We start from the raw sequence: 144,179 nt of genomic DNA, 5'->3' as shown, positions 1-144,179 counted from the left end.
GCAGACGTTTAACGTAAGAAATCCATGTCTAATATTATCACACATGATTTTCCTCCACTGAAGAGCCATCTGGGTAAATGGTTACGCTTTTATCTGTGGCATTGTGGCCTAATGTGGTTAGTGAGTGTGATAAATACAGACGACAGTTTCCCCAGTGAGAAACTATAGAGATGTATTGTACACCTTGTGTATACCAGGACACCTGAACCCACTCACCTACACTGTCATCCCAGATTCCAGTTTGCAGCAGTTTGTACAGCTATCCTTGTTAGGACATTGCATTGACCTCCATTCATTGTGGACAGCCTAACCCAAACCCTAACTCTAACCATAACCAATTTATACATAACCCAAACTTTAACCTAAGCTCAATTCACACCTTACTCCTAACCCCTAACCAGGACCTCAGGAATGACGTTTTGCCTCATTAGGACCAGGCTTTGGTCCCCATGAGGACTACGGTCCCGACAAGGTTGGTTTTTATACCAGAAAAGGTCCCCAAGAGGTGACAAAAACATGCACACACACACACACACACACACAAGCACACAAGCACACTTCACTTCTTCACTCTCAATTTAACCCTGGTGTGTGATGGGGCCCATGGTTAGGCTCCTTGCGGGTGTTAATGGCCAATGGAGCAGATATCGTAATGAGTGATCAATCTAGTTGCTTGCCGTCACAGCGACACATTAGCCATTCATACAGATTCAGTCCACTCGCCCAAGCAGAAGATATGGATGCATATTTAATGTTTATCTTTTACAGATCTCGCTTAAGCGGACCTGTTCTTAAAGCAAAGTCTTTGAAAAGGTGGCAAAGTCCATGTGAAGCCAGCGTCTGCCTGACAGAATCAAACAAGTCCGACCTATCCCTAAGAAGTGATACTGTTCTTTTTAATGAAGAGGCAGAAAATTCAGCCCCTATGAATGATAATGAGGTGATTATTACAATCTGTTGAAACTATCTTAAAATTAAAACTAAAGCTTGCAAAAGGTGCATTACATCAATTAAACGAGACCCCCCCTCCCCGCTAAAAAATGTAGCAGGAGATGAAAGAGAGCTGATGCATATAATGTCAGGATAGAAGTGCATGAGGAGAATCACAGCAACCCTGGGAGATCGTAAGAGAGGAGAGTGTCTGCTTTTAAGTACCTCAATCATGCACCTGTCACTCCGTTTCCTCACGTAGACATCAGTGTTTACCAAAATGAGGGCTGACAGAAGACATCAGTGCTGGTTTGTGTGCAAACAGCTTGTGTGGACAGCCTCATGGAGCCAGCCACTTCTTGCACACTGATGCATTTTTTAGGTTTTACAATCATGCAAGATCCCGTTTAAGGCTATTTGAAGCGGGAGAAACTTACAGGAAGTAATTTTGTGTCAGTTTGCTGAAACAGCACAAGGACAAGACATTGTGCGTGTAGGCTAATATGTGACAGTACCCCTACCATGCCTTAGTGGCAGGCTAATTGTCAGTATTATCTCAGGCCAGTGAAATACAGTCATGAAACACAAGGATCTCAGTATGTTAACATAATCCTGAATACATTTGCAATGGAACCCCCTCTTCTGAAAGCTCAACAATTGCAGCATCATGCATCCCAAGTCACCCGAACAAAGTCTGAAAGCAGGTTTCAGGCAAGGCTGGTTCCAATTCAACTGTGATAAATGGGCAGATAAGACAATCAGTGCACACCGTGACATAGTGCAGTGTTAGCTGTCAGAGCAGCACTCTACTGGGGAGTCCAGGTGCACCCACAGTCCTGCAGCCAAGGAAGGAGGGAAAAGCAAAGGCACAAGGAGGTGTCTTGTAGCCTGTGTGTATAAATACCCAAACTACAGTATTAAAGGTGACTATTAGTTTCAGCTCCTTCTCTCTACTTTGCATGTTATTGAGGCCTGTAAACATGAGGAAAGATCTTTTGGGAGAATTAAGACCAGAGTATTCAAGCTTTGTGTCAACTGTTACAGGATATGCTGCTCATATCACAGAGTCCTTAAGCCAGGATGTAAAACGGGCCCGCAGTTGAGAATTCTGTACCTGTATGAACTGGTGAGTTGGTGAGATAACTAAATACCATTTGCCACTGTCTAACAATTGTAAACTGTGTGCTTGCATGGCTGAAGAGTGTATGAATGAGGCAGGCTTTTTGAAACATTTCCGGTGTATTGTTGTGGGAACATGTGTACATGATTCACTGTCTCCAAAGGGTGCCAAGTCACAGCAGGGGAGTGCCCACGTTGCACTTCTCTCATCTCCAGGATACATTAATGAGTCTAATTGTGTGTTGCTCACTTGTACACATCATGCGGCTGTTATTGCCTCTCTTTCGAGCTCACTCTCAGCATCAGAACAAGTGCCACTCTGCACGCAACGCTCCCACCAACCCCAAACCGAAAGATGTTTCTCCATAAGAGAGAGATGCGCATACACTAAAACCTGACAAAGTAATTCAGTGTAGATGACTAAATGGTTGTGATGATGCTGATTTTAATGCCTCAGCACTGTGATGACTTCACCTTTGTGTCATGTTCAGTAACTACTTGGCAACAGCTAAAATTTTCCACTGGATGGAGAAATACTGCAAAGGGGTAAAGTTTTTTTTTTTTGTTTGTTTGTTTTTTTGTTCCTTCATTTCAGCTAAATTAATAGTAATCAGTTGCTATCACATCGCTTTCCTGCCAATGCAAAGTCAGATGTATGTTAAGCTGTGGATTTTGTGTGAGTTTTATAGATTTATAGATTTTTTCTGAACAAATGATGACAACAACTTCAGCTTTTATGCAGGAACAAAAGCAAACAGAGTGGACTTGTGGTAACTCTGGTGGATGAAATATTTTATGTAGCATTTCATATTTTGTGCTGCGTTGAAAAAGTGTGAGGTAGATAATCAGCTTTTAGCAGCATCCTAGGATGAAAGGTGTTGAGATTTTTTTGTGGCGATGTGAAAGCTGGAGTACAGACAGGCCGGTTTAAGAGGTTGATATGACAATACTGCCACCTAGAGGCTTGGGGGGGAAAGAGGTAAGGGCACAAGACTGTGGCAAAGACCTCATTTAGTCCTGCTACAGTTGATGACAAAGGCCAGTACTCAACCAAATACATGAGAAGCTTCCATTTCACAATATTAACACTAAATCATCAGTGTGAATCTGGAGCTTTATGTGTGCATATGTGTGCACTTGCATGTATCCACCTTTCTGTTGTGGTTATCAAAAGGATAGGAAAAGGCCTCTGTGGCTGCGTTATGGTTACATCAGGTGGGTCATCTACCGAATGTCATCTCTATTGAATCCCATCTGGCCTGCAAAAGTAACACAGCACATGCTAACCTGCTCTCATTTGCTGTCAGAGAGACATAAATGCGGGACATGACTATAAAGAAAGGAAGAGGCAGAGGAAGAGAGAGGCCTCACCTGTGAACCAGAAATGCCCCGTTCAGGTGGGACCTGTTTTGACCTGTTGCCACGGGGACCCTAATGTAAGAGGTGAGGGGGGGATTGGCCATCTGGTGTGTGTTTGTGAGCATAGTGTGTGTATGTATTTGTTTATGTAGTTATCTAAGGACATTAATAGGCCAATGGGTTTTCTCGCAGCTGTTACCATGAAAATATAATAAGCACTCCGCAACTTTGTTGTCCGCAATGTGGAAATTTGCCATCACTTTGATCATCAAAACACATGACATAAAACATAATACATACATTAAACAGGGGTATATCGTTTGATGTACAGTATTTCCTATATGTTTTGTATTTTTTTAGGTATGTAACTCCCTTAATATGGGGACATGTCATATATAAACCTCATTCTACAATATTTATACCCTCTGATTTTAATGTAACAGTTTGAGTTGATTTCAACCCAAAATACCTAATGTCATTCTCTAATACTGTATATTTACATAGATGAACCAATTTAATGTGGGCAGCAACAGTAGTTCATGTTGTAGTGTGTGTCCGTGCATAACCTTTGACCTATTGTTTCGGATTTTTCTAGATGTTTTTATGACCATGAAACTTTTTTTTTTAATCATCAGTATTGACTTGCTATAGCATGATATGATTTTTTGAAAGCCTTCTGACAATGACAATAATGTGATCCTCTATTTTTTACAGTCAAAGGTCAGCTGCTTCTACGATTGTAACAATAACAGTCAAAACAAAATCACACACACTAATCGCAACAATAACATGCACCGACTCAGACAGGGAATGACCTTTGCTGTTTATACGAAAGAGCTGGTTGTCTGACAATCCACACTCGCGCACGCAAACATACGCACAAGTATGCACCAACATATACGGACGCACACTTACACTCTTGAGAGTATCTGAAAATCTAATTGGGATTTTAAATTGGTTAGAGGCCTGGGGGCCTTGTTTGGCTGCGTGGTTTGTCTCTTGTTTCTTTCTCTCTAAGGTCATTTAGAAAGTGCTTGTTTAGGGATGAGTGATTAGCAGAGATGTCCAGGGGCTTCCTACTCATCTGAGGCTTCCTGGAAAGGCAGGGTAGACCTGCTACAATGGCATGGCTGAACAGTGGAAGCTCGGGGGCTTTGCCATCCGATACAATGGGGATTCTGCTGTTGCTTTGGGCTCAGTGTGATTGAGGCTTATGTGTTTGAATGGCACCTTTTGTAATGTTGTAACACCGCATATTGAAATTGGGTTTGGGAATTTCTCAAGTTAAGGTATTTCAGCTGCATCTCATTTTCTGACCCTCCACAGTAATACCACGAGACAACATGTTACCACATTTAATCGGCGGCATTGAACTCACACATGCCCATCCACGCACGCTCACACACATTTACGCGCACGTAGGCTAACACATGCACACAAACAGACAAGCATTCGATGTAACAAAGTCCTCTGTTGACCCTGACATCCAATTTAACAAACACCAGTTTAAAGTCCTGTTGACAAGAAGCAGGAAGCGAGAAGAGAAAGAGGATATGACATGAGGAGAAATCGGCTCCTTCTGTTCCTTGTCACTCCAGATTATTGAAGACTTACCCAACATGCACCTGGGGGAATCAGTGTCTGTCCACCCGAGTCTCTCTGTCTCATGTTGCTCTGCACACACACACACACACACATTCCCTCTCTTTCGCTTTCCTCTCTCCTTTTCTTCTTCCTAGACTACACTCTCTTTTGCGTTCTTTTTTTCTTCCCTTGGTGTTTTTTTTTTTTTTTGTTTGTTTAAGTGTTTGGGCTGCAACGGGTCCAGCGTGGGCATGTATGTCAGCCTGTGTATGTTTATACATATGTGTACATGTGTGAGCAGATGTTTGCTCGGGGCAGTCTTGCATGTCCATCCCTGATAGCTCAATAGAAATGTGGGACAAACTTGAACTCACAAAGGAACTTTGCATTGAGATGTATTCGGCACACATACTGAATAACTAATAGGACTGTGATCAGTTCATCTCCATTAAATCATGCTGTCCTCATTTTTGGCCTGACTATTCATTACATGACAATTTATTATAATTTGCATTATTTCTACGTGTTCAAGGAGGAGGAAAAATACATCTCTTAATAGCGCGAATCCCTTGATAATGTCCCTGCAGAATAGGCTTCTCCTCTCCATCTGATATTAATAGGTCTTAGAAACACAGCTATAGTTATTACAGTTATTTATACATTTTACTTCACAAAGCCAGCATACCTCAGTGAGCACCAAATATATTTTGTCAAACTCTTTAATGGTAATTTAATGAACCGTGACCTTTGGATGACAATTAATGCCAGATGTATTTCCACAATGTTCATTTATTACTGGCTAATTTTACCTTGCCTGCATTTTCTCCTGTCCGCATATTCATGCAAGTCTTGTTTAAATGAGCTCTTCATCATTAGCCTCACCAGGACAAAGACTTCCCTGTCCACTTCCTGGAACTGTATTTGAAAATCAGGCTATCAATTCTTAATGAATGTGTTTATGAAAAGCAGAGGCAGATATATTAGCTGCCTTTTCATTATGAGGGATTTTGATAGAAATGATAAAGCCAGATGGATGCATTCATTATTGGCGTACAAACAATTTGTAGCGAGACTTTGAGATGTGTGTCACAAAGATTACAAACCTTGTTAATGAGCAAAAGTGCTTCTATTGATTATTTTATGGACAAGATTGATCCAAAACCAACCGTTGCAAGATTGTGCTTTCTTGCATCCTTATGAAGTGCTTTTAGTTTCTAAGCCTTATCATAAGTCTGGAACAGTTGCTTTTTTGGATCAAGTGAGACAGTCATCACAAGATCTCAGAAATATCTAGTTTCCTCTCGTTTCCAGTCCTTTTTCTTCCCCCCACCCCTTCTCACTATGTTTCCAGTCTATCATACATCCCCCCCTTACTGGGATCAGTGGGGCCATCACGCGCGCACCTTTGATGTCTCCCAGAGTTAAGCTGGTTTTGAAGTCAGATTAGCGAATTGTAAACACCCTTTTAGACCTTCAGACTCTCTCCGCAGAATGAGGGAGAGTGAGAGAGGGAGAAAAAGTGAAAGAGTTGTGGGATTAACCCATACACTACAACTCAAAGGTTAGCCTGATCTTAAACCACGCTTCATATATCCATGTGCAAAAACATAAACTGAGGTGTTCAACTTGTTTATCATCTGCTTTCTCCCCTGTCTCGCCCCTTTTTCATTTCATTTCATTTTATTTCAGGGATGCTATGGAAATGGTTGGATTGAGGCAGACAGTAGATATGTGTGGGAGCAAGAGTGCCCTCTCAACTCACACATACACACACACACACACAGAAACACACACACACACACAGAAACACGCATACACACACATATATACACACGTGTACGGAGAGAGGGCAGTGTTTTTCAGACGAGAAGCCCGTCTGTCTCTTTCACATTCCATTAGTTCCTGGAGCTACATCAGAGGGCAGAGAGAGCACACAGACATTCCTGCAAGACGCAGATGTCAGGATCAAAAGTCAGACTGACTCCTGTACACAGCGGGGGAGAAAGACAGAGAGGAAGAAAAGAGAAGGAGAGAGCAAAGGAAGAGAAAGAATTTATGCTGGGTATGACGAGAAAGCATGGCTGCATCTTTTTTGAACATCTTGTGTGCTGAAACCTCAGAAAGAATTATACACTCCTTCAACAAATTCTCCAATTTGCTGCAAACAGAGGCCTTATCCACTGACTTGTGTTTCCATCTACACCTGTAATACTTTATGTATTTACTGTTCTCAGGGCTATTGTTGCTATTGTTACTTACTGCTCTCTTGCTGCCAGGCTGATGGGAAACCATGCACCATGCTGCCTACATCTTGTGCCTTGTTTCAGTTATTAAAAGGCACGGGACCAGATGGTGTGTGTGTGTCTCTCTCTCTCTCTCTGTGTATGTGTGTGTGTCTCCAGGTCTACGCTTTGGCTCCAGGCTCTTCCAGAACTGGCACAAGCCCAACTGGGTCATCCATGCAAAGACTCTCTCTCTCCTCCTCAGCAAGAGCGCATCTGTGTAGGCCTTTATATGGGGAATGTGTGTGTGTGTATGTGTATGTGTGTGTGTGTGTGTTTGTGCCTTTAGTAAAGATACAGTATGTGTTATAGAAGGACTGGGGGTGCTGGGCAAAGTATGTCTGCTCCTCAACAAACATAAATGCTGTTCTGCATATGTCCATCTCTCCTCTTGGGTTTTTCAGTCTCTCTCTTCTCTCTGTTTATTTTCCATCTCATTTGTTTTTTTTTTTATCTCTTCCTTCCTCTCATCTCTAGCCAGCAGAGCAGCCAGGTGAACACTCAGTCAAGTGATCAAGTGATGCTATTTTTGCTATTTTCACAAGAGAACTACAGGGAGAGGTGGAGGCAGAGGTGAAAATAAGAGTGCTGTGGGATTGGAAAGGGGAAAAAAAAGCAAGAGGGAATCAAGGTGGGTAACAGCATATGTGCGGGGACACTGAAGGTAATGGCAGAGGATGGGAGGGTAAACACTTTCAGCATTGGGCTGATAAAAAGATAGGAAGACAGAAGGAGTTAAGAAGTGCCGTGGGCCTAGTAGAGCTGTCAAGACAGTCATGGGAGCTGCGGGACTAAAGACTGTCAGGAAACATCGTGTCCCTCCAAGAACAACCAGAACTTGTCTCAGCTCACAGCGTGGTTGAGATTTTACAGATACGTCTTTAAGTGGAAGACCACTATTTTAATATGTTCATAGATTCAGCTCAAATATTTACATGTCACTGTAACATTAAGCAGACTTGAGATAAGACATCAGAGGTCAGGATTCAGCTCAGAGCTTCACCACAGATTCTTCTTCATCTATCATGTTGTGTGTATATCAGTTATGAAACACAGACTGAAATTTGACCGTAAGGAGACAGCTTCTCTTTGCTTTGAGCAGTGCTTTCACTCTGCGTAACCTCTAAAAAATGCAGATTTTCCTCATGTTTTTTATCTAGAAAGCAGTCATGTTCTCCCAGTTTCCCTGCACATTGTCACCTTGCACAACACAACGTATAAACTGTAAACATGTGTTACATATGAGGGATCCTCAGTGCTCGACTCCTGCCTATTCTCCCACCTGTCTCACTGCTAATCTCGCCCTCCACCACCTGCCTCTCAGCCCACGGAGGCAGAGGGCACTGATTACATTAGTCCTCAGAGGGCTGACCGGATCGATACAGAGTCACTGTTCAATCCAATACAATCACAGCCTCTTGCTAATGAGAGGGAGAAAAAGACAGACAGAGAAAAGAAAGACAAGAAAACTGGTAAAGCTCTGTTCTGTCCTTTTTCTTTTTGTCAAGGTGGAATTAAATTATAGATTTGTCTTCTGAGCATCACAGATATTGAGAGCTCCACTTTATCTTGATCAATACTGCATCATGATTTTGGCAATTTACTATAGCCCAACTGTGCCAATCTCCCATGTTCCTTTCATCTGATTCCTTTCGAATGAAGTGTCTGTCTTCCATTCTGCCTGTCTCCGACTATGCCATTGTCTATCACCAGCTCTCTTTTTTTGGCTCCTTCTTTCTCTCTCTCGCACATCGCTGTTTAATGATGGTAATTTTCTACCCAGGTCCGAGTGTGAGCTGATGTGGCGAGGCTCTTGGCCCCCCACTGTTCTTGATGAGGCATGATGGGAAATTACCCAGAGCTCTCTGTTGTCAGATTGTAACTCACTGTTTGGTTGTAATAAGCAGGCAAACCCCTGCACGCGTGTTCACACACACACACTTACGCAGACACCTCTGATTGTGTGCATTAATTACACTGTGTGAGATCACCACGGTGACCACAGCTGTGTGGGCCACGCCTTACTTTCCGGGTCACTTGGGTCATCAACTCCCCACAACAGCTACAGCACCGTTGCTGTCAGACACAACAGCACATAATGAGAGTTCTCCTCACTGCGCTTGCTGTTCAGACACCACTGAAACACTCTTCTCCATCCATCTATCACTTCCTCACTCTCCCTCTCCGTCCTGTCGCTCCCCTCAACATTTCCAGTTTGTCGATGATTATATGTGTGTGTGTGTGGCCGCCTGCAGTTTATTGACTGACGTGGGCGAGGTACAGGGCTCACTGGGGCACCACCGCTGGGTGAGTGGATGGTGGTGGAGATGGTGGAGGGGGGGCTGCCCCTGTCACTGTGGTGTGTCACCTCTGCAGCAGCGCTGTCACCAACAAATGGAGCTGTAGTGGAACCCTGTAAAGAGAGTCCTGCTGAGGTACTGTTTGAATCAGCTTGGGGCCAGTGGGAGACTGCAGGTTCTGTTTGATCAACATCAGTGGATGTTGGGAGGATGTCCACTGTCAACTTAACTACAAATGACCATTCACAGTCAACACAGACAGTGGGTATTTATTATAAGTGGTATATATTTAAGAGCGGTTTAAGAGAAGAATAGTATAACCTGCTAAGAATACAACATCAAAATGAAGTAAAAACTGAAAATGAGCTAGTACTGTATCTGTAACTTGGTAAAAAGGTAAGGAGAAATCCTGAAGATCAGATTTCTTAAAGTCACTGGTATAAAAAGATCTGTTACCTTTGTAATGACAATCACATAGGAGAATGTAAGACTGCAAGCATAACAGGGAAAAGTACCTGTCAAAATATTATTCAAACCGCCCATCTAAGTTGGTTTTATTTTTACTGTTGCATAAGACAAAAGTCACTGTATATGTAAATCATATGATGATACTGTATCAAGAGCTTTAGATATGTACTGATTCAAAGAAATCTAAGGACACTTCAAAAACTCCATTAATGAGGACATTGTAACTTCTTGAAAACCCTAATAGTGGTTAAAACTATATATATTAATATATATATAAATTATGTGATGCAGATAAGGGGAAGCAGATTTGAGAATGTTTAATAATTAAAATGCATTGATTGTGCAAAAGTAGCTAGAGCTCAATATATAGAAGAAATATTACGTTCTGTACACTTAGGGAATGATTAAAAGATAATGTGATAGTCTCCATCAGATTACCCAGTCTATTCTGATGCCTCATTCCAGCGCACAGTGAATCTCCAGATCACAGCTTTGATATCTGTGATATCTGTATCATATTGAGGGCATAGTAATTACATTTCTCCCCACAGCGCTGGCTGCCGTGCTCAGCACCTCCCTGTATCGCTGTGGAGATACCCTACTAAGAGAAGCTTTAGCTAATGGATAATGGTCATCATTACTACTATCACAGTGCCGCTGGCTAAATGTGGGCAAAATGGCAAGGCCCAACTAAACTGGTGTGACTGAGAACGGTCTGAGATAGGGCAAAATCAGTCCTTCTCACACACATACACACACACACACACCAACACACACACCCAGGGGCCAGGAGCTGACAGTAAATAAAACTAGAGTCCCTCCTTAATTAGCTCTCTGCCTGAGGGTGAAAACAGCGAGAAAGTGTGTCAGTCTTTCCCCGTGTTGGACACTACACTGCCACCCCATTCCTCTGACCATGGAAGCCAAGGAACATGGCATATCAGCACACTGATTTGTTGTCCCATGTAGTTTATATGACCTTTATGTACTTCAGCATGAGGTGATTGTTTTAAAGACAGTGTTTTTTCTTACCTCATTTATATTTATCCATAATTTTTTTTTTTAATTGTCACTCAATGCAAAAAAACACACAAACAATGGCAACCTTATGTTGAGACAGTGAAAATGGTCAGACATGCACTAATGGTATCTAATTGGACGTAGAGACAAAATTAATTTAAATTTAGGCCAGAATGTCATGAACATCTCAATTCACTGAGGTGAATATTATAAACGCTGATTAAATTTAACAAGTACAAGGTAATGCCTGCTTCTACCTCTGTGCATCAGTGATGTCTCAGCCTCTTATTTTAACCTAAGTTCATTATGATTTAAAAATAAGAGCTCTCCATTCCTCCGTTTTCCATGAGTTAGTGACCCTCATCCACATTTTAATGGGATACTCTAAGCATGAAAATAATTATTTTCACTGATGTGTCTTGTCTATTTAATCAAATTCAAGTGATTTTACTGGATATTTAATATCACTATCCACTGTATATAGTATATGGAAAATTGTGTAATACTGTCAAATATTTTATACATTTAAAATTGTTAGTGTAGTCTATGTAAAATCTTTCAGCTGGTTTAGGTGAAGTGTACAGCTGGTGAGAAGAAACTCTGATAGCAGTGCACTACTGACCCCTGCTGGTGTGAAAAAAATCACCCAATGAATTAAAGTTAATAAATGCTGTGTCTTTGACTTAAAATGATCATGATCTGCTTTACTTTATGGTTTTCCAAGAGCTTATGTACACTTTTTTTCTAAAATAGTAATCAATAAATGGTGTTGTATTCATGTACTGAACATTACATCAGATGCAGTCTTTCCCAGTAAACATTAATCTACTTCATTAAGGCTTAAAGCTTGAAATTTAATAGTTTTTTTTTTTGCCAGACTTATGATATATGAACCATTCAATTTTTATTTCATTTTATTTAAAAATAGATTATGTTAGACTACATAGATAGTACCTACAGTATGGTAGAGATAGAGACAGGAAACATGGAGAGAGAGTGGGATATGAAGCTCTTCAAGTGGACGTTGTAGTTTCATGGCATGTGACTCAACCACTAGGATACCAGGCTGCCTCTAGTTAATTTTATTGAATCTTTTAAGATCTAAAGCACTAGAAACATCAGAAAATCTTTGCATGCATTTGCTCAAGCACCCTTTCAGTACGTGTGGATTTACTGGACATTTTCCCCTACCAAACAGGCTTGTGTGTCACATCTAACTTAACTGTGGCAGAGGTCTGTGAGAGCAACGGATTTACACCTCGTTGCCCATCCGATGTCACTAAGCCATGGGTCAGAGGGAGGAGGAGGGTGCTTGTAAGTAAGACCTCTGGGGGAGAGTGGGTTCAGGAGGTTAAATCCATCTTGTAGTGGACAAAGGCGCAATCAGAGGGGACACAGAGGGGGCTTGCTATGACTCAATTCATCATTCAACAGCAGGAATAAAGGTAGAATGGTTCCTGCTTGAGAAGTATGAAAACAATGTTCAGTGAGAACAGTTCTGCAGCTTGACGCCCTGTTTGGAGGAGCCGTTTATAGTGTATCTCCTCCTCTGACCACAGCTTAGTGTTGACTGAGGCAGATTCATGTTAGAAAAGGCCAGCAACTGTATGAGATCAGACAAGCACAGGACACACGTCATTAACAGCGCATGGCAGTGGCCCCGGAGCCATGGCTGGCTATGAGTGGTCTATCAGTCGCCACTGTAAGTTAAGACCCAATTAAGAACATTAATTATGCTTCCTTGGCACTCTATCACTCTCTTTTTAGCCTGGAGTGCATTCAAGTCTGAGGCTATGGCTGCACTCTCCCTCTCGTGCTGTAATCCAATCTAGTTGAGGAAGTTTGTCATGTTTGGCAGAACTGGACTTCCTGGGATGAGCTGGGATATCCAGATGGACAGGGCAGCAGAGTTGAGCTCATCCACAGGGTAAGGATGTGTAGTCGCACAGAAAATGCAGTGTGATCTCAAAGACTGATTCTACAAGGTTCTCCTAATGCACTGTGAAAAACCTGTGAGGGAGGCAGATGCAACATGTTTCACATGAGCACGCCTGACAGCTCTTTACTGACACAGAAAATGCTAAACTGATACAGGCTTAATGTCAATTTGAATTTCTGAATACAGTTAAGGCGAGGGACTGTGGAGAATGTGTGCAGTGTTTCTCTGTATATACACTGATGATAATTATAGGGAGTCAAATGTGCTTCTACTGTTAACAGTCCCATACTGCCTGAGGCATGCTGCCTTAATATGTAAAGGGTTTTATTTGAGAGGGCTCAGCTTTTCTTCCTTCAGAGTTAGTTCCCCTGCCCTTCTGTTCACTACTTAGTAACATAATCAGGTTTACTAACTAAAATATATGAGATTAGCTAGTCTCTGTTACATTCTTCCAAAGAAAAAACTTCTGTTGTTTCGCAACAAGTAACTTAATGTTATTTGCACTGAAATAAAGGCATTTGTCAGCTTCATAAAAATCTATATCAGTAAGAAAGCAAATGACATCACCTCAGAACATAAAAGCAGTCTAATAATACAAAGCAGGATTAGTTTGTCATTTACTTTAAGCAACTGACAAGAGATGATATAGATTTGAGAGTGAAAAAGATTCTAAAAATATCGAGAAAGCACATCTAATCATGTCCCATTGAGGGAGAGTTTTCTGCAATACATCAGCTTATTTCACTCATCACTACATCCTCCCTAAGTTTTGCTAACCATCAAATTAGCTGGTGTAGTGGTTAAGATGAAAACTTCAATATGCATGGCTTACCATAGTTGTTTGTTCCTGTGAGGAGCCTGGAGGAGCCTGGAGGAGGAGAGCAAAATGCTGAGAGATCTTACACTTTTTTTTTACTGATGTCAAAGCTGGGCCTGGGTGAATTTTTTCATAAACTGGCACAATATAGCATACCTGCAACTGTGAGTTTGAGCCCTGTCTGTCACTCCAGCAAATCAAAATCCAATCCATTCTTTGCATTACATCACCCATTGCCAGTTTTTGTAGTTTTTTAAGAACTTGCTCAACAGCTGTGTCTTTGTTATGGACCATCATCAGCATCACTTATTCTTTGCATAGACCTGCAAATTTACTATTTCCACATAAAACTGATTTTGCCAGACCAACAGCCAGTATTTCAGTGTTGAAAGGTTTGAAACTTAATGATAGATTTAGTGTAGAAACTACTGAAATTTTTTGGGCATTGTTCATAATTCATCACCAGTATCTGGCTGTGGCAAGAAGGAAATAATGTTTGGCAATTGGAAAAGTTCCTTTCATTTATTGTGTGTGGATTTAATCCTGTTAGCTCCATATGTTTTAGTCTAATCACATACATTCATTCTCTAAGTGAAAGAAATATCAGTGGATGTCACAGTGGCAATATAATGGTCAGAATATCAGTGTCAGACAATAACTGCTTAAGAATATATTAAAGTCAACAGCCAAAGCTGCCAGTTATGCAAAGGTGATGGAAAGGTCACACTACCCTTTCAGACATACATATTCATGTATGTTCATTGTGTTTTTACAGGCAGTGTGACTACAGGGAAGCTTTATATAATCAACCTACTAAAGGAAAATTTCAAGTTTTTGCTAAAAAACATGTACGTTTTCAACATTTACTGTACATTAAAGAAGTTAATCTATAGTTTCCAAGTATCTACACTCACTGAAGGAGAGTGGCTGACTTTAATAATAAATCAGGGCAGTCATTATGAAGTGTCATTAGAGGTAATCTGCACCCAGCAGCATGATTAGACAAGTGTAACGGAAGGCCTTTTGCAGTGACACTTAAAATAGTAGCTTTATCATCTGTAATTAACATAGATATAATCAGACATCCGTACAGTTTTCAATACAGTGCATCCCTAGATCTCACTGAATGTGTGTTTTTTCTTATGTCTTGATGAAATCTCAAATGTCCATTAGAGTCCCAACCTGCACAATTTAGATGATCCTGCTCTAAAGTATTTCCAGATTACCAGACCTCAGTTTTCATGGCCAACAGAACATTAGCATGCTTATTGCTCTCACCGATTATCCTCACTATACGGTACATTAGCGAACTGTACGATTGGCCAACCCCCTGCCTGCACAATCAACAGAGAGCGTGAATGAATGATCAGCCATTAGCAGGTCGGGTGTGAACTGTGAAAATGGGCTCTCACACCAATGACTGCAGGAGGCCTTGATTTGCTTTAGCCTAGCCTAGCATCCTGCTAGCGAGGCCCTGCACTTGTTACACTGTGGCAGTGCATCAACTAGCATTAGCCTGCTCTGCCCAATGTAATGCAGTGGAATACAGACTAGTGTAGCGTGCTGAAGCCCAGTCTAGTGGAGTGCTGTGTGCAAGATCATAGTAAGACTCCTTGCTAGCATATGCTTGTGTTTAATGCAGCGACCTGCTTCTGCATGGTGAGTTTACACACACCCTGCAGTGAAGGTAGTGTGTGTGTGTGTGTGTAATATCAGTAATCAGTGTACCTCAAACAGGCAGAGTATAACTAGGCCTGGTGTGGTGAGAGTGCTGTAGACCAGCTCTCTGCCAGCCTCTGCTGACTGTTTCAGCTTCTGCTTTACTTGACCTTGCTATGTGTGTTTGTGTGTGTGTGTGGGTGTGTCTCTGTGTGTGGTGGACATGGATATTAAGATTGGAGCCTCCACCCTCAGATGCCACCAAGACAGCAGGGCCCAAAGGTTAAGGTAACAGGGAGGGGTGTCAGTGTGTATTGTGTGTAGTTTTGTTTTAAGAAACAAAAGGTTCCTTTGGTAGGAAAAAAATAAGATTGTTCATGTGTGTTTTGTTCTTTAACACACCCATGACTTCTGTGACATGCATGCATGTGTGTGCATGCCTGTGCAATGTTTCGATTTTGATGTATTTATGACCTCTGTACTGTAAACAAGAGAGAAGTCAGAAATAAAGGGTACAACTAAGTCTCGCTGGAGACTTGAGTTTGTGTGCATGTGTGTGTGTCATTGTGGATCAAGCAGTGTCAGTCTGGTCTCTGTGGATAGGATGCTATTAGAGCTGCCAGCATGAAGGCAGCAGCATGTCGAGGGTCAAAGGAGGATTTCAGATGGACGGAAAAAAACAGAAATCAGAGAGAATATAGCCAGGGGATCCTCAGCTGCAATTTGTCAAAAGAAATACAAAAATGACACAAAGTAATAAAGAGAAATACACTTTGGGGGCAGTTAGAAAGTTACCTCCTGCGGTGCCCCTGCAAGTTGTTCATTATGTCATTAGTTGGAGTCTCTTGACCTTTGTTGCCATGCAGTAAAATAAAAAATGCGTTAAAAAGCTAGAGAATAAGTTTCTTTCTGATTTTGAAATACTTTTTCTTTTGATTATATCGTGGCAGATGGATATGTGCATGGCTTAATAATTCAGGTTTGAGATAAAGGAGACAGTATTTCAACAAGCTAGAAACAAAGATGGCACATTAGTCACAACAGAGAAACCAAGCTACTTCAGACCGTGGACAATTTTCTTCTTTATCGAATTTGACAGTGTTGAGGTGCAGGAATGAGACAGGCGAGAGAGCGTGATACCGTGTTTCAACCTCATGCTTATTTGGTTTTTCCACTTTCACACCCCATTCTAATTTCACAGTACACCATCCTGGCTGCATGATGGCTCAAAGTAGTCCCTCGAATCAGTGGACCAGAGTGGACCCGGGGCCACTGACTGAGCCCACGGCTCACCGATATCAGCTCGACACGCTGACGCCTGCATGTGCATGGTTAATTTGGTTGTTATTGTCGCTTATGTGTGTCCCAGTGGAGCCAAAGCGTGTTGGTTCGTGGGCCAGGTTTTAGTTCCACTCACTAGTCTAAATGTGCACATGAAGGCTGATGTGAGCTCCCTCTGGACTCCTCCCCGCTTCATGTGTAAAAACATGAAACTCTTATTTGACACTGACTACATTAGTTTGGGATTTTTTATTTGATTGATAGGTATGCTTAGGCCCGGGTGAGAAATGTTTGGGTCTGATTGTTTGCATGCACTAATGGTTTTACTTTGCATATCAAAATAATGCTTATTGGCTTATACATAATGTAGAAAATAGACAAACACACACACACATAGTACCTCATTTACCCTCACAACAGACACTATTTTGACTATCTTGATAGAATTAAGTAAAATACATTAATGAAGGTTATCTTAATGAAATATATGATTAAATATCACCTTAATTGCATAATGCAATAAGAATAATGTTTGAGTAACTGATGCAGGACAGTGACAACACATAAAACTTTACATTTCACAGTCGACTGGCTCTATCTGTTCCAGTACTGTTCCTTAAATGATGACCTCTCTGTTCTCTGCCACTGAACAGCCCAAGGTCTATCAAATCCTTATCCCACTGTCATATTCACATCACAGTGCTTATCCAGGCTCCCCTGTCCATCAACAGAAAAAAACATTTCATTACCCTTCAAAATCACTGGAAGATCACTAATTCATCCCTCTCACACTTGAGTCCTGACATGTTGAATGAATAAAAGCATCTAAAGTTCTCTCCATATATTAACATCTCACTATCTGCATCCCCCAGGTCCTAATTGGCTCATCTCTGGGATGTGGTCAGTGGCTGTGTGATATGGACATTGTGTGCGTGGTCACCAAATAATGAGTAAGCTTTAAAACAAATAATGGTTGAGCTTTACTATTAAACTCTCACACTAGGGATTTGTAGATTAGTGTCGCTTTTTGGTCTCATATCCTGGACCCGTTGATGTGGCATCACAGATGCCGTTTCCCCTGATTCTAATGCAGGCTTGAAGTCATGATAATGAACAACAGGATGGGTGCAACAAGGGACTGTGAGACAAATACTGGATGCATGTGCTGTAAAGTGTAAACACTCTTAACTGGATTCACCTGATTTGTGCCAGTTTATGCCCCAATGTGCTGAGCGGTGTTAGATATTCAGCACCCAGGCTCATTATAAGACCTAATTCAATTGACCTGGAGATGTAAACACGTGTATGTGAGTATAAGAGGGCCAATTAGGAATGCTTCGACAGTGAACTGCAGTGATTTGTTGTACCGTGAGGATAATCGCCACAGAGCTTCAAAAAGTAATAGTGAGAAGCTAAGGTAATAGCACATTTTGTAGTTCCTTGTCGGAGAGGGAGACAAAAAAAAAGAGAGGGGGGTCAGTACAGGCCCAGCTAGTGTTCCATGCTTACTTGGGTGTAATGACCCATCAATGGTGACATCTTGTTTCATCAACTTCTGCTTCCCTTCACTTGTCTGTCTGGGCCTGGTCTCTCCCTTTCTCCTGCCCTTCTCCCCTCCTGCCTCCTGAAATCCATCTTCTTCTCTCATGTTTTCCATTTCTGTCCCTCTGTAACTGCCTGTGTGCCTCTGCCGCTAGATGTAAAGGATAACCCTTACACAGTAGAACATCCAGATTCAGAGCATCATGTGTACAATTTTTTGTGATACAGTGTTCTGTTAGGGCTGAGCGATAGGGCTGAAATCATCATAATAGTCATAATATTAGGGTGGATACTTTTCACATGTCAGTATGACAAGATGGCAGTATATATGAAGATTACATATACTATAATCAAATGGATACGCAGCACTATTAGACATATTAAACTGTGTTCCACTGTCATATCATAGATATATCATGTTATATCATACAGAACTCTTCACATGTATAAAACAGAAACCATAGTGATTAATTTTATTAGTTTGTAATGACAGTTTGCTTAGAATAATTAATTAGGACCACAAAACTTTGTAAAACTATAACACCGTATGATAATTTCTTTATGATTCCACCAAAAGTCAGTATAAGCTTTGATTGAATTATTGCTCAGTCCTATGTCTCGGCATTTAGTGTTTTATCATATAGTCATCTTCCAAGTTTTTTCACGTTTACAATTTACACACTCTTTATGGCAGGACTTTGTTTGATGCCCAGCGAGCTCATTTTATGCTGATTATGAGAAATATAAAAGAAACATAAATTACAAGAATAATATCCCAAAGACAGTAAACAGAGGTGGTGGAATTGGTGTGAATCTAAAACACTATAACTGCATTCAAATTTTTTTCTGTCAGCGGGGGAGAGGGTATGCGTGTGTGTGCGTGTGTGTGTGTGAGTGAGTGTGAAGAAGCAGGGGGCCCAGCTGACAAGGCCTCTCACTGGGACACTGGCAGGCCTAACTCGCCGCAGGCCCGGCTCTCAGCTCCACCTCTGACAGGCTTCATACTTATTGCTCAATGACATTCGATGTTTTCCTTCAGTTTGCTGTAAGATTGATTTCCCAGACATGTTTGAAATATCTCCAGAGCCCTAAAGCAGGGTGACTGGCACAGTGGCACAGAGAGAGAGAGAGATAGAGAGAGAGAGAGAAAGAGAGAGAGCGAGAGAGGGAAAGGTGGTTCGAACAGGGCACAGAGGAAAGTAGTACACAGCATATGCAGTCTTCAAAATCAACAGATGAGCTGTCTGTTACCTGCAGAATAATCAAGATGTCTACACTGTTCTTCTGCTAGAGTTATCTTCAGACATACGGCAGGAGACTGTTGCAGTTAGGGCTTCAACTAATTATTATTTTCATTATTGTTTTTTGGCTGGACCGCAACAGCGGGGCACGCCCTATAAACACAAATGTCCCTGACTGACTGACTGAGTGATGAAGCTACACCAGTGGTCGGCCGAATGCCAACACTTCCTGTATATCCAGCCGTAAACTAGGTTTTGAACTACTCTTGTTTGATTATTTTTCAATCAACCAATTAATTATTTAGCCTATTAAATGTCCCCAAACACAAAGTTGATGTGTTCAAATTGCTTGTTTTGTCTGGCAGACAGTTCAGAGGTTTACAATTACAGTCCTACCAATACTGGATTTTTGGGGCCAATAAAGATATTGATTTTTTTCAAAATCTGATCATAATATATTGATGAGTCATTGTGTGTCATTGTGTAACTTTTGTTTGTTTATTTGTTTTAAGAATTGTGACCAAGATATGTATTGCGCAGGACATTTTGCAGTTAAAAACAAAGTTTTCATTGCTTGCTGTTGGACAAATGATGCAATGGAGACACTGTTTCTAAATGACCTCAAGCATATTTAGACATTTCTGTACTGCTGACATATAGACTTATCTGCAATAAGCTAATATCCACCACTTGTTTAGCTCTATTTACAATAACTTAAAACAGAGAAGTTTGAAGCAGCAAATGATTAATTGTTTATTGAAATTACTGTCAGTTGTTGTTTATTAATTGTTTCAGCCATATTTGTCATAAGTTTACCCGGTTCTTCACTCTGAAGTTGATGTTCAAACATAAATTGGGTCACAAAGTGTTGGTGCATGAGCCTGGGAGGCCTGACAGTCCCTTTGGTGTGACTCCTACTATCAAGTTCAGCTCTCTCTTGAGGTGTATCATAATTGGATGGGGCCTCATGATGAAATTTTCCCCTTTACGAAAATGCATCCACGGTGCGTATTACATTATGTCACATCTCGTCACTGAGCATTTGAGCACATTTACTGCTTTGTTTTCTCTGGAATGGGGCAGGAAGGGAGGGGCGCAGATCTACTGTTTTAAAGTCTTTAATGCAATTTAACAATGCCACATATTCTTTTCACGTTTCATTGGGGTCCTTTACGTGTGAAATTGCAGAGGCTAGCCCAGCCTGAGCGACATGGCACAGCAGAGGCAGGGTCACACAGAAGCGCCAGATGTGGGAGGGAGAGCGAAATTAATTGCTACACATTGTTCAGTGGGTGTGTGCGCACCTTCAGTGAATTAACCGCTCTCAGGGTGTGACTGTTTGAATAACGGGAATTAGGTATGAGGCCTCTCACTCACAGCTGAATCCAACTGTAGGCATTGCATCCAATTAGCTTATCCGGCCCCAAATTCGCATGCTTAACTTGTCGTTTGTTAGTGCGTAAAGACAGAAAACATTTTCAACAACAACATATACTGTAGTTGTTTGTCACAGTTTTTTGGTGCAGTTCTCACGCATACAATACATTGAGCTCTTATTAAAAAATCCGTTTTGGTATTCTTCAGGACAGGATACAATTTCATTAAGGGGTAATATTAAAGATATAAGAATCATTAAGGGCCAGCCCCTTAATTTAAGTGACATATTCAGATAGACAGTTTTAATAGTGATGACCTGAAAACTGCACATTAGGTGAAAATGGCAAACCAATTAGAGAGACAGTCAGTGTGAGCCCATTAATGTGGATCTTAATGTTGTCTGTTCAGCCTTATATTGCTATCAGATTAGACTTCACAATGAGGTTGAGAGCAGAGGTAATGCACATTAATGACAGTTGGATGGCAGACATCAGGAGCATATGGTGCTCTCTTATGACCAAGTTCATACCATCCCTTCATCCATATAGAGTGACAAGAAAATAAGATCCATTTTTAAGATGGCATTCCTCTTATAATAATGTCTAAATAATGCAGCTTTCTATTACATTTGATTTAGCTCTATTGTCCGACATGAATGTATGACAATTGCATTTTCATTATATTCCACACCATTGCCTAAAGACCTGCAGTATCAAGAGTGGCAGTACATCATCATATTCCTCTACAATTACCATCTAAGTAGCTCACACTGACCCTAACCCATGCTGCCAGCATCATCTGTATATGGGGATCTAGCAGTGGCATGCCCACCCTGACTGTGACCCTGGTGTAGTCTCTGGTGTGGAGAGTTTCTTGTAGCTCCAGTCCAGCCCAGTAGAACAGAGTACCTCATCCCTCCACCTGCCCCCTCCTGTCTCTCCATTTTCCTAGGCAATAGGAGGGTGGAGGGGTGTTGGGGGGGGGTTGGTTTGATGGAGAGGTGGTGGGTGAGGGAGGGATGGGGGCGGTAGTTGCGGTGGTGGGGGGCACTCTGCTTCCCCTGGGGCTGCCTGCTGGAGCGAGGTGACCCAGCTTGTCGCTCGGTGACCTGTGAGAGGGACATTATGAAGTGTGAGTGGCTGTCACCCTAACCGCTTGTGACAGCACGGCTCCCGGCACAGCTGTGCCAGCCTGCCCCAGCCAGAGACCCAGGGCCCATGGAGAAGGGGGTGGGAGAGAGAGGCCGCTTTAGAGAAGGCGCAGGCTGGGGCGGGGTGTTCAGAGAGTGTCTGTGGCGGGGCAGGAGGGTTGGAGTAGAAGGAGAAAGGAGGTGAGGGTGTTCAGGACCTTTGCTCTTACTGGTGTAACGACTTCTCCATTGATTCCGGTGCTCAAGGGACGGCCCCGCGGCCCTGCAATGTCAAAGCCAGCCCAGTTGGGCTTTGAGCTACAGGATGACATGGGGAAGTGATGGTCGAGATGTTAGGGACCAGCTGTTATCCTTTAAGCCAGCAGGGTTACATATATGTATGGCATTTGGCATATGTTGTACCAAAAATAACTTTGTCCAACTTTGTTGATGTCAGTTTCTGCTCTCAGTTCAAAGTTTGCACTTCTTGTCGCTATGTTTTGTTCTTATTGACCTTTATCCGGTCTGCATAAAAAGCACCCTACACACTACACTATACCAAACCATTTAACACAGTCTCTGCTTGTCACTGTCCTGTATGCACTCCTTCTTAGTGTCTAGTTATCCTGAACCTCAGCAGGATCTTGTTCATTTAGTCCCCTTCAACACTCTGATTAAGGCTCTAGTGAAAAGGTTAGAGACCTAAGACATGCTGGTGCTGTTGTTTGTCACCTTGTTAAACTCATTAGTTCGTGGCCTGACAAGAGGGACAGGAGTGCTGGTGTCTAAATCTAGATCAGGATCATTAAGCTTCACTCCTTCCAACTCAGTTTCTTTTTTTCATCTTGCCCTTTGATAGGTTGATGACAAACTTTTCCATCACTTCTGTGAAACCTGAAGGTTTAAGTTAAAGTCATTGTGGACCCTGCTCCTGCTGGTGTGGGATACTTTGTTCACTTACCAACTCCAGCAAAACCTTTTCCTAATCCCAGTTGAATTGTTCTAATAGCCTAGACGTGACCCCAACCTTAACTAACATTCTTCAATTTGACTTGTCTAAATGTCAATAGCCTAAAAGTGCTTTGATTAGAGTGAGCTAATGTTACTAATCCTCCTGGGATAGAGGAATCTGATCACATAATTGATGACTACAACATATAATATATTTTCAGATTAATTTTCTTATTGGACCAAAATGTATTTGACTGTGTTGCATACATTTTCAGCATGCCCCTCTCAGGAAACATTGGCTGTGACAATGCAGACTACACTGACTTTGAAATCAAGACACTTTATGCCACAGAGGAACATGTACGTCATTTGAAATAAAACCTTCAGCACCCCATTGAAATCACACAGCAGTGATGTCTGACATTGCAACAGCCCTTCTGCTCGGTGGATGAGCACACACTGTGGTTTCCTTAAACAGGTCTCTAATTCCCCTAATCACTGTACATTGCAAAAAGTGATATTTACACATGGATGAGCTAACCAAGAAACATAGAGCTTGACTCCTCCGGAGGTATTCCCAAGCACCAAATGAGTTCACATGTCTTAACTTCCTTTTTTTTCCCTAATATTCAAAATGCCAGAATGGGTGAATAGCATGCTTAATTACTTTAAAGCTTCTCTTTGCAAAATTTAAATCTTGATCACTTTGGCAGTTGAAGTCAGCTGTTGCAAAGACAACTCCTTATTTGTCCCACCTCGCTGCAGGCTGCAGTGGAGGCGACAAATATGCAAACAAGAGAGGTGACGTGAAATTGGCCTAATTGAAGAATAGGACTGGAATAAACCTGTTAAAGGGGAGGAATTATTTTCCCACAGTGCAAGACATCCCAGCACAGTTTATACAAAATAATGCTTATTTACCCAGTCTGACAGTCTAACTACCAAACTGCCAATCCATGTACAAAAACAAAAGAGTGTTTTCTCACTGCAATTTAATGTTCATGTTTGTATTACATTGAGTGTTTGTAGTTGGAATGACGAATCTACATTTACACAGCTTTGGTTTCTTTTCATTTACACTATTTTATGTATCCTGTGGTAACAAACTAAAAAAGGTACCAAGGTAGGTGGTACGTATATTACACAATTTAAATATGGGTGAGAATTAATTGTTAAGTAATGGGAGCTAATTGGTAGAAATGTTTTGCCTAAATTGATATACAAATATAGATGGTAAACAACAATACCTGGAAATTTGTTATTAAAAATTAATTCCTCAAGTAAGTTTCTCAAGAAAATAAAGCATTTTACAACCCTAAAAATTCAACAGCTTCAGTGTAGGTAGAGCACTTTATAGTAACAAGTACTAACATAAATATTTTAAAGCACCTCACCAAGCATATACCTCTTTAGTTGTACTTTTCTTATCACACTGTGCAGTACATTACATTTACCTTCAAATGTAAAAGGAAGGTTCACCAAACTTAATGGTACGTCGTATTTCACGGGAATGAATTGCAACTACAGACTTATATTTCAGAGATTTCTTTTTTTCCCTCTTTCTAACCATCTTCCTTTTTCATTAATTCCTTTGATAACTTTTCCTCTCTCAGTGTGTTTGTATCTCTGCTCTGTATCTAAATCTTGCCACTTTACTCCACACCTCTCTCTCTCTCTGTGCTCCTCTGTCACGGCTGACCTGCGTCCTCTCTCTGCAGGGCCTCTCCTGGTAGCGCCCAGCTGGCGCACTGCGAATCGGCTGGGCAGAGGCAGGAGGCAGTGCCAGCTCTACTGGTGCAGAAAGGGGCACACCAGGCAGACAGGCCCAGTGTCAGCAGCAGCAGCAGCAGCATGCTATCCCCCCGGCTGCCACATTCACAACACACACACACACACACACACACATATGCCCGCATATATATATCGTTGCAACCCAAACGCATGCACACCAGCATCAGCGGACCAATGCCAAATAGGCTTGGTCCGACTGGGACCTAGTTAACTGGGACAAAACATTTGTTTACACACTACACTAGAGCAAACAGGCACACAGATACATTCAGCCACACACACATTCACATTGCAGGATATATACTGTAGGGACTGAGTGTTACGTCCTGCCCTGCTCCCTAAGTTACGTTTTTCTTTGTTTCATGTCATTCAATTATTGTTTCCTGTTTTATTTTGACACACTCACCTCTCCTCTCGTTTCAGATACTTCACCTCCTGTCCTTGTGTGTTTCCCACCTTGTGTGATTGTGTACCCCACCCTGATTAGTTTCACCTGTCCCTCATCATCCTTCCCTCTCTAGTGTATTTAGTTTGTGTGTTCACCTCTCTCTGTGCCAGTTCGTCTTAGTACCTCCATGTCTAGCGTTCCAGCCTTTTTCTAGTGTGTTACTCTCCTGGTATTTTTGATCCCTGCTTTGCCTTCTCCTTGTCAGATCTGTTTACCTTATCTCCTGACTGACTACCTGTGTACTGAACTTTGCAAGTAAAGACTGTTTTCAGATTAAGATTCCTGTTTTTGAATCGTGCTATTGAGTCCTCTTGTCTGTTACTACACCAGTCATTAGACTGAGCTTCACATAAAGAGAAGCATATTAGTCCTTTATAATAGCAATATCAGCCTGAGGCCTGTTATTCCCTGAGGAAGTCTGAGCTGTATACAGCATGTAATGTAAATGTATTGTCTGGCACGCATGTTATTGACTTGTATTGGTCTTCAGGGTTGACACTGGGGGCTGCACTGAAGCTTCTTTTAATTAAGAAGAGTGTGGGCCTCCTGCCTGGCCTGTAGTTACCCCTTCATGTCTTCAGCCCTGGGTATTTCTGTCCACTTCAAGTTGACTTTCTTCCAGCAGCAACTTTGTTAACCCAACCAAACCTCACTACCCTGAGAACAGACCCACAGTAATTAATATCAGCAGGGAGAGGAGAGAGCACACTGCACCTAGACTTACATAATTTCAATACTGGTGAACTCAGGTGGCTTTAATTGAAATGTCATGAAATATACAAATGCAGCAATATTGTGATATATACAGTAAGTGACATGAATTTCAATAGCATTTAGAGTGAGTTATTCTAACTCAGACATTCATGTGGGAATTTTCTGTCTCTGCATGGAAAAAGGAACTCACGGATTTGCATACTGTTTGATTATTGGAGTCTTGAGTATTCAACCAAACTTCCTTATTTGTGTATGTTCGTGTGTGTGTGTGTGTGTGTGTGTGTGAGTGTGTGTGTGTGTTTTGACCTCTTTCATACAGAGAGACCCCCAATTGTGCTTCAGTAGCCAGCCGCGCTCAGTGAAGCAGAGCCTATATGCTCACTGGCATTTCACACACTCAAACGTGTGCATGTAAACACACATGAATATCATTTATCCAGCTGGGGTCCCATACCACTCACACACACACACACACACACACACACTGGCTTAGATATGGAAATAATAGTTGGGGTCTTATCCTTTAATGTACGCCTTGCATAGCACATCTCAGCAGAAAACCCCTGGCCGTATCTCTGCTCAGTCCAACTCTAGCTTTACTCTGCAGGTCAGCCATCCCCAGGATTTGAGGCACACTTCCGCCTTAAAAGTTGTACACCACTACCTTTGATAATCAAGATAGGACCTAATTGAGCTCACCCATGCAGAAGATGTTCTCGCCTTTTTGCACACACACTTTTTGAGGAGATGGGGGCCTATACTGTTTCAGCTCATCCAACTGTGAGATTCTCCTTTTCCCCTTTCCAGTCCTGCCATCATCTCACTAATGGTGTTTCTATCTCTTCTCCATAGGAGGTAAATGAAGCTTTTAAGCAGGGTGGAGGGAAGGGGGACCACTGAAAAGATTAATTGACTTTCTGCAGAGCTTCACTTATCCTCCACTGGCACCTTTGACTTGTGAGTGCATGTGTGTTTGGATTACATGATTATATCACCATTATTGCGGCAATTTGTGGTTTGTTAAAAACTGTGTCAGGAAATATCAAACTGTGTCCCATCAGCAATTTCATCCACTGTGGCTGCTTGGTACCTTTATGCAATTAGAACAAGTCTTGGTGGCACTAATGGTGAAATATTTTGTGATAATAAATAATTATTAATGTAACAAAGGAAGTTTAGAACTCTTCCTTCTTTGTAGAGTTACAAAAATACAACTGCAGTTTAATTATATGAAACAATTTGTCAAAGTAACAAATTACAGTTAGACAATATGTATATACTGAATATAATGGTTTGATTTTCTTGTTTTTATTTCTTGCTTTTACATGTCTCTCCATAGTCCCTTGTAATTTGTAACAGAGGAACAGAGGGGCCAACAACACAAGGGCCAGAAACTGGGTTTAAGGGCGCTCAGACTTGTGGAGTACACCTACTAGTCGGTTCGGATCGAGGTTGGATCACAATCCCACCACAAACGAACTGCTCCAGAGTTCATTTGGGACTGGACCGAGACCACCTCCTCTAAAGGGTCTCGATGCGGTTGTTTTGGTCCGCACCAGAGTGCGATTACTGTGTTCACACAAGTTTGATTTAACTGGACTAAAAGGTGCAGCTGTGAAAACACCCTAAGTGTGTTTATGGCCCACATAAAGTGGCAGAAAGAGCATAACGCACTGCAGCTTAGGAAAACATATGCAAATGGAGAAAACAAGAGAGAATATCTGCACCACTTAACGGGTCACATTTTAAAAAACTAAAAAACAACAAAAAAATGCTGCAAATAAATAACAGAAGCAAATGCATTCGCCAGTCTGGCAAAGTGTTATTAGTTTTAACATCGTGATCGCATGATACTAATTTTAGGCCATACTTTAAACCTAATGGCAAAGTTCCCTTGTGTTGTGGTTGACTTGCAGTATTTCTGTATTTGCAGTGCATTTCTTTATGCTGTGTATGTTTTCAATTCGGTGAATGTATAATTGGCTTGTATTTTATTGGTTTGCAGCATTTTTTTTCTAAATGTGATGAGTGTGTTGTCAAAGTTGTGAAAATGATCTCCCTTATTTGCTTCTGCCTTGTCTGTTCGCTTGTGTTTCCTTTAGTTGGTGTGCATTGAGCTCTCTCTGAGCACTGTACCCATAGTTGATTTGATGAACAGCCAAAGATACAATATGTCACAGCAGCTGCAGGAAACAAAGTAAACCTGATAATTCCTCTACAAAGCCTTTCTGAAGTTCTGTTAGCAGCAAAGCTAGTTTAAGACGTGATATATGAACAGCAGCTGTGTTACAGCAGAGTTCGAAAACACACTGCCGACTTATAGACAGCCTTACTGCAAAGGGTGTGTTGGATATATGCTAACTGTAATGTCACACTGCTAACACGGAGGGAAAAGCCTTCTTCACACAATTAGAATATAGGGAAAGACATGGAGCTCTACATGTTGAAAGGCTCCTCACTGACAAGTGAGGAAAACTGTGATGTGTACCGTTTTGTATAACAAGACTACTTTGGGCTATTTTCTCAGACACATAATAAAAATAAGAATAGTCATTGACTTTTGTGTGGAGAATCTCCATTCAGACTTCAGTCTAACTCAAGAAAATTGTTAATAGTGTTTGCCTGCATGTGTATGTGCACAGAACGTTAATGCATACAGTATGTAACCTATAAGCTTAAACAAATAATAAATGTAATGTAAGCAAATTAATTAAGTTAATGAAGTTTAAAAGTAATAGCTAATAGTAGTTCACATTGTTCATTTTGCTATTTTACTTTGAGTAATGTTCCTTTAACATGTGCAGCATTACTGTAACAGCCAATCAATGTAACTATAGCGCCACAGTAGTTTCAAGTTATGAGCAACAGAAGCTGAAAAGGAAAATAAGAGAAAAGAAGCAAGTTTTGAGGAATGTAAACCTTTCTATTTTCCCATTTTTGGAGGATTTTGTGTTCTGTCTACGTTGCTGGATTCTGGTTTTTGACTGAGTTTTGAACAAGGATTTGGTGAGTTAAGCTATTTTTTAACGTGTCAATTCACATGCTATTTCTTTGTTTTTCAAGCTGAATGTGCAACCGAAATTGCCAGTAGCTAAGCTAAGACAGCATGAAGAAGTTTTAGGTTGTGTAATTGTGTTATTTTGTTTTTTTTCTGGTGTAAAATGAATTAAGAAGCTTCATACAACAGGCATGGTCAAGTTTAGCCCTGTGAAATGAAGTGAGACGAAAGGTGCTGCTATTTCAGGGTGCGGTTCAGATTGTATTGTCATTTAACCTGTATTAAGGTGCAAGTCCTCCTCAAGCACTTAATTTTGTTACTAAATATGTAGGACTAAAATATTTGGTAACACTTCATAATACAGCCCGCCTTTTACGGTGTAACTTCCCATCACTTACCATGTAATTTCCCGGAACTTACGGTGTAACTTCCTCGTATGAATCTGTACATATAAAATACTTTCCGGTTCTTACTGGTACTTAAATGTAGGTACAGCGGAAGAAAATGAAACAACAAGAAACAAGGGAGTAACAATTGCGGTTTTAAAGTGTAACTTCCCAACTTATGGTGTAATTTCCTTGTATGAATCAGTACGTTACATGTGTATATGTGCACTAAAATCAAATGTTTTTGCTCGTGGCAGTTATGACAATCATTTTTTTATGCATGTGTGTTTGACAGGCAAGCTTCACCCACACTCAAGAGATTTATTATGCTTATGTCTTCTACTTCATTGTATGAATTTGAATAGAACAAGTCGAGAAATGGGTCTATACTTTTGAAAATTGGCTCCTAGCAGCCATGTTGGTCCAGCACTGCAGCAGCTCATAACAGGCAATCTTACCTCTCTCCAGTGCACAGCTAGGAAAGGCTTGTACTGTCATCCGAGGATGAAAAAATAACAATACAGTGATGTAATAATATACATAGTATATCTTTAATTACACAATAATAAGGTACGCAGGAAGTTATGAAAAATGATTTTATTCTTTAATTACACATAAACCACAACATATGTGCTGTTCTCCCAGTCTTACTCTGTAGGTACAGGCTAGTTACCCTATAAGTACATGATAACAACAGGGAGCGGGCTGTATTATTAAATTCACACTGTTCTCCCAGTCTTACTCTGTAGGTACAGGCTAGTTACCCCATAAGTACATGGTAACAACAGGGAGCGGGCTGGATTATTAAATTCACACTGTTCCCCAGTCCTTGCTCTGTAGTTACAGGCTAGTTACCCTATAAGTACATGGTAACAACAGGGAGCGGGCTGGATTATGTTCTCCCGTCCTTACTTAGCTGTTTGGTTCTGTTACCTTTCATGTCACAATCTAACAACATGCAGCGTGCCATTAACAACACACCGGACCAACATTTCGAACAGACAATGAGAAAACATTATTGAACATGATTAAATAGAATATGTTTCATTTATAACTTCTTAACTATATAAACTGCTATTATACAATATGTCATTACCATGTACTTATAGGGTAACTAGTCTGTACCTACAGAGCAGATTTTAGTGCACATATACACATGTAACACAGCATCTGGCGTAGCAGATGAGCCAAGTTACCCCAGCAGTTTCATCCAAACTTACTGAACAAGGAAGACGCTAATATACATCTCCATTTGTGATTCACTACCAGCATTTTTAAACTGACGTTAAGCTGCCATTGACTGTTCTTACAGATATTGAGGGACCTTCTTTGCATTTTGTTCAGTAAGTTTGTCATTGTCGTCAGCTAACTTGTGTTAGCTAGCTAGCTAACCTTAGCCTACTGTAAAACTCATAGCCTGGTAGGGCAAATTAATTATTTATAAATTAGATTTTGTGTTGGCAAGACCATACTCAATAAGTATTCAACCTACAAAATCATATTTTGATGTAAATATTAAATTTATTAGCCAGTGTGGTATATTGTTCTTGAAAAATCTTTGTAATTAACATATGAACTAGACAGTCAAAGACAGTCAGCAATTGTACAGGCTGTTGTGTTACATCTTAATTTAGCTAAGCAGATATTTGTCTGATATTTGCTCTCAGTCATGTACCTAGTGATACACTGTATCTGAAGAATAATAATTTTCTGAACTTTAGCTAAGGATACTGTGAAGTAACATTTATAATTATACAGATCAAAGGAGGAAAGTTAGTTATCTTTCGTGTTTCAGTGGTCACATACACTTAAGTTGAGTTCAAACTGATCTATATACATTTAATTCACTCATGATTCTCACATCATTATTGTATTTACAGAAGCAGCTAGTCCCACAGCTACTGTACAGTGCAGAAGATGAAGACATCTCCAGCCTTGACAGCGGACCCTCTACTGTTTATGTCCGCCCTGCCAGTCTTAACAGATATCATAAACATTTATATTTTATTAATGTACTTCTTACCTGTGCAGATCTGGCTGTGATTCCTCTCTTCTTTTTCTCAGTATTAATGTGAAAAGTTAACCCCATATTACACATCCAATTAGTGACAACATTAAAGCCAATGTAATACAAGGCCAGTAGACTTGTCATCATGGATTATTATTACATTTTTGGTTGATGTGGACACTTGATAACACAAATAGCATTGGATAATGTTAGTAAACTGATCTAATTAAGTTCAGGTTCTCTTCAGGTAGTGTATAATATGAAGGAAAACAGCAACAAATTAAAAAGCTGATGATCCCCCATGAACACACCAACACAGGTGCCATCACACTGTGTCCTGAATGGGTGGAAAGAGAGGATGATATTCAACTAAGGAACGGTTGCTGGATGTCCTGCAGCTTCTACTTCAGTCCTGCATCTGCTCTTCATCACTCATATATTCTAAAATATCCTTAAATAAAGCTGTGGAGGGGGTCTTTAGTATTAAATTATATAATTGGTTATCAACAGTTATTAAGTGTCAAATCAGAATCAAGAACTTAATGTTTTTAAGAAGCTATACTAATCTGGTGGATTGGATAACATTGATAGATGTGAAGTGAGGATATTAAAAAAAGTCATCAAAGTCTTTCACAGGTCTAAGAGATTGTCAATAATCTAATTTGTACCTTGAGTATAAATGTGGGCTTAATAATATCAATCATCAAGCTGTAATGCTACATGATGAAAGCAAGTTGATTTAGCAAAGAAAAAACCTTGGAACGTTACTGTGAGACAAAAGACAGAAATCTGAGCCAAAGTTAAAGTTTAACTTCATGAAACTTTACCAGGCTACTGCATTATTCAGAAACTGTTATTACTTAAATGTAATAATGGTTATGGCTGTAGCTAGCTAGTTACCAACTGGTTTTGGCTGGTTTACCTCTCCGTTGGCTCCTGAGTTGATTCGGCTCTCGAATACACATAACACATAACATTCATTCTCCAACCTGTATCCCAACACATGTACATGTATTTCCCATAGATGTGGCCATTGTGGCTCTATGTGTCATGCTAATTTTGCTCTCTCCAGCTCCGTCATAGAGATTCGGGGGATTCACAAAAATACGTTTATCGCATAAAACAATGATCATCAGGGCAAACTGCTGAGCTGATTTTTACGTGAATCACTTCAAAATAGAGATACAACCGGCTGTATCTGTCCTGCTAGAGAGGTAGTAACTTGATGACTAGACGAAATTGAAAGTGTATTTTGAATTTTGTATCTTGATTCTGTATTGAAGTGTATTTTATTTCATGTATTTTGTGCCAAATTGGTAATGTGAATGGGTTGTGTTACTGTAAATTCTAAACTTTAGGTAGTGGTTAAGTAAACTAACGGGAAGGTTGAACTGAACTCTTAAATGGGCCTAACTAAGATAAAATAAGATCTTAGAACTGAGACAACTCTATGAGAAACTAGAAAAAATAGGGAGAAATACTTATTTTTCTGAGATTTGGGATTAATTTTTGGATGTTTTCAAGGGATTTAAATGCACAATTCCTGTGTGTGTGTGAAATGTGTGATTTGGTACCAATCTCTGTGTATGTCTACAACAACAATTTCTACATAAATAAGACGGCAGTTCAAACTTACCTCTTAGCCTGTGGTCTGTTATTCTTGAGTTTTAGTTATAAACTGCTTCTCTGAAACTAGACTCTGGTCCTAGCTACTGTAAATACCTACAGTGCAACAAATGGCAGAGGCACGTCTCATATCTCTGAATCTCACAACATTCTCTAGTCACATATACTGTATGCTCCTCAGTTTTTCACCTTATTTAATCTACATCACTTAATCGTTGTGTTTTTTTCATACACCTTTCTCTTGTAAAGTACATCACTCTTTGCCAGGACACACGGTAAAATAATCCAGTGTCAGTGTTTCCTGTATGTGTATGCGTGTCTCTTCTCAGACACACACATATGTACACATTGATGGATATGCTGTACATACACAGTCATAGCTTGTACAGACTGAGGTAAGTTTGACTTTGACTTTGAACACTGGTATGGTGAGAGAGAAGAGCCAAATGTGTGAATGTACAAAGAGTTATCTCCCCCACCCCCACCTCCCCGCTGTAAACTCCACCACCCACAGCTGCACACACTTCTCCTGTCACGGTGATAATCTCTTTGTCAGGAGCCGTCTGTTAGAGATTTGTCCGTCTGATTCGGTGAACGTCCGAGTGGCAGGTCTAGCTGTAGTGCCACAGGGTGTCCGTGGGTCACTGTGTGTGTGTGCGTGTGTGTGTGTGTGTGTGTGTGTGTGTGTGTGTGCGCATGCACACCCACTGCCATAGGTGGTGGGATCTCCGTCCCTGTCAGAGTGTGTATGTCGCTTGTCTTCAGACCTCTGTTTTGTGACAGAAGAGGAATGTTGAGCAGAGGAGGAACAAGGGACTGTTGCAGTTGTTTCATATGCTTTTCTTTTGTTTGAGCCCATCCTTATATTTCCTCATGTTGTAGGCGATATGATTAGAGATAGACCAGTACTCAATGTGGAACAAGAAGGTTTTTATCATTCCCTTCACAAGAAATGTTAAATAGGAAATGTATGTCCACTAGATGGCTCTGCTTTCTGCATTAAAAGTAATTTGTTACTTTGCTCAAGCAAATTGAAAATCATATTTATCAGTGTTTAAAACGTAACTATAACTATACACTATAAAAATCACTATGTAAAACTATGTTTCTGAGAAAAGACCATTGATAATGTTTCAGTAAAATTGCTTTCAGCAGTAATCAAATGACAAAATTTGGAACATTTCATTTGTTTATCATTTGCAAACGTTGCCAAATCTTCATTAGCCTATATGTTTTTTGTTAAGTCTGTGCTCTTATATAACGTGAAGCATGTTGTTTTACGAGGGAGAGAGAGAGAGATGTTTTTTCTGGTAACCTCCACGTTTTGTTTTTACATACTGTGATAAGTAGTACTTTTATACTGCTTGGCTGCAGTAATTGGCACTTTAACTATGCTAGTGGCATGGCTTTAGGGGTGGCAATGTCAGTCTGTCTGTCAGTTCACCATTCTGGTCCAAACTAAAAGATCTCAACAACTATTGGATGGATTGGCATGCAATTTTGCACTTGCATTCATAGTGCCAGTGGATGAATACTAGTGATTTTGGTGATCCCATGACTTTTAGTCAGGGGCCATCATGAGGTTGACATTTTTGTTCTTTAGTGAAATATCTCTACATCTACATCTACTGGATGGATTGCCATGAAATTTGGTACAGATATGCACAGCGCCCAGGGGATTGGCCCTAATAACTTTGACTAACCTAAATGACTTTTTCGGGATATGTTTTCACTTATCTGGTGAAATATTTCAGTATATAATCTACTCTGTGAATTGGCACTCTTGTTTTTTTTTTTTAACAGATATTCATGGTTCCCAGATGATATATCCTAAGGACAAAGGAAGTTAGGTGATCCCCTGACTTTTCATCTAGCACCATCATTTGGTCAAAGTTTAAGTTTGTCCAGTACTTTGGTTTATGACCCAATACCTGCAAAACTAATGACATTCCTATCATGGTGAACATGGTAAAAATTAGACCTGCTTTGCATCAGCATGTTAGCATTGTCATTGTGAGCATGTCAGCAGATATTCACATTTGGCTCAAAGCACCACTGCCTAAGTGCATCTCCACAGAGCTGCTAGTGTTATTTTTTCTCCCGCCTGCATTCTGTGACGACCCGTCCCTACTCTACAGGTCTTCGTGTAATGCCGGTGGGAAAACAAATAAGGCAAGCTGCTAGCATGGCTGTGGACTTAGGTTTCTCCAAAAAGGGGCTGTAAAAAGTATTGTATTCTCCAGTACCATCTCTCATGTACTGGCTAAGTGGAAATCTGTTTGAAATGATAAGTTCCAGCTTGTTACTTCGTCACACAAGTTTACTCCATGTAGAACTTTTTGCACTTTTGCTAACTAATTATTTTGGTGATTTGATTGCTGCCAAAAATCTTTCTTCACTTGATCTGATTGTGTTTTGCATAGTGTACATTAAATATTGATCAGCACTGTAATTTCTCTGCAGAAGAGAATCTGCCATATTATGTGAATACAAATGTAATCCTTTTTTCACTTTCTTTCTCGTCTTAGGAGAATTCAAGTTCTACTACAAAAACCACCAACAGAATATTCAGTATCTTGCTCAGGGACACTAATGCATTTTGTATTACAGGGACCTGAACCATGGCTGTCTGATGAGAGGATGGTCAGGTGCAAACAAGGTTTCTTACTTAAAATTTTTATTAATTTCATTTGTCTGTGCTTACTTTAAGGAACACCAAAGATCCAAACCTGAAACTAGAATGAATAGATTGTCAGATTAATATGATATTATATGTTGAAGTGACAAAAGTGTGGAGATATTAATAGGCAATAAAATATGGAAGATATTACATTCTGTCGCAATTGGATTAGAGATGTTTAATAGATCAGAGAGTTCTCTCTTTATGAACAATAATATAAATTCTGACATAGCTGTAATTGTTGGGTTGAGTTATTGTTGCTCAAAGCTCTTTCTTTCTTTCTTTTGCCTTTCATATCTTGCCTCCCGACACCTTCTCCTTCCTCTATCTGTTGTTTGGTCTCCTCTTGTCACTCCACTGCAATCATCTTCGCAGGGGGGCTTGTCATCTGTATCTACTCATATCCTACAACCTCTTTTGCTCTGAGCACTACTGCACTTAAATGTCAGGGCTGATGAGCCTGCCACACCCACCTGACACATCAGTTCAGTGCCTGCTAAAAGCTTTTATGGAACAGAGTGTGAGCCTGGTGGTTGATAGAAATTAAAGAGCTTTTCTCTTCTTTTTTAGGGATTATGGCTCTAAAGGAACAACTTCTGGTAAGAAATGGAAGGAGAGAGACTGAGATAGCATAGGGTATGATTGGTTGCCATCTAGTGGTCAATGTGGTCATCTAGCCATCAAGCTCTTGCTGCCACATTATCAAAGAGGGAGAGAAAGATACAGTATATGAACTCTCACTGGATAAACTGTCATTTCTCACTTATCAAAGAATAATGGAGTCATTTAAGAAATCCTACATATTTCATATTTATTAGTCCTCCCCAATGTGTACAATTGGAGTGAATTTTTCAATTTTAATTGTATTGGAAACAGTTTCTTTCAAAATAATTTAATAACTGAAAGCAGTCCAGTGTTATGTGTCAGTGTCAGTGTTATATATTAGTTTATTTTAGTGTTGCAGGTGAAACATTTTTCTGAAGTTATTTCGGGTGTGACCGTGTACTGAATATGTACTGACATGATAATGCATCAACTGGACTATAGTACAGAGGGCTCTTTGTGACACCTTTTTTCTTTTTTTCCCCATATTATTACATGACTATGGTGAGATCTTTAAAAGCGGTCATTCAAATGTTGCAATAAGGACATGTCTTGCAGAGTGACAAATACAAAAATGATATTACGGGAAAGTAGGATAGAAAACGGTCTCATGTTTTGTATGACTGAAATGGCTTGTTCCTAAGGCCTTCAGGGGCATGAATCCCGTAATAGATTTGATCCTTTGTGTGTAACAGGAGGATGTTTGAATATCCACAGTAATAGTGGAAATTGTCTATTAGAGAACAAAATAATTTTGAGTCACTGAACCGAGAAAGAATTGAGAGGAACTGGTGAGATATAAATCGGGCAAAACTAAGAGTTATTCCAAATATCTAACTAATATCTTGGACCAAAATGAAGATGTATATTGACATCCAAATATATAGTACAAATATGTCCCATCCTCAGTCTGATTTAGCATATGCTTATCTGCTCAAACAGCTTGACTACATCTTACAAGGTCAGTTTTTGTTTTATGGTTTATGCAATGCAAAGTGAAAATAGTCTCATGGCTTTGCCAGGCCAAAATAATACTGGTGTCTGTAAATAATGTTTAATTGCAGTGTAGTAGTTGTAAGTTTATTTTCTGTAATACACTTTGTAAATCTCTGGGTAAGAGAGCCTCAGGTAATACAGGCACTTTTATCAGTACATAGATATGTAAATGGAATATATGATTAAAAACTCTTCACTCATTTCAGCACTGTTTCTGTTCTTTTCCTTTATTTGTAAAACTTTGGCATTCTAGCCAACAATTTAAATGATTGGCCAGGTATAGACAGTATTTACACTCTGAGCAATGGATGCACAACACAATATAATATGTACAATCTCAATGTATCTGCACACACAATATAAACACTCTGACTGCTTGCTGATAATTGTACAGCACTATATATACACAATCTAATCTCTGACTGGTGGTTTTGCACAACAGTATGTACAATCTAAATCAGTAAGTAATATTTACAGCTTTACCTCTAACTTATGGTTGTACAACACAAGATACAACCTTATCTGCATACTCATAATTGCATCAGTGCTACCAGTCCCAGCTTCAAATCTCACAGTTGTGCAGTGCAACACAATACATTACATTATATGTACAGCATTACTGTATCACTACTCATCGGTTGCACATCACAATATGGTTTTACCTCTGTACAGTAAGTGTGTGTATTTGTGTGGATCATAATCTTCATTTCTACTGGTAAATTGTGCAACACTGTAAATGTACAACACAAAGTGCACTACTCATATCTGCAAAACACCCTGTTCAATCTTACCTCGTATTTGTGATTGTACAACTTATTACATACAATCAGGGCAGCAGCAATAGACAGTATATACAATCTTCTCACACAGTGATTCTCAAATATTTTGGCTCTCAAATACTAACAGCAAAAAGAAGCCTAATGGAAGCTACTCGACACACTGGAGAACACACAGAATAATGAACTATTACGCTGAATGCTGATTCAATAATACAAAGTACTATAGGCTGCAGAGTTTTGCTATGGAAGTGGCATTAACCAGAGAGCCATCCTGTACTCTCCAGTTTTACCTGCTTCTATGACTACTCGTAAGCCAAATAACAATTTGAAAATGTTATGAAGAAACATATTAGGTTCAACATAAATACCTTCATAGCTAACTGTTCCATCAGATTTGGGAAGTGCGGTAGTGATAACATTTAGCAATACATTTTCAAAGAGTCAAAGGCTGTATTTATGGAAGACAACAATACATACAGTAAAATTATTAAGCATATTATGAACAATAAGACTTCAATGGTATTATCAACTTAAGTAGTAATAATTCCCTTTGGTAGGATATTTACATTTTTAACATGCATATATGTCTGTAGAATTCAGAAGATTGGTTGCAGGAAAAAACAGCATAATGTGAATGACATCGCCTCATTCAAACATACAGTATGTTACTGTAGATTAATGACTGTGGAAGACGTTATTAATGCTTGGCTGTCCATGAACTCCTGGTGACATACATGTGTAGTATGTGCTAAACATGAGAAATAAAGTGAACTGACTACTTGGCATGTTGTTTGTGGCACTGAATACTGCTTTATCTGATTTTTGGCGGCCAGACTGCTGTGTCCCACTCTCAGCTGCTGGAGCTACCATGAATATGGATGAAGTACCAGTTTATCTGTGTAGCATATATTTCACTACAGGCCTAATTGTATTCTGGCATGTATGACCAAATACAAGTAAAATATTCATGTGTTCATATTGAATTTCAATAACATTAAGTGGAGTTAAAGGACAGTTCCTAGAAAAAAATGACATTATTAGTGCCATTTCTAGCTATTTTTTATACTAACGTCTGGTCAATTTTAGAGTTCCAGTTCTAGGTGCAAGTGGACATGATGGCTGTTACATCACACACTAACACATTTGGTTGAAGTTTGAAGGTTTAAATTTTACATTTTGAATTGAGTGAACTGGAGTTAATCCTGATGTCAGTGCTAGTTGACTGCTTTATTGTTACAGTTAATTAGGTTTTGTCCCTTTGGGCATGGATTTATTAGATCTGTTCATTTCAGGTTTTGGGTACATCAGCACTTTGTAACAAGGTTTGTGCTTTTCAAAAAGTGAGTACATCTTCTATAATAATGTGGGTCTGTATTTAATTTATTTAGAGTTCCATTGAGATTGTTGAGACTACTCCTTTTCTTTAGCGTCTGAATTAACATTAGGACTCCCCAGTTTCTTCATCCCTCGCCGCTGGGCCAGACTAGAGGACTGAACAGGCTCCAGGACTGGAGCAGGAGCACAGCGCCTCAGAGCAGAGTAGGTGGCGGATAGTGCCCCCTGATGGAATGAAAAGAGACAATATTATATAATTTTAATACTGGCCTTAGCAGTCCAACAACTAAATTAGTGGTAGACAGCACCACCTGATGGACATACTGAGAAACACACAGAAAAGGTAGATTACATTGCAGAACATTGCACTGGAGCTGACATGAACTCTGTTTTAAACCCAAATACATCCAAACAGAATCTGCCAGAGCTCATGAAGGACAATAGAAATATATCATATACATACTGACACATACAAACACTCACATATAACACATACATATAATATAGTACACATTCAGAGAACAGCATTTGAAAGAAATCTTGATTTTGTCTGAAATGCACACAGGTTTTATAAGATATGTCTGACTACTTAAACTATTGTTCTTTTACAGTCAGGATGTAACATGGATACACTCAGAAGCACTGAAATTCTGAGAAAAGCAAGAATTTGGTCTGATATTCTGGTGATGTTAATGGTTTTTAAACTTCTTAGTCATTGCATATTAAAAACAATCACTTTAAAAACTGTAAAATGTACTGTAAATAAGTTTGGGTTTAGGTACAACCATTGCAACAGTTAGGTATAGAGGGTATAGTTGTAAAGCTCAGTATAAAGTATTATTAAGTTTCATAAATTACATGTACGGTAGACCTTTTAGGTAGCAATCATCGCTCTGTTCAACGATAATTTATCAAAGCATGTGAAGATAAGCAACAGAACTGAGTTTTAACATGCAACTGCTGACCTGTGTTTCACCCTAACTCTCTTGTACCAACTTTTTTTTCCCGGTATGTACAGTATGTTAATACTGTAACAATATTAATACCTTTGTGTTAATTGCAATCTGCATGTATAAGTACACACACACATGCACAGGTCTGACCTTGACAGTGAGTGGATCTTGTCTGGTGAGAACTCTGTCAGAGAGCTGGTCTCTCTCTACAATCCAGGGATGGCGAAGGACCTAAAGACCATCACAATGAAAATTATTTTCTAATATTTTATTTAAATAATTGCCCCTAACATTGACATAAAACAATACAGTGAAGCTAACATACTATATATATACTAGAACATTGGTATGGAATAAGGGAAATTATGCAATGTTTAATGTGTATAAAATTATTTTCTCTACTCTTTATTGTTTTGATCTTTGTTGATCTTTGCATAGTTGAATAATAATTGAATATATTATCTGTAATATATTTGCTAATGTTTCCTGGCAACAAACTGTTAATGGTCAAAACTACAGTGAAACCTATAACCACAAATAAAACCTATAGTGTCAATGGTGACCTTTAGCCTTATATAGCATAGTACTATATGTCAGTAGTACCTGGGGGGCAGTCAGGCGCTGGTGAGGATCCACATGGAGCATTTTAACCACAATGTCCTGTTAAACATATGCAGACATTCTCATGTGATATTAGTGTATTAGACAGCACATGTACCATGATGTCAGCAACATAACCATTTTTGTGTCTATATCAAGAATAGAAAGCATTGAAATCTAACCTTGGCAGAATCTGACACCAGGTCCCAGTTTCCTCCTGTGATGGTGAATTTCCCGCTGCCAATTTGAGCCAGAATCTCCTCTGCTGTGTCCTCAGAACTGCTGGCAAATGGGCTAAAACTAAGCAATAAGAATAAAAATTTAAAGAGAGCAATCCAAAGTTCAAGTGAGTTATGATAACAGAGAATAAGTCAGATTGCAGACAGCCTTTTAAAATCTACAACTGGCGTGAAAAAACCTTTGATATCATAAAATATGGAGTCTATAACACCTACTGTAGAGAGGATGGTGTTTATTTGACAAGGGCACAATATGTGGTCTGTTATTGTCTTCCCCATTATTTAACCAAAGGCATTTACTCAGAACATATTCTTGTTCAAAGCAGCAGAGGGAGCATTTCTATCAGAAGGCAACATCACATACAGTTTACACATTTGCACCAGAAAGCTGCTTTTTTCTGCAGGAGTCTTTTTTACAGTTTTTTATGTTTTTAAACTTTAAACTGACCCAGCTATCATGGTGTAGAGCAGGATGCCCAAGCTCCAGATGTCACAGGCTGCATCATAACCCTGCTTCCTCAGAACCTGCACACACAAAAACACACTCAGTTAATTTCAGTGAAGTTCATGATGAGATTATTTTTTGCGATTTATTATTTTCAAATGTTTTTTTTGGTTTTGTTTTGTTTTTTGGCTGTTTGACCATTTGTGTATGTGTTGGTGAGATATTAGATGATTATTAATTTGATTACTGATAATATACCTCAGGAGCCATGAATGTAGCTGTATAACAAGGGGTCATCAATAAGCCATTTTCAGCCCTGAGCTGTTTGGCAAAGCCAAAATCGCATATCCTGATGCATTCTGGGAGTCCTCTGTCATCAGAATAGCGAATGTTGCTGGGCTTCAGATCCCGATGCACAACCTGAAAAAAGAAAAGACACAAACAAAAACAGGTGATTATTTTCACACAATTAGCACTTTTACAATAACTAACAGGCTTTTTGCAACTGTCTCTGTGTTCCATGTCTTTTAGAGGACAACGATGCATTTAAGTAACATGTCTGGGTACATAAAAACAATTGAGAAGTTGCTCAAATTGCAACCTAATCTTAAAAACCAGACACAGATTGTATTAGATCCAGTGTTTAGGATTTCAAAAAACATTTTTTTTCTTTTTGTCAAACTGTCTCTCTGGCTGTGTGTCTGTCCATACCCCCTGTGAGTGTAAATATTCCACAGTCTTGGTCAGCGTGCAGATGATGTCTGATGCATCTTTCTCTATAAAATTTGGCACCATCAATATTCTATCCAGCAGCTCTTCTCCTCTCAGTAAATCCTGCACCAGAAACACAGTCTGGCCATCATCAAACACCTACAGGTAGAAGCAAACATACACACACACACACACACACACACACACACACACACAGGAAAGGTGAACAAACGGTGATTATTTAAGTCTATTGTGAAAATTCTGCCCAGCTTTAAATTTCATTTTTATTTGCCAGTTCAACTTGTAGCAGACCAAGTTCTGCAGTTCCTCTTGTCTTTCTAACATGCTTTTTGAAAATAACATTTACTGTACAGCACCATGCGTGAAGGGTGGGTGTGTTACACTTACATCCTTCAGGGTAATAATATTCGGATGCTGTCCATATCTCAACAGAATCTCAATCTCTTCTGATGGATCTTTCCTCGCTCTTTCAATAATCTGACAAAAACACAGAAACGCACAAGATATGTTGTAAATGACACACAATTGCAAATTCTAAGTATATCTGGAAATGGCCAGGATGCACACAGCGTGTTGTTTGGGTGGTTTCATTCAATAATCCCAGCTTTTCCTACAATGTGTGACTCATCCAGCATATGCAGAGTTAAGAGTAATTGTGATTACTACATTTGGTTGGATTTGGTCAAACTGAGAAAAGCTATGAAATATGAATACTTTATAGCTTACACATGATCTGTGTATATACAGTATAATATTATTATGATATTATTGTTGAATTATTGTCCACAACAAGATACCGTACCTTGTACCAAAGTATTTTATCAGCCCCAGTACTGACCATAACTGAAACATTTACAGAACATCTGCACAATTTGTATATCTAAACAAATTCTAGTTTATGTTTAGTGTCCACTACCTTTACTGAATACTCCACAGCTGTGACTCTGTGCAGACATCTTTTGTAGACAGAGGTCGCTGTCTGTCCAACTTCTTCCTTCAGCTCATAAACATCACTGAAGGCCACATCACCACGGAGATGCTACAGAGAACACATATTATCATATAGACACAAACATATTCATTTCTTCTATTACATTTGATATATATACATCTGTCACATTTAGATGTGCCAGAGTCAGTAATTGCTTTATTTAGCAGTCAGCTGCTGTGGTTATATAGTTGACAGTGATTAATGAAGGTAATGTTTAGAAAGGTCAGCATCATTAGATAGCCAGTCACTTAATTATTCAGTCTGTTTATTAGTCATCAGTTTACTCATCAAACAGTGACCAATTAAGTGATTTATTTACAGAGTTAATTCGTTATTTGCTTAGTAAATGAGTGAGTTACTTAAGTATATGGGGAGTTAGGACATGAGCTCATTTCTTTAATGCATATATACCTGTGCTATAGGGTTAATGTTGTTCACTTCCTGGCGGGAAGGTGTTACCGTAGCAACACTAGGCTCCTGACTTTGATTGGTTGCCACAAAGCTGAAACCACGAAACAACTGGTGTGTGTTTGCGCTGGGAGGGATGCCAGGGGAATCTGGACAGGCAAAGATACAGATACAAACATGTGCACACAGTGTGTTAATGTATGAGAAAAAGAAAATGTATGTCTCTCATAAAGCATCATCAGCTATGACAACCACTGCTAGAGCACTACACTTCATCAATAAACATAATAATATAATATATCAATATGTGCGGTATCCTTGTATGTGTATGTTGTGTATGTTTTAGTTACCAGTGGGTGTTCTGGAGGTGAACTCGGGGTCGAAATGAAATGTGTCCTCAGGTCTTCCAACTGTTGGTTTGAACGGAGGCCTCATTTCCTTCCTGTACAACTTCTACAGAAAACAACAACAAGAAAAATGATCAATATCATCACCAACAACTAGTTAATCAACAAAATGACACATGATCTGTTGATGCATGTTTATAAGATGACATAACATATAAGTCATGGCTACACTAAGATAATGAAAAGTGCTATGTCAACAAAACTTCACTTTCTTTCCTCTAAATTGCTATTTTAATACTCACTAGATATAGCATGAACAATGGAATATGGGTTGTTTCACCTACTTTTCTCACACATCTCACAACAAACTAAAGATAGTTTAATGTAAACATGTACAGAGTGAGAAAAGACACAGTCTGTTCATCTTGAAATATGATATTGAGGGCAAAGAATAGCACAAATTAGAAGTATAGAAGAGAATACTGTTGTATGTGCGTCCTGTACAAGTCAACACTACATATACACGTGTTTAGTTACTTAAGTGTGTTACTGAAAATATCCTGCAGGAGTCGCCACTGCAATGTCAATCACTTTTACTGCTGTGAATAGCCTGTTATGGTCTCTTCAACTAGTGAGCACAATGACTAACTGTTCTAAAGGCTACCAGCATGTTAAAGGAAAAATTAAAAAAAGATTGTTAAAGCTTTATTTACAGTGAGACAGTTATCAGTAGTACACGTTCTTATTTGACATCTTCAGCAGTTGAAATTCTTGGTGGATACACCTCCGCTGAGACAGCGAGGATGCAGGTTTTGTCAGTATTTGTCAGCTTTAATGAATGATTCGAGTATCACAGAGTAACAAGTAAAAGAAGTTTATGATGGATTACAGAGAAACCGTTCTGCCTGATAGAGCACAGTAATTTAATTAGCATAGTGTAGAGGAGAGGGTAAGCCTCTTATTGATGGCTTTTCACATCAAGCCATCAACACCATCTGTAAATAGAAATGTGGTGTTTGGCAGAAAAGCAAGTAGGTACAGTGTATAGTGAAGAGTGCAGTGAGAGCCAGTGGTGAGGGTGTAGTAGACATGTAAAATAGATAATAGTGGAGTTTGTTAGAAATGGCGGACAAACAAGAGTCACAAGCATGTCCAATTCAGAACATTTATAATGGAAAGGAATGAGTGTAACAGTGTGACCATGCGGCTATGTAGATATGTGGAGGGAACTTTACAATCAATAAAACATTTCCTATTCTTACTGAACTAAACCTCTCTCTGTGACCCTTAACAAAGGTTCCTTTTTTATTGTCATGTATTTGGGGAAGTTACACTGAGAGCAGGGCACACCCTGTATACTCTCTCACCTCTTGTATGTACAATGTACTTGTTGTATGCATAGTCTCTTTCTGTGATAATTATTGTGAAACAAAACTAAAAGTATCCTGTATTGGATTTTGTTACATTTACATCAGTGAAACACCAATTTAAGATTTGTCCAGTTGAGATGGTTTTGACTGCTCTTGGAAAATTATGGATTATACTGACATGTAACTCAGGGATTGCAAGAATAGTGTTCAAGTCAGAAACAAATGCAGTCTCAGAATATGATTCGGTGATGTTTGACAAGCTCCTTCAATAGAGCCTTTGGGAAAGAGTTCTTAAAGTTGAAGCAATGATTCCTTTTAAGCAGAACACGTCCAGGGAGTAGATGTCAAGGTTAAATTATGATAACACAGGTAATGTCTGTAGCCAGAATATTTGCGCATGAGCAAACATTCTGTGAGAAAGGGTATTAAAGATAAGAGGATTAGTATGTTACAATAAAGTTGGGCACGATAGGCAGAATGGGAAGTTAAGGATTTTGCCACTAAGCAAAATCTCTGCTAAGAATGTTTAATGATTCATGATTGTGGGAAACTCTTGAGGAAGTAGATGAACAGCTGCAGGGATTTGATGGCAGAATACAGCAACAACACTCACCACAGTATGATTCAGATGTGTTGTTATTAGAATACATTTTTTAAATTTCACCCTAGTCAGTAATCTGAATAGTGCATCTTCAAGCAAGCAACTGTAAACCTAAAAGTAATATTCAGAAAGCTTGAGCAACCAAGTGTAGCTGTTGGTTGTAGGACAGAGTATTTATATAAGGACCTTTTCCACAATTGTAGCTGACGTTATAGCACAGCATACAGGCCGAGGTCTGTTCTCATTGACTCTAGCAGTGTTAACAAGCCAACTTTGTTTTTCTTCTTGCTCTGTCTGTGATTACTATTTTTAGTATATCTTATATAGTATGGTTATAATGCAATATGTGTGCAAGTGCATAATGCAAGGCCATATTACTCTTGTAGAGGCTGTCCGCCCTTGAAAAAACAGCAGCACTGAACAGCTTAAAATGACTTAGAACACAGAATATTCTTCATAAACTGTACTTACATTCCAGTCTATCGATGCAAAGAAACGATGTCTCTTTATTTCTTCCACTCCTTCTGGACCTGCACCTATGAATCACACAGGTTGAGGCAAATTAAGAGAATGATATATCATTGTTCATATCTATCTGGCAAACAGAAAAAAAGAAAAACAACCTAAGTGAAATAAAAGTTACAATGGGCATCAATACAGTCAGTCAGTTTTATTAAGCTGATTATGCACACTACCAAATTTCCAAAAGACCTCCATGACAGTTTCAACTGTGCTCGGAAATTTGTTACATTTAACGTATTTCTTAACACCATTGGCAGACTATTGGTAGACTGGAAGCTGTAAATATCATGCAGTAACTTCAGTCTAGCGTTTGTTGAAGTTACACTTTTCACAGTCACAAAGCTTTACTGCGTTCTGTGGAATAGCCATGATTTGTAGAATATCAATTCAACACATTAGCGCAAGGTATAATAGCATTAATTTCCACGTCGGTATGTGTGAAGTGTCCAATGCTCACTGACTCAATTGTTGTGCACAGCTTCTGAATGACTGATTCCCCCTTAGGGTGCTGCTATCATCTTCAGCCATATTGTTGCTTACATTTGGAATACCTGAAGATAAAAACTAACCTCAATAACTGGTAACCCGAAGTGGCACAAATAGGTACTTTAAACTACTGTATTACCATTGTTCTGAAAACATATTTCAATGTTAACTTTTAATGTATACAGTACCTAATCGATTAGCAGGGTTCCTCTTGAAGAGAGCTCTTAATAAACTCTGCACTTCAGGACTGAGGAACTGTGGCATTCCCAATTTGGCCCTGCACAGACAAGAGAAGAAACAGGTTTATGCACACACAGATGTTTAGTAATGCCGTGACATAATAATATCCTATTTAGTGTTGGCTCAGTTTGACTTAATTAGTCTGTTTATTCAGGAATAGTGGGATATTCTGAGAATGATAAGTGAAGATTCATATAAGCAGCTTATCTTGAATGAACATTTACTGAGAACTGAATTATTATTTAGAAGAAAATCAGCACAGAACTGCAGTTGGTTCGAGGGAAAGAGGAGGCAGATACAAAGTTTGAAGAAAGGATTGAAGTATGGTCAAAATGCAATAATGTCCTGTACATACTGTATATGAAGAGAAACACTGCTACACTACTAGCACATAGAAACTAAGACAACAAGACATTATTAAAACATCAGTAACACAAGAAAAAAAACCCTATTAACATTGTTAAACAAAATTAAAAAATCTATACGCAGACCTTTAGGAATTGTTCATGAATAAAAGGCTTTAAGAGTAACAATGAATGTTAACAGGTTGAAATGGTCTTACTTCAGAATAAGGGCCATTGTTTCTTTTCGATCTTTTCCCTGGAATGGTAACGATCCTGTCAACATCTCAAACTGGAAAACAGATGAGAACAATGGTCAGGAGACATGGTAATTCATCAGTGGGAGCTGTTGTGACTCTGCCTTTCAGACCTGAGTTACTGCCAAGGGGAGCTGAGAGTGACGTTACAAATGAATTGGACTGTTCTGAACTTTTACACTCAATAAAAACTGTGTTAGAAATTTGACTTGCTCTGCATATAAAAAAAGACTTTCCTTGCATTGATAATGAAAACATTAGCTACTTTCTGCTTGTCCACTGCTGTTGACATGCATCTATTTCCAGCAGTTCAGCTGTGTTTTTAGTTAGTTTGTTTTAATATTTGTATATCGCTAATTCTAGCCAAGGGCAGATTGAGGTTACACTTTTCCCTGGTGCCCTGATGTAGCTGCCAAGTGTCAGTGAAAGCTAACCTCCTTTTCAGTATTAGTAAAATAAGCCACCAGCTAACAAAACAAGCAGAATCCAACAGATGCACAATGACTGAAAGAGATGGGACCTAATCTGCCAGATATGGTGATTAAGCAGCTTTACTGCCACAAAGAAGCTAAATTAAGAACTCAGTACACTGACACATTATCTAAGAGCTAAGTCTTTGGCTCCAAAGACATAGCAAACTCATACCTGCCATTTTCACAAGATCAGACAAAACATGCAAGTCAGTGGGTAAAGCCATTATGCCAGTGCATGTTAAATGTGAAAATAAGCCGTTGAAGTAAAATAAACGACTCCTACCATAAGTACCCCAAACGACCACCAGTCAGCACTCTGTGTATGCCCTCTCCTGTTGACGACCTCTGGAGCCATGTACTCTATAGTTCCACAGAAGGAATACGCTCTTTTGTCATGGTCGATGGCTTCCTTACTCAATCCAAAGTCTGAAATAGAGAGAACCAGACAGAGACAGAGAGAAACAGGAACAAGGTCAGAAGAAAGATGGACACAAGATAGAATAAAGGATTGTTTGCAATTGGATGTACTGACCAGTTATTTTGATGTGTCCTTCTTCATCCAGAAGAATACTGTTGAGATTAAGTAACATTAAATATTTAAACATTAAAAAAAACATTGAAAATTGGTTTAAAAAATGAATTAATAAAACAGGAGCCTGTCAGAGTGTACTTTTCAGGTTTGAGGTCCCTGTAGATGATCCCTAAACTGTGTAGATGGTCCAAGGCCAGGGCCAACTCTGCAAGGTAAAACTTTACATCCTCTTCTGTGAACATGACCTAGAACAAATAAATATATGTGGATGTATTAACTACTAATACCATAGAAAAGAAGACAAGACATCTTGAGAAGGGGCCTTGTGACCGAAACGTTGACACTTTTTAAATAAATCATTGCAGAGGTGATAAGTGTGTGCGGGAATCAACTTTTCTTCTTTGGAATTGGATCTTCGGGGAAATTGATTCCCCGCATGACAGGAGAGACTAAGCAGGTGGTGTACGTGTTTCCCTCTATGCTGATATATTAAGTACTCCCAATACATAAAACTGAAATAAAGACACAAAGAAACAACAGGATACAAAGTTTTTTCATCTTATAAAAATCATAATACCTTTGTCCATGTTCTTAAATGTGATCACGGGTCACCTGGTGATATTGATGCCCATGATGCACATGTTTCATGCCTCTTATAACAGTAAAAAAAACGGACATTCATTATTAGTTGGTCAGTTCCTTTGTTTGTTCTTTCTTCGCTCTAAAAAAAAATCCATCTATCCATCTATCTATAGACTTTGTAACCTTGATGGAAAAAATAAAATAAAGCTGCATCTATCTTTTAAAAACTTTATCCAGTATGGTCTTTGTTTACTGAGGCTCAAGCATTGGCATGAAAGTAATAGATGCGATGGTCACATCAGCAGTGCTTACACAAGGAGAGTGATGTCAGGTAAATTCACTTCTGATGATTCTGCATCAATGTCACGCAGTCAATAATAGACCTTGACAGGTGAAGGCTTGTAATTTTTTAGCAGAGATGTGGAAAGCACAGGGGAGCCTACCGAACATCAAACCTACCTCCTTTGACAGACGAGTGAAGAGGTCTCCTCCCCGGAGGAAGTCTAGAATCAGATAGAGCTTCCCTTCTGTCTGGAAGGCTACACACACACACACGTACACACACACACACACACACACACACATATACACACACAGGTATCAGTAATACAACACATTGAAGCTATATTGCTATGTTGGGGCTCTACTGTATTCTGTGTTATTCTGAGGATGTATTCAAAGTTGAATATAAAGACAAGTTATCCAAAAAGTTATTTTCTTTTTCTGCTTTTACACAAAAAATTAACCTTGTTTCTTACATATGAGGATGATTTGAGAGACACAGATATTCAAATCAGCACCTAGCGATGTACCTCAGCTGTTCGGTCTGATTTAAGAAATCTCAGTGTTTTATTTGACCATGCTATGCATTTCAATCAGCATATTAAATCATTGAACCGCAATTGTTTTTTCCAACCAAGAAATATTGCAAAACTCAGGTCTGTTGTATCACAATCGGAGCTAGAGATGATTACTCACACTTTCGTATCATCCTGGATGGACTTATTATAATTCCCTTTTCACCTGTCTCAGCCAGTCATCTCTGAACTGTCTACAAATGGTTCAGAATGCTGCTGCAAGGCTGTTAACCAGGTCCAGCAGGACAACTCACATCACACCCAATTTAAGTTCTTTATATTCGCTCCCAATCAGGTTTAGGATTCATTTTAAGGTTCTTGTTTTCACATATAGAGCCCTGCATGGACAGGCACTTGAGTACATCTATGACCTTGTTCATCCCTACATCACCAGTAGGTCACTTAAGTCTTCTGACCAGGGCCTACCGGTTGTCCCTCGCTCTCGACTGAAAACAAAAGGTGATCGTGCCTTTAAGGTAGTGGCTCCAACACAATGGAACTCTCTTCCTTTAGACATATGGTCTACGGTCTCTGTAGAAGCTTTTAAAAAGCAACTGAAGACTCATCTTTTCAAATTGGCCTTTGTCTCACCTTAAGATGTCTAGTGATTGTTCTTTTGTGTGTTTCTTTTGGGGTACCCTGTTACCTGTGTTTTGTCTGTATGTTTATCTTGCGGCTTATGTTTTTATTGATTATATGTTTGTATGCCTTATGGTCTTATTTTTTAACATTTATTCTTGTGAAGCACTTTGTGAATAAACTTATTATCATAATGTTATTATTATTATACAACCAGACTTACCATAGTGCAGTTTAACTATAAATGGATGGTTCACTTCTGCCAAAATGTCTCTTTCCATCTTGGATCGCACACGATCTCGCACTAAGAAGGAGACAGTTGGAAAAGAGGAATGTGTTCAGTCATATTCAGTTGTTTTTACTTTGGTCCAGATAAATCATGACAAGCCTCTAATACCATGACATGAGTATGTTTTGTGAGGGGATGAAGCTGCATTTACTTAATTGAAAATGTCAGTTGAATTAGACCCATCCCATGGTGTAGCTGGTCTATAGTGCAGTGAAAAGTACAATAACAGTGTTATTGCAGCATCTGTCTCCTCGACGAGATGAGACCATAACTATTTAAATTCCAGGGGTGCAGGTAAAGAGGATTAAGCCTAGTACAAAGACACTAAATCAGCACATGGCATCTCAACCTGCTTTTACAGTACATCCTAGTTTACAATAATCCCATTCGTTGCAAAACCATTTTATCTGAATCAAAAGTACAAACTAACCTCTTTTAGCCACAATCCTACTGAATGTAGGGCACTCTGGGAGTTCAGACAACCATATATTCCTTATTATTCCTGTGCAAAACCCATATTAACCATAACAAATTTAACATATTACCACTCAGAGGCCAGTATAGCAAAAAGTTGGTATCGCAGCATAATGTGTCTCAGTCAAGATTCAGTAATTTAGATGTTTTTTTTAAAAAAAATACAGACACAGGAGTAGGCTAAACTACTCTACTATTTGAACCTGGCACTTAAGGCAAAAAATTCTCTATGGACACTGTTTTTCGTTTTGTAATATTTTTTATATTTAAACTTTGCCTCCTAACAAAAACATAACATATACAGGGGATTTTTAAAAAGTTATTTAGTTTGTTATTTTTCATTAATTTCAACAATCACCTCTCAAGTGTCCAGAAACTGGGTGCATGAGCCAGTTATGCCTCAATAAAACTTTTTTCCCCTTTTTATTGAAAAAATATGTTAATAAACACATTGGTTATTATTAATTAGACAACCCATTAAGACAATTGGGAGGTATGTCAGAATATTAATTGTTGACTGTATCTCACATTAAAGCCTTTAATTTTATTGTTTAGCTTGCCATTCTCTCCATATTGCCTTATTACCTTTCAACGTGGCTTTCTTCAGGACTTTCATGGCATACAGCTGTCCTCTGTCCAATCCTCTGATCTTTCTCACCAGAAACACCTGTAAAATCATTACCATCATCCCTCAGTGTCATCATCATGTTTACTGAGACTATTTTATAGTTATCAGGGCATCAGTTTAAAAAAATTAAATAAAAAAAAACAACAACTAGTTTAAAAAATAAACATATAAGTTGTCAGTTATACACCATAATAGACATTCATAATGACATTCATAATGTCTATTATGGGTTGCTAACTGAAGACACAGATTATACACTTTTGCAGAGTGCAGAGGTCTTTACACCTGTTTTAAAGACCATGCCCACCTGCTATCTTAATGGCTGCAACTGCAACACTGGCCTTTACCTGCAATTTGTACTGATATAAATAAATAGGCTCCTGTTTCTGTGTGATGGAGAGATTAGCTATGATTCACACATATTTGCTAAATAGTTATTAAGTGCGTGTATAGCGAGCTATTAAAACATGCTATCTGTGGTTCACCAGCCCACATCTGTGGACTCACATCTGCCTCATGCAAACATACGTACAATTCAGTGAGCCTTTACTAATTCAAATATACTTAGTGAGCTGTGGCATGAAGCAGTTGTCACACCAGCCAATCTAATAATCTAATATAAATATTTTAATAATTGAAAATGGATGTCTTCTCATCGGCACATGATAACTGCTAAAGCGCAATCAGTTTCAGCACTGACATGACACATGCACCATGTGGTCAAAAGTAAGTGGACACCCCATCCACATACTTTAGATTACTTTTGGTCTGGAGTTGTTTTTCATGGTGTGGACTAGGACCCTTAGTTTGAATTAAGAGAAATCTTAATGTATGTGAAGAATTTCAGCAGCCTTTTGAGAACTTGAATGGGAGCAGCCAAGTTCCAAAATCTTGTATATACTGTAGCAGCATAAATGCCCATTGTTTTGTAATGAGACTTTCAACAATCATATATGGGTGTAATGTTCAGGTGTCCACATGCTTCTAGCCGTATGGTGTATGTGTGAAGTCCAAATGTTGTTGTGAAAATGTTGTAATCACAATTTACAGACAGTACAAGTGGAGCTACCCCACTGCAGCAATTAGCCTACAAGGTCAGCCAGGCTTGTGGAGGAAGCCTGCAGATGTCATGGGTTATCATTTGGCTGGTAGTATCAACACTGATCTTGTCTTTCTGTAAAATCTCTATCCCTGCACTCTGATCAGATGGATTTGTAAGAATCTGCTTCCTCTCAACTCTCTTTTACATAGGTTGTGGTTAGAGATATTCAGGTCTAAATAATAATGGTCAAACAAAGCATCTTGTACCTTTCCATAGGATCCTTGTCCCAGCACCTTGAGCAGCTGGAACTGAGAGGGGTCTGCTTTCTCACAACCCTCTTTAACATGGTGGCTGATGTCAATCTCCTTCAGTATGCTGTCATCCTGAGGACAGAGAGCCAGATGCCCCTAATGGTATGTCATTTACATAATTACAAAGGGAGACAGAACAAACAAATAAGCTAAGAAAATCTGAGAGTAACATCTGTCTCAAGGTGAGACATAAATGAATTGAGATAATACATTTTACAACATCTCAGCAGTTTTGAAATATTGTTCATGTAACATCCAAGTTGATAAAACAACCCCAAAAAAAACAGTAAATCATTCTCTTACACAGTGGTTCTCAAACCTTTTCACGTCAAGGACATCTAAACTGACACAAATTAGACCACGGCTCCCCATTTGATAAGCTTTTGTCCAGGGTCCCCCATCTGATAAGATTTTTGCTTTTAGATATTTTATTACAGAAAGTGTATGAAACCTATGAGCAAAATAGTCATACATTCTGTCATTCGGTTACTTATGAGTAGAAATATAGAGAAAATAAATGATTCCCCTTTTTGCTGGGGACCACCCGGAGCCCCCTCAAGGACCCCTGGGGGTCCCCAGACCCAACTTTGAGAACCACTACTCTTACACCCACACAGACACAAGGGGCGCTGGTTATTTGTGAGCCATTATGTTATTGCTGGAAAGGTTTGGGCTGAGGTCACTGGCAGTGATGCATAGTGTAAGCTGCCTTATTCAGCCTATTCAGTCTGCTCAGTGAAGCATGTGATCAACTGCCAACCTGAGGCACAGCTTAGATTGGTCAGTGTGACAATATACTGTAATTCTGTAAAGCTGTCATTGAGGAGTTAAGAGCTTAACACGCTGCTTTCAATCAGGTATGCTACGGTTACAGTAGTTGGTAAACCTAGAAAGGTTCTGGTTGTAAAATACATTTCTATCGAGTTTTATGCACTGTCTCAAAAAAGTCTCAGATGCACTGTCTCAAAAGAAGCTTCCTTTCTAGTAAATTGTTGGTAAAGTTCTTAAATTTGATCTGTTTGTTGAACTGAATAGTGCAGTGAAATAGAAAGTTTCTTATTTGGTTTTGTTGTAGTATTTCTATGTGTTTCTCCATTTATTCTCATGTAGAAAAGGGCATTGCATGCTTCCCTTGATTGTTTATCACCATATTTCTCTGTAAGAACATTTTGAGGCTTTACTCAGATCAAATCCCATCAACAGCATGTAATGTTTCTACGAAATAATGGCATGAGATCCTTCACGCCATTTCAAAAGTAATTTCTAAGTCTCAAGAGTCCATGTAAAGCTAAAAATAATCAAACCATCACTTGGATTTGTTTCTACCAGGACACCAAATTCTCTGATGTTATCTCTGTAGTGAGAGTGTTATGAAGTCTGTGTTAATAACATGCACATACATTTGTTTTCCTGTTAGAGTTTACTCACCCAAAAACATGCAACACAGCATGTCATTTGGTCTCAAATTCAGCCTTTGAGATTTATTTTTAATAAAACAAGACAACATTCTGCCAGGGAGGGAGCTGATTACGATTGTTTTCCGATGTAGTTTATCTTGTTTTCTAGGAATTAGTGTCAGAATCTTGAAACAAAACCAAATAAAACAGATTGCTGCACTTGTATCAAGAAAATTATATGTGTCTCTAGAAATACTTTAAAATATGAGTAAATTCAGATTGGAAACAGGTGAAATGATCTCACCTTGTTGGCCTGCCTTTTAGAATAGGAAAATAAGGTTTTAGGATGAAATAATTGAAAAATTATTAAAAAGTAAATTCTTTGCAGCTTACTTCTAGTACCTAAGGGACGTGTAACACCAAACAGAGCTGCCACACATTAATCCTCAGTGAAATAAGGGAGGAAACATGACAGCATAGCAACAGTGTAGAGCCACACCCCACAATACACACAGAGATGTCGAAGGATTTTCTATTACAATACTTTACAGTTGCTTTAACTTAATTATCAAAACAGTCAGTCAGTGTGCAAAAACCCTAAATGCAAAATGCTACACTCCTAATTTTGGTTCCAAAATATTATATAGCATGTGTTTCAAATGCCAGTGATTGCATCATATAAATTAGGTAATATATCTTATATCAAGTTTATTAGAGTAACAAGCATTTGAATGCTATTAATATGAAATGGCTATGTTGTATGGGACTCTGTATGTGATTTAGGGTTTGTGCTCTGTATGCAACACAATATTTAGGGTTTAAATGTAATTTGGCTCTTTGCATTATGTGTCAAATCTAATATCATTATGCTGTTTGTCAACAGCAGTCACCTGCTCTGATGTCACTGATTGTCTTCAGGTATAACACGCTTGAAAGTTTAATTCCATAGAGACTAGTACAGCTGTGGTTTCCTTCTCTGTGTGATTCATTAATGTATTCACTAACAGGGCAGCAGTGGTGATGTCCATCAACCAGATGGAAACTGGTTCATGGCTCCAGTATCAGCTTCTTGGATGCTGACCCTTAACTCGGACCTTTCTGCGAAGGGAGTCGAAAAGAGAACCTCCCCACATGGAGCGTCAAAGCATCATATTACAGATATGAACAGGCAGGCAAACAGGTAAACAAACACAAGCAGACAGACATTTGTCAGCCAGAAAGACAAACAGGTAGATAGCATGTCAAGTTGATTCATCAGCATCCAGTCACAGTGAGAAACAACAGAGGTGGTGAGGAGGAGTCTTTTTTCTATTTATATCCCAAACATACAGGTAGATAGGCTGCATACAGCATCCCACCTCTCTCTCCCCTACTGGTTTGTTTGGGCTATAAATAGACCTCCACTGCTGTGGCCTCCACTGAATCAATCTGTCTGGATCCATTTATCTATCAACCTGCCTGCCTGTCTGCCTGGGTGCTTGTTTGCCTGTTAGCGTGTCTGTCTGCCTGACTGTATTTCCATGTAGCCTGCCTCTCTCCCAGTCACAACAGTGTATCTCTGTTTTCTGGATTCCTGACAGACAGGAGGAGCAACAGCTGTAATGATGCAGCAATGACTCCTGAACTGCTCCACAACAAACCAAATAACACACATTCCTCCCACGCCCATTCCCACGAGCACAGACACACACATTCCCATCTACAGTTGCAGATGTGAGACAGATGCAGGTTTTTGAAGGGGGGGGGGGGGGGGGGTTAGAGAGGGTGTTGGCCTTCTTCATGTTCACAGAAACATACACATGGTCCAAGAGAAATGCAACCCCCATCCAGCACGCGCGCACACACACGCACACGCACACACTCACTCACTCACTCACTCACTCACTCACACTACTAATCTCTAGTTGATGGAAGTTTGTACTCCTCCTGGGTGGGTGTCTAAACAGATTTACTAACCTCTAGTTGACAGAAGCCTGTGCTGTTCTTGTTCCTTGCTGCCTTGTTCTTCAGGTAGATTGAAAACCATCTCCGCACAGTGAATTTACGCGTGCTGGTATCCATGGCAACGAGCAGACCTGTGCATCTATCCCATAATGATGGACATCTCCCCGCAGGGGGGTCCTGAGGTGAAGACGCAGAAACAGAGCTTTTATTGGTTATCTATTTGTCCCGCAGTTTCTTCATTGGCCCATCCACAATGCAGTCGTCGCTTTTTAGTTTTCCCATCATTCACATTCGCTGCTCGTCTCTCTGGTGGGTTCCAGCCGCCGCTCTCCTCTCCGTCTCTCAGCTGCAGTGGACGCCAGTAAGCAACGCAGTCAGAGTTGTAACGGAGACGCTAATCTGCGCAGACAGACAGGCGGGTTGACGAACGGGGCAGGTGCTGCTGAGGTTCGGGATTGTCTCGTGTGTTGCAGCAGTCTCACTGCGTGAGGCTGCAGGGAGAGGTGACGAATAATAAATCTGTTCCGCTGAATCAGGAGAGGTGTGTGTGAGCTCCCTCTTCCCTCTTCACATTTCTGCCTGTGCTTGTGTGTGTGTGTGTGTTCATCCCCTGCTGCTGCCTTCTCTCTCTCTCCCTCTCTCTCTCTCTCTCTCTGCAGAACAAGGGATTGTCACCAGTCACATTGTGTGCTGGCTAGCTCCCGACCCCTCCCTCCCTTATTCTCCCCTGTTCCTGCCCCTCACCTCCCTCTCTGTTTCTCCCAGAAGCATACAGCAACAGCTGGCGAGGTCACATGGTGTAACCCAGCTACCTCTCTGTCTCTGGCCCGTCTCTTCTGCTCCTACATGACATCCAATGACACAGAGATGTAGAAAGAATTAAAAAACATGACAAATGATTTTTTTAAAAGTAGAAAGCAGCAGATTAGTAGATGTGTGTGTGGTTAAGTCCTGCGGCTCTGACTCAGTGTCAGCACATCAGAATTCAATTAAATATGGAGGACTAGGACAGCAATCAATGAATCAATAATGATGACAGACACAAGGACAGCAATCACACAGAGTACAGCGTGATCTGGTTGATCACTGGGCATGGGTGTGTGAATGTGTGTGTGTGTGTGTGTGTGTGTGTGTGTGTAGGTACTTGGATCTGTCACATCAGCAGCTTTGCAGAACTGCAGTGTTACGTAACAGGAGAGAGAGAGAGAGAGAGAGAGAGAGAGAGAGAGAGAGAGAGAGAGAGAGAGAGAGAGAGAGAGAGAGAGATGGAAATAGAGACCAGAGGAGGGAGAAGGAAGGATTGGGTGGGGGGGTATTAAACAGAATCAGGGGGCAAATCAGGACTCCTGCTCTACCTGTGTCAAGTGTCCAAAAGCTGACCTGGACTTTATTTATTTAAATGGTATCAAATCTCAAATGCTTAAACTGTGATCCCTAAACTTGGAACATCACTAAAAAGAGAGCTCATGGAGCTGTTTTCATGTGTTTAACAGGATTTGGACCACATTTAGAATATAGCTGGCACATAGTTACAGGGCATTTTAGCACTATGAAAATGTAATCAGATGTGTTTAGTCAATCTGCTGTGCTGTGTTGTGGGAGGAGATTCAGGATTATGGACTGGTGTCTTTGTCCAGATAGGATTATGGCTCTGTAAGGAGATCACAACATTAATATTCATACACACTGTGTAGATAGGACAAGACAGAAAGACAGCACTATTGCTACACTATTATACAACATCATCTGAGGTTAAATGTTAAATCCATCCTAAGAACAACGTTTGGGTGCAGATGGTCCTTCTATATTTATTCAGCATCTATTTATAGGTTGAATTCACTTTCAATTGCATACATTAAAAATGCAAACTGATACACTTTATCAATATTACAAGTTGCATAACTCACTGATGACTAGAGGGCACATTGACCTGAACTGAATGTTTTATTGACATTACAAATTGACTAAAAAAAAAAACAAAAACAAAATGTACACCACAGCACTTGTCAACTGTTGTTGTAATTACAATAACCACTGACCTTTCAGCTTAGACGGAATTGATTTAAGTGTACACAAAAACAGCCACAGACAAACAGCATCAATAGAAACAAGACATCATATAAATAAAAAAAAAATCATCTTTCAGTGGAGGATGAAATAGTGTTGATCAAAACAGCATTTGCTACATCCTTGAGAAACAAGTCTAGTCTACTTGGTGTGTAATCTAATGTTACTAACAGCCCTAACCTGATTAACACATTGAATAAAGACATATTTACTTGAAAAACACTAGAGGGTAGTTGGTATCAACTGCCTCTAGTTTATTATGCAATAAGGAGATGTAGTTGTTGACATATGGCAAAGCAGTCCCAGCAGCCCCAAAATAATGCATTCCTTGCGTTGTGATTAAACTATGAAAAACAATTTCACAATATAAATTGCTACCTATTATGATGTATTGGATTAATTACTTTATTAGTATTATTTAGTATGAAAATACTATCACCCCCACAAAAAGATTTAGCACTTAATAGGTAACACATAGGCACACAGAGTAGTATAAAACACGGCCAGTCGACTCAAGATACACACTTGGATTTGACATTCTACAAAATCAATAACATGAAAAGTTACCTGCAGATACAACACAGATACACATATAAAGGCCTCACTCGTTTGCTAACACCATCAAAGACACAATACACAGACTGCCCGTCGGCCTGCCTGACCTGAACCTACCATGATGCCCCCCATTGTGCCATGGAAAAAAACCTGCTGTGCACTGTCGGATTCATCTACCAGAGAGGGTCAGCAAGGGACATAATTCCATTAAAGTACTATGTAGTAGTGGAGTCTGTGTATCCTGGTGTTTTGTAGGATATAAAAAGAACAATGCACTTAAATTTGATTTTTCCAAGTACAACCTGTCACAGCCAGAATTTTAATGCAGCATCTCAAATTGTTTTCAAACTGCACTGATTGTGTGATGCTATTTTTGACATACGTACATTATTATTATCATTAAAGGGTATGATGTTCATTGTAAAGCCAGAGAAAAATAACATTATAGTGTAAGATCAGTGTGTCTCTGCCTGTGTATGTGTGCTGAATTACAGTACAAATGACAAAGTAAACAAAGAATGCATTTGTTTCTATGCCTTTATGTATGTGTGCATTTGTAAAAGTAGGGTTGTACTGTGCTGTTTCAGTGTGTGTGTGCGTGTGTTTTAAGGCAGAGGTGGGTAATAAACTGGCGTGTCATGATCACACACACTGAACCCAGATGCCTTGTCAACACCCATGGGAATGTCCCAGTCTCCCTTAGAGATGGTTTCCAGTGTAAACTCTTTCTCGCAGTCCAGGAGGGTGAAGTCACTGTTGAAACAGATCTCAACCTGGCCCAAAATCTGGACACCAGCATTCTGTCAAACACAATAAACATATAATTTCACTGTCAGACACCATTTGAAACACACCTTAAATACAGCTCTTTTCTCTCCCGACACAAAAAAAATGCACCGACAATCCTGAATAGTACAGAAAAACCATACATATAACATACAGCAAATTATGAGCAACTTGTATTTGCATTGTTATTGTAGTGGTTATATATATTTATTTGAGTGAAAAAAGAGGTTCATACCTTTGGATGGGCACATTGGATCTTGGGTTTGACACCATAGAAGTTTTCTATGACTCCTTCAATTTGTGAAAACTACAGAAGACACAAAAGGAGCAGTGAGATGAGAGGTGATAATTGTCACCTTATCATAACAAGGCACTTTCATCACATAGGATTATTTTATTACAGTGGAAAGAATATAAAATGTAAAAACCACTGGTCAGACTTGGGTTTTTGAAGACTGATTTTGATAAAGATACTTTTGACCAAGTTGTCATTAGCTCTTATTTTCTGCTTCTGTTTAAAGTCTTCCATGTTGGATGTGATTGCTGTAGGACATAAATAATACAAATAGACCTACTGTGTAGTATTTTTCTGAAGGGATGATGTCGAACTTCTTCAGGATGCTACAATAAGAGAAACACAGATTTTCATTTGAGTCATTCATTTGATGCTTTTATCCAGAGTGACTTATAATATGAATATAAAAGTATCCAAGTTTCAGTGAACTAGTGTGTGGATTGAAAATGTTTCATGTAAATGAAACTCGCCCACAAATGGAGCGGAACATGGAGCCTTACATGGCAATTTTAGGGGTGTGGATTATACTAATGATCACATCTCACAAACACGCACCTCCTCATGAACAGGTAACATTCATCAGGCTGAAACGAGCGATTTAGGACAAGTTCAGGCAGTTAAGAGAGTCTGTTGAATCCCACATAGGACGTTCTTATTTTCCTCTTATTGCTTTGTGCAAGAACAAATATAAGAGGAAAGTAAGAAAACATTCATGCATGAGGCCCAATGTTTCCGAGGAAAGACGTGTGTGAGTGTGTGTGGGTGTCAATGTGTACATGTCCTGTACCTATCCAAGTCCACTTTATGGTATAGTTCCAGTCCCTTGCTGAAGTATTTATGTTGACTGTTCAGAGTGTCTGCTTTGGCTGCACATGTACCATGTTTTTGCCACTCATACTTCCTGTTGAAACAGACAAACAAAAAGCAATCGGTTTTATTATCATCATGTGAAAATTGAGGTGGAGAACACATTACAGTATATGATGATGATAAATGTCAATTTAATGACTGATTTCAAGATAATGGAGGGTGGCCACTTATCAAAACAGTGGCAATGGAAAATCCGCTACACATCATGCTCATTATGCCATAGAGTGCCACATTATGGGATCTTAATCTCTTGCCCCTTGACTGAGCCTTATCAGCTATAATGTCAACAACTGTAATCTATGAAAGTCAGGTCTTGAATGCATGACACTGCATGCCATGTGTCACAGACAGATTGACAACAAGAAAACGGAAGGATTGACTGTTAGAGTACCAGAATCCAGGAGAAGCAGGTTTAAGTAAGTCAGGCCAACTCTTCTCCATGTCTGGCAGCAGGTCCTGAAAATACACACCGACAAACAAACTTGTTTTATCTTTCAGTAATTTGTTTACTGTATCCCATCTGAAAATCTTTCATTTATTCTCCCAAATTCTGTTTATGCCTAATGTTAGTCTTTCTTGGTTTTGTCTGCTTTAGATAAAAAGAGCTTTTAATCTTGCAATTCTGAAAGCGGAGGAATCCTCATGTTTCTTCTTTTTCCTGCCAATAACTTTCTCATTGGTGTCACTATCTTCAACTGGTGTCCATTTACATTTCTTCTCAGTAAATTAAAACTACTACTGATCTAGCATAAAAGAAATGACTTTGCACCCAATTATAAAGACACATCAAGTCTGACCAGTGTTATACCTCTATTTCAGAAGTGTTGAAATGCCATGATGAATTGCAGAAACTCCCTGAATTTGGCCTGGAAAAGAGAAACATTCAAACTATTAGATATGTCACTTACTGCCTGTTACTTACTCACACATGTAGAGAAAAAAAAAAAAAACACAGCAGTTATTACAACCGTTTCAGCTTGAAATGAATTTCTTCACCCAAATAACATACAACTGGATGTGCTTCATATAGTCTGTTTACTAAATAGGCTTGTGGCAAACGTGTAAAACATCCCTGTAGTCGGGTTTCAAGTTCTGAGCTGGGTTATATTATCATTCTGTATATACAGTGTTAAGAATGTTGTAATATAAAATACTTAATAGGTGGTTGTTACATTCACCATGCTGATATAGTACAGAACACACACTCTTACCTGTTTAAACACACACACACACACACACACACACACACACACACACACACACACACACACACACACACACACACACACACACACACACACACACTTACCAAAGTCCATGTAGTGTCCAGTAGCTAATGTTGGGATGACAATGCTCCATCTGAAATTCATGAAAAATTTTTTAGAAAAATCCATCTGGACACACAGATCCAACTGTAATTTTGTTAATAATTACACACTGGTAACACTACACACTCAAGTAGTAGTGTCTTATTGTATAGCAGAGCAAAAATCTGTTATAACTACAGGACAGGAATAAAAAAGTTAAAATGAACACAAAGCTAATTTTGGAGAGTATCTGTTAGGGCTGCAACTAATGGTTATATTTAACACAGATTGATGTTTTCAATTGCTTGTTTCTGTGGCCAAAAACAACAAACATTATTAAGTTAAATATAAGTTGAAACACTTAAAATACTTTTTAAAACATTTTTAGAAGCTGTAAGCAGCAAATGTTTTGTGTTTATGTTATAAATGTGTCAAGCAATTAATGAAATGAACAACAAAGTGGATGATATATTGCCAACATGCAATATAACCAAGTTCTGCTTTTTCCCGCTGAAGAAAGACATGCTGAGTGATTGTTGAGTGGAAAGAGGTACTGCAGCACTACCATGTGGTCTTGGAAAAGAATTATAAGACATGTAGACATGCCAACATCATAAAACTAGAAATTGGCATTGAGAAAGGAAGCTATTTCAATCAATAAGCAACTAAACAGAAAACAAAGTCAGGCGTATGATACAAAACCACATAGGTTTGACTCATCAGAGAGTCTCTTAGGTCAGCATAAAAGTGCAGTCAAAAAGCACAAAATAAGGGATGTGTGTTCTGTGTCTTAGAGCATGTTCCTGTTAAAGAATATTGCTTAATCAAACCCCGACACAGAGAGTCTCATGACTGAGACACCACATGATGCCGGTTACATATTGAGTCAGTGACACAGATTACCAGTAACATTCTGGGGCCAAATACAGGTAAGTCTTATGATGGGATACCATGTTATTAAACAATAATCATAATTGTTCAATAAACAGATATAAATCCACACTGCCCTCAACTTATCACAACATGTAATAGGCAAACCCTTAATCTAAACCTATACAAACAATTTCTTTCCTCTTTAGAAATAGGTTTTCACTTTGGCAGACAGACCTTGTTTAAACCCATTGCTAACCTGCTTTAGTGCACATTCATATTCATCTTTACTGGTGCAGGAATTTACCTAACCAGACATAGACATAATACTCTGGCTAATGACTGACTGATGAGGCTCTTGAGATGAGTGTGACAACTGAACCCTGAAAAATCAACTACAGGTTTGCTTATCATGACCACACAACTGGAGTAAAATTCATTAACAATTTAGATTTAATAAAGTTAAAAACACTCTTTTCATTCTACAAATAAAAGAAGGATGTGTGAATAGAGCCAAATCTGGATCTGGTCCAAAGAATTACACAGACCCTTTTCACAGCAGACATTTTTGATTTGTCATATTAGGAAAAGCACAGGTGGAATTAATAACATTAATGATGGCTGGATCCCATTTAGGTGAACCAATTCCAGCACTTTGATATTGCTTTCTAACTGGCATGGCTTACTGGGATGAGTAATGGAATGGTTTCGTGCTTTGAAATGTCAAATTGTTTTGGGAAAAAGGCGTATTGCCTTGTTGAAGGTCAAAAAACAAAAACTAAAGGCAGAAAGAAACTCACACTACAGAAGGTGCTGGGCCAGTGGTGGGTCAGGATCAGTTTGGTCCACATGTGTCTGAAATACACACACACATACACACATACACATACACACATACACACACACACACACACATTAAATTCTCTGTAGACATATTTTGTTTATTATTTTATTTGTTTATTATTAGCACAAAGAGTTCTATGTTAATTTAACAGATCACAGCAGAGGCAGGCTTTATTAGACCATCTGCAATTCTTTTCATTTCTACATATATGATTTCTGTACTTACGAATGTGAAACCACAAAGGCAGAGGACAGGGCTGCTGCCAGGCACAGCAGAAAAATAGAGCTGAGCCTCATCTCTGATCTGAAAAAGGATAATGGAATAGTCAATAAACAGCTGCTTTTATCCAGAACTATTGAACATCAAAAGGTTCAAGGTACTTGCAATATCCATTAAAACAACATCCACAGAGTCCAGAACTAGGAGAAAAAATGTGTCTGTGGAGAATGAAAGCATTTATCTTCAAAAGTAAATTTCTATAATAATGTACAGTATATATATTAAACCATGTAGTAGAAGAATTGTAGACTACGCATGAAGAAAAGCCACTTGATCATGCTGACTGACTGACACCAAAAAGGGGAAAACAGGTAGTGGTTTTAACTGCAGGAAATGAGAAGTTGTGAAGACCTGGTGTGGTAACTTAATGAACAACAACAAACAACCTTTACCCCCGCAACACCATTATATCAACAGTGGTTTGATACAAAAAATAAAGTGCATTTGAAACTTTGTGCCTGAACACACATATTATCTAGGTCAAGTCATAAAACAGTACTCTGAATCATCATTAATCATTGCAGGAGACTATTTTGATGACAAAAGTGCTGTAGTATGTTAACCTGAATCTAACAGTAATCATCTCCCAAACTGTACAGTTTTGTGTGGCAAACTGTCACAGTTTGTAGCAGTAATAACCCCAACCAAGAACATACAGCTTCCCTATAACAAGCCACAGAGTCATCAAAATGCCCAGGAGGTATATTCATCTACATCCTAGAAACACTGCAGCTCTCATAACACCGCAGTGCAGATCACACTGTGTGTATTGTTATCGCACTGGATAAAATACAGCTTGTATGTTTAGGAAAAAGCATTGAAAGATGTTTTAAAGGAAAATGGACTGAACTGTACTGGTCGGACGTTAAAAAGCTGTAACTTAAAAGACAGCAATGGGCAAACTCTGAAGTCGTAAGGCACAAGAAATTAAAATGTTTTGCTGTCGAGTTACCCGACATGAATGCTTCAATACAGATAGGAAAGATTATTTACATAGCACAATTCATACACTTAGGGCAATTTCAAAGTGCTTTACATGTATTAAACAATAATACTAATGAAAGTACGTAGTTAAGTTAGTTAACACGATAGTTAGTCATAGCTAGAAACTCGACTTAACAGCGGTAGTTTGATATATCGCGATTTCAAACAAGTTTAACTAACTTACCGACTCCTCAGACAGCAAACCCCGTTAACGAACTACAACACAGAGTAAAACTTAACTTTTAATCTCAACTAGCATCAGTTTAAACAAATTTTATGCTTAAAACTCACCTCTCCCTATGCCGGATATGTTGCAACAAAGACTTGTTGTGGTTTGTGATAAAATGAGCTCACAAGATACATTTGCAGCCTGTTGTTTATGTCCAGCAGCGGCTTCACTACCTGTATGCTCAGCCAATCAAGAGCGCCGTAGAGGTCATGCGTCATCACGTGGTAAACGTGGGTCGCTTGATTTACGATCCGGACCCTACCGGCTGCTCCTTGTCCCGATGACCTTTCATTGATGTACTAAAACCAGGCTCCTTGACAAAGTGTACAATCGTCCCTTTTACAACCGCTGGCCCTGCATCATACGCTATGAGTTTAGGACAGTTCGAGGGTATATATATATTCATGATTTATGAATCAATAACTGTAGGTGTTATGACTTTATAAGAATTTATTGACTTGTGAATGAATTGGCATTCATAAGATAATAAATGATGATAAATGTCATTTTTGTAACAAAAGACGCAATCTGAAGAACACCTTTATAATGTTTTTTAGGAGAGAATATACCCGATGCAAACAGTCTGTGAAAAGCTTTAGAGCTTGATAAACAAACAGCCTTTGTGAAAATTGCAAGCTGTGTCCATGTTGTGTCAACAGAGAATGTCAGTTTGACAGTGTGTCCACCAAAATTACTTATTTAATCTGTAGCCAGTTGCTTTCACATGGTGTTCAACAATCAAACAATACAAAATAAATTATTCATTAAATTTAGTAGTATTCGTTGCATGTTTTAAAAATATATTTATGACAGATTCCTAATGGGTGGGATGTGCTCAGTTGGACTAGCTAACAACATACTGGGGGATTTCCATTGTTACCCTGTGCATTAATTTCTTTACAGTTGCTGCAGTTGTGGCAAGCTGCCATCCTATATGCTGAGCTAAACATATAATGGAGGTCTGCAAAAGCCAGAATGAACTCACACTGCAGTTAATGGAAAGGGACAGTTGATATAATTTTCTTTCAAAATCCCTCTGATCCAGGTCACTTTAAATTCAAGATAGATGTTCTGCTTACTATATGTAACATGCACTATTATAGTTTACTGTACTTGTTTTGGCAGAAAGCTGTGTATTCTAAACATTCTTTTAAAAGTGTCAGTTTAGCATGTCTATCTCATGTTTTTTTTTTGTTTGTTTCTTTTTCATTTGAAGACAAATATTCAATCATTTTACTGACGTTCCACAATTTCATTTTAATCGAACAGGCCTGACTTGTCAAATTTATGAATTGCCCAGGGGTTCCTTTTAAATTAATGACTCATTATAAGCCAATATGTAAAATTAAGCATGTCATGAGAGTAAAATGAGGAAGTGATTTATCTTGCTATGTCAGGAACTACAATGTCAAAAAGGGTTGCCTGGAATAGTCAAAGTTTCATAATATTGAATGGGAAGGAACAGAGATTAACCATACAACAAATTGTACATATCCAACAGTGACATTTTTTTAAAAGTTATTTCTTCTTTTTTCAGTTTGCTTAAAATTGACCACAACTTTAGCACTCTTTGATTCCTGGCCTACCAACTTCTCACTGTCTGCCAGCAACATAATGTACTAAAATTATCACTGGGCTTTGGTTACTGAGTGTGCTTCCTTATGACCAACAGAGGGCTCTTTTCAACCACAGACACGTTAGTTCTGTTTTTACCACACACACACACACACACACACACACACACACACACACACACACACACACACAAAAGCACACACAAGCACACACACACACACACACACACAATGACGAAGAATGAAAACAGAAATTGCAGTATTTTACAGTAGTTCATTGGACCTCATATGCATATTAATGAATAGTCCATACATCTCCTATATCTGAGAGTTAAGGACATTATAAACATTTAGTTGAATGCAGCCTTAAAACTCCCCTCATGTGGGATGTGGTTTATAATTCGGTTAAAGAGAGGGTGCAGACTTTAATCTTAATCAGACTCGACTTTAATCTTAATCAGACTTGACTTTAATCTTTTGTTGTCTTTGTTTTCAGGGGGAGAGATCTGAGGTGGGGATGTATATAGGGTCACCATTGGGGTTTGATGATTGTTAGTTCTCCGAGATCACACAAGCTTACTTTGTATGTGTATGTGTGTGCTATGGGGTGGTTGGGGGATGAAAAGGGAGAAAATGTATGATGTATAATGCTTCTTTTTTAGACTTTTCCCAATAAAAAATTGATCACAAAGAAAAATTTTAGATGATGGATTGATGAAACCAGGCTGCCAAAGTTTTGTGACTTGTAGAGGTCAGTCTCCATAGGCTCTGCCTTCAGTACCTGTCTATCTGTATTTTCCAACTGGTTCAGCTGATCTTGAATGTGACAGAAAGGTACCAGCTTTTTTTTTTTTTTTTACCAGCTTTGTTTTTCACACCATGCTCTTCATCACACATCAACCCCCCATCCCAAATCACTCTCTCTTTCCTATATTCCCCAATGTAATGCCATGTCGTCCCATCATATGATTTAGTCTCAGATGAGAAATGTGTTTCACAGTTCCTCCAGTGTGTCAGGAATAGTCCTAGCTGTAACTGTAGCTAGATTTATAAATAGGCCCTTGGCCAAAGTTCAGCATGCAGCACAGTGTCTCAAGACGTTTCTGGGTGCAGATGGAGAATGATCTTAGAGACTTCAGTAGTCTAAAGTGCAGCTAGAATGATCTAAATGTATATGTGAAACAACTAGATACTATAGATATAATGCATGTTGCCATTGAAACATTGCAAATTGATTGTCAGGGTTTGAAGACACATGTTTAATCAACTCTGAAATGCTGCCTAAAATTTATTTTATTATTCAACAAATATGCCAATGTGGCATGGAACAAATTAAAGTAACTAGCCAACTGTTCAAGTGTTTTCTCAGAAAGCTCAATGTATTGCTGCCTATTCTGTAGAGCTAAAAATGCTGCTCGTAAATGTGTTAGGTAATGCCCCCCATAACATCATAATGGTCAGATTCTCATCATTGTCTAGATCAGCTGGTATAGATTATCACCAATTATTTAGCATCAGCTGTTGAGCTAACAGGCCAGAAACCAGCAGTTGGGCTAACATGGCTTCCACCAAAAACTCGTCAAACTCTGTTAATCAAACTCTGTTAATCAAATAGTTGAATGGTTCTAGCAGCCTTGAGTCTTGAAGGATACTGGTTATATATAGGCAGCTCTCTCTCCTTATAAGGCCTTAGGGAGAGGCAGGTGGGGGTCGGTTGGAGACGGGTGGTGGTTGCGTTGGCCTGGTACTTGGTTTAGGCTGACTCCCTGTGGATTCAGGCTGCCAACTGAAGTCGCTGCAAAGGAAATCTCAAGAGGTAAGAAAAACTGTAAAAACTGTTTATTCAATCGTCTGTTGCTGACCCCTCTGTGTATCCAGATTTTTAATCTGCTTTTGTTCTAAACCTGAGTGTAGCAGGCAGGATGACTGGGATGGAGGAATGGGGAGCAGATTAGGGCACAAGCGAGGGATGTTGCATGGTCCCTAACTAGAGCTGATATTAAAGTGATGAATATTCAGATATATCAGTCATGAAGGATGTGTGGTGATTTAATTTGAATAAATGATAACGACTGCTTTGAGGATCATGACAGTAATTACCTTGTCTTGGAAATGACAAATGATATAGACAGCAGTTCTGTGTGTGTGTTTATCATGGTAACACTATAATTGGGTAAAGTGGACTCCCACTGGACAGTCAAATTTGGTAGGGACTCTTTGGACTGTTTCTATTGTGAACAAATTGTTGATGTGTTGTTCTGGGAATTACAATGTGTTTACTTCATTTAAACTTGACCTCATACATAATGTTCACAAACATTTCATCTTAAATTAAGAAACTTACCACACAAATTACCCATTATTATTCCATTGTATTACTTTTACCACTAGTTTGCCGGCAAGTATTTTTATCCAAATAGCAACTGTTTATTATCACATGGATCAAGAATTTCAGAGGTTTGTACAGTTATTGCAGAGGTTTACTGTTTCAGACAGAGAGACTTGGGTGTCATTTGGCATGTATTTGTGCTGTTACAGTTTTTGCCACTCTGACATAAGCAGAGGACACTGTACTGGGGTGAAGGACTGACTTGCCTTTAATCACCAATTACCTGAGGGTAGTTTAGCTTAATGCTTATTTCATTTGGAAGCACAAGGTCTTCTATGTATGTCTGTCGTTTTTATGCTTTACTTTCTGATGTGATCTGCTCTAGATAGGTGCTATATAAATAAACTTTACTTATTTAGCAGAAATATTTGGGACTTCAGTGATTGTAATGGTATTTCTTTGTGTTGGACATGCTGGCTGACTGGTTGTTGGACAGGATGAAGTGTATGAAACAACAGAATATTTTCTGTGAGAAATACACACTAATTTTTGAGTTATCAACTGAATTTGTAAAAATATTTCTTATAGGAGTGATACTGACCTTTTCATTGGCAACTATTATACATATGTGAGGGTATGAGCATGAACATATTGAAAAGCTAAAAGTCATTTTAGGACTCAGAGGTTAGAGGTCACAGGTTAGGACGTTAAGGTGTCATCTATCATCTGTTTGACTGGCTGCTTGATTGACAGTTTTGGGGCATTAGAAGTGAGTTAAACACAGCTTTGGTAATAGTTATGGTGACCCTGAAGCTGGGGCAAATGTTTAAAAAATGTGGAAACAGAAATGTCTTTGCCAGTGCAGCATGTCTTGGTAGCTTTCAGGGTGAGGTTGGGCAGGGGAAATCAGTTTCATGTTTCATCTGACCTTAATTCTAGTCTCTGGGGACTTAGGTGATGTAAGGCAATTATGTTCCTACGCCACAATGTGTGCATGATGTAAGACACAGTTACGCTCTTGCTTTGGTGTCTGCACTGTAAAACATGTTTATATCAGATACCCTGCTAAGAAGAGTAGACATCATTTACAAGGTGAAAGCTGTCATCACCTTGAATTAAAGACACTTTAAATTTTAAATTTTCATTGTTAAAAATAACTCTTAACTGTTTAACTATGAATACAGACCAATTTATAGTTTCAGATAAATTCATTTATTTGAGATTTAAATACATTGCTGATGCCCCTACCTAACATTAAGCAGTGTGAATGTAAATACACAGCACTATAGTAAAATTATCCATGTATGCTTCAGTGTTGAGCTGGTCAAGATGGCCTCGGTGACGTAATGCAATACTGTGGATAGTGGAATGGAGAAAGAACTACCGGTGTGGCATGTCACCTTATACATTTTGGAGTTTTTCATATCCTTGACAGTATTTGGTACAAATTAGAGTCAGTGCAATTTACATCCAAGAAACACTCATACATAAAAAGATGTACTTTCACAAATAGTTGATTGGTGAAAATATGCAAAGACAGCTCTTCGTAAGTTGCTGAGTATTTCAGTTTTTTGACATTGGAGGTTTTCATTAGACTGCTGCCAAACAGCAGTGAGCTAGCCAAAAGTCTTTAGTAATGCATTTGAGTGAAGAAAGGAGGCAGACCTGTCAGTATCACCTGTTAAGTGGAAAATAAAAGCAATTCCAGTCCACCATTGTGAAATAAATATGCTGTGACTACTAGCACTGAATTTAGAGTTGTCAAACTGTTGGAAAAACTTTGGGGCAGCTGTACTGTCAGTTACTGTTCATATCTATCACTAGTCCAACAATAGTCTACATCCATGCCTTTTGTTTATGTGTGTGGACACATGTGTCTGTGTGTCTTTAAATCAATATAGTGTCACCTTGTCATTCCTGAAGCAGCCACTAAGACTGTTGTGTTTGTGTGTGTCTGTGCATGTAACAGTGTTGCCATCTCCATGTGTCCAAATTCCAGGAGGGCTTTTCTTTTAGTAGAGGGCGAGGCAGTGACCACAAATATACTGTATTACCCATTGTTGTTGCCACACATTGTTACAAAGAATCAAGTAATTTTTTTGTTTGCAAAAGCCAGAGAAACTCCTCAGAATATGTAACCATCTCTTTTCTTGTTTACATTTGTCTTCATCAGAATACATCTCATCTCTGACATCTCTTCAACAATCCTTTAGGTTTGGTAACCCTCGTGTTTGTGTGTGTTGGTGTCACTGTAATGTTGGTCTGACTTGTCGTACGTGAGGATATACTATACTGTACAACCATGTCAGTCTGTGTGTGTGTTGCTGGTCCAACAGGTCATTATCAACAGTGTCACCATGTCGGCAAGGCTCAAACATGGACATTACGACCACGCATACCACCACAAACAGAGCCAGTATGTGGTTAAAGAATACAGCAGGTACAGGATACCCTCTGATGCTAATTCTAACTGAAACATATACTAAAGCTTATACAGCACTTAGATAGTCCTAATGTTATTTCTAATGGTAATATTGTAACGGTAGTAAGCTTTGTCATTACTAAACCTGCAAATTCAGCCATGTAACCATTAATACAGCACATTCAGCAAAGCAAACCAGATTGAAAACCATAGGTTTTAAAACCTTAAGTTTTCAAGTTCAGACTAAAATTAGACTAAGATCAAGATCAGGCTAATCCAGAGAGAGACAAGTTAAACTAGAAAAGGGTTTTCACAAGGGATGTCCCAAGCTTGTCTTCAAAGTCAGTATCAGGGTTGATGAAAGCGTCTTTAACTGATCATTACTGGCTATATAAGCAAGACCTAACATCAGTCTTCTGTTGACGGTATCGTAGTGCTTTCTGGTTAGTCAGCAGTCAAAAACAACCCAACGCACTCTGTTAAAACACTTAAACGTATTTGCAATGCATGATGGTATCCATACTGACAGCCTGCATTAGTAAGCAGAGTGAGAAAAACAGCTCTGGATTTGCATTTGAACTTGAGCATTTTTTCACACATAAAATAGATGAAAACATTTAAGTTTTGAAGCAGGCTGCCTGGTTAGATGTCAGTGATAACATGCCAAAACTGGATTGCTTCACTAATTTTAATGTAGGCCTAATTAATTCTCTGCAAAGCTGTATTATGTAGCAAAAAATGAATATAGGATTGGGAATTAGTATGTGGAAAAATCAGGGTGAAAAATAAAAATAAAGAAAAAATCACAACATCCCTTGTTTTCCCTGTAACAAAATGGCAATTGTAACTCTTACAATTCAATTGTCCAACATTATGGGTAAAATATCTTTGACAGATTAACTGTCACACAATGAGTCACTGTGTGTGTACTTATGTATGTGTGTTTTTGAGTGTGTGTGGTTTGCTGTGTTTCATGTCTTCACTTACCACTTAAAAAAATCTTTTTCTTGCTGCTGCTTACTTCATCTTGCTTCTTTCTTGCTCTCTTTTTTTCTAATATGCAGCTAATCAGCACACTAAACTTACCTTCTTTTAAAACAAGGACTACTTGACAAATTTAACAAATGTTCAATGTCAAGTGTTGGATTGTTTTTACTAATGCAGTGGTAGTGATCCTGCTCGTATAGAGCTCATTTTGTCACTGATTTCCTTTCCCTTTCCTTTTTTTTTTTTTTTTTTAAAAAAAAAGCTCATGTTAATATGAAGCTTGTGTGTAATGTGTACTGAACAATGTCTGACTGATTTGCTGACCAAATATAAATGATCTATTGTTTGCTTAAAATGATAATTTTCTTTACGGACAACTAGCAATTCCAGCTATATTTACCAAACACAATGAATGTTTTTTCCTCTGTTTTAAATATGGTCATTACGAGGTATCTAAAGAGTGACTAAATATATGCAGTCTGTTCTTTTTCACATAGGCTTATCCACCCTCCTCTAGAGAGCAGCACAATAAAATTTACACATACTTGTTTTGTCAGTCAGGACTAACCGACAAATCTCACAGACTGTAAATAGCCATCATACCCCAACCTGGCATTCACTTGAACCACAAAACGTAAGACATTACTTCTGGTCTCATCTTCCTCTCTTAAAATACAACATTGTCCCTCCTACCCTATCTCATCACAGTGGCCGATCCCCACACCAACTGCTTTGTCTGTTACTGTTAGCTTTCAGGATACCCTAGACTTTCTGGACTGCAAGGCACACCCTTCTATTTGTTTGTGGCAGTGGTGTAATGACCTCTGGCCTGAGGGCTTTATAAACTACAGTGCTGAAGGACACAGAGCTTCCCACTTCTGGCTCTGTTTCTGCTGCTGGCAATCTCCAGCTCTCAGGCAACAGGCCAGATGGCAGCTCTGGGGCAGTCTCTCATGGGTTGGGCTCTCAATGGCATAGCTTGCTGAATATGGGATTTGGCTATGCGCAAAAATATTGAGTATAGCAGCAAATGAACAGGAGGGATATAGTGATTAATCATTGTCCTCTCCCTTGGTTCCCCTACCTTGGTTCTCAATGGGTCATGACAAAAATGTCTTTCCAAATGGTCAAAATTTGTTGTTCAGAGGGTTCTTACAACTTACAAAAGTAGGTGATGTTTGTAAGTTACATTTTTGTTTGTAGAGATATTAATAGCTTGATCACAATGTTTTTCATGCACAATGGTGCACAGACAGACGATAATAACCCCATCTAAAGCTAATTTGAGTCACTCTTTCAAACATAAATTACAATTGTCTCTTTCACAACAGTGCTCTCTGTGGTGCAAACCTTCCAGTGGGCACAAGCACAAACGGGGGCGTGTCATGTACACCATTACTGTAAGGCAAAATCCTGTGAAAAATCCTCTTTTAAAAAAGCTTTTTACTGTGATGCTTGAGACTTTCTGAAGTCAGCCATGTCAGCCCACTAATGACATTTCCTTTAAGCTGGTGTCTCTTCTCGCCTCATACAGGGATCAGAGGAGAGAGACTGTTGATAACCTGCTGTGTAAGGTCAGCTTCAGTCAGGGAGGATTTACTTTGATAAATCTCAAAGTGGAGGGTTCTTGGAAAATGTCCAGCAGTTTTTGCATGAACCAAGTTCACACCTTTTGTGTCTTATATTAGCGTCATGACAGGGGTTGAAAGCTTGGGGCTTCACTCCTTTAAGTTTACAAAACCTGTCAGATGGAAAAATCTGTGTGAAAAAGAACAACAGTTGTGATTTGTAATCCTAGTGCTGTTGGCACAAGGAAGGCACCGATCTCTAGCCTCATCACTTTTCAAGTCACTAACTTTGTGGATGCTCGGCCGGGATATGAGAGTCTTTACACACTGAAACACTTTATTTTTCCTCCCTCAAAAATCAGATAGTTCTCAAAAATGTATAAACAACAAAGTACAATGTGGACTTTGACTACAAATCATGTTAACACTGGCTACAGACTGCATGTAGCCTGCTCCACTTACTGTATCTTAGAGACAAAACAAACTACCAGACAGCTGAACACCAGAGTTACTTTGGAAGCTTGTTATTTTCTATTATTGTTGTGGAAGCAGCGCCAGCAGTGTAAATGTTTTTGGACACACCTTTATGTGAACATAATATCACATCTTAAATATTTTGGGTAAGTGTGACACAGCGTTACAATATGTGTGTAATAAGTACATGTTTAAAATCACATTTCTAGCAATTATCAATTATCAGCCTATGTTCGAGTGAAAATAGTTTTTAGGAATCTGTTATGTGGACTTAACTTACTGTCTGTCTTTAAGGTCTGAGGCGATGGAGGAAAGATATGAGCACAAAACAAAAGCTCACATCCAGGAAGTGGTAAGAATCTATGAATCTTCCCTATCCAGACTGTGAGTATTAAATTAAAATTATATTATTCATTTGTTTAATATTTATTGGTATTCTTGGTTGGCTGTCTAGGTGAGGACGAAGATGACGGAAAAATATGTGCGTGAGGAGCCCATGATCAGGGGACCAACTTTCTTGGTCAGACTCAGGTCTCACACAGTGTTTGAACACACTTCAATCAAACTCTTCTGTAGTGTTGAGGGCTTCCCCATGCCTATTGTAAAATGGTGAGTTTGAACTAAAAACTTTTTACCTTGTAATCTCATACCAAAATTGATAAAATATATTAATTAAAAGTAGAATTTTTGGTTAAATTCCTCAAAGCATCACGGTTACACAACTGTACAGTGTTTCATGAAGATAGGTTTGGGCTTTCATCTCTCTTAGATATGATATACTTGATCTTAGTAATAATGATTAAAAAAAAAGTGGCTGGTGAGCTTATATTTTCCTCTCCTTTAGGTTTAAAGATGGTGTGATCTTGGACATATCCTCTGGAAAGTACCTGACTGAAGACAAAGGTGGAGTCCATACTCTGGAGATTCCAAGGTACAATAAATCCAAACAGATTTCAGAATTATTTAAAATTAATTCAAAATGTAATCTAAACAATTCAGCTTTCAAACCTTTAAAACAAAGGTTTGGTAAAAGTTTAATGCACCTACCCTGAAATTCTTTGATTCTTTGAACTAATCCTGTTTGTAATTCATGATTCACTGCTCCACATAACTATTCCTGACAAAACAGATCAGAAAGAGCATTTTCTCTTGCCCATTTGGACCACTGACTGGCCAATCATCTGCCCCAAGACTACATCATGAATAATTGTAATAGAGTAATAACGTCAGAATCAACTGACTGTGTGGGGACAAGAGCTTATCCTACTTTTCCTTCAGTCTTAGGAAGCTCAGCTGTTCAAGTGCTGACCTCAGTGCTACGTGATACTCCAGGATTCTTCCAGTCATCACTCCCTCCTCAGATCCAATCACCTTTAGCTTTTTCTGTCTGATAGTTACATACAGTTCAGCCAACAGCCAAGTTCACTCCATTTACTCCTTGTAGAAAAATACTCCTAAATAATCATTAGCTTTCTAAGAGGTGAATAATCTGAAAGTAGGATTAACTGACTAACTGAGATTATTTTATCAGCCAAAAAAATGGTCTACTGTTAGACTGTTCATTCACACTGAATAGTAAGTGTTTAAGCTTAAAATATAGCAAAATGGTCAGAATGACTGCTACCATGAAAGGATTGGGATGGTATTCAAGTTTTAAAAATAGGCTGTAATACCTTTAGCCTCGAAGCCTTAGAGGACCAATCTTTGAATTTCAAATTACCAGCAGTTTGTGGTAATTTAGCACCAGGCTCATGGCAGAGAAAGAAAATGCAGAATCCCTACCCCCAACCTCTCAGTCCTACTGTAGATCATTACATCATGATCCCCCCCCCCCCCCCACACACACACACACATACAGTTGTGTTTACATCACTTCAGAGGACATTACATTGACTTACGTTCATTTTGTGGAGATTTATCCTAACCTTATCCATAATCACCACATGCCTAACCCTAACCCTTACCCTAATCTTAACATAATCCTAAACTTACCTTAACTTTAAACCAAGTCTTTACCCTAAAATTGATGACTTACATTAAGGGGATTTGCTTTCTGTACTCATTAGGGTACACATTTCTGTGCTTTTTTGAGTATTTACTGAATGCTATTATTATTCAGAGCAAGACCACTTTTGCTGCTTTCTCCTCAGCTCCCTGCTTGCTGTAGTCACTTCTACCAATAACGTCCTCCTCCTATGACTACATCAGCTTGCACATTCTGTGCAGGTTGTAAATCCCATGTCAGAAGACACTGGTGTAATTTGAGGTTGTGGAAAAGTTGGTGAGAGTGAGATATAAGGAGGGACAGAAAAAGAAAAGAGACTGGAGGATAAAGAGAGAATGAAGGAAGAAAGAGATTCAACTCAGAGGTTGATGTTGTTCTTCAAGCCATGAAGGTGTGGAATGCAACAACTGTAAGACTGAACATGGCTTTGACCTCTGAAGCAGCCCTCTTGAGCCTCTTCAGCTGGTTTATATTTGACACAAGGGGTTAGCGGCAGTCCTGCCATTTGGTGTATGCCAGTTGATATAACCACCACAACATATGTACATAATTGTACATGATCAGGCTATTGTACTTTAATTTAACATCCCACTGTAATTGTGTTTACATTTTTTCTTCCATTTGAAGAACCAATGTGTAGTTTTCGAGGAGGTGCTTGTCAGCTACGTCAAATTATGGCATGCATGTTGCAGCCGCAGATTTGAATGTAAAAGATGGGTTTTTGTGAAAAGGTCTTGCAAACTGGACTAACTATGATTGAAGAGACTTGTAATTTATACACACAGAAGACAGGATTATGACATATGTTTATAATGCCAGATCTTGTATAAGCATTACCTCATCGATCCAGAATATGTCAGGCAGGATCAGTATGTAAATATGGCTCACAGAAACAACCAGGGCTTTTCTTTTAAATGGCATTGAACCTTAGATGAGTGACCCATGGTTTTGTTTACACTCTAATCTGTAAAATATTTTAAGAAAGCCTTTGATCAAAATACAATGAGTATCGGAGAATCCTAATAGTCACATTGACATTGAGTATTTGTGTTTTATTGTATTTTTTATAGATGCTCAACTGATGATACAGCCCAGTACACTGCTATGGCTGGTAACCTCCATGGACAGGCCTCTAGTCAGGCCTCCATTATTGTCAAGAGTAAGTCCGTCTATTTGATTACTTTGTTTCTTCTAACTTGTAATATCAATGGCAAGAGGGTCTTTGGGCTTTATAAAAGTCTTGAAATACCTAAAGTTGTGGTTTTAAAAATGATTAAATCCTGTTATTCAAGGTCAGAGAGGACAGATGTCATGTTTTCAAATGAACAGTAGCTGCACTTTGCTCTTAAATTAAGGTCCCAAGTGCTTCACTAAACAATGCATTTTCTGTGCACAGTACATTTAGTGGCAACTCCCTTAAACACTTCAATTATATTAGTAACAGTTCTAACAGCTCTAGTGAGTGTTCAATTCACAATATCTGGAGTTTCAATGATCATATGCCATCACATTTAGCTGAGGCACTTTTGTCTATAACTGCACATTTTAGGCTGTCATTTTCCATTACTGTCATCCATTACTATCTACCTGTTCATCTACTTATTCACCAATTATTTATAATGATAATGATGCTGATAATGGTGAACTTTTTGAATGTTTGTTTCTTTAATCATGTAGGGTTCAAGCATGAGGAGGAGTCCTGTCCATATGCATGGCTGCCTTACACAAGTAAGCATCACAATTAACTTGAGGGATCTGCACTTTTAGGCTGTAAAATGTATCTTTTCATAGTGTGTTAAATGACAAGATGCTCTTGTTCATATTCCTGTCTCTTTGTCATTGTCTTTTTCTTTCTTCCCCTTGTTTCCCAGCCGCCATGCTTCCTAAGATCCATTACACTAAAATCCGCATTACCTTTGTGGAGAAGTTTGGCCCAGTGTTTGCTACTGAAGGAGGATCTGCCACTCTGTCTGCTACCATGATCCTGGACCCCAACCTGGCCAACCTGCAGCCTGAGGCACAGTGGTATAGAGATGGTAATTGCTATAAAGTGGCATTTTATGATAAAGTAATTACTTTATAATGGCTAGTAATAAGTACTGCCTGCCACTGTGGCTACCAAACCCAATCTAGGCGACTTGCAGCCAGAGGCACAGCAGTGGAAAAATGGGAACATGTTACGGACACTATTTTTATTGCCCTTTAATTATACTGAGAGTAGTTAAACAGACTGATTAATGAATAGTATACTTTGCTATGTCGTTGACTGCCACAAAGTATAAAAACTCTTTGTAATAGGTTAATTTTTTTTTGCAAATTACAATCCTCAGTCAAGCCATGTTTATTATTTCTACACAATATGTAGAATGCAGATATAAGAATTATGCAAGAAAATGACACTGAATTCAGGATCCTGTAACTCTTTGTCTCATTTCCAGATACTCGTTTGCATGATTCTAAATGGGTGAAGATTGAAACTGGCAGAGGATTCACCAAATTGACTCTTCCTAACCTCTACAAAGATGATGAAGGCCTGTACAAAATTCGCATGGTTACCAAAGGAGGCACTGCAGAACATAGTGCATTTGTCTCTGTTGCAGGTGAGAAGTAGATAACTTGAAATCAAACCATCCATGTTTTTTATTTCATTGTTATTGTTTTGTCCACATTATGCTTTTCAATTTCAACATGTTTCCATATTTATAATACTATTTTTAAATATATATTTGTTACTTGCAGTATGATTACTAAAACAATGTCACTGTGTCACTTCTTGTATAGATGGTCCTCCTCCAGTCCCTAATGCACCTGGTGCTCCTATGGACATGAAGGTCCATGATGCCAATAGAGACTATGTCATCGTGTCATGGAAGCCTCCTAATACCACCACAGAGGGTCCAATCCTGGGATACTTTGTTGATAAGTAGGAGTTACTGATAAACACCATAAATAGATAAACAGACCAACAGAAAGACAAACAGATTACTGTAAGTCATCAGATAAAGTTGGCTTTCCTTTATCTGTACAAAAAAGAGGTTATTGTCGTTGGTACAGGCAATCCTTCCATTTTCTCAAATCATAACTCCTTTATCCCTCAATTCGTGTCAAGATTTTCTCTAAGAACTTTACAGCTAAGCAAAACTTTTTGGGATTTATTTTGTACATTACATTTTTAACCAATACAATCTTAAACACACTTGGCTCCGTATGTAACAACATTATTAATGTATAGTGGCCTAAACAAAACATCCTTTACTAGCCATCACTGTTTTTATTTATTATTTATTTATTTCCTACTTTTGTAATTTTTGCCAAACACCATAGTGAACAACCATAGTAGCAACTTCTGTTGATGTACTTAGTTATACTGTATAACTATGGGCATCAACAATTACAAGTCACTGTATTTTCATGCATCGATCATGATCATGATCACTATAATATTCAAATTAACTACGTTTTCTCAAAATATTGTTGTCTGAGTTCCTCCATTATGCATGTGCTGCCAGACAGGTTGTTGTAGTTATCAAAACGTAAACTTGCTAAAATTAAACTTTTAAATAATACCTGTAAATATCAGCAATATTTTATTAATATACACCTAGGTATATCTTTAGTTTTTCTATACGCTTTTCTTTCCTCAACTCTTCTCCTTTTCCTTCTCTTTTCATCTTCATTTTTAGATGTGAGGTTGGAACAGAAAACTGGACTCAATGCAATGATCACCCCATAAAGATCTGTAAATACCCAGTGGCTGGACTGTTTGAGGGACACTCCTACTACTTCAGAGTCAGAGCTGTCAACTCCCATGGAATCAGCAAACCATCCCGCATGTCTGATCCCATTGCTGCACTGGACCCTACTGAGTTTGAAAGGCTCCATGGTGAGTTTATCTTGATTAGTATAGAGAAATGTCGTCCTTGCCTTTTTACGTTACATAGTTCTGAAGACTTGATAAATGTATGCTATAGTCAGTGAAATACCCATGATTTCTCACATTATCAGATCAATAAATATCTGGTTTGCTATTTTCTTTCACTGACTGAACACAAAAGCCGGTTCGTGAATGTTTACACAAATTCTTCAAAACAGCCACTGCTCAGTATAGTTACTAGTAGTTAATATTTCCAAGAAAAAAACAAATCATTGGCTCACAGAACGGATGCACAGGAAGTTTTGTTGCTTGTTAGGCTTAATTGAATCATCACTTTCATTCTACTCACTATAAATTCTGGTGGTTTACATTTTTTTATTTGTAAGTTTTAGGGGTCATTTTATATAGCATCCCAAGGAATTTATTACATGTCTAACAACTTTACCTTATTGAGCAAACTGCTCTATGAGACTGTGCTACATGTAAGGGAAGTTGTACATTTGTTTTATGTTTAAATGATGTGCTGTCCTTGGTCAGTGCGATTAAAGTGAAGTGGAATTTGTTTACATAACATGATCAAGAATAATATTAGCATGCTTGTGTGCTGGTTTGAGCCACAGATTAAGAACATAAGAACTACATTTATCCAGATTTCTATCTGAACTATGAATTAACTTCCAACATCAACCTTAAGCAAACTGATGATCATGTTTTTTCTCTTGCTGCAGCCAAAAAACTTGGAGGAAAACTGGATGTTGTGTCTCACCATGATGAGGTTGAAGGTGGGTTTTTAATCAAAATTAACACATCTATGTATTACTATATATATCTATAATATTCTTGTTGTATATTACTGCATAGAGCAGGAGGGAAAAAAGTGGGTGTCTGACAGTGCATGCGTGTGACTGTATTTAATCATCTCTGTGTCGATTTGTTTGTGATTCTGTGTAGTTGACGGAAAGCCTCCAGCTCCTCCATCAGGAATGTATGCCCCAGAAACAGACAGGACATATGTTGTTCTGACCTGGAAAGCCCCTCATTATCACAGCAAGGCTCCCATGTGGTACTACATAGAGAAGGTAAGACAAAGGTCACCAAAGCTGCTTTGACTACGCCACTAGACCTACTACTTGTACTGTATGTACACCTCACCTGGAATTTAAGAATGCATATTCTTCTGTGTTTAAAAGCCCCTGCCTACAGTATAGCTCCAGGGTAGTTCAAAATCAAAAGGTAATAGGCTACCGCTGTGTGTGTTGTGTGCAAATTTGTTATACTCCTCTCTCTTCTTGGAAGCCTAGAAATGGATAAACAAGATTGCATAATCAGAGGCACATTAGAATGGATTACACAAAATACATTAAATGTGTGTACGATACCACCACTTTTCTGTACAGTGTCGTATATGGTCCAATATTCGTTTGATTTCTAAAACTACATTACATGGTTTTTGTAGAACTCCTCAATTATGGTATCAAAGAAACAAGACCAAAAGTGACAAATTCAGATTATTAATAGAGCTAATATCCTCATATTATGCAAACTACTCTCGTGACAAAAGTTAAACCTGACAGTATACACTACTACCTCAATACTGTAGAATATGATGAATATGTAGAATCAGTTTTTCTTGTGCAATTTGCTGATTGACTTGTCAGATGACTAATGACTACATTGATGAGAAGAATCTCAAGAACTACTTGAGATCTTCAAGCAACCCAGGCTAATATGTAGCACAGAATATCATTGTGTGTGTAGATTTACCAGTAGTCATGCTTCACTTGTCTCTCTCTCTGTCCCCACAGACCATGGCAGACAGCGATGCGTGGCACCGTGTGAACACTCAGGTCCCTATTCGTTCCCCCCGTTATGCTGTCTTTGACCTGGCAGAGGGCACACAGTACAAGTTTAGAGTTTTGTCTGCCAATATGTTTGGAACCAGTGAGCCGTCAGAACCAACTGGACCTATTGAAACTCAGGAACTCAAAGGTCTAGTTCTGTCATTTTGTTTTGATCAATATCCATTGTCATTGTTGTAATTTACTGGTAACGGTTATTGCAACTTTTTTGGTCGTCCTCAGGTGTACCATCGGCTCCTGGTCAGGTGATTGCAACCACAGAAACAGACACCTCTGTCCTCATCCAGTGGACTCCACCAAAGGAACCCAACAAGTTGATTGGCTACTACATTGACCAGTGTGTGAAGGGGTCCAAAGACTGGATGTCAGCCAACCACAAACCCCACAAGAGCACAAGGTGTTTTTTACCAGACAAAAATCCCAGAAATGTGTCTCTTTGATTGTGGGTTACAGCATAGCTGGAGGTGATGTTTAATTGTATGTTATTCTGTCTCTTCAGTTTTGTGGTTAGTGGTCTGACCAAAGGAGAAACCTACGTGTTCCGTGTCCAGGCTATCAATGAGATTGGTCTTAGTGATGAGTCCCAGGAGTCTGCACCTCTGACTGTCAAGGCTGCCCTCAGTCAGTATTAACATATTTATGATGATTATTATTATTTTTTACTTAGTGCTGGATTGTGATGGTCATTTTGATGGAAGTTTTATTGTTGAGATTATAAGTGTTAATTTTAGTTCTTTCTTTTCAGCCCACCCTTCTGCTCCTTATGACGTCGCATTGCTGAACTGTGACGGACATTCAATGGTTCTGAACTGGAAGAAGCCTCTTCACAACGGAGGTGCACATATTAAGGAATATTATGTGGACAAGAGACGTAGTGGAACATCTGTGTGGAGGGAGATTAATATCCCACCAGTCAAAGAAAGACTTTATAAGGTAATGTCTGTGTTTAACATTATTTTTTCTTTACCCAATCATTCCTACTCACAAGAGCCAATCCCAGGGCGAACACGGACAGTCATTCATACTGCTGTGAGAACCACTGTCACACTCTTTCAGACCATCTAGGTTGGGAACACCTGTCTCAGTCAGATTTCTAATGGTTAAGAAAATGTTTAAATGTTGGATACAAACATACATACACCTGAACTTCAGCTGGAAAACTTTTAGCACTAATGTAAAGTATAAGCAGTCCTGACATATGATACCATAATGAAAGATACAATCAACTTGTGTGAACTTAAGAGCTGAGAGTGGCTTTCCTTTTTTTTGGATAATAGTGCCATGGTAACATTATCATTGACAGGTAGAGGGCTTGACAGAGGGAGCAGTCTATCAGTTCCAAGTGTATGCAGCCAACCTTGCTGGCCTTGGACCAGCTTCCAAACACTCAGCCGACTTCACCTGTGAGGCCTGGACTATGCCTGAACCAGGTTCGTAACTGTCCTCTTCTGACCAACTTGGTCACTGTCATTAACAGACTTCGATATTTGCCCTCAAAAATGTGAAGCCTATACAGTAAGATATGACCATCATACTAATGGCTGCCAAACATCCTTGATATTTAAGTGTATGTGTATGTATTTATGTATGTGCATATGTATGCTGTATTATCTTCACCTATGTTTAATTTACATAATCACATTAAATTGTTGTAATTAGTTTTTTTCCTGTGGACCCCAGGAAGATTAGCTGTTGTGCTGTTAACAGCTAGCAGGCATCCAAATAAATATACAAATAAACACATTAAGATGAAGGGAATGAATGTAGTCATTTAAATGTTCACATAAGCACTAATGTAAATTTGTGATTGTGTCTCCTTTCCTCCTGTTCTGCGTGTCCTTTAGGCCCTGCCTATGACCTGACTTTCTGTGAAGTGAGAGATCATTCGCTGGTGGTTGAATGGCAAAAGCCTGTCTATACTGGTTCTGGACCAGTCACTGGTTACCATGTTGAGTATGCTAAGAAGGGCACTTCTGATTGGACTACAGCCAATGAGAAAGCAGTCAGTCACCGCTTCTTCAAGGTGAGGGCACCTTTAATATGTTATTGGGGTTCATATGAGGATTACCGGAATGATTATTTATTTATCAGACACAAAGTGGGAAAAAACTTCTTGGCAACTTCTAAAATAATTGTTAATTACAGAATCTATTCCACAATTAAGTAGATAGATTTACTGTGTAAAATTGTAAAATTATTGTAGAGAAAGAGGATGGTGGTGTTTAATGTCAACACTCCTAGAAAAATGTGGATCCTGTTGTCCTCTGGACACTAAACTGTACACTTCTAGTGGTAATATCTTCAGCACTGTGTTCCTGCTTTCTATGGGCCCCTGGTTGCTACAATATTGTTTAATTTCAAGCTTCTGTACCAGTGCACTATGCTTTATTCACCCTAATGTACAATACTGTGATATCTTGGGAACAGTCAACTGTGTGACATTGACATCTAGTGGATAAATTCAACAATTACTGGGTTGAGTACAGTACAAAAAAGCTACAGGTAAATAAGACGGTAGATGGACATATTTGGTTTTAGAATGGAAATGTTTTGTTCTTTTTAATTACACAGTAGCAGTGAATAGGTGACCCGTCTCATTTGTGATACTCGTGAGGCAATGAACAAAAAACATTATATGTATTTGACTAATGTATTTGACTGATTACTATAATGCAAAGTGGTATTCAGTGGTCTAGTAAAACATTGGTTACAAAACAGTACAGGCAAACTGAGTGAATAAAAAGAAGGTTAAGTGATTTATTACCAAAAACAAATAAATAATAATAATTGGACTGGGTTCTAGCTGTTGCTGTTTACTAGCTGCAGTAGCTGATGGATCTCAGCATTGACAGTCGCTGTTACCATTACATCTGCCCATAACAATCAAGCGAATTACCTCCAACAGTTGCTGATGTTGTGTAAAACTGTACTGTTATGATGTTAAAATCACAATCTCGGTTTCTGTTAAATTTGCCAAAACTGATGATTAACACCTGTGTACCAACTATTATTATTTCTCCTCCTTTCACTAAAACTTGGTTGTTTCCTTGTCTGTTTGTTTCCTAGGTAACAGGTCTGGAGGAGGGCACTAGCTATAATTTCCGTGTACGTCCCGTCAATGATGCAGGAGCGGGTATGGCCTCAATGCCCTCTGACCCCGTGACTGCCAAGGCTGTGTCAGGTAACATTTAGTCACAGACAGAAGGAGATAATTAAGTTAACATATTCTATTTCTGAAAAAAAGCCTTTTCCAAGCATCTCTTTGTATTTTAAAGTGATTCAACAACAACAACAACGACATCAACAACACATGCTTTGTTTGATGCATTTTCTTTGAAAGAGGTGGACGCAAGATAAAGGAGAAGTGGGGAGAGGACAAATATAATATAAAACCCACTGATATTTAAAATCTACGGACAACTTGTTCCATGTGCCATTTATATAGAATTATATGGGTGCAGTTTGAAAATGATCACGTTGTGTGTTTGTCTCTGTGTATTCAAGGTTCCCAGGAAGTGTCCTGCGTGGTGGATAAGAAGTCAGGTGACATTGTTCTGTCGTTCGAGTCCTGCCAAATGAGTGAGGGTTCTCACTTCATTTGGAAGAAAGATTATAAAGAAATCACAGATTTCTCCAAAGGAGTAGAGATTAAGACTGAAGGCAGCCAGTAAGACCACACACACACACACACACACACACACACATGCACACACACAACCATGCAAATCTTTGTGTTTGCACATACAAACTGTAAAAAATGCATTTTGAAATCTTAAATGTGAAACATCTCTCTGTTTTTATCTGTCTGTCTGTGTCTCTTTCATGCCCTGTATTGTAGTTCTAAGCTGATCTTTAAGAACCCAGATAAAGAAGACTTTGGGACGTTCTCTGTTGCCGTCTCCAACACAGCAGGAGTTTCATCCAGCTATTCAATCTCTTCTGAAGGTACGCTTTATCTATCACTGTCTATGTGTGGCTCTGGTGTTCAGCCAACTAGCCAAACCCCAAAATATACAAAAATCTGATACCAATAACTGATTTAAAATTCACTCTGTAACTGAAACTAATGCAATCTTATTACATCTCATTTCAGTTCACACACATATCATTTGAATCATTTGAATATTTATCTTGTTCATCTTGTCAGCATTTACATTACATTAGACATTTGTTTCATTCATATGTTAAAAGCAGTAACATCCAAATGTCTTTCAGATCTTGATCATGAAAGATTGAGCAGCTGTACTGCAACATCCAGTTGTTCAAGGACTTAAATAAAATTCAAAAGGAAAATATGTATTGGAGAACTGAGGCGCCGTGTGGATGAAATAAAGATGAAAGCAATGAGACTGCTTAAAAATGACCACACTGGCATGTAGGCAAGAAATGATTTCATTACACATCTGATGAATAATAGCAGGGCACACTGCTCACATTATTTCCCCAAGCTTGGGGCAGTGTTTGTGTTTTAACAACACATCTTCATAGCAAGGGCTTTCTGTCCAAAAGTTTACACAATATTTTTCTTGCTATTGCACCACTATGCTACCAGGCTATAATATGTTATTCAGTGTGCCTTACACTGATTGCTTCCCATTTGGCCTACAGTTTTTTTCAGCCTAATTTACAATAACCTGCAAGCTTACATGGTTCCATTTATTCCACTTAGATCACAGCTAGTTGGGAAGCCTCTGTTAATATGAATTACTAACTCTTAATGCAGTTTGTTTAGAGGAGTTTCAGAATGGACCTTTGATTCTAGTTTCAGGCTTTGAAAAACACAGAGCCACAATGTATCGTCTTCCCTGTGGCTATACATTATTCACTTGAATTTTTCATGTTTATCTGCCTCATTCTTGTTCACTTAAAGTACTGACTTGTCCATCTCCACATAGCTTTATTACTTGAAGCACCCTGTCATGTGTGAGTGAATATATTACATTTATGTATAAAGTTTAGCATGTATTTTAATTACTTGTTCGTGCCCACAGCTGAATGATTTCAATAAGTTGTCTCTGTGTTTCAGAGTTGGAAAAGATGCTGGCACTCAGCTTTGATATCAGACACCCAAGTAGGTACCTCTGGCTGACTCTTTCGATCTCTCATAATCTCTCTCTTTGCCCCTTTTAATCTCTCTTCCTTTACACTTTTTCTGTGCTTCGTCTTTAATCTGTCTTACCTACTCTATTTTTCTGTTTCTCTTTTCCGCGCCATTGCTTTCCTTTGTTATGACTCTCTTTGAACCCTTTGAGCATATTTCTCTTTTTATTTGATCCAAAAAAACATCTTACCTGCTTTTGCATCACCTGCTTAACCACTATTCACCACTCCTGTTCTTTTGCTTCCCATCTGACTCTTGCCCTTTTTCTCCTCTCCTCTCCTCTCCTCTCCTCTCCTCTCCTCTCCTCTCTCCTCTCCTCTCCTCTCCTCTCCTCTCCTCTCTCCTCTCCTCTCCTCTCCTCTCCTCTCCTCTCCTCTCCTCTCCTCCCCCAAATAAAGTAAGAACAATTTGAATAAGTAATTAGTAAAATTTAATGATGTTTTTGAACCCTTCTCTCTGCTTCTTACCTCTAGTCATCCCACTGAAGTCAGAGTTGGCCTATAAGATTTTGGAGAGAGGCAGAATGAGGTTCTGGCTGCAGGCAGAGGAGATTTCTTCCAATGTCACCTACAAATTCTTTGCCAACAACAAGGAACTGTCTGGAGCTGATGTAAGATATACTATAGTTTTATGGACAGCGAGACTAAATATTGAAAAATGGTTTCTGCCTTCAAGCTGTCTACGATGTATATTGATAATGATTCAGTCAGCTGTATCTTACAACATCATAACTATAATAATCACAGTAAAGCAGTATCTGTATTAACAAAGCCTATCTACAAGTGTATGATGACATTCTATAGCATGAAAAAGGTGTACTTCAACTCTAACTGTTGGCCTGCCAAATTGTCTCTATGCAGCCCAACAAGATGGGTCATGACGAGTCTACAGGTGTCATTGAGTATATTATGGACCACTTTACTGAGGACGATGAAGGGACGTTTACCTTCCAGATCACAGATGGAGGAGGCATAGCACAGAGCTCACTGGTTCTGATTGGAGATGGTAAGAGAGGCCAGGTCTGACTGAGCCCCAGCCTGAATACTGACACTATACTGTATACAAATTACCAGTAAAAATTTTAGACACACGTTCCTATTTACTTGGATGAGAAAGTGTGTCCATATACGTCTATTTATGTAGCTGCTGCTGTAGATTGGTTAGTCTAGTGTGCAATGGTACGTGCCATTGTCAGTTAAAGCACTAATGCATGAAGGACACTCAGTTCAAACATAGATGCTTGATTTCATAAATTATGATTCCACTCTCATACAGGAGGCCATTAGCTAGCTAATCCACTGAAAGAATCTATAGCGACGACTGGCAACCCTTTGATCTTTTAATTATTCTCTGTTTATGTGCATCTGTATGTGCACACAGCTTTCAAGGCAGCGCTGGCTGAGGCTGACTACCAGAGGAGAGAGTACATCAGAGTCAAGGAGGGTAAGGAACACAAAACATCACCCATTTTTAAGCTTGTATGAGCTTTACTCTACTAAGTCTGAGACCAGCAGAAAACTATGTTGCGAGATTTTAATCAATGAGAATACAGGAATGAAGCAGAACATCATTACTCAAACTGGGAGGTGGAACCCAAAAACTCAACACAGACCCATTTCATAGACCCATTTCAAATGGCTCACTATGAAATGAGTTCCAAATTAAGATATTTATTGAGTCCTGTAGGTGTGAGTAAAAAATCCACACCACAGTAGTATTTTGCATTAAAAGTTTTAAAGCCATACTTGATTTATGCATGAGGAAGTTAGTGGAGTTTATATAATAAAGGCCCACAAGTAATTTATTTTAAGCCTATGTCTTTTCCCTGGGCTTTTCTCTCCCGTCTCTATCCACCACAGGTCCTCACTTCAGTGAATTCCTGTCCCTTCACGTCGGAGATGACTGCTCTGTTACTCTGGTTTGCAAGGTAAACACAGCCAAACTCAATAATTATTGAATATTTACACTCCAAATAAACAGAAGGCTGGATAGCTGATTAGTCATTCTACAGAGAGTGAGTGCAGGATGTGACAATGCTGTGTAATGATAAGGTCCAAACTGAGAATAGCCAGAATTACACGGTCAGGATTTTGTCTTGGCTTTGTAAGCATGCAGCATATAATTAAAACAATTTTGAAATTAAAGTATTGTTCATATCCCTTGAGAAAATCTGAAGCAGATGTCTGTTTTATCTGTTTGTCAGTTTGGCCCAAATAAGTGCATTTTGAATAATGTAGAAACACAACAAATGTATGTAGTAGATGAATGTTGAGCAACTGTACAAAGCAGACAAAAGCTGCTTTTCAAGCATCAGCCATTTTGCATAAATAGGCTCTATATGTAGTTAAGTGTCAGTGATTAGTTAGGGTACAATATATTCCTTAACATTAAAATTCCAACAACATACTACAGGCCATGGTTATCTTGGGGGACAGAGTGGCTTTTTTATCCAGGAGATAGGGTGAGTGTAACTGCCCAAAGTGCAGATATGAGGTATCTCTTAGTCGTAATGAACCACTACATAAACTGACCTTTAGACACATCACTGACGTGTTGGATTTGCATCTTGTAATGAGTTATAAAATCAGAGGTATGCAGCAATAATGGCATTTCTAACAGGTTTCTATAAGGTGGAACTAACATGTATTTATAATAGTGCAAAACATTTTGAATGGAAATGTTGCACTTCAAGCGTTAAATAGCCCTGATGGAAGATGAGGAGCACCACATCTAAACTGGGGACTGATAAGTGACCTTTAAAGGCAGTTTTTGGGTTGAGTCCACCTGTGACTATTCGGTGCCATTAGGATTTGATGATCTGCTCTATAGAAGTTATATATAAAAAAACAGCTAAAACCTTCCTTCCTTGTTAACGATAATTATACTGAATGCTTTAATAATATGCATGATTATGTTTTTCATTGCAGGTTGCTAACTTGAAGAAGGAGTCAGAGTTCCACTGGTATAGAGAAGACACAGAGATCATCCCTGATGTGAAGCCTGACCTCGGAGCAGGAGTCTGTAAACTGCCAATTAAATTGGTAATTGCATTTTGATATTGAATGCTATAAAACTGTGTACAATACTATTACTACTATGCATGGTTATAATTGCACATATAATCATATAGTGTGGTGCAGTGGCTATTCTATGTACAGACATGCATCCAATATTTTGTTAAATAATTTAGTAATTTACAAAATTGATGCCATGTTACACAGTTTAGTATATCTCTAAGCACCTACAACAAAGACACTTTGTTCAAAAATAAGAAGTCTTCAGAATGTATTCACATTCAGAGTTCAACAAAAATGCTCTCCCATTGTTCCCTATGCTATTTTATGTGTTAACTGCTTTCTTTCTTCTCCAGTTTTCACTGAAAACAGCAGGAATTTATAAGGCCACCATCAGTGATGACAGAGGAAAAGATATGAGCCAAATTGACATCTCCGGAAAAGGTAAACATACTGTATTTTTCTTTACTAACTTATCTGAATGATTAATTAGGGGAGTAATTCACTGGCTGGCTGGCTGGTTGTCTAACTGGGCAAGAGTGAATAATAATCTACAAATTAAAAATATAAACTGAGACAAAGCTTGATGCTCATTAAAAAGTGTAAGACAGGAAAAAAATATGATAAAAATGTACAGTATACAGCATCTGTGCATGGTTAACCCTAACCTTTATTTCTCTAACTATTGTTTAAAAATAGTTCTAGCCATGTGGCAGCTTGTTAACCTGCTGGCTGTATTTGTTCCTAAGAAAATCCACTTTTTCCCCCTACAAAACTTTGTGTGAAATAAACTTAAGCTACTTCTTTATGCATTTTGATGGCAGCACTGAGCATTACTGACCTTTTCAGATAATATTTTATCCTCTCTGTATTTGAAGTTAGTAAGTATTTAATCAGTCCTTGAGGAGAGATTAGCTGAAAGACACAACTCTTCATGCATTTTTACCATTTTATCTAAGATGTGACACCACAATTTAACAGAAATATTCAAGTAATTGCTTTAGTAATGGCACCCAAGATACCGAGTCACAGGGTCTGGAGACACCTTCTCCCAAATACCCTGTAACTCTTTAAATGAGGGGTAGCAAATACCCAGACACATAAGTGCTAAGAAACACAATTAATTTAAACCAAGCCTTACTGAGCCTTGAATGCAGCCACCAGAGGGCAGCATTGTGGCTTTTTTTGTCCTCCGGGTTCTTTCACTGACCCTATATTTCTCTGCCTCATCTTCTCTAGTGTTTGAAGAAGCAATAGAAAAGATCAACCATCTGGCTGGTAGGTATCTACCTTCTACACACACATACACACATACACACACACACACACACACACACACGTGCATGCACGCACGCACGCGCGCGAGCACACACACACACACACACACACACACACAGAGGTATATACACATAACACACATCAATTAGCTCACTAACAGATATCCATATTACAAACAGTGCTAAACATCACCACCACCACCCTCAACCCACTGAAGGGATGAAGTGCAAATCATCTAAATTTAACGTGGCACAATCACACCACAGTGATAAAACATTTCGTAGCTCCATCAGCAGGCTGATACATTTCTGTTTTAAAACTCCACTGATACACACACACACACACACACACTTATCAGCATGTGGCAGAAGTTGTCATGCTGGAAGCATTTGGCCATCATGCCATCATGTGGTGAAATCACTTTAAAATTCCACTGCGCTGTCACAGTGACAGTGTGGAGGAGCATCTTACTCCTATTTTAAGAGACAGTCACTTGACAGTTCTGCAGCAACTGTTACAGCAGTGGTTGCAGAGGAGAAGAGGGTTCATTACTGTGATAATGGGAAACCATGGTGATGTCACCAGGTGGATGACACATTTGTACACTTGTAATGTGCAGCGAGCAAAGTCCCATACAGACATACAGAAGTGTAAAACTCCCTTTTGTAAAAGGCTTTAAAAAGAAAAGTAATTAAAAACCTCTGATGGTTGAAGCATTTTTTTTGAATGAAGCACACAAAAAGTCACGACTCTAAAAATCTGAACTCTTCTCCAATAATATGATTTTGCTTTCCAACCTGAATAAAGTAACATATAAAGGGAAGTCTTAAAATCAACCCTACAAATGACTGCAGATGGAAGTTTGATTTTATTTGATTAATTCTGAGAAAAAGTGCATACTGTAGCTGTCACAGCAGAGATAGACCAGGTGATTTTAAATATGCCCTCAACAACCTCTGTCACCTCCATCACCTCCTCTAGGAGCCAGTGCAGCAGAGCTGGTGATTCACTGCACAGCAACAGGCATTCAGTTGCAGTGTCACATGAAGTATTACACCTCCGAGATGAACATCACTTGGTATCATGGGTAAGGAGATACATTTATAATACTAACACTAATAATACTAATACTATTACCACTAAGAACACTACTACTTCTCCAAAAACAATAACAACTACTACTACTACTACTACAGTAAAAGTGAAAAATTAATTCTAGTATTTGTAGGGGTTTTAGAGGGACTATGAGGGTTCTTTTAAGTCTGCCTATAAGCATGCTGACCGCAAACGCATTGTTTTGCTTTTCTCTCAAGTTAAACCACCAGGAGTGGCAAAAACAATAAGCCACATAATAAAACTTGTGATAGCTGTTGGCAAGTGTTTTCATTTTCCTGGTTATTGCAATAAAATTGCCCTGTTTTGTGACAAAAATCACCCCCCTATCATTTCTTATGAAGAAGCAAGGTTTTTCTGCACTTAAAAGCACTCCATCGTACCCTAGAGATTATAAAACGTGAAAGGAGGGGAAAACAGAGAGAGAGAGAGTGGAGGAAAGGAAGGAATAAAAAAATGCTAAAAAGAAAGAAAGAAGAAGAACAAGAGAAAGATGACAGGAGGTAGTAGAGGCTTTTCTGTTATTCAATTATTCAAAGAACAAAAATTATGGAGATTAGATTTTTAACCTCTCCTCATCCTTTCTATGAGCGTGTGTGAGAGCGACAGATAGCAAAAAGAGAGAAATTGGTATCCCTAGGCGTAACATTAGGCAGGCATGTAAACATGATTTTCCATTACCTCTGAAACAGGCTTCACCCACTCGCATAGAAACTCTACACACACACACACTCACACACACACACACATATACTCACACACACACACACACACACTAACCTCTTTCCTCTCCTCTCCTCTTCTCTCCTCAGTGAGACTAAACTCTCCCACAGTGACAAGGTTGTGATTGGAGGAACCCCTGCTATGGCAACAATGGAGGTATTACATATGATGGATCATATGTGGGTAGTTTATTGGACAATAAAGCATGTCATGCAGCGGCAATGTTGCCCATCAGCAGGGCTTAAAAAGTCATCGGAGTGCCTTTGAAGAGATGACACCAGGGCAACTTTGAGATAAATTAAAAAGATAATCTCACCTTTTAGAATGGGTAGCTAATGAATAAAATCCTCAAACATTTTGAATTCATTAACATTCATTAATTAAACAGTGTATCTTCTTTTTACTTTTGAGAATCATAATTGTAATTACCTTGCAGATAAATTGACATTTCTTAAACCATTAATTACAGACATACAGGCATAAATAAACAGCTGGACACTGGTAAATTGATGGGTTTGTTGGTTGCATGACAGATTGGTTAATTAGCTGATTTAATTACAGGTGATTGAGCCAACAGAGAAGGATAAAGGAGTGTACTCCATCGTGATCACAGACCCTGAAGACTCACATAAACGCTCACTGGACCTCAGTGGTGACGGTCAGTAGACCTTGTCTGTCTCTCTCTGTCTTTTGCTTATTCTCACTCTTTTTATTGATGTTACAGTAAAAAAGGGTATTAGAAACAACACAGTCATTTGTTTTCATTGAGCTCTTGGCTTCAATTTGCAGTTTAAGACTTTAAAGTAACAATCCACTCAAAACCTATGTTTTGAGTATCAGTATTTGAGCTGTAGAAAGTTGCAATTTGCTCTTTTACGGACAATTACTGCTGTGGTCAGCTTGAATTCATGTCAGTTACAACAGTTTCCAATTGTATCAAGTTTTCATGTGGAAAATGTATCAAAATGTCCACAAAAACTTCTTAAACCACTCCTGTAGCAAATAATCAACTTCTCCTCTGTCCATCCATATGGACACAAACATGCAAATATTTATACGTGCATTGTTTCCATGTTCCATTATTTTCATCCTCAAGTTCAGAAGCTACGTCAGAAGTAGTGCATTGAGCCATTTTAGTATAACCATACATTTCACCAGAATATGTTAAACTGACATTCATTGAAACTGGGCACTGCTGCATTTGTTCATGAAGGAGTAAGCAAGACACACCTTCTTACAGCCACCTTTTAGGCCAGGGTTGAATGTTTTTAAACTGAAATGGTGGATTAAGGAATTGTTGTTGCAGCAATTCCCTTTATGCCAGACGAATAAAAGTGACCTTGACCTTGAATTAATGTTGTGAACAGTGGCAGTGAAATTCTGTTTTTGTCTTTTACAGTATATGAGAAGGCCTTCGTTGAGTTCCAGAAACTCAAGTAAGACTCTCAAATCTGATTCTTTACCCGTGCACTGCATTACTGCATTATCATTATTATTATTATTTCTTTTTATTTTGATAAATTCAAAGGACAAAGTTCACTCTATCTATACTCTAACTCTATATGATATGTTGACACATTGATTATGACTTAATTTAATTCCTGAAGATAACATCTAAGATATTAAATTGCTTAGCGAATAAATAGAATAAAAAGTCAGTAGACAATTTCAAACAAGCAACTTGAGTTGAACTTCTACACACACACAATACTCTACTGATAACAACATTCATGTAGCATGCACCATGCATGTCCTGCACACCCTTCCAATAATGCCATCAATTTAAACTGTCAATGCACTGCTCACTTTTTTTGATCTAACCTCTTTGATGCTGTTTTACTGTACTGTTTGCGAACACTGCCACTGCTGCGTCAACAGAGTTCAACAGGCAGACTGAACTGCTACTTTTGAAATGTTCAGAATAAGCAGTATAAAGAAAACAGAGCTGATTAAAGTTCTTTCTCTACCTTTAAGTCAAACAATTTAAATTTTCAGAACCCAAATTTTCAGTATACTATAATATCAGAAATCTATGTTTAAAATACAGGCATTCAGGTAGCACAGATCCTTTGGGGTCCTTTGACTAATTGGGCCAAAGCGAAACCCTACACACTGAATTTTGCAAACCCATTTAGAAAAATCGATTCAAAGTCCAAATTATAAACACTGCATGCAGAATGGAAGCCATCCAAATCCCTTTTCTAATTAACATTCAAAAAGAGACATTTAAGCACAAGATTTTAGCAACACATTGAAACAAATGACACCCTGTTGCCCTTTTGATTGAGCATCAACATGCCAAGAGGAGAGCAGAGTTCCCTGAACCATCTGGTCCTGTGGCTGACCTCTGGTCCTCCATGCTGCTACGACAGTCCTCACCTGGTTATTACAAAGCAGTATCATTTTTCAAATGGAAAAATTCACTATAGTCGCAGAGTAAACTACAGTATAATTGTGGCTTGGCTCTCAACCCAGAATATCTTGTGGCAATCCATCTGACCACTGTAACTAACCTAAAAATGGAGGAGATATTATGTGTGTGGACAGTGAGCAGAGCCAGGTAATGAAACAGACCATTAAGCAAACCTGGTTGTACTACTAGTTGCATTTGGTAGAATTACAAGTATTATTATTTGTTGAATTCTTTATTTTGAGAGACAAATTTACACTGAAAGGTTCATATTTAGGTTACAGTGTACATTTATATTTTATATGATTAATATAGTACCACTATGAGAGAGAGAAATAATTCTAACGTTTCTTCCTGTGTGTTTCAGGGCTGAGGCCTATGCTGAAAGGAGTGAGTGCATCCTTCCATTCTCCATGTTTCTTTATACAATAGTTACTTTTCCCCCATATATTGCTGTTTAAAAGTTATCAGTGTTCAGGTATTTTCTCACAATGAATAAAGCTACTGGTTGTTTAGTTGTGTTACAGAAAATTAAGGCACAAAGTCCACCATGACTGCAAAAAGCAATAAGGAGATAATGCACAATGATACTGCACAATTAATAATGTTTTTTTTTCAGACCGTGGTAAGGTGGTGGGAGGACTGCCTGATGTGGTCACCATTATGGAAAAGAAGGTAATGTCTGAGTATGTGTGATTGTGGGATTTCTGTCTCTGTACAGTAAATGTGTACATGTTTGTCTAAGAAGTAATCTTTATGCCTCCTATAGACCCTGAGTTTAACATGTACAGTGTGTGGAGATCCCAGGGCTCAAGTCTCATGGCTGAAGAATGGAGCAGAGGTCGAACCTGATGATCAGGTAAAAACTTCTGCAACCCGCAAACCAAACCCCCTCCTTCCTGTCTCATGATTAATTACCTTATTAAGCAGACAGAATTGAGATAGCATGTTTCTATTAACTTGTCTGGTGATACCATAGAAATCAGTATGTGTCTACTGGTTTTGTTACTCCTGGTGGCTTTGATTGTGTTTGAATCTTCAGCACACTCTTTGGATTCATATAGATAGTATCTTAAAGGGCAGAATCTGTACTGTGAAATACAATAATGGCTCAGTGACATTAGCCTGAATAAGGAATTAGATCTTTAACATTATATGTAAACTTATATAAATTTATGATAGTATTGTCTGAGTAGTGTATGGGATCAATTCATTTTCAATCTGTACACAAAATTGAAACTTGAGAAATAGAGAAGATCCCTATTGATACACTTTAGTTCCCTGTTGGAAAATGACTGATTGCACTGCTGGAAGTCTCTATACAGCCTCCATATGTCCCACCGAGGTGATCAGGATTAAGGGAAACAAAGGGCCTACCTGCTTTTGGGGGAGACTTTCAGCACGACTTATAATCCCTCACTGGGGGGATCTACATACTTTAGGTGAGGTCAATATTATCAGCACACTCCTGGATTGGCAAGGAACAAATCTACTTCTCATAACTCATTGACCTACTTGCCAACCAGTATAAGTCTACAGTCTGTCCCCAGTCAGTAGAGGCTCTTTCAACAGCTTCAGCACCATGCCGCTCCTAATGGCTTTGAAGATTTAAGTTTGAGAAAACCCCAGTCCAGGAGGAATACAGTATGTGTTGAAGTCTGCCCTCTTCTTTATTCATTCCCTCACCTGCTAATAATCTGTCTATAACAAGAACTGACGTCCTTGGTGATCTGTTTTCCAAACCTCAGGAGAGTCTCTCCCCTACAAAGTTACCACAGAGGCTATTGAAGCTATTAACAGAAAAACAAGCAGAAATACAGTACCAGTCAAAAGTTTGGACACAGATCCAGGTACACAGATCCAGAGAATATTGCACTGAAACTCAGAGTATAAGTATGTTGGAGCAGGTGGTGAATACCAGAAGGTAAAGGTAAAGTAAACATTTTGTCACTAAGTATGAGCTGTACCTGTGTACTGTACTGTGCACCAGTACCACCATAAATCCTATAATCACTTAATATTATGAGTCAAATTAAGGAAAGAGTAGCTTAACAAGACTCATCTGTGAAGGAATTTTCATGTATATTATATATGAATACACCTTAAACCAAGCAAGCAGGGAGGAGCAGACGGCTGTCCTCTCCCCAGTCAAGCTTATCTGTCTTCGTGGCCATTGCCACGAGAACCTTGGCACTGAAGCAAACAATCTTATGGCAAGGTTTAGTTATGTTTTGTCTAGAGCCAAGGACGTGTGGTTAACAAATCCTTATTGGAAGTTCTAACTAAAGCATAACTAAGCATTGCTGAGGGCTCTCCTTCAGACTTTGGGGTATTCACCTCAGTGTCCACTCTGTGCACTTATCCCAATGTCTCCTTGGTTGATCAAGTTGCCAATAAATCTTTTTCAAGACATCCAAATCTCCCGGTGTTTATGAAACAGCAAGCTCAAGATTTCTACAACATCACCCACAAATGAACCTAGGTTATGTCTAATAAATGAATGCAATTATCCAAAACCATAAAACATGTTAATTATAAAAAGGCCATTAACTGAAAATATGGCATGTATGGCCAGGTCTATTTGATTTTTAGGCCAGAGTTTTTTAATTTCTCAAAATGAAAAAGGCAATTGTTTCTCTTAATAGGAATGTAATTACACTGCTACTGTTTTAGAGCCACTCCATAAAAATTAACAAATGTCCAGACCTTGCAAATGAGTGGGCAGGTATGAGAGAGGGAAATTAAAATAGGCTACTGTATTTTCTCTCACTAATCACATTGTACATGTAAGAAAAAAAGTACTCTATCTAGTCTCAGGTGGCTTAAACATAAATAAAACATAGATTTTGTGTTTTGTGTTTTCAAGAAGTAAAGATGGAATATAGTTTTATTTGTATCATCATTTAATTTCGTCATATTCTGTTTTTTTGTGGGGGTTTTTTTTATTTCCCTCCCATCTGTGTCAACATTGGTAAGCTGACAAGGCTCAGTGGAATCGAATAAAATAAAATAGAATAGGACGTTGGTTCCTGTGTTGAGCAAGCCCATCTAGCAATGCTCAATTTTTGTTAACAAGAAGTGGTAATCAAAGCTCATGCTGCTGCTTTGACTAAAAGATAAATCAATGTTTAAATAAAACTTTAAGTGACAGGCCTTTTAAATGTTAAATCATGCTAAACTCCCCATGCTGCCTTTCACACTTATTTAACTTTTAATTTCATTTTTTCAGTACGTGGTCTCCCTGGATCAGGGCAGGTTTGCCAGTCTGACGATCAAAGGTGTTTCCATGGAGGATTCTGGCAGATATACCATGATTGTCCAGAACAAATACGGAGGGGAGTCTGTGGATATAGTGGTGAGTGTCACTGCTGTGTACCACAAATGACTGGATTTACTCAAAGCCATGAAAACTTCTCGGCCATCTGTGGTACAAATCGTGTTTTTTCACTGGGGCCTAACAGTGAGATATTTTTGTGATCACATTTGTATGTAGCTCAGAGCTGTTACAGAGCTGATATATGACTTTGTGACTTTTGTCTGACCCCGATTTGAGTTTCAACATGGAAAATACTGCAAAATACTGACGTAGAACAATCTTTACTTAAAGCTCAAAATTATGTGTTTAAATGCACAATTTTGCAAGAACGTCTTCTCTTCTTTTTATTGTCATACCTACATACAGTGGAGTAAATGTATGTATGATAAATGAAATAATATTAAAATGATGTCTGAATCTTTCTCTGTCACCCTCCAGGTCAGTGTCTACCGCCATGGAGAGAAAATTCCTGAGGCGAAACCAACTCTGACCCCTAAAACAATCATCCCTCCCAAACTCCCCATTGAGATCCCTCAACCCAAGGCCCATGCTGCTCCTAGCCCTGCCCCCTCTTCTCCTAGCCCCGCCCCCCCGAAGGCAGCTCCAGGAAGAGGAGTGAAGAGCCCCACTCCCACTAGGAGGAAGTAAAAAGCAGAGCAGTTATAACAGAGGAAGAAACATATTCAGACACTGGTGAACATGTAGACCACCCATAGTTTAGAAGCTTTCATTGGTATCTTCTATCTGGACAAATATTATACTATTAAATGAAATGGTGCTAACACATTTGACCTTAAATAAGAGAGTTGGAAAAATCCTAATAACTAAAATAATTCTCATAACTGTGATAGAAAGCAAATAAATTAAAAAATGAAAAAAAAAATTAACTGTACCTGTGTGAGATCATTTTATGAAAACACAAATACATTAAATGATTCAAATATATAACTAATTCATATCTGAACATGACTGAACTGGAAATGAGTTGCGTTGAAATGAAATGAAACTGGAATAAAACTATTGCTGGAAAATGAATGAAATCTGTTTTAATTAACACTGTAATGTTCTGTAAGTGAGGCAGAGATATTGAGTGAGTAAGTGTACTTCCAGGACAGCCATGTATATAAATGTTATCAAAATCCACAGTAAATAATAATTATCAGTCTAATGTGAATCTGACTAAACTAAAGGTATTTAAAAATCAGTGATGAACACATCATATGATTAAAGAGACACAATACAGAGCATAGTTTTTAGTGCTGGATAAGCGGTAGGAAAAGGATGGATGGACAGAGCATAGTGTTCACCACTACGGAGACATCTGCTTAGAATGCTTGATCTTTATTCACTGTCCTAAAACAAGTTCAACTATGTCATATCAATAGTTTTGTAATTTAGGAACAATCGCTTTGATATGATCTCATCAGTATTCAAATAAAAAAAACATGTTTCTCATGTCTGTACTTTTGATGGTTTGCAAATATATATGTTTGCCTTAATGAGAAATTTCTTAATTCCTCCTCAAACACAGAAACACTACTACCACCACTCTTTGAAGATGGGGCCAAGCCAAGCCGTGGCCGTATGGAGAGAGGTGTGCCAACTCTGCCTATAGGGAGGGGCGGCTTTGCATATGATCAATGGCTTGGCTCAGTCTCACAGTCATGAAACGTGTTTTATACATGAAGGATTTAATTTACATGTTTCAGAAAATCTCTGTCATATAATGGTTCCTGCAGGATGTTGATGCATAAGTCTTGAATGTGTCTCACAGCCTCAGTATCACCACTACATCCAAGAAGATGAACATCCACGCTATGTAGTTTTTACTGTCCTTAAAAAATAATGCTAACTTTCACAAAGAACATATTAACACAGGTACAGAGAGAAATTGGTCAAAGCCATCATTAGGCTGCCACCTCTTCAACACTGCCAACTGATGGCTGCAAATATAGCACCACAGTGACATACTGATGATGCTGAAGATCAGCTAGCAGTGAATCACTACTTAGTAAACCAGAGCTGTGGAGCAGGGCTGTCACACTGACACTGCCGCCACAGCAAACTGTCATAACCAAATTCTGCTTAATATTGACTCCAACTGTTAGCACGAAAAATATTTGGGGAAAATCTATATGCATTCTACCTTACAGCCAAATATCAATAATCTACAGTCCTCCTGGTCATCAGCCAATAGCAGAAACACACATGCTATAAGACGGCGGGTTGAAAGGCTTGTGCCCAAGCGCAGGAAGTAGTGATGGCAGAGCTGATGAAAAGATGGCTGATGAGATTTGTGGTTCATTAAAGCTGATGAGAGGAGAGCAGACGGAGAGGAAAGAGGGAGGGGAGGAGGGTAAATTCATTGTTTCTGTGTTTGCTGTTGCTAATAAAAGAAAAGAGATTACACTTTGCTGAGCCTGTTTATTCATTCTGTCAGAGAACCAGAGACGGATTGAGTGAGCGAGGGAGCTGGAGTAATGGAGAAACTGAAAGAAAGAAAGTCAGACTGCGAGGTTACTGTTGTTTTGTGTTACTTTTGTTGGTGCTGAGAGTGCCGCGGCAGTACGAGACAAGTCTTGTCATGCTAGTTAACAAGGTGAGAATGAGTTGAGTGATTGAATGAAAAGGAGAGGGATAAAGTGTGAGGGGTGCCGTGTGTGTGTGTAGTTGTTTGTTAAGTTATTTTGCTATTGTTGCTGTCTTTTTGGGACATGAAGACAGATCTCAACATGTCATAAATGGAGTGTCTAAGTGTGAAAAGAAGGGAAAGACACACTGAGACAAAGTATGTGTGAGAGAGAGACGAATGTAGATAATTCAGTGTTTCGTGGCAATAAAGGACTTCTGAAGTGTGACAGAGAAAGACAGGAAGAGAACAAGACTTGTATGTTTAGAGAGAATGAGAGGGAGAGAGACAGAGATCTGAATCATTTTGATGTTTCACTGATCATCTGCTGTGAGATCATTTTCCTGACTTTTTCATTAATTTTCACATTTTTAATCAACATAATTACTGAGAATCCAAATGTTGCCATGACAACTAACTTTTAATTTCAATAAACTTGGAAAAGGACTCATCTGACACACAAACAGATGCATACACACCACCACACGCATAAGCACACATGCACACACACAGCCATGTACACACACACACACACACACACACACATATAGACAGCTGCTATCTAAATGGAATAGCTAGCCAGTACTGATAGCATGAAATTGTGTTTCCAAATATAACACCGTGTCATTGGAGTGTGTGACTGTGTGTGTATGCGTGTGTGTTGAGAGAAAGATGTATGCTCTTCTACAGTCCTCCACACGGGGGCACTATGGTAACATGCACACACATACAGACACTCTTCTTCAGTTTTAGGCACATGCACAGACTTGCTCACACATATGCACACACATGGATAGACAGGCCCGTCCTAATTAAAGCAGCGCTGTTCAAACAATGAGATAAACTAGGAGCAGAGACATTTTTGGGTGTGCACTGACACACAGGCACATTTTAAAATACTGCTATAACACACACACATATGTACATGCACATACACAGACACACACACACACTTTTTAATTTGCAGTTTGTATTGTGGGGGTAAATGCTAACAATTATTCTGATGATGATATTGATTACTACTGATTTTTGCCTAAAGAGAGAGGAGGAGAGAGGTGCGCAGAGGGATATGAAAGGAGGGTGAGGATTGAGGGAAGGAGGAAAGAGAGGAGAGGAACTAATAAAGAAAAGAGTAATAAAAGAATTATAGAGCTTGTCTCTATGAGAGAGGACAGGAGGTTGAAGGTAATGTGGAGGGAGAGAAAGAGAACTGGGAGGGAGTATGAAGGGAAAGGTGTGGGAGACAAAAGAGGAAAAGATGAAGGGTAGAAAAAAGGGAACGAGCAGGAGAGACAAGAGAGGGACACAAGCAGTGAGGTGGAAGGTAGTGAGAGGAGTTGATTGAAGCAACAGACCTCTATTTTGAAAGCGTATTGCATCAGGTGCACATTGTTGGTTTCCACTTTTTGTCTCATGGCCATAAAAATCCTCACACTACACAATCAGACTCGACTGGTGTGTCACACACTTTACTATAAATGAAAATAAACCTGCTTGTTTCGGAGTCATCAGCCATGTCAGCACCTCCAATCTCACAGGAGCGCTCAGAAAATCTCTGCACATGCTGCATTGTAAATCGAAAATTTGACATAATCAACACAGCTGGAATGTGTCTGCTCATTGATTAGGCTGGTAAAGGTTGAATTTGTAAAACCATTGCACTACCAGAAAATCCTTGGCTGACCAGCAGCCCTGTCTAAACTCTGTCTGGGATTTCCCCTCAGACAAGTAGTAGATCTAGAGTAAATCAGCCCAGCAATCCTCCACTGTACCTCCAGCCTGACTACTGCAATGTTTATCCTGTGTAATACAAATGGTCATATAAATGATTTAGAGGTCACTGATCACATAAAGAGCAAAGGCCAGGGACAGAGGTGAGGATGGTAAGACTGAAAGATGAGGCAGGAAGGAGAGACAACCTGAACATATACAAGTTTTTAAATTTACATAGGCCTATTATTTATTATATGCATTTCCTTCAGGTGAAAACTGACTCATCTTAACAAGGAGGCCAGCTTATTGTTCACATCTGGTATTTTTCCAGTGATATTAAGTGATGCTTTGCAGGGGAAACATACTTCTCCCTCTGCAGAGAAGTCAGGTAACTCAGCTACACAGCAACTCCCCTGGAGCTCGTAGTGACTTAATGGCTACTGGAGGCTTCAGCGGGGCGGATGCTTGACAACGTGGGGACTTAAACCCTGGATCTCTGGTCCAAGGACATCCTGCCTACTTGCCATTCCACGCTGCAGCCCTAATGCCACTCTGCCGGGATATTGTAGGCTCTTACACGCATTAAATCCAGAGGCATTGTTTGTGTCAACACCGTGCAATAAATCATCTTCTAGACTGAAAGAACCATAAGGATCTGCTTTGTTTTTGGGAGAGCCACGTTGAAAGGGGTGGTACAGTAGCTCACTGTCTTATAGTAACACAAAAGAACACGCAAATTCTCATTTCCATGTTCCTGTGGATTCTTCCAGGTCTCACATTATGGAGAAATGAAAGTTGTTTTGATTTGAATTTCTAAATTGCTCACATTTATGAATGTGACTCACCATCTGTCTGAGCCCGTGTCACCCTGCCCTGCATGGAAATGGGGTAGAGACAGTGGAGAGAGAAAATGAATAGTTGTTTTCTGAAACTAGAAAAATGTTTTCAAGCTAGTTTGAATGGAGTCTGTGAGAACTATAGAGTATGAGAGTGATGTGTGATTTTAACTTCAGCTGCTTTTTCCTGGAAAGCTGACTTATTTTTTAGATGGAAGACTCTCATCTGACAGCACTGTTCTTCTACCCTCACAGCTGAATTACTAACAAAAATGAAGTCGGTATTACCATTTTATTTCTCAGTCTCTGTCTCTCTGCCTCCATCTCTCTCTCACTCATATCTCTCTACTCTCTATTCAGTTCTAGCCCCCTTTATTCCTCTATTTCTTCTCTCTTTCAGTCTCTCCTCCCTCACTCTTTTGTCACTCCTTCTCCAATCACTGTGAAATTGCAAGGCGGCTGGTTGGGAACTTTTCTGACAGAGAAATTTGGCTCCGATCAGAATCACTAGTGAGCATTCCTGCATTCCTTTCCCAATTTAAATGATTTTGCAGCTTCACAGGCACACCCACCCAGACAGCCAGACATATTCATATTGACACTTTGAAAATCTCCCGTCCTCTCTTTCTCTTTTGCACACACTCACTCTTTCATTTATCTCTCTCTTTCTCTCTGTCACAAACACACACATACAAAAACACAATTCACACCTAAAGGTGGTGTTACTGGCGAGGTGCCAATAACAGGGGCCCATACAGTTACTTCACTGACTTGTTTAGCAGAGAAAACAGATGAGAGACGAACGAAGAGAGGCTGCAGCTGGAAGAAGAGACAGAGATGCGAAGGCGGATAGATGGAGTGACAGTTTAGCAAAGTGTATCATTAAAACGTGAATAATATGTTTATCCTGGTGCATATTTGGGTTGCACAATGCACTACGATGCACTGTCACACAATAATGCCTTATTTCCTCCAAAACTGCATGCAGATGAATTTTAGCTCCTTGGAAACAGCGCAGTCCCTGATGTGTGTCAACATGTGGAAGTCACACAGACAAAGGGAGCTGTCGAGTCTGCTGGCAGTTTTCATTTTTTTCTTGATGTGTGGGGGCCAGCTGTCTTACTGAGATTATTATGTGAAGGCACTATACCCGCTTTGCCTCACCTGTCTGTTCCATGCATCAGATGTTCTTCTTGACTTTTTGCGTTGAACTGCTGAGGCACAGTGAACAGGTGTCTGCACCTTCTCAGGCTAAGGGGCAGATTCAGAGGAAGAAGCTACATTGTAATCACCCTCTTCAAATTCAATTTTTACCCTGCCTCTGAAGCAATCAAGCCATCAACAGCAAGCAGCACTGCCAAGAGTCATGAGCATTCATTCACTTCTTGATTTCAACACCATGTATCATTTCAGATACTCCAAAATGTTCCTGCAGTCTTATCTCAGGTTGTTATGAACGTCTTTTGCTTTCTTACTGAATTAAAATACTAAAATATTGATCCTCACCTCACCGTCTGTAGTCTATTCATCATCTTCTGAACTTACATAAGCAATCAAATGAGTGAACAAGGTTTCTTTTAATCTTTCTTGAGCAAAAGACAGTCGCACATCTGAGTAGTAATGCCCCGTGGTGTGCTGTACAGACAAGTTTGTGTAAACAAAACAGCGAAAACAAAGCAATCTGCTGAACAAAAGGCATATTTAAAGTATAGAAGAAGTCATGGAGCAGCAACAATAACTTCATTTTATGTAAATGCCCCCTATGTTAGTCTATTGAACAAATCCTTAACCCAGCACTTTCTAATCTTTCTAATAACCACTATCATCACAACAATATTCTCAGTGCCTTACTAAATACTTGTGACAAAATGTATTCATATTGGTGTTTTCTGATCTGCTACCTGGTTATGTTTAGGCAACTTCAACTACTTGGTTGAGGTCAGGGAAAGAATGTAGTTATGTTGCTAAAAGAAACCAACATTAACTTTTTGCCAGAGAGGATACAAACAGAGGTCCCTGCTTCTGGGAGCTGTGACACTCCGGATGTTGCTTTTGAGAGACAAAAGATTGATATCTCTGAGCTATCATTTTGTTACACTACATTTATGGATAAACCACTAAATCAAACTTTATATACAGACAAATCTGCAGATTATTTTCTCCATTAATCTTTTAGTCTATAAAATGTTAAAAAATAGTTCAAATTTCTCTGAGCGCACAATGTGCTCAATTTGTCTTGTCCAGTCAACAGCCCAAAACACAAAGATGTTCAGTTTATTATCATGTACGACAAAGAAAACTAGCCAATCTTCACATTTGAGAAGATGGAACCAGAGCATATTTGGCATTTGCTTGAAAAATTACTGAAACGATGAATCGATTATCAAAATAGTCACAGATTAATTTTCTGTTGATTAACTAATCATTGCAGCTCTAATATAGACAATAATCATCACTGTGTGGTCTATAGATTATATAGCAGTATATATTATGATAAAACTTGAGCTTGCACCACATGTATTTCTAATTAAAAGGGTTTCATTTTATTTATTTATTTTTTGGCTGATAAAGCCGTAGAAACTACAGCCTACACTTTGTTTAGTAAGGACAATATGTGAGGTCAAAAGCCTTTGGGTCAAATCCAGCCTTTGGTAATGTGAAGGGAGCGGTTTAAGTCCAGCAGAGAGCTATTACTGCTGTGTGAAAGTATGTTTTAATATGCATGCATAGACATGAAAGTACAGTGGTTGTGGTTGTGACCTTACAATTAGAGGAGAGGACTCTTGCCCACAAGGTCCTGAGGATCAAATTCACCAGCAGCAGTGTAATGAGAAAGACTCAAATCTGAGACACCCCTGCTGTCACTGAATACATTATATGTGTATTTAACTATGTGCCATTTCTGCTACATGCAGGTGCAGTGTGTGTGCTGTATGTTGTGATGGAGCCACAGGTTGAGGTGCCCATCATATTTTAAAGCTATTGCATTCAGGCTGACTCATGGTCAGTGTAATTCTGTATCTTTCTTACTTCCTCTCTCTAATCTTACACCTCTCTGAATCCATCCACTAACAACAAGAAATTACTTGAAAGTTGCAACATTTGAGATAAAAGCCTTCAAGTTGTCTCCCCTCTCTGATCTGCTTTTTTTTCTCCTTGTGGTATTGAATAAAATGATTCACTTTGAACTTTTCAACCTGTTGCAGTACAAATCATCTATATGTTTTCTGTGTTTTAAATGTGTAAAATCTCTTAGCTTTACTGAAATCCGCCTGTGCAGAACCAGGTCAGAAGGTAGCAGTAAATGTTTTAACTTTTTGCTCTCGTCTTCTGTTCGGTTTTAAATCTGCTGAAACTTTAGAAATCCCTGCAGAGACTTAACAGTATAAAAATGTTCTCACTTTCTGAACTGTTGCCAAAACATATTTATTCTTGATTGAATGCAATCGGTAGGTGCTCCTGCTCCTTCTGTACCAAAGTATTAGTGAGCCCTTTTTCCTGTACTGCGCCACCTGCTATTTCACCATGTTCACCCTCACCAATAGAAACAAGCTCCTGAAAATCACTAACATATCTTCTAAAATAATTGGCCTCCCCACTCCCAACCTGCCAGACCTCATTGACACTGCCACCACTCGCAGAGCACTGACCATAGCGCACAATCCCTGCCACCCCCTCAACCCATACTTCACCCTCCTACCCTCTGGCCGCGGAATACAGAGAACTATTCAGCAAAAAAACAAGGTTTTGGAGGAGTTTTGTGCCCTCAGCAATTAATGCTTTAAATAGCCTGGGCACACTGCGTTGTTGTGATGTTCTTGTTTGTTTATATCCTGTTTTGAGTGTTACTTGTTTTGAGTATTTGATTGTGTACAGACTGTGAAAGCAAATTTCCTCTATAAAGGACAATACAGAATGAATCCGAATCTCCTATTCATCACAGTATATTGCACAACACCAGTCCAGTTCTTGTTGGTAGTGTGCCTATAAGCTGTTTTTTAGGAACGACAATAATCAACAGACAAGAAGAAGTTGGAGTTCATAAGTTGGATTTAGCGTGAATACTAATATTAATATACAATTGCTAAAGTATGACAGAACCCCCACAGATGGTTGTCACAAAATATTAACAATTAATCTGTTCTTCTTGATGGGACTGATAACATTAATACCTCATATCTGACTGACACTGTCAAGATAAATTTCAAAGATTTTGAGAAATATTGTATGTTCCATTCTTTAAAAAAAAAAAGTTATCAAACAGAAACCATTCAAAATGATATTGCATTATGTCTCTTTTATGTAGCCTAAATCAAACCTATCTGCTTCTAAATAATTTGATTTAATTGCTTTGTATTTCTCCTCTCAGCTCCTGAATGTGATTTTATTTCATTTGACTGTCACTGTAACACTGTTTGGTTGGTTCAACTCTCAACTCTTCCTTCAACAAATCATAGGAGCTTGATTGTGCCATTTACAGTATTTGTATTTGCGTGAGTGACGGGAGGTCCCTTTTAATCAACAGTGACCCAGTGAGCTCTGATAAACCTCCACATTCTTGTGATTTAACAGGTATTGTAACTGTGACAGTAACCGGATATACAAATACAAGTAGCCACTTGACTACTTGCAAAATACAAACTAAAACAAATAAATATTACTTTTTAAAATATATTACTTTGTAGTTTTTAATAATAATAATAATAATAATAATAATAATAATAATAATAATAATAATAAAAGTAGCTGCGATGTAGTGAACTACTTCTGCCATGTTGCTGTAGCTTAGCTTGCTACATTTCTCTGGGAGATAGCTTCATTGTAATGGAGCTTCATTTAATGTAGAGTAACTGGTAGCTTAGCTCACTACACTTTCCAAGTAGCATGCCCAACACTGTGTGTCAGCAGGATGCTGTTGCTCCTGGCAGCTGGCCCGTACACTTCCCCTGTCATGGCCAATCATTGTCAAGAGGACCGCAGCCCCTCCACACACACATACACACAAACACTTTTTTTCTCTCTCTAGTAATATAAGGGTCAGTTATTCAGTCACCCGTGCCTGTTATTCTCTTTGCTTTCATATACACACAGAGTGAAAGACATCGACAAGCTGCAATAAAATTGTACATAGCAAGTCCTTGACTATGTTCAGACATTTCAACCTTAGAACAAAGGTACACACATACTCAGTGATCCTGAACACAACTGAAACATGGTTGTGTGTGTGAATGATTGCCTACAGTAGGTGGTTCATGTGTGTGTTCCAGCACATGGTAAATAAAAAAGAGAAGCTCTGACCTTTTCAAGCTAAGGTGAAGAGCTCAAAATGTCTCATAATGCACTGAGAAATGAAAAATGGATAATTCCATAGAATTCCATGGAAGAAAAATAAATAAATAAAAGGGAAGGTTTGTGATAATAATAAGTATAAACTTTATTTATATAGCACTTTTCAAAAAACAAGTTTTCAAAGTGCTTCACAGACATAAAAACAGGAAATACAATGGAATAACAAATTAGAATAAATTCTATGCAATCAAGAAATAGAAACATGGATAAAAGACAATTAATAAAAATCTTAATAAATAAATGAATAAAAGCATAATACAAGGAAAAACTCTAATTAAAAGCCATTTTATAAAAATGAGTTTTTAAAAGACTTTTAAAAGAGGACACTGAGGTAGCTTTTCTGATTCTCAATGGAAGGTTATTTCACAGTTGTGGAGCCCTTACAGCAAATGCCCTACCACCCTGTGTCTCAAGCCTTGCCCTGGGGGCTGAGAGCAACAGCTGGTCTGCAGATCTGAGAGTACGAGCAGGGGTGTAAGGGGTGGGAGGGTCGATAATGTAAGAAGGGGCAAGGCCACTCAGTGATGTAAAAACAAGCAATAAAATTTTAAAGTCAATTCTGAACACCACAGGTAACCAGTGCAATGAGGCGAGAACAGGGAAAATGTGCTCATATTTTCGAGTTCTTGTAAGAACCCTAGGTACAAGTTGGAGGTGGTTAATGGATTTCTGAGTCCAGCAAATAATGAGTTACAGTAATCTAGATGGCCAGAGACAAAATCATGAATGAGAGTGTAAGAGACTAATGGGGACAAGAATTTTTGAAATTGGTCCAGTATTGAGCGAGAGCACTTTAGCGGCAGCCGCAAAACCAGCTGCAATGTAATCCTTTGGTGCAATTGTGCCCTGTCAATGTACGTCCACTAAAAGTGCTTGTTATTAAGTGTTTGACAACATTATGGAAATGATCCCTACAGACATCCCAACACCTCTTCCTGGCTCTCCTCTCTCCAGCTCTCACTCATGTTTCCACCATTGTCTTCCTGCAACAACTCTTGTGAGATTTCAGAGTGAGACTTCTCCTCGAGCATGACTTCTGTTTCGGGTTAGACACGGTATAATAACAAACAGACCAGAAAAACAAAACATAAACAAAAGGGTCTATATCTGTAGAGATCCTTTCATAATGTTGTCAAACACTTAAAATAATAATATGAGGACCAATTTCAAATTTTTTTGACCCCATCAGTCACTTAGACACAAAAGAATGGGAAAATATCAAAGTTTTCCTTTAAAATTGCACCTTAATTTGGAAGCTTTCCATTTCCGTTCAGCACATCTACACGCCCTTCTAATGTTCTGGACGTGGTCATTAACCCACAGTGGTGATTTTGTAGAAGCAGGACAGGCTTTAGACATTTTAAAGGGAGCCACGGTCTCCAGAGTAGACTAGCAGATCAAGCTGCTGAGAAGCCTGATAGGTGTTACAGAAATTCTCAATGGTCTGTGAAGTGATGGGATGAAAGAGTCAAGGGCCTCTCAGGTTAGAGACCACAGGCACTAGAGGAACATTAAAAAGGACAGCAGTATGATCAGAATCATGCATGGTAATTATAATAATAGTTAAATCGAGAGTATGACCATGTTGACAAGTAGGGCCAAAGACATGCTGAATATAGTCAAAGGTATGGATAAGATCAAGGAACTCAGATGTAAGTTTGTCATTCTTGTTGTCAATGTGGATATTTAAGTCTCCTAATAGTAAAGCTTTCTCATAGTTAGTGGTGGTGATGGAAAGTAAGTGACCAAATTCTGTCAAAAAGTCACCTTTTGATTTGGGGGGGGCGATATAAAAAAGACAGTAGGGTCAGAGGAAGTAAATGAGAGTAGCTCAAAAGAGATAAAATTGCCAAAAGCAATAGGTGTTCATTTTTGGCCAGCCTTATAAATGACAGCAAGTCCCCTTTCTCGTCCAGATAACCTAGGGCAATTCCAAAATGTATATCCGTGGGGACATGCCTCAATGAGAGGAACATCAGTATCTGACCAAATTTCAACCAGAAAAATAAAATCTAAATTGGGAAGAAATAAAATCATTGACAATAAAAGACTTCTTGGTGTTAGATCTGAAATTCTACAGGCAACCATTTAAAAATGAATTACTAAAACGACAGGCAGACTCAGCCTTTATAGTGATTAGGTCAGATGGAACCCTCTGGTGCCTACAAATACCAGTCCCTTTTTTGGACAGCCTTGCTGTATAATGTGCCAGAATATTCGACACCTGCAGAGAGAAATCAGAAACACAATCTTCATTCTGAAGATTACTAACTGCAGAGTTCACACATAAACAAATGGAATGAGGGGAAATAGAGGCTGGAGCTATAATAGTGGGTCCATGCCTGTTATATGCAGTAATTAAATTAGTGAAACTAATCTGACAGGGGCTCAGACCTTGAGAAGATCAAATACTACAGGACTGATCAAGTGAGGGGCTTGAAGTGAGGTGCATGTGAATGGCTAAGGAGTGGTGGAGCATGTGAGTGCTCTAAATAGTAAGATAAGTTTTCCATTAGCATGCGAGAGAATGAAATGAATGATGAAAGCCAAGTCCTAATCGCTGCAAGCCAATGACAGCCAGGTGTGTAGGCTCAGCAGGCGACTGAAGCAACCCACCCCTTGGCCAAGAGTGGGGATTGAGCCAGAAATGTAAGTGTGGCACTTCTGTGTCTCCAGAACGTTAAACAAGTGGATGAAGTCCAGCTTAAGCAGTTCCGACTGTTGAATCAATATGTCATTTGTTCCCATATGGACTACAATTTGATCCAACCTTGGATGGTCCTGTATAATCTCTGGGATTCTGCTAGCTATTTCCTGGACCCCCACGCCAGGAAAACATTTGTATGTTTACACCACCTTCATGACATTCCGGACTATGGAGTCTCCAATGACCACAGTCATGAAGTGGGATGGTGTGGGAGCTGTGCTGGAACCTGCTGTTATGCCAAGGGATGGCAGGGATGAGGATGGATGAGTGCAATGTGGCGCAGGATGCAGTGTAGTAACCAACACCCCAGGGTTTCTTTACGGAGCCAGAGTGACTGCCGGGGGGAAGACAGGTTTCCTTCAGTGTGCTTGCCCAACTGTTTGCCCTATGGTGTCCATAAATGAGATAGACCGTAGGCCCTCCCTTTGCGGAGGAAAATCCTGTTCATCCAGGATGTTAAATTTGCTGGTCAGCTGCGGGGTAGAGCTAACCAGAGCCTTCAGTCTAGCACCTAGTTTGCTCCAGGGATCTCCAGCCTGGAAAGGAGCTGGTTCTGAGCATGGTACAGTAGAACTGTTCAATCAAATAATGTTTCAGGCTTATTTTTTGCTTTTATTGGATAGCTGATGGTAGATAAGCGGACAGGAAACAAGGGAAGAGAGAGGGGCACGACATGCAACAAAGGTCCCTAATCAGAATCAAACCAGGGATGTTGCAGTTATGTGCTGTAACCATTTGGCTACCAGCGCACTCAAATCAAACTATCTTTCATCGATTTTCAGCAGAATCATATATTGCTGAGATGAACTTGTGCAATATTATTGTTCTACACATTTATGACCAATTTAATTATTCCTAGCATGCTGTTATTAAAAACTAACAAAATTGGTTATTGAAGTTTTGGTCTCATGTAGGTGTGGGCAACATGATGATCTTTACAGTGGGACGATATAAATTTGTCAGCCATCATTGATTTTCTATCCCTTTTATTAGTAAATTTGTAAATGTGCAAATTTAACTTAACTAGTGCCTTTTAACATTATGCTGCTATTACTGCCATTTTCTGGTACTACTGAGTATAATGACAATAAAGATCATTAATTTTTTCGTTATTTCATGAATAAACAGAAACTCGTGAAAAAAACGTTAAAGGCCCTCTCTAGAGCCAGTGTTTGGTTTGTCCATTCTGGCCTACTGTAGAAACATGGCTGTGCAACATGGCTTCATAGAAGAGTACCCACTTCCTATGTAGATATAAAGGGCTTGTTCTAAGCTAACAAAAACGCAGTGATTCTTATTTTCAGGTGATTATACACTAGTTAAAACATAATTATGAATATTTTATTCCATGTCTGCCAATAGATCCCCCTAAATCTTACATCCTGGTCCTTTAATTGAGAAAATGTTCATCGAGATATATATCAATACAATGATATTAAAATAGATATATTGTGATTGAAAAATGTTTCTACACTGCCCACCCCTAGTCTCATGTACACATACATAACAGTGTGACAGTTACAGTACTTGCTCTAAAAGTCATTTTGATTGTTTTTATCTTATTTTGTGCACATTTGTAATATTGTGATATACAGTAGGCCTATATCAATATCACAATATATTCTTGTTAATATCTTAACAATGATTTATACCATATCACACGGATATTAGATTATTATTATATTAAATCACTTATAGGTAGAATGAGTGTATTTTTGCTTTCTCTCAGATGTTCCCATAGTGAAAAACAATAAAATGACCAGAACATATATATTATAAGTACAATCTTACACAAATGCACCCACAACCCCAAACAATGCAGAGGGATTAAAAACTGTGGGCTGTATAAGCAATAGGTTTGTTTGTGTTTGTGTTTATGTTTTTGTCTGTGTTTCTTATGTCCTAGTTCCCAATCAAAGGCATTAGCCAGCATGTGGGGCGCTTACATAATGCTGTGGAGGTAGCTACAGTAGGTACAGAGATGGTGTGTTTCTTAATGTGTGTGATGTATTATGGTGTGTGTGTCCTGGGCTTTGTGTGTGCATGTGTGTGTAGATGCCAGGTGATCACGACAGCTGCTTTAGAGCACCAAGAGCCAAATATGCTTCATCCCCTTCATTGTCTATTCACGCAACCTCTTCCTATGCTTCCCTCACCTTTTTAATCTAGCTCTCCCTCTGTCGCTCTCTTTCTAGTCATGTCTTTCAGCATATTTTCCTCGCTGTATTGGCATACTGAATTGATAATATTTGTTGAGCTTAAAGGGGGATTTTGATAGCTGCTCTTGCAGCTACAGGTCTTAGTGTCTGCTCTACTGCTTACTCTAGTGGAGCAGGTACAAACCGAGTGTTATGGTTGTTAGACCCTGTTGCAGCTAAAATATGATATATATATTTTTGATAAAAGTGTCAGTAGAATATAGTGTTGCAGGTCCTATGTTTTGTGCATGCAATTACTACCAGCTACTGCTGTTGTGCCAAAATAACTGTATACCTCTGTAAGGTGTAATTATCTATTGTGTTTTATTGTTCTTGTAATATTCTATTTACATTTTAATGAAAAGCAGCACAGACTGAACGTGCAAGCGTTTTATTTTGTTGAGCTGTGGTATTAAACTCAATTAAACAGCTTCATTGATCCAGACTTGATATGATTAGATGGGGATTTCTACTGCATACATGAAAAAAATTGTATGAAGCCTTTGCACAAAGTTTGATAAATTGTGTCAAGTGATGTCACTTGTCGCCAGCCCCAATGACTACACGTTTGAAAATGCATAAAAATCTGGGGGTGTGGAGTTCGAAAGAATTGAGGTTCAGTCACTTCAGATAAAAAAGACTGGAGCACACTGACTGATTTGCAGCATTTTGAGGTTAACAGACTGCTGTAGCCCACTCCTCCTCTGCTTGAGGCTAGCAGCTGGAGGTTACATTAGCCACTACTAGCATAACACCCGCATCTGTACAATCGTGTACAGTTGTGTGACTGTCGTGTGGTAACCCACATTGCATTGGGAGTAATGTAGGCACCAGGTTTTGACAAGGAAGAAGAATGTCTAAAATAAAAATTAAAAAATTATATCTTTCGTTCTGCTGCATCAAGTTTTTTAAAACTGTCCATCAAGAGTCCAACAATGTTATAGGAGTATGATGCTAAATTGATGGAATACTCATTTATAGCTTTTTCAGTGGCTGAGGAGTTGAGCAAAGCACAATGCCATGTGGACTTTGGTTGGCCAAGTAAAATGTCCCCTGTTGGCACCCATAGAGGAGGGGACATCAAGTCCACTGCAGGTAATAAAGAGCCTAATTCCTAATTCTAATTACATTTTTTAATTCATTTGAAAAATAATCCCATTCAGTTCTGAATCTCTGCATAACATTTTCACTTGTACCTTACAAATAAAAATTATTAGTCAAAGGATTCAGTAAACTGATTAATGTTTTGTCTTTTTTGTGGTTTAGTGTGAGCATACACATACACATCCATACAAAATATATCATTAAAAAACCAATCTGCTGGCACTAAGCTCTTCCCATGTTATGTTCAAACATGCTGAATTATCAATTGTATTAATTCATAGCAAATGTAGATTAGGGGGCAACTACCATAAGGTTCACTAGTGTAAAATCAAGATAGTTTAATAATAAAGTATGTTTACACAAATGTGCAAATGTAAAGACATTGACCATGCCTCAGCACCAATAAATTGCTGTTAGTCTAATGCAGGATGGATTTACTGTTTGACAGAAAACTCATGTTATTCTACTGCTGTAATTCTTGTCTAGGATATACTGTGGGCTGTGGGGTCCAACTAGGGGTTAGGGTGGTGGCAGAGTTTCCCATCACCTTGTAAATTTTCTATTAAACTACTTTCTCATATTTAACTTTTTAATGATGATTTCACACTCTGATTAATATTTTCCCAATCAAAGCAGTAGCCCAGTTAAATAGTACCTCACTGTGTTTCATATGGAGCAATTCTCCTCTGATCAGGAGTGTGTCCCCCCAAAGTTGAAATGAAACCCTTCAGCTTAGAAAACCATTTTTACTGTCCACTATTTTCTGCTTGACTCCGGGACACCTCTTGCAAAGCTAAATTCAACTCAGTGAACTATATCAGATAATAATCCCTCCCTTGCTAGCTACCTGCTGCTGTCCGGCTCAAAAGTCACAACCATAAGTGGCAAAAACTTATTGACTGCTGTCAAACGGTGCAGAAAGGAATAAGAAAAAGAATCACTTGGCAATATGCCTTCACATCTCATCACTGTCGGACAGATACGTGATAGATTAAAGTAGCATGGCTTCAGTATATCCATTTATTCATATTCTACACCCAGTTGTACATTGGGCCAGTAGTCTCTCAAAGTACACACTGGACAAAATGCACATAAACACCATGAAAGGCTACCAGTCCATGACAGAGTGAACACAGACACTAAGTGCAACTTAAAGTCTAGTGCTATCTTACACCCACCTGAGAAAGAGGACACTCATACAAACATTGGGTGAACATACAAAGGGGTATATTTACTAAGGCTTTTCAGCCCCTTGTTAGATATTAAACAGTTGAAATGCATTTCTTCTTATTTACTAAAGAAGTTTTGTGCCAGCACAATGGAAGAAAAGCTGCACTGCGGAAAATTTGGGCTCATGCAATATTAATTTAACAGATTTTTTAGTGTCACTGAAGATTGAATGAAAACCGAAACAATACACTGGATAAAAGATAGGCTGTGATTACAGATGTGTCACATCAATCCAGCAAGAACACAAATTCTTACATATTCCTGTACCAAAACAGCAACAGACATTCACCAAAAACTGTTTGCTTTTCTACAGACAAGAAACAGAGGAAGAGATGCTATATTTAAAGATGAAATTGGTGGATGGACAGATGAGGGCAACACAAACTGCAAACTCTACAGGGTGAGTTGAAGGTGAGCTGCTCTGCCCAAAAACCTTTGGTGGATTATAAAATAATAGCCTCACCTACAGCAAGGGCTGCACAGTTCTGGTCAAAATCACAGTTTTCTCCCACAATTTTTAGGGATATCATTTTTATAAAAGGTATGGCTCATGTGATTTCATAGCTCAGTTTGATTAAAATTATGCTTTTTTTCCCTTGACTGCAGCTCTTAACATTAGCATATAATATTAGAGCAGGTAACATGATGTGAAGACCATTTGTGGAAAGGTATTTAGTAGCATCTGTATAGAAAAGCATTAATCTCATGTTTAGCAGTGGTGATCAGAGACATATCTTTGGCTATGATGTTAAAATGATGTTAAACACTTGATATCTAATATCCAAGTAACAAGGGAAATAAATAAAACCAGACTGGGTGCTCAGAGTATGACTGCCACCATTGTACTAATGGGTGTTAGATGTAGGACTGAAAGACTATCATTTCCTAAGAGTATCTAAAATCAAAGAATTGGATAAAGAGGAGCAGACTATAGAGGAGATAAGATTTACAAAAAGGCCAGTCTTTGGTCAAAATGTAATTCCAGGGATATGGGTGTGTGATAAAGCACCAGAGAATGAAGCTGCTGGGGCGGCGAGGGGAAAGGACATACACTTATAAATCTCTGTATGTCTCTGTCTCTTCAGATTCTATTACGGTGGACTGCCACACTATCACAAAACCCATGATCTGACACCTGTGTGTGTGTGTGCGAAGGTCATAATAACCTCCACAGATTCCTGGGTATAACACCTGACACCCACATGGTGCATGCATGCACACACACAGCAACATCTCTGAAAGGTGCTGGAATTGATTTTACACAGAAAGCTCCAATCCAAAGTTACTTATTAGAGCTGCCAACAGCTAATGCCCTGCCTACCTGGCTGAGGTGTTTGTATTGGTGTGTGTGGCCCTGTTGACCTAGATGTCACTTTTCTTCTTCTGTCTCTGTGCAGACCAATTCACCCTTTCTCCTCTGCCCATTAACATGTCTTTTACCTGTGTCTCCACATCTATCCTCTCTCATTTTTTCACTTTCACTTCCTATTGTCTTGTCTTCAACCTTGACTACTACTTCACTTCCTGCAACCTCTGCCAACACATACAGTGTACACATCGTCTTAGTTTCCGCTTGTATGATACAGTTGGTTAAGTATTTGACCCCTGGGACATGGCAGTAGTGTTTGTGGCTCAAAAGTGCTCCCCTAACTTGTTGCCATGTTGAATATCAACCATCATACACCTCTCTCGTTCAGACAACCAGTAAGAGAAAACAAGAGCAGAGAGGAGCAAAGACAAGAGCAGAAAAAGATAGAGCAGGAAGAAAGAGGAAAGTGGAAGATGAGAGGAGACTCAGGAGGCATTTGCCCGACAGGAATCCTGAGTTTCTATTCCTTGCCGCAGACACAGGTATACACCTAGGGAGACGGAGAGAGCGAAAGAGGGAAAATGATTCACTCACGCTGCCAAACGTGGATGATGCCAAAATGATAATCATGCCCGAATCCCCGCAATGATGCCAAAATCCATTGCCATTTCCCATTTCAGGCGATTGGCCAATACAATAAGTACATAATAGCATTTCAGTGTTTCCCCAAGATATGTTTTTTGGCAGCGTTAAAAGGCCCCTGAAACAGCATTTAGATGTGATACTAAAACTCTCCATTGAAACCAATAATAATGAAATTCTGTGACAGCAAACCACGTGGTGATAAAGTTCTCCCGTTAAATCAACAACTGTCTGCCAAAGATTAAACCCAGAGCAGTGAAGGCTCTAATCTGTGATGCTATCGAGAGGCAGATGCTGGAGCTCCTTCCCTGATAATGAGTTACAGACTGGCTCACTCTTGTTTACAGTTTTTCACAATCACTTAAAACCTCCCCAGACTACATAATAGCAACCTGATAATGGGCTGATCAGATAGACATGAGGGAAAATGAGCTTCATGGATGACAAGTTGTCCTTTTATCTCATGTAGTATGACACAGTTCAATGCATCTATGCCCTTTTTCCAACTTGTGAGACAACTCTGGGCACAGATTTAATGTGGCACTTCATGAGTTCAAAGATATTAATGAATCACAGTCTATACTGCACTTTAAATTTCTCTGTAAAACGCTTTGGTCATCATTTGTTGTTTGTGCTCTATAAACAAATTGACTTCACTTAATTTGTTTTAGCATATTTTTAGCATGTATGTGTCATATGCATCTACACAGGAAAGCAGTTACTGTAAATTATGTATAGGTAATCTGATTTTATATGTACTTTTTCTGGTCATATACTGACTGTTTCTTTAGTTGCAGCCCTAATAGTATGATCTTCCAAGGTTGGCTAATATGGAAAAATCACAATGTACACACACACACACACACTGCTGACTCCAGTATAGGATGTCCATTTCGCCCTCCCACTCTCTTACTTGCTCTGTCACTGATAACAATGTTTGTTTTCTTCAAGTGTGGAGCAGCACTGTGAAAGTAGATGCACTCTATCCTGCATCAGTAATGGATATCAGGCAGATATCAGACTTAATTACTAATTTACAGACGAAATTAAGGTATCAGTATCTGAAAATTTCCTAATTACAAAAATGTATTATTATACTATCTACAGTATGTTACTGATCATTAATCAACCATTTTGGCAACATGACTTTCTGTTCTCACCTGTTTAAAAAGGTCCTTGTTATCATCATTCACATTTTATTCTATGTCTATACAGTGAAATAAATCAGTTGCTGTGGTAAGTAGCAAAAAAAACTAATATGAGTTACCTGAAAATAATTTTTAGGTGCAGTACCAGACTGAAAATATTAAATGCAGAAACGGTTAATGGCAATAGATGATGACCACACGTAATAATGATATAATAATTACTAAAGAACCCTAATAGCCTATGTGAAGAAAGGAAAGAGGGTGAAGACTGAGAAGAGGAGAGATCAGTAGAGAGGAGAGCAGAGGAGACAATGATGACAGTGACGAAAAGAGGAATAGCTTTTGTACCATCTGGTTAATCAATGACAGAGTTAATGACAGAGTCTTATTCCATCCATTCCTCTTCTCTGTCCTTCTATTTCACTTCTTTGTCTCTGTTTCTTAATAACTAAATAATGTGTGAAGTATTACAGTAGGTTAAAACAAACTGTAGGACACATAAACACTTATAACAACAAAGTATATCAAAAATAGTCATGGTAAAGAACAAAGAGATGCAGACTAAATTAATAATATCACTGTCTGAAACAGAGGTGGCTTGCAATGGTGAAAGGCAGCAGTAAAAAAACAATCCTGTGATCAGTGTGTATAGCCATGTCTGTGTGTGTGTGTGTGTGTGTGTGTGTGTGTGTGTGTGTGTGTGTGTGTGTGTGTGTGTGTGTGTGTGTGTGTGCGTGTGTGAGCAGGTTACAAACTGTCTGCCTCTTTGTTTCACTCAGTTTCAGCAGACAAAACCATTTTGAGTTGTAAGGTAAATAACCACTAAAATGGTTCTGTGAAATTAAGGCAAATAAAAATGGAATTTGGCTACAGAAAAGCACAGACACTTACAATCCCATGACACCCAGTAAATTATCAACTATTGCTTTCTTGAATGATGATTATCTGTCTAAATACTTTCTTTCTCTCTGTATGTGTGTGTAGGAACAACTGCCAAGCTGTCTTTGTGACATTGATGTGAAAAACCACCATAAATGTACTGCAGGGGCCCTCCAAACTGTAACATTTCAAATTGTACCAAAAGCAGCTTCTTATTGATTCATTAGTTGTTTCTTACTCTCATATCACAATATTATTTCTTTTAAACCTACAGCAGATTAACATCAGGGATGGAATATCAATTCCCCCTGTATTTCTTAGCTTTAGGTGGTGGTTTCAGAAAGTAATTGTCTAAATGTCACCACTTTGTGTTTTGGCTGGTGGATAAAAGCCCTGTTTCGTGGTAATAATTAGCTCCCCTGCGTTATGCTGATGGAGCCGGGTCCCCTTGCAGGTAACTTTCTGAAAACAACCGATTAACCTGGAACTATAAAACTGGTGATTCTTCCGGAAGGATTTTTGCACAGGCTAGAGGGTTACAATAATCACTGGATCTCTGCATATTTCCTTTGAAGTTCAGAGAACGCACATGTCTGTCTTGCAGGGTGTTTATCTCAAGGTCCTCTGCCAACAACTGAACTTCAAGCCTCAAACAAGACAAGTACCTGCATTTGAGGAAACTTTGAAACGTGCTGTTGCTACACGTCAGCTTCTCAGAGATGTTTATGAGTCACAAAATGTAAATTTAAGTCAAGTCTCCATGAATTCCTAAGACTTAACAGCAACATGCCATTTTCATTGCAGATGTAATTTTCAGATTCATTATATCCTATATTAAGATGAATCACATCCTATTCAGTAGTTTGCACTCCTTGACTAAAGTTATATGCCTATATTTAGTCCAGACAAGAAACACAATTATGATGACTTTGAACTATAATATTGCAATTTAAAAATTAAGTAAAGGTCAGATTTAATATTTCAACCTTCACCTTTAATGATATTTCTGTAGCTTCTCTTTTACATTCATGCTATTTTGTGTAGTTAAATATACGTATTTATATCTTGGTTTTATTAGTATGGCGTGTTGAATGTCCTTCTGTCTGTCATGCTGCACAATGACCTCACCAAGGCTGTTGTTGCTGTTTTAGATGTCATGTTTAACTTCATTGTATAAACAGTTTTGGTGGTCTGTGTTGTGGTAAGGCAGGCCTCGAGTTCCCACAAGGGGTCATACACAAAACATATGTATGAGCAACAGAAGCTCAGAGGCTGTAGAACAAGAAGGACTAACCCAACCGAACAAAGGTGCAGAGAAACATGCACGTCGTTCCTAATAGATTAAACAATAACATCGAGCACCAACACACCACAGAAAGCAAAAAGACAAGTCGCCTGTGCTGCTCAATACGCAATGTATTATATCCACAATTCAGCACCACAGACAGCGACAATGTTGACATGAAATGAAAGCAGACAGATGCAAACTTATCCACATGATCTACACTGACAAAAACAACAAAAATAACAATAATGCCAGTGGTTATAAATAAATAAAATATTACTCACCAAAAACTGAAGGGCTGTCACCATTGAACCATGTCGAATAATATCTTTCCAGTCATGTGCACACAAGAAGTATTTTCTCAAAGGCCAGCTACATTAACCAGTCCTAACAGCTAATTCAGCAGTGTGAGCGAACCAGGGGGCAAGGTGTGCTAAGGAGTCAACATTGGGGGGGGACGAAACAGCACACACCACACACACACACACACACACTGGGGGACTACTTCATTAGTCTTAATGTTGTTGTTATTATTTATTATTATATATTATCTATTTTTTATTATTATCTTCTCCTCTCCTCTCCAGCAATCTCTTCTCCTCTCCTCTGTTCTCTTCTCTTATCCTCTCATCTCCTCTCCAGGCAACGACATAAGTATTGACTTGCCATTCTTCAAGCAAAGGATCCAAAGGCACTTATCATTGACACCAATAAAAGACTGGCATATTCCTTCAAGGTCCAGTCTGTCCAGTTTCTCCTGATGCACTTGAGTCATGGCCACATTATTCAGCCTTGTTTGACTCATCGATGATCTACGCCATGTCTTAAGCCTCCTCAGGGCACTAAAACTCCTCCCAGCCTCTACAGAGGAGGCAGGGACGACCAGCAGACGCCTTTCTAAAGCTTCCACCTGACTGAAGAGACATCTCACCTCTGGTACCATTTCATGAATAATGCTAGCAACATCTGAGCTTGTTTGATATGTGTAATTAGCCCCAAACATGGCCAGCTGTACCTGCAGTAGTCTTGAATTCAATTCGAGATACTTGTCTACCACTTTGTCTATGTCTCCACTCAGCAGTACATTTTCAAACTGCTGCAGCTTGTGGAATCCAGCTTGATCAAACCTCTCTATGAATTGAGTATTCACTGTGTCCAAGGTGTTGTTGAATTGGGCTCTGTACAGAGACTGGGCACCTGGATGGATATGGGCTGCAGCCTGACCGGTGTAACGCTTTGTAGGTTTGTGGATATGAGGTATCTGAATAGGTTGTGGGTCCAACCATTGGCCTTAGTTGAAGTGTCAGATAAGCTGCATGATGCCATTTCTTCAACATCTGTCAGCACTGGCTCATACTGGCTGGGAACTGAGCGGATGGCAGGGGTGCTAACAGTCCACCTGGTGGGATAGAGAGGTTTCAATGATGTGAAACCATGCTCTCATTTTGCAGTTTCCTGGAAAACCACCTTGAACTTCCCAGACTGATTAAAGAAGCCCCCTAATTCATGCACCAGACCAAATTAAATCTCTTACTAGTGGAGAGGCTACACAGGCATCCTGCAGCCTGCATCAATACATAACCAGTGATTGTTCTTTCCTTAAAATGGCTTGCACCTCCTGCAATTATCCAGCCATGTTTGTGGCACTGTCATAGGTTTGTCCTTGAAGTTGGGACAGAGGAAGGCCTAGATGCATCATCAAATCACATGCCATCTTGGCTATATTTTGCCATGTCATTGATGACACTTCATAGAGTCCCAGGAATTCTTCCTTTGGTTGACACCCGCTGAACTCCTGATATATCCTGGGTGTCATCAATGATAAGTGCAAACTGGACCACTGGCACTGGTGTTATTTCCAACATAATTTTTTTGACGATTGTATTGCCCATCAGCTTCAAAATTTCATATTGCATTTGGGGACTGGTGAAATCAAAGTGACCTTTCAGTCAGATGGTCAGCTCTGCATTGACCTCTGCCTTGTACTTTAGAAGCTGGCTGAAATACCTACTCTCCTTATCAACGCCTTGAAAAGCCAGACATTGCTGCACCAAGTACTTCACACCCCCAACAATCTTCATAGGATTTCTCCTCACTTGTTGCTGCTGTCTTTCAAGCTCATGTGAAAGTTGTCATGTAACAGGCTTTGGATCCTCAATCTGAGTCAACACAGCTGATTTGTGCCACTGGCTGTCTTTGTGCCCACTAAATTTATCCAGTGCTTTCTTCCAGTTTTGAAAGCCAGTCTTAACAAAAGCTGAATCTGCTTTTGATGCAAGCTCAGACTTTTGTGTTGCAAAGTATTTAACAAAATAGAAACAGAGGACCCCTTGAAGGAGGGGCTGTAATGGAGCCAAGTATAATCTTTAAACCATCTCTCCTGAAAATAGAGTGTCCTATTTGATAGGGTTTGACTAGGTACGGCATTCACATTTGGCTGATTTGGGCGAGGTCCAAGTTCCTCCCCTCCCTCACCTGCACCTTCATCTTCGCCTGCCTGTCTGCTCTCTCTCTGTTGGTCAGTGTCTCAAAGTCACTCTCCCTGCTTGATTGTATTATCTGAAATACACATGAGAAGCCATACTTATAGGAATATCTCAGATTAAATTAAACATTAGGATTAGACTGTTCTGATGTCATTCAGTCTTAACCATCAATATTTGTTCCTTTTCTCACTCACCTCCATGTCACCTGCTCTCCCTACCCTGCATCCTCATGCTGTCTCTCTCCCTCTCTCTCTTTACTCTGAATGCAACAGAGTGGACATAAATTATAGTTTCTTGCCATGATGTTCAGGAATGGATTACCAACCATTTCTGATCTAAATTGCAATTATAATTATATCAAGGAACACTGACTCACCTCTTGTACTATTGTATATTTCTATCATCTGACTGGTACTCATTTTCTCACTGCTCTCAACGTATTTTTCCTCTTTTCTGAGGCTGCCCAAAAAACTGACGAATGTCACTGCCACCCTTCCTCTTGCTCATGATGACACTCACTGTTAATAAAAGCTGACTATAATAAAACTACTTGCACTTTAATCAAACAAACACTAACAGTGCTATTTATCATAAGAAAGTACAGCTATACAGTATACTATATGAATATGCAATAAATGAAAGCTACTAATCTCTTCATATATTACACATGTAGCGCAACATAAATGATTGACACTTTACTCAGACAAATGGCCTTTCTGACAAATATCTGCACACCAAATAGCTACAATTAAAGGACAGAGTTTCCATCTTAAATACCCATAGTTTACAAGACCACATGACATGACCACACACTAGGTGTAGATTGCTGTTATTAAGTTGTAGCAAATCTAACAATATTTTACATATACATGCATTTTTTTTTATAGATTTTTGTAAATACACAGAAATTTATAAATATGCTACATATATGTACAAATATATACAAAATGTACCAAAAAAGAAATATACAACACATGTACCCCGATGGTTTGTACTCCGGCTAGACAGCCGTCATATAGGCGCCTCTGTCTATTTATAAAATATATCACTTATATTGACATAGGGAAAAAAATGCAACACCATATGTACAACAGAACATTCCAAAAAGATGATATAACATACAGAGAGGCAATATTATTGTTCGAGAGATGACACATAGGATATGTATTCACAAAAATGGTCTAATGTCAAAGTCCTCATTAAAGCCTTTAGGGGCCAAAGTGCCCAGTGTATGTATCCAGAACAGTTCACATTTTAGGAGCATAGAGTTAGTATTTTCCCCCTCTGCGTGGGTGTTTTCAAGATTCAATCTCTACATATGTGAGAGTGGAAGTGTTGTGTTTGGCCTTGGAAAAATGTACAGCCACAGGACTAGATGCTACATTATTTCTCATTGTGCTGCAGTGTTCAACAATTTGAGTTTTTAGAGGTCTGGTGGTCTTACCAACTATTTACACATCTCAAACCATCTACTAAAGTAAAGTTTAATACTATAGTGAAAGGAAATAAATTTAGGCAACACTTATATGATAAGATTACTTTAAGAAACATATTAAAATATAAGTTGAACATAACCCTTACTTCATAATATAAAAGCATTCAATGTGATTATTGTTTAATAATAAAAGAAAACTTTAAACTCAAATTCTTCAAACATTATATCTTTACATTCCTATTACTTCAGAAACATCATCCTTTCAACACAACTACTTGTCTAATTTAACTATTAAAATATGATTGTCTATGAGGTTAATAGATCACAAGTTAAACACTTGGGTGGTTTTAAAATACAAATACATGGTTATCAAACATTCATTAACTCTTCACATAACGGAATTTAACACTTGTCAATAGAGGGCAGTATTGTTACCTGTAGTACACAAAGGTTAATAAAAGTCTTATAGCTCTTTAGTAGATAGTCATACAACTATGAAAGTTATACCATTTGTCTTGTATTTACATGACAAAGAACATGATATAAGTTGCATAATGATTGGACATTTAATTTACATGAATTTCAGGTTTGCCTCAGGTTTGCAGGGAGGCTTCACAAAGTCCTCTGGAATGTGGGTTAGTTTTATGGCTTTGGTGATAAGAGTCTGTGTTACTTCTAAGGTGGGAGTTGTTTTTTCTGCTCCAAGTGGCCTTTAGGGTCAGTTCGTGCTTTCAGTTCGTGTCATAATTCAACTTATTGAAATGGTTTCTTAGGAGGTCTTTCTGAGTCTGTTTAGCATCACTGATTAACCCCCACTTAGAGGGTTACAAAGGTCAGTTCTGCAGGCCGAGGGTCTGCTCTTACCAATTTAGGAATCCAGGGAGATTAGTTAACAGAATTAAAGAACAAGCAGTTGTCCTCCTACATGTATGACATTAGGAGTAGAACATGAAATAACACCTTTGACGTTGTATTTTCTTCCTGTGTAAGGGTAGTTGAATGTGTAGGAGAACCTGAGTCCCTCCTTTTCTTCTGATAATTTGTGTGAAAGCCCAAAGAAGGTCTGGGCTCAATCAACAATAACCTCTATCCTCAAGAATATGGATGTATATTCAACTTCAGTTCGGAAATTCCTTCAAAGGTAAACTCAGAGTCCTTCCTCAACATTAGTTGACATTAGAGTCAGTTTTGACTCTTCTCAGGATAATCTCCTCCCATTCTAACTCCAGAGACTCTCCCAATGGTGTTAGGAAAGGGAGATTTATGACACAGACTAAAAGAGTAGTTACATTCTTCATCAACTCCTCAAGTCTCAGAAAATACTGGATTGAAGGACTTTTCCTTGAAAAAAAGACTGTTTACAATTTAACCTCATCAGTTTGTTTTAATGAGTTGGGACAACTCATTCCAAATTCTCTTTCTCTCCTTCTAACCATGCCTGCACACACAAACACACACACACACACACACACACCACACACACACACACACGCACACACTTATTCTTCCCCTTTTGTTTTTCACTCTGGTGTGACTCCAGATAAGAACATTTGCCAGACACCAGTCGTAAATTAAAGGAAGGCTTTGCTTGAGTTTCCTGTGCTTTTTAAGCCAAAGTTTGATTCAATGTTCATTAAGGTTATAACCATCTTGTAACCTATATATTATTGGTCACAAAGTAATGCCGAATTCTGGATTTTCGGTGATAAAATACAGCTAAGATACTCATGTTTAGATTAAATACCATATATTACATGTACAAACATTGACACCCAGTAGTCAATTTTAGTAAAGCTTTGAACACTGAAGAGAGGCCTCTACAATAAAGTACAATACTTTCTGGTTATGTTATTCGCTAAATTGCTGTTAAACTCTATATGATATACTTTGATAAGTGAAGAATTAACATTAGTAGTTATATAATAGAATTTAGGATTAGAAGTAGATTTGTTAAACATCTATAGTATGTTTTCATTGTACTGATTGCTGATTAATCTTTTTGTATAAGACCATTTTAATAGAGGTATAGTCAACAAAAACTGCATTTTAATTTCGTTGTGTAACCTAACCAAGTTGTTCAACTCAGGGTATTGGGATAGTGATTACGTTATAGATGTGTGTGTGTCTGAATATTTGAGTGATATATTGAACTATGCAATTCATGTTTAAACGCATAATATGTAATTTCAGCCGCTAGGGGTCTCTCAATCAAAACAATAACAAGGCAGAATGTGATGAGGCAGAGTGGAGGGGCTGCAAGCTGAGCTGCTGCTAACTTTTGCCCAGCTTGTTTCTCTGATAATTTTAGATCCAGACACCCGATTACTAAAATCCTTCATCCAGTTAAAATATAGTTAGAAATTACCAAAATCTAAAAAGTTTATCATAAAAATGTGGCTTAAAACTGAATAAAAGTCAATTTATAACAGTTTCTGTTGAACAACCACAACGTTGAAGTATTATCTTGTGTGCGTATACTCTTTGGTAGACACCATTGTGGCAAAGAGCCACAACGCCGATGTATTATCCTGTGGGTGTATACTCTTTGGTAGACGCAATTGTAGCGAACAAACACAATGCCAAAGCATGTATCTTGTGTGCATATATTCTTTGGTAGAGGGGTATAATGCCATTGACAGGCAACCAAATGAAACAGACCATTACCTTGATTAAAATTACAGATTTCTCTGGGTTTGAAAATTGTTGGAAACATTTGGGATAATGTAAGTACACGACTCAACAAAATCTATAACATGGGTCTAGTTGTTTTTAGATATTTTAATGAGGAATAGTTACATATTATAGCTTTAAATGTGAATGACCATGGTGAAACAGGGAAGCTTTGATTTAAACTTAATCTCAAGTAATCAACTCAGGGGAGATCACGTGTTTTCTCTCAGACAAAGAATTTTCTTGTTTTGCGTGGTAGAATGACTGTCTCCACCCAAAAACACACCCTCACAAAGGCCAGGATAAAATAATCTGTTGGCCTACGCCCAGCTGTTTCTTCCTTTTTGTTTCTCCAAGGAGATGCACGCAGATGCATGTCACATCTCTAAGGGCTTCTGCCATCTTAACTTTCCATCCTACTTTTTTTTCTTTCGTATCACGTGATGTCCTAAGTTGACTTTCTTTTCTTTTAATCAACGTGCAGTATTGTAACTTCAGTGAAACAAAATTTATGTTGCACTTAATGTCTCTAAGTATAGTTTTGTTCAGGCCGGCAAAATTATTTTTCAAGTTATTTAGTAAGAAAGTCAGTAAGGTCAGTCAGCAGACTTCAAAGTAAAACAAGCCGCTCTTCCACAGACCACATTACACTCATTCTGGTTGATTATTCATTTATCTGTTTGCATTGATATCTCATTCACTCACTTATTAACCGTTTTAGTTGAATAAATATGCATTTATCAGTGTGTCGTTGTCTATGGCTTCAATTTAAGGCAGAGAATTACGATCCCTGTATCGTAACACACTACTTCAGACATGAGATTGATGAAAGTGTTTCTGTGTCTCCTCCCAGCACAGTTGAAAAATACAAGGGGGTAGCGCCCTTATCACAAGGTTTATATTAATAAATGTAGTGTTCCTACAAACGAGTCAGTTTTTTGTTTGAGATGGCATTGTTGGTAATGGCCACATGTATAATTTCCAAAAGGGGCCGAGCTAAGAAAATGTGAAGGTGATGGAGGGGGAAGATCTGCCCTCATTAGCATGTTACGCAGGGGATCACTTACAGATCACTTGTGGAGTGGCCTAGTGAAAGTCCTGACCTGAATCCTATTGAGATGCTGTGGCATGACCTTAAAAAGGCAGTCCATGCTCGAAAACCCCCCAATGTGGCTGAATTACAACAATTCTGCAAAGATGAGTGGGCCAAAATTCCTCCACAGCGCTGTAAAAGACTCATCGCAAATGCTTGATTGCAGTTGTTGCTGCTAAGGATGGCCCAGCCAGTTATTAGGTTTAGGGGGCAATCACTTTTTCACATCACTGTAAGAGGATATCGTCTAAATACGTCTTCCAATTCTCACCTGGGTAGAGATGTGCTGAATGAATGGATTCTCCTGGTGGTTGAAGTTCAGTTCTTGTTCAAAGAATCCCACATACAAGGAGGTGAAGCTTGGTGACATTTTAGATCCCATGGCCACTCCTGAGACCTGAAGGAAAAAGTTATTGCCATAAAGAAAGAAGTTTGAGATGAGAACTCCCTTAATCCAATCCAATATACACTGTGTATTTGCATTACAGTCAGGCCTTTGATCCAAGAAGGATTTAGCAGCTAGAAGGCTCCCGTCAAAGGGAATATTAGTATGTAGGAATTCAATGTCCATTGTTACTAACAGCTGAATTTCCTCAAAGTTTTGTATGGACTTAATGACTTTAATGAAATCCATAGACTCCTTGGTATATGAAACAAGTGTTGTAGCCAGAAGTTGCAGAAAATAGTCCACAAAAGCTGAGATTTTTTTCTGTTAGTGTTCCAAGAGCTGCAATAATGGGTCTGACTGGGGGCATATCTGTAAATGGATTCTATGGATTTCATTAAAGTCATTAAGTCATTAACTCTATGCTCCTGAACTGTTCTGGATACATACACTGGGCAATTTGGCCCCAAAAGGCCTTAATGAGGACTTCGACATTAGACCCTTTTTGTGTGAACATATCCTATCTCTAAAACAGTAATATTGCCTCTCTGTATGTTATGTTATCTTCTTGGAGTGTTCTGCTTTACATATGGTGTTGCATTTTTTCCCCCTATTTCAATATAATAGATTTTATAAATAGACAGAAGCACCTCTAATAGGTAGTATATATGATGGCTATCTAGCCTGAGTCCTTTATTGGAGTACAAACCATTGGGGGTATTTAAAAAAATCTGTAAAAATTAATGTATATGTAAATATGTAAAATGTTGTTAGGTTTGCTACAACTTTATTGATGGCAATCTGAACTATGGGAATACATGGTGACTCTCTGTATGTATCAGAGGCAGTCTGAGGAAGAACCTTGTGCTTGAAATGCACATGGCAGAAAATAAAAACGAGAGCTGGTGTGCGTATCTCTCTCTTTTTCAACTCTGCAAGGTATTTTTTAATCCAGCACCCATCCTATTTGGTTTTGGAATGTGCATGTCTTTTTTATTATCTTTCTGACAAATATAACATAATAAAGACATTAACGTCAGTTGAATATGCCCATGAGAACCATTGATGTTCGTTGGATGAATGTGTGGCTAATTAACTTTCCAGGTAACTTAGCTATGCAAACTGATGGTTGATAGATTAGCACTAGCAAATTGACCCGTTTTCACCAAAAAAGCTTGTTTCCACTTGTGCAATTACAGTCACTTTTTAGCAAAATGTTATTTATTTCCACAATTACAGTTCCAGCACAAAATGACATATTGACGGTAGTGATACCTTTTCATGCATGTCCTGGCTGTAGTAAAGTGTTATTATTGGTACAGTGTTACAATAATGAGTGTCACATCGAAAACTTTAAAAGACCCTAAATACGCAAAGCTATTGGGTGGAATATGCTCAGATGTATGGGCTGTTCGCTAGCTAAAGCACGGCCTGTATGCTAGTTAGCTAACATTCTGACAGGAATTTAGCATAACACTGCAAGACGATAACCATTCATAAAATTATCATTTTCATAACACTTAACAAAAACTACCATGATTGACAGTGACATAGTCTATGTAACACTCATATTACAGTCTAGTTTCCCATTTTTTAATAGATTTTAAAGTAATGAAACAGAGAGACAGTAAAGTGTTTGACATTGATTGTACATACCCACAGCAGTCAAGCAACAGGACTCCTGAAAAAGTTGGTATTTTACCTGGAAGGGCATGGATTTGCAGGATGTAGCAGTGCACGCTTCAGCGAGCTCTGTGACCGTCTCAGTCTGTGCTCTAAGTGCACATTCATGAGTTTCCCACGATGGAGGGTGAGTTATGTTAGTTTTGTACAAATAATGTAGGTTATTAATATTACTTAATTACTTTAATTATCAGTCATGCTAACATTGAGCATTATTGTCATGACGTGCCCCACATCATGTGCCATGAAAATATTGGATGAAATTTACTGGCAATAGAAGTAGGTAAGTGAGGAAGGTAGAGCGTACTTGGTCTGTGATTTGGGAGATGATGAAAATAAACTGCACTTATGACTTTGGTCTAGAGCTCCTTAATGATATTCAGTGAAATGTTCACAGTTTGACGGCAGACCTTTACCTAATACATTCATGGGGTGGGCATGGGTATTACACATGTGAGTGAAAATTCATGTTATATTTCACCTGACGACCCTGCAAAAACATTTTAGTATTTTACATAACCACTGATAATTGTCTAATTTTTACAAAAAATTATTATTATTATTTACATGAAATTTGCCCATTTTCACCATGGCCCTATTCTGTTCATACTTTGCAGGCCCACATATAGTAAACCTTTCTCCTAACCTGTGGTGTTACCAAATAATCCACACTAAATCCCTTTATTAGATAACTTGCATCTTAATATCTTGTCTGTCAGGAACAAAGCTCTGGTTGTCTTGAAATGTCCTCCATACATCTCAACATAATCAAATCTACATTTGTTTTATCATCAGTCAACAAAATTGTATGTCTATGTCAAGCCTGCAGCCATAGACTTTTGTTTGTTTTTTAAATATTGACCTTTTGTTTGTTAAAAAGGGGGTACTCAATCAGCCAGGACAGGAGCATTACAAAAAGTAGGTCTTTACTATCTGTGTTATGGGGTTCTAGTGCATTTTCTTCCATATGTGATAATATCATATAATATCTAATTCAAGTGTTTTATTGAGGCTGTAAAAGATGAGGCCAACACTGACTGAAATTTTCAAACCCAAGATGTTACATTTTTCATGGCTGCTTCAGCATGAAATTGACATATTTAAGTTGTTTTGTGCATAATTTCCTACATTTTTTTTAATAAAATTCATTCTGACATATTTGGCATATCCAAAGATTCAAAAGACAAATAGATGGCTACTAGAATTCAAAATGTATAAAATATAGTTTTGTGGGTTGGTTGTGGACAGAATTTGTCCACATAACGTGAGTTTGTAATGATGGACAGTGGTGGATCAGTGGGGTTGAAGAAGGTATCAAATCTGATAGATCAAATCAAAGAGACAAGATCGGATCAACTCTATTCTGGCATTTTTCATTTGTGTTCTCTGTTTTATCTAATTGTTCTTTTAATTATTTGCTTTTATTTCTTTTTTTTACTGCTTTATTTCTTGCTCCTTGCATTTTATTTCCCTCTTGTCTTTCAATCTCTTCCTTTGGTCTTAAAATGTTTTATCCAGAATTCTGCTGTAAACAAGCTTGTAACCTTGTTTTGTAAGGTGCTGTATAAATAAAGTTTCAGCTGTTACAGCTCATTATTCTGCCCTGTGTTTCCAACATGCTGTGGCTGACTGGCTGTGCTGCTTTCTAGTCTTCTGGTTTCAAACAAGTCACTGATGGAATCTCTTTACTTGTGCATTACATATATTTCATTTCTCAGTGATATGATTTACTGGTCCAAAAGTTTCTGACCAACCTGTGTAACCATGGTAACATGCTGAAAATGTAGCAAGTACACTAAGGAAAAACATGTCACTTTCATGTCCAAAACCCTACAAAAAAATGAACATTTGAATTAAAAATGTATTAATATCATGTCCATGGAGAATAGGGCTGCAGCTCATTTTTTCATTATCGATGAACCTGCATATTATTTATTCAATTAATCATTTGGTCTACAAAACATCAGAAAACTGTTAAAAATGCCCACAGTGTAACAATATCCTAGAGAGAGAGTAATGTCATTAAATGTGTTTGTCCAATAAACAGTCCAACACAACCAAAATATTGTATTTACTATAATGTAAGACCAAGAAAGGCAGCAAATTCTCACATCTCTTCGGCATTTTTACTTGAAAAACGATTAAATGAATTTCAAAATAGTCCATTGATTAATCGACTAATAGTTGCAGCTCTAATGGAGAATACTAAATTCTGACTGGGTGGATGGTATGCTTAATTTAAAGAAAACCTGGTTATGGCTTCTTACATATTAATTGTTACACTTTTTCCAAGACTGTCTAAGATAGTGTCAACACAAAGTTTCAATGTAAAGACTGTGCTACAAACTATTAGTGAACAATACTTGTGCCCATGCTATAAGTGAGATAATCCATTCCAATTCCTACAGTGAATAAGCTGTAACTGACCTCCACATTGTGTGTTATCATTCATTTCATGACTTGAGAATTCTTCCATCCTTACCGCACAATGCAGAGGCAAACAAAAGGTTCTTTAACGTACACTTTGTCATGGAATCTCCTTTCCTAATGTCAGGATTAAGGTGCTCCTCAATGAAATTGGCAACCTGCACAGGGTTTTGACTCTAAATCATGTAATTAGTCCATATAGTAACTGGCAACAGAGGTTTATGTTTAATGAACCTGTATTGCACTGTGCATTTGTCAGCCCTATACCTGCTTACCCTGTTCAGGGATGTGAGAAGCTGGCATGCATTAGGTGAGAGGCGGGATATACTGTCTGTCACAGGACTAACACACCTTGACAGGCAATTTACAGTTAATCTGGTCAGAATATGTTTGTACTTTGGGGGAAAACTGAAGCACAAACAAATCATACAAATTCCACACAGAGAGGCCTGAGCTGGGACAGTCAGGTTTGAATGCAGGATGTCACTGCTGTGAATGCCATCATGCACAAATAGCAGTGTCTATGTAATTTAACATGTACTCAATCAAGCAAAATCATACTGAAAGGCAAGTTCACTCATCAGGATAGCAGTTTAAAAACACATTCATACAAAGGAGGAATTATTGTATCAAAAACTTTATTCTCAAATAATGTTTTCAAAATAGCTGATAGATAAACTGTGAGTCTCTTTAACAACAGGTTGTGAGGCTGCGTTCACATACAGTATCTGTTGTTTAACCTTTTATAACACTCCATGTTATTTCTCTCTCATGGAGGACAGAAAAATGACATTTTCCATCCATAAATTCAAAACTTGAATCTTGTTTACCAGTCATGATAGGAGCCTCCGAAACTGTTGCCAATTTGCTAACGCTGCTGCTAGAGTCTAAATGTACCACAATTTAATTTTCCACTCTAAACCCATAATGTCTCAGCAAGGAGGAGCCAGATTCCATCTTACTGGTTTCTCCTTGTTTAGACAGGCATGAGGTCAGATTTTGGGCCAATGGGGTCAAGTCATCAAAAATCTTTTGCGCCTGTGGAAGTCATCCCTCTCCCAGATATAGACATTGGGATCAGCCACGCAGGGCTGATATTACACAAGAACACCATCTTTTAAAGGACCTGTCATTTTCAACTCATCCATGAATACTGTTGATGAGAATATGATACTAAACATCTGCTGTTTATTTTTTGTCCAATGCAAAGTGTGTGTGTATCCATAATCAATTAAAAAATGTATGTAAACAAGATATTTTAATGTGAGCAATGAACCAATGCTCACATGATTCTTTAGGCACTGCTGCCACATAAGAAGCCACCCAAAATTGCTCTTTATATCGCTACATTACAGATTGTGTTTTTTTGTTTTTTTGTTTTTTGTTTTTATTTTTCCATGTACGCTGACTTAGAAATTTCGATGTTCAAAACAAACACATACTCTGCTGGCCCCAAGCTATGGAGGAATTGGGAAATGACCCATCCTTTCTGTTCCTGTGTAAAAGTAGCCGTAATGGACAAAAGAGATCATATGACATTTTGATATTCGATACTCAGGTTGAACCATAGATTTTTACATGGTGTGTAACAGTAAAAACATTGACTTTAATGAACAAGATCTTGTTGTACCTACATTATTAATCATAAAAAGTACAGCATGTTTAATAATTTGTTTTTTTACAAATTCTCCATAAAAAATAGATTTCTGTACAAAATTTTTTTTTCTTTTGCACCTACTTCAAGTTCAGCAGCACATGATGATGGTGAGAGGTGACAGAGATGATGATGATGACGGTGATCATGATGCTTAAAACAACATTAATGACGATGGCAACCTCCCGATAAGGACCCACCATTTTTACAACACATCTCTGTGCAATCTAGGACAAAAAAAATTAACAAAAATATTTCTTAAAATACATTTATAAGCCACAAGGAGCAATTTACTGCATGTCAATATGTGTTACTGAGAACGCATTCTGACACTGTGTGAATATAGCACTAATATGCATGGTGTCCCGATCTACAAGCTGCCATGTGTCGAAATGAAATTATTCATCCTTTGCACTGATAAGTGAAGCTGGGCCTGCAGTCGACTCACGTTCAGTTCAGACACACCAGGTTGTAGATGTTCTTCAAAGCTCTAATGCTGAACATACGGCATGAGAAGTTTGTCCTATCCAAAGTATTGTGAAGGGGGTGAAACAAAGTCCTGAAATGAACTGCAATATTGAATATTTTAATTCCATTATATTGAAAATGAAGTGAAAGCAGCCCAGATAGGTGCTGTCTATGAACTGTACAGTCACACACACACACACACACACACACACACACACACACACACACACACACACACACACACACACACACACACACACACACACACACACACACGCACACACACACAGAGGAAAGTCCAATTTCCATCTGGCAATAATTTTTCACTGAGCCGCATATGGACACATGTATGGCACGGTTTAATCACAGGATTTTCCTACATTATTCCTGCAGGAGAAGTTTAGTGACATCCATCCCCAGTGACCGGGTATATTCGCACCAATGTTTAACACCATGACCCAATCTTGATGTAATTTATCTTACCTTATACTTGCATTTAATCTATTCTGTATTTAATATCTGGTGGAAAAACAGCACACATCTCCCCATGCATCACTGTGTGACATTTACAATCTTAGCTGGTATTTTTTTAAAGCTTGCAGCATCCTGGGCCCCTTTGTTTCACTGAGGACTGCTGACAATACCACTTTAGAGAGAGTGAGGGACAAATGTGGAAACTTTTTCTCAAACTATGCAAAGTCTCATCTTAAGAGGCAGAAACAACCTTGGCATTTTGAAATTTAGTGGAGGGGTTTTTTCACTTGTAGCCAGGTGTTTAAACCAATGAGGACTGCTGACAATGCCAAATGAAGGACGTGTAGAAACTTTTATACAAATTGTAAAAAAAAAAAAAAAAAAAAAAAAGTCTTGAGATGAAGAGAACAGCATCTACATTTTCACTTTCCATCTCAGAGAAAAGATGTGTCATCTTAAGCAGAATTAAACACATCTAATTGTGAAAAAAGCACTCCAGCACATTTCAGAGGTCAGAAGTCACTGCGTCAGCCTTATGTTTAGCCTCACAAGTTTCCAACAGAAAGCTTGCTAAACAAGGTTATCGCACTAAAACAGAAAGGGCCTTTTGTTATAAAATTGGATTCTATTAAGATTTTAAATAAGTTTCTACACATTCATGGCTCTGATACAAATGTTGTCCATTGTAAGACCATTATTTCAGCAAAATGATCTTAATCAGGGCCACAAGAACAGACCTCCTCTTTATGCTATCTGTGGGTGAAACACAGATAGACCTGTAAGAGCTGTGCCCTTCTTCCCATTTCAATCATTCAAATTCCTTTAATCTTAATGACAAAGACAAGAAAATGAATTACCTCCAGCTATCAGGTTGACATCTTTTTTTCCTTTTGATTATAACACACAAAAATGTGATCTATTCTTATGACCCTGTTGAAGACTGAAGTTTGTCTGTACCTCCACCATGACTCAGCATATCTTTCTATTAGAGTCCAGGTACTAGAATCAAGGAAATTAAATGCAAAGAAATACTTTCACCAAGAGAACTTATCCTTATACCCATTTAGCTTTGCACTGGTACATTGGTATTATTATTTTATTTTGTATTATTATTGACTGCATTTGAAAGAGGTAACGTTGGCTACTGAAAGAAACAGGCATCAAAATGGCAGATGATGTCTGCCATGAAACAGCTGATTACTGAGGGGGAAATTGAGGGGTTAGTGGGAGGGGATCAAACTCTCTTTCATCAAATGGGAGTTTTTCTGTTCCGGCAGTCATAAAATGGAGCTCATCTGGCATCCGTGAGAGCTTACAGAAATATTGTAATAACTTTAGATTTCTGCTGTAGGCGTGAGACCTGATTATGGCACACACATGTGCCATAACCTTCAAGGATCTGCACAAACATTTACTCTGGATCTGGCTGAATTTCGTTAGGTACACAGGCTCTGAAAATGTAACCAGCTTTACATGCCAGAATAAACAGGGACAACGTGGAGTCTAAATTTTCTTGTTCAGGCACACTAGATCTGATCTGTGTCATTAATTGTTAAAAATGAGACCTTTTATTATGCTTGTGGAAACGTTGCAGCCTTTAATTTTCAGGCTCTATTATGCCCTCTTGACTCCGTAGGAAATCTCAACTGATTTAATTAAATCAATTAAAATAGAGACACTGGGTGCACTCCAGCAATAAAAAGAAAGTAGGCTAACTATCTTGAGAAGAGACATTCTTCTGTTGTTTACAGAGGTCTTGTTTATTCCTGGGAGAAATTGTGAATGTGCGTCTTCTGTCTATTTGCACTCTTCAACCACTGCCAGTACAACAGCTACAGTTGTACACACATCTGCATATCTTTTGTTTCTGGGCCTCACACTTGTGTAAGTGCCATTGTTTTGGGACATTTCATTTGCAACATGCAGGTCTGGAATACATTTGTTTTCAATTAGGCTGAAAATGTAAATAGAAACTGTCATTTACTTGTTAATTTATTGTCATTATTTCAAAAATGAATGAATGTGACAACCTTCTCATGCCAGATGGGTTTATTTTTTCAGTATTTGAGTTCTGGAGAAAATCCACTTTCTGATTTCAGTCAATTGCATCTTGGCCTGAAGAATATAACCGTAATATAACATGTGTTTGATGGACAGAATCACCATTTTAACAGTTGTACGTTTTCATTATCTGACTCACATACATTCCATTCACCATTTGATATTGTATGTGAAAATGAATGGGTTTGTGATTTATTGTTTGCAGGTATATGACAGTATGATGGATTGAAATCGTGCAGGTTAAAGCAAATGCCTTGAGCGTAAACCTAATGTGAGAATGATGTGCATGGAGTATGAAACAAACAGGAAACAGGCCTGAAGACACTGAAAGACGCACATTGAAAGCAGTTACATCTGTGATCTAAACCAAGTGCAGCATCTTTCGAAAAATAAAAAATATTTTTAGAGAACACTGCGAGAAATAACAAGCTTGCCAAGTGTTTTTCAAACCAGTGGATTTACTCCTGGGTGTTAGTACGACTTTTCGATTTAAAATACCAGGAAATGAGCTGAATGCGAGGTTGCACTCGTTAAGCTTGTGTATTTGTTGCAGTGAAGTTCCAGCATTGATAAGCAGGATGTAACGTACTCTCTGCACACGAGGTATTTCTCAAACAATGGAGGGGCTCAGGGGGGCGATAACTGTCGACAACAATAATTGTGCATGTTGTCTTCATGTCTGTTTGTCCTGTGCCTTAAATTCTAGAACAGATCACATGTATGCTGTGTGCTCTTTAAAAAGGTGTGTTGAAACAAGATCAAGTGCATCAAGACATGTAAAATGTGTTGCAAGATGATGCATGATAATGTGAGTGGTTAGGGACATTTACAACACATCTTTTTAAAGAGATTTACAGAAACAGTCACATGTTGTTTCTGAAAGCTTACACTGTCTACTACTACAAATGACCAACTGAAAAAAGTGAGTCCATATTGAGATACAATTTCATCTTCTGAAGTATCTATAAGAGTACAGTCTCTCAGAAAATGACGGGAGTTTAATACCTGTAAATGAGACCATGCTGCAAATTAGGAATGTGAGCTTTTCTGTATATTTCCGCCATATTGTAGCAGTAACAGTATTCAGTATGAGCTTTCAGAAACACTGTTCTAAAAAAGGGCAGGACATGGTGCCACTGTGACACACTAGAAGCTCCGAGGTCCACAGGTAAACTGATCCCAACTTTCTGGTTGGTTAGCATGTTGTCATGGCAACAAAATAAACAACGGTATAGCATGTGGTCACGCCTTCTGCTAACAGGGAGTGTGAAATATAAATGTGTATATACAAACACTCTGTAACCCTGTATTTAGTCATTTATCATCTTTTTAAAGATAGAAGTTTTGAATAAAATTCTCTTTTTTCTTTTGAAGGACTCATTTTTCAAACCCATTTCAGACCCAAAAATTATTCATTTTTTCATAACCCAGTCAGAAAAACACACTAGTGCAAAATTTGTGCGGTTTAAGAGTTTATATAAAGTTTATATTTTGGGTTCCCCAGCAGCAGTGGTTTCAGAAGTCCCATGGGGCCACTGGGTTTTTGAACATAGAGTCTGTTCATCAATATCTTCACTGAAGAAAAATGCCACAAGAGACAATGAGAAACAACTATTTGTCTCTGTTTCCATAGCAACCTGTCCTTGTCTCTCTTTTCCAGCAGACTGACAGAGGTGTCTATCTGTCCATTCGTTTGTGTCCGTCTGTCTAATTTCTGTCAATCAATCAGTCTGTCTGTTAATCTCTTCATCTGTTTCTGATTTTGTGGCTGGAGAGTATACCATAGAAAAACGAAACAAAACAAAAAAAAAAAACAGTCATCGCTTGACTGATATTCCCGACCAGAGTTACATGAAGATAAATCATTTCCTGGATTTGGCCACAGCTGATTGCAGCAGTCGACGATCCTGACAGCTTATTGCCTCCAGGCTTCCACTTGTTCAGCCACCAAGCACAGAATCCTGGCTAGTCCAAGAACAAGAATCAGTTGTCTGACTATCTGATTGTGTTAGACAGTCCTCTGGAAACCAGTCTATTGTGTCCACCAGCACGACAACTCAAATGTCTGGTTTTCTGGTTCAGCACAGTCTGCCTAGTGCTAGTGTGGAATACTGTGTATAGGACTAACTTTAAGTGTGTAGTGCCTCTATAGAATATTTGAAAATGTCCAAAAATCATCTAGAACTAGTTTGCAGGTTCTAGCACTAAACCTGGGAAAAATATCATTTACAAATGCTTGATTTGATATGTTTTAGCCTAATTAGTTGCCAAATACTGTGGGTAGACATAGTCATAAAAGGCAATACAGTAAGTGGCAGAAGGTAAAGACAATCACAAGAAACTAATAGAACATCCTTTAATGACAACTTAACTTACCTAACTCTGTGATTGTCCTGCTATATTAAACCTAACCCATTCAGTACTCCAAGCAGGCTAAAACAAACATTTCCAAATGATCTGCAAATGTTACTTGACCCTGGATTATCTAGCACTAGTTCACTACTCCTAGTACTAATATAATCCTGGTAACCAGTACTGGATGAGAGTTTCATTTTCTTTAAAGGAATTGGTCTGGTTGAACTTGTCACTGCATTTACTGCATTTAGTTGTCAACTTTACAGCAGTCTGTGTATAATCAATATCAGATTCCACCAAAACAGACTCTGTAAGCTGTCATTGTGTCAAAGAGTCCAGTCCTGTCAAGTCCAGCATGATGGAAGTCCAATGGGAGGTTTTTGGTCCAGCACCAATGATGGTTTTGTGTTGACATATAGGAACTGTCCAATTACTATTTTATGTCTGGAGGGGTGAAAGGGTGGAATAGTCTATATGCTTCCCCTGAGGGTAGAACCTCACATCGGTCAAACCCATGTCTGGCCTGCAGCAGGGGAGTTAGTAAGCCTATACCACTGTGCAAATTTGGCTTGGGGGTATGGTATTAGGTTGGGGTAAACCTCTATTCAGGGAGGGTATCAGAGGGCTATATGACACTGACTGTACCAAGCCTTTTCCATAAAGAGGTTGGATCAAATTTTGTAGAAGTCAACTGAGACTGGACGAGCACTGTTCAATAATCTTGCCGCTTTTTGAGGAAGTTCAACTCGTTGTACCATCTGTCTGATGTCTGAACAGCAACAGTGCTTAAGAAGAATCCTGGTCATTGGTCATTGATCCCCTGAACAATGGACTTCATGTTATTTGATGCCTACTCCCTTGTTTATTGGTGCCAACTTATGTCGCTCTTTCAGACTATAGGGAGAGTTGGATACCATTGTTCAGGTAGGAGGACGAGCAGAGCTGCATTACTGTGCAGGTTATGCTGACAGAGGACCAGCATGCTACAACACAGACTGCTCAAAGTGACAAGTCCTAATCGTAAGTTTGTTCTTTCTGTCCTGTTTGGTTAAACCACACTGCAGACTGCGACAGGGAGGTTGGAATATACCACTGCTTAGGTAGCAGCAGGTATGTTGGACTATACCACCGTGCAGACTGTATTGAGTGTGGTATCGAATCGAACCGCCTTAGCCTCAGTGGGCTTCATGTTGGTGTCATACATTGGGTTTTCAAATGATGCTTGACCATTGGAGCTCTCATGGCCGACATAGCCATTGAACTGGACCTTGGGACGTGTCCTGGAAAACAAACAGAAGGAAATAATTGTGTTAATGGCAGATATTTTTGCATAATTAAATTTAATGATCTGAGAGGAAAACACAGTACAACCAAAAGGATGCAGGCCTCTGAAACACAAAATGACAACTAACCATGCACTCCAACATTGTATGACAGTAAGCTCAAGTTGCTCATATTTGCTGATCTCCTTGTTTTAATATCCAATATTTAAAACAGCAACAAGCCTACATGAACCAGTGGCTGATGAAGAAAGTTGACCATGTAGCAAGCTAAGGATCCAGATAGATGACTCCTCAATGAGATGCTCATGTTGCTCTGTGGCTGCTGGATTTGCTGTGTGTCTGTGAGTTTGTTTTGGAGCCCTTTTACTCCCTAGTGTTTCAAACATCACTTAATTCAGCTTTAAGTGAAAAGATTTCAGCTGACTGCAAGATAGCATTATTTATCTGAAGTTAGTGTGAAAAGATTTAAAAAGTAAAGGCTTAAAAATGTACTGAATATTTAATGAATTTTGTAATTGTCTTATTTAGCTCTACAACCAAT

At 38.8% G+C, this 144,179-nt stretch overlaps 4 protein-coding genes and 1 long non-coding RNA gene across 7 annotated transcripts in view; 1 reads left to right on the top strand and 4 right to left on the bottom strand.

Annotated features, from left to right (window-relative positions):
- Positions 1 to 37,454: 37,454 nt before the first annotated feature.
- Positions 37,455 to 57,839, bottom strand: rps6ka2 (ribosomal protein S6 kinase, polypeptide 2). Of its 2 annotated transcripts, none has more exons than XM_042411681.1 (23): positions 57,747 to 57,839; positions 57,015 to 57,179; positions 53,617 to 53,733; positions 52,266 to 52,347; positions 51,141 to 51,221; positions 49,941 to 50,020; positions 49,038 to 49,144; positions 48,900 to 48,937; positions 48,651 to 48,793; positions 47,859 to 47,929; positions 47,245 to 47,333; positions 46,520 to 46,584; positions 44,081 to 44,183; positions 43,734 to 43,879; positions 43,248 to 43,370; positions 42,719 to 42,808; positions 42,311 to 42,469; positions 41,858 to 42,019; positions 41,603 to 41,679; positions 41,098 to 41,215; positions 40,919 to 40,975; positions 40,466 to 40,546; positions 37,455 to 39,587 (listed from the first exon to the last, which is right to left on the bottom strand). In XM_042411681.1, the coding sequence occupies exons 1-23, from the start codon at positions 57,771 to 57,773 to the stop codon at positions 39,438 to 39,440; spliced, it is 2,331 nt and encodes a 776-aa protein (XP_042267615.1). In that variant the 5' UTR covers positions 57,774 to 57,839; the 3' UTR covers positions 37,455 to 39,437. The 2 variants fall into 2 exon arrangements, with proteins under 2 accessions (XP_042267615.1, XP_042267623.1); XM_042411689.1 differs by lacking the exon at positions 57,747 to 57,839 and adding an exon at positions 57,292 to 57,640 and having other exon boundaries at positions 53,617 to 53,757.
- Positions 57,840 to 58,790: 951 nt separating this feature from the next.
- On the bottom strand, positions 58,791 to 66,259 carry rnaset2 (ribonuclease T2). Its single transcript, XM_042411698.1, has 10 exons — positions 66,151 to 66,259; positions 64,822 to 64,899; positions 64,553 to 64,607; positions 62,885 to 62,934; positions 62,384 to 62,441; positions 61,967 to 62,031; positions 61,493 to 61,606; positions 60,986 to 61,031; positions 60,646 to 60,717; positions 58,791 to 60,424 (listed from the first exon to the last, which is right to left on the bottom strand). Exons 2-10 carry the CDS (start codon positions 64,890 to 64,892, stop codon positions 60,230 to 60,232), a joined length of 726 nt encoding a protein of 241 aa, XP_042267632.1. The 5' UTR covers positions 64,893 to 64,899; positions 66,151 to 66,259; the 3' UTR covers positions 58,791 to 60,229.
- A 3,133-nt stretch (positions 66,260 to 69,392) lies between these two features.
- Positions 69,393 to 100,809, top strand: myom2b (myomesin 2b). Its single transcript, XM_042421980.1, has 40 exons — positions 69,393 to 69,478; positions 72,165 to 72,204; positions 72,328 to 72,431; positions 75,737 to 75,794; positions 75,897 to 76,051; positions 76,287 to 76,373; positions 78,518 to 78,606; positions 79,125 to 79,175; positions 79,319 to 79,483; positions 79,886 to 80,047; positions 80,229 to 80,370; positions 81,131 to 81,330; positions 82,050 to 82,103; positions 82,273 to 82,400; positions 83,127 to 83,310; positions 83,403 to 83,577; positions 83,680 to 83,801; positions 83,926 to 84,113; positions 84,484 to 84,610; positions 85,025 to 85,203; positions 86,247 to 86,361; positions 86,685 to 86,847; positions 87,019 to 87,125; positions 88,207 to 88,251; positions 88,755 to 88,891; positions 89,142 to 89,286; positions 89,662 to 89,724; positions 90,141 to 90,208; positions 91,209 to 91,322; positions 91,652 to 91,739; positions 92,535 to 92,573; positions 93,555 to 93,660; positions 94,499 to 94,565; positions 94,971 to 95,067; positions 95,809 to 95,845; positions 97,187 to 97,209; positions 97,439 to 97,494; positions 97,589 to 97,678; positions 100,049 to 100,174; positions 100,574 to 100,809. Exons 3-40 carry the CDS (start codon positions 72,349 to 72,351, stop codon positions 100,781 to 100,783), a joined length of 4,245 nt encoding a protein of 1,414 aa, XP_042277914.1. The 5' UTR covers positions 69,393 to 69,478; positions 72,165 to 72,204; positions 72,328 to 72,348; the 3' UTR covers positions 100,784 to 100,809.
- A 16,430-nt stretch (positions 100,810 to 117,239) lies between these two features.
- Positions 117,240 to 137,663, bottom strand: LOC121893894. Of its 2 annotated transcripts, XR_006095446.1 has the most exons (6): positions 137,446 to 137,663; positions 137,082 to 137,224; positions 131,120 to 131,245; positions 125,845 to 125,909; positions 125,640 to 125,723; positions 117,240 to 119,760 (listed from the first exon to the last, which is right to left on the bottom strand). It is a non-coding gene; the product is annotated as an uncharacterized LOC121893894 (long non-coding RNA). The 2 variants fall into 2 exon arrangements; XR_006095449.1 differs by lacking the exons at positions 137,082 to 137,224; positions 137,446 to 137,663 and adding an exon at positions 132,890 to 133,029.
- A 2,307-nt stretch (positions 137,664 to 139,970) lies between these two features.
- Positions 139,971 to 144,179, bottom strand: part of LOC121900087 (CUB and sushi domain-containing protein 1-like) — a 431,770-nt gene continuing 427,561 nt past the window's right edge. Inside the window, exon 74 of the mRNA XM_042416050.1 lies at positions 139,971 to 143,635. Within this exon, the coding sequence (XP_042271984.1) occupies positions 143,476 to 143,635 (160 nt within the window). The 3' untranslated portion in view covers positions 139,971 to 143,475. The remainder of the gene's footprint in view (positions 143,636 to 144,179) is intronic.

The sequence above is a fragment of the Thunnus maccoyii genome, chromosome 1, assembly GCF_910596095.1.
Source record: "Thunnus maccoyii chromosome 1, fThuMac1.1, whole genome shotgun sequence".
NCBI lineage: Eukaryota > Metazoa > Chordata > Actinopteri > Scombriformes > Scombridae > Thunnus > Thunnus maccoyii.
Note: the sequence above shows the minus strand (reverse complement) of the source record. Positions and strands in the feature narration are given on the sequence as shown.

What these genes read in the sequence shown, in the direction of transcription:
- myom2b (XM_042421980.1), top strand. Translation starts at nt 72,349, where the DNA reads ATGTCGGCAAGGCTCAAACATGGACATTACGACCACGCATACCACCAC. An exon ending in GTGGTTAAAGAATACAGCAG is followed by an intron (nt 72,432 to 75,736) that starts GTACAGGATACC and finishes TCTGTCTTTAAG; the next exon opens with GTCTGAGGCGATGGAGGAAA. An exon ending in CTTTGATATCAGACACCCAA is followed by an intron (nt 88,252 to 88,754) that starts GTAGGTACCTCT and finishes TCTTACCTCTAG; the next exon opens with TCATCCCACTGAAGTCAGAG.
- rps6ka2 (XM_042411681.1), bottom strand. Translation starts at nt 57,773, where the DNA reads ATGCTTCTGGGAGAAACAGAGAGGGAG. An exon ending in CAGGCTTCTGTCAACTAGAG is followed by an intron (nt 53,734 to 57,014) that starts GTTAGTAAATCT and finishes CTCTGTCCTCAG; the next exon opens with GATGACAGCATACTGAAGGA. An exon ending in CTGTGGAGTATTCAGTAAAG is followed by an intron (nt 42,809 to 43,247) that starts GTAGTGGACACT and finishes TGTTTTTGTCAG; the next exon opens with ATTATTGAAAGAGCGAGGAA.
- rnaset2 (XM_042411698.1), bottom strand. Translation starts at nt 64,892, where the DNA reads ATGAGGCTCAGCTCTATTTTTCTGCTGTGCCTGGCAGCAGCCCTGTCC. An exon ending in CCTGCTTCTCCTGGATTCTG is followed by an intron (nt 61,607 to 61,966) that starts GTACTCTAACAG and finishes CTGTTTCAACAG; the next exon opens with GAAGTATGAGTGGCAAAAAC. An exon ending in TCCAATGTGCCCATCCAAAG is followed by an intron (nt 60,425 to 60,645) that starts GTATGAACCTCT and finishes TGTGTTTGACAG; the next exon opens with AATGCTGGTGTCCAGATTTT.